Source organism: Populus nigra, chromosome 7, assembly GCF_951802175.1.
Source record: "Populus nigra chromosome 7, ddPopNigr1.1, whole genome shotgun sequence".
Classification (NCBI taxonomy): Eukaryota; Viridiplantae; Streptophyta; class Magnoliopsida; order Malpighiales; family Salicaceae; genus Populus; species Populus nigra.
In genome coordinates, this window is record NC_084858.1 from 18549477 (window position 1) to 18691211 (window position 141735).

Consider the following 141735-nt stretch of genomic DNA (forward strand, 5'->3'; position numbering starts at 1 on the left):
CACGTGGATAATTAGGAATAGTCAAGCATGTTTTCATTTTCTTTTCTTTTTTTCTCTCCTAGATGAAGGGCAGAAATCTATTAATTCATCCACCTAGAGTACAAACCATCAAAACCAAGATAAACTACCAATTAAGTTCATTAACTATATTTCATATGAAATATATGCAAACTAGTAACTGACAAAATTTAAAAACTCATCCTATTAGCAAAAATGCTTCCCAGTATTCCACAGCGTTGTCAACCCAAAACACAAACAAAGAAATCCTTCTAAGAATTCAGGTTGATTCTTCTTCCTAAATGTTCTTCTGCTTCACCCATATCTAATTTCATTTTAATGTGCACCAAAAATAGAATTGCAGCTTGAGATGCACTTATTATTAACAAGATGTAGTTGACCTTTTCTTCAGTTTGTATTTATCAATTCCCCAAAGTTGGGAAGAAGTCCACAATTCTAAATGGATTTGTCTATATGAAAGAGATGTTATTCTCTTTGAAACAATTATAATTTTCAAGAATCCATGGTGACATGATACAAACAAGCTCGTTTACAAATGTGCTGTTTAATAGCAATAGCAATACCAATTGCAGCTTTTTGAAAACATGATTCACCATTGACCAGGTCCAATAAGGATAACATTTGCCTAAATCAAAACCATGACATTTCCACCTTCGGGCATCAAAAATAGAAGTCTGAAGCACAATATCTATCAACTGCTAAATTTTACAAATTCTTATAACTTAAAGGTGCTACAGCAAAGCATGCTACATTTGTTTTGGTTGAAAATCAAAAGCAACCGATGTCACTAAGGGGGAAAAAACAGCAGAATTCTTGTACAAGCATATTCTAATTTTCCCAAACTTCTGACCTTGTAAGTTGGAACTATACAAGATATGTATCCTAGAGTCCAAAAGATAGTTATTGTATACTTATTTGCTCATTATATGATATGCATCCAGATTATTTAACCTATCTTAAAGATTTACCTTTCACATCCTGCCTCAACAGGGACATAAGGGCTTTATGCACAGCATCCCGCTCCACAATTTCCTCTAAAACCACCAAGAGAAGTCAACAAAAAATACATACTTTGTTGGTCCCCTCTCAAAATTTCTTTTTTTAAAAAAAAAAAAAAGTCTGATTACCAGCTGCAAGGAGTTGCACGAGAATATCCACAATTTTGGACAAATACTCAGGTGTATCCTTGCAGAATAACGGCAGTCCCCTAATCGCTTGCACCCGGACCTGCAAATGACCATTTAACACTTGATTCCGTACAAAAGGTGAAACAGTCCGTGATTGCTAGTTTAACTTGCTAAACAAATGCCTAATCAAATTTAATTCTTCAAAACACGAAAAAAAAAACATAAACCGTGTTCAAAAGGCATAAAAATGAGAATTAATAGAAATAAAAGTTTGTAAATTATATGAGATACACTAACCGCGAGCTCTTCTTGTTCAATCAAATCGATTTGCGTCTCGACAGCTTGACTGGAAAGCTCGGGGAAGAACTTGAAGAACCTAGGGATTAGCTGTGCCGCCAATTGCTTCGCTTTGATGCTCGTTTTAGCTGCATCCATAATCCCCTGGTAATCCTTCACATTCTACAATAATTAAACAAGAAAAAAAAAGGCAAGTTAAAATCACATAATTATAAAATGATTTAAAAGAAAGGAAATTCAAAAATAAATAAATAAATAAAAATAAAACTCTAGGGTTCACCTGAGACTTGTCTTTGGACTCACTGAGACGCTCGCCAAACTCGTAAAGTTTCTCGATGTGGCTGCCGTCGGCGGCGATGGTGTTGATGGTGGAGTCGGTCATTTGAAGAGAAACTGAGAGAGAGATTCAAAAATTGTTCAGAAGAAAGAAAATGACTAGTTCTAGTATTTCATTGGATTTATTTTTCATATTTAAATAACTGAAGAAAGAAAGAAAGAAAGAAAGAATAATAATTTTAAGTTTTAAGAGATGGAGACGTACAGATAAAAGGAGTTTCAGTTACAAGAAGAGTAGAGTGAGAGTGAAAGAGAGCTTCCAAGGGTGGTTTCGTTTTGATTGATTGATAAGAGAGAAAGATAGAAGAAAGACCTTCATCGATCACGCGGAGTCTGCAGGTGTTATCTTCCGAACTTTAACGGCGTCGTTTGCTTGGATCCCCTCTCACGCTTGGTTTTGCTCTCTCTTCTCATCTTGTTTTCTTTTACGTTTCAAAATTCAAAATTATTTTTAAAAGGTTTTGAAATTTTTTTCAAAAAACATTATTTTTTATATTTTTAAATTATTTTAATATATTAATCCCAAAAATAAATTTTAAAAAGTTAAAAAAATTATTTTAATATATTTGTTAAATAAAAAATAATTTAAAAAACAATTATTATCATAATAATAAACAGATTATGTGGTGTGTTTATTTCAGTGTTTCAATTATATTTTTAAAAAAAATTAAAGTTTTTTATTTTAAATTATTTTTTTGATGTTTTTGAATAATTTTGATTTATTAATGTCAAAAATAAGTTTTAAAAAATAAAAAAAATTATTTTAATATATTTTCAAACAAAAAAACTAATTGTTATCGCAATGTAAAAAACTATTTTAAGAAGTGTTTAGCACAACTTCTGCTTATGCATTTAGGTAATTTTTTAAAATGTTTTTGGCTTGAAAAAGATATTAAATTGATATTTTTTTAATATTTTTTATGGTTTTGATATGCTAATATAAAAAATAAAATAAAAAACTAAAAAAATTATTTTAATATATTTTTAAAAAAATGTTATTTTGAAAAATATCATTCTTCACTGTCTCAAAAATCCTCTTAGAACATAAGACATCAATCTTGGTATTTGGAAGTGACAACTCCTTATGAAAGTTGTTAATTCTATTTTATTTTTACTGGAATGATTCGTAAATCTAGTTCTGTTTTAAAAATTAAATAGAATAAATTTAATATCATTTAAAATCTTAGATCATTCTAGATTTTCCATTTAAATTTTAGCGAAGATATTTCTGATTTACTGTCCATTCTAAAAACTTATGTCTATGAGATAGTTGCTGCTTTGATATATTGATCGAAGAATGTTGTTTATAGGTTGCAATTTTTTATCCTACACATTTCACGCTATCTTAATCTCAGGGTATGTTCCAACATATAATAGCGATTCTGATTTAAAATATTTTTTATTTTAAAATATTTTAAAATAATATTTTTTTTATTTTAAAAAATTTATTTTTAATAATAACATATTAAAATAATCTAAAAATAAAAAAAATAATAATTTTAAATGAAAAAATCAAATTTTAGAAGGAGGTTTAAACCGTCGTTCCCAACATACCTTTAATAACGTACGTGTTCTTTATTTTTTACACCTTAATGAGCTATGTTCATTCTGAAAGAGTTCTTATAACTTCTTCTTTTTTAGTTCAACGTGAGTGTTCGGGTCAGCTTGCGTGCATGTCAACTAATCCCACGGGCCCTGAAGTTAACGACCATGTAAGCCTCCAGTGGTCATCATATGAGCAAGCACAGGGCTCGAACCTAAGACCACATAGAAAACAAACCTCTTGGTCTCAAGCTCTTACCACTGGACCACCATCTAGATGGTTAAAAGTTCTCTTAACTTTTATTTTTATAAGATATAACATGCTGGCTAATATGAAGTTTTTGCTCCATGCATCATATATTATATATTAACACATCTGCTCATGCTAAAGAATTTGTGAAGGCTAACACCATTCAGTTGATTTTCCTTTGAGAATGATCGATAATATTAATCAGGAAATAAGGAAGTATAGTCTGGTTCTCGATGTAATGGTGATGTCAGGTCTCTATGCATAACTATAAGGAATACTTTATAATGTAATATGGTTATTGTTTAAAGTGTTTTTTTATAAATATATTAAAATAATAATTTTTTATTTTTTAAAAATTATTTTTAACCCTAACACATTAAAATAATATGAAAATATAAAAAAATTATTTTAATAAAATTATTTTGCTAATGATTTAACAGTCAAAAATATTTAGCTAAAATGTTCTAGAACTAAAATTTATAATTTTAATAAGATAAACAAAATGTCAATGACAACCTTCTCCTCACTCATGTTTATTCCTTGATTATGACTTTATAATTTGAATGTAAATTATTTAGATTAGTTTTTGTAATGTGAATTAGGTTAAGGAACTAATTTAAGTTTTTTTTTTGTATCAAGAAATGAAACTGTAGGTGGGCAGTGGGCCATTTCACACTTTTTAAATTAGAATATTGCATTTAAAGGTCCTCCACTTCATCTATATCATCATCTAAGCTTGGAGTTTTTTTTTTTTTTTTTTTTTTGAAAGTCCTCCATGATCACAAATGAAAATATAGATATATTATATGAAGTGTTGTTCTAGCGGTTAAGACACTGTTATATCTTTGTAAGGATGAGAATACAAGTTTGATATTTGAAAAACATACTAATTGGAAAGAGCAATTACGAATCCCGAATAAATTAGTCTCATCCTTTAAAAATGATATGATATCCAGGTAAGAATTAAAAAAAATAAAAATTAATAAAGACATGTGAGGAAGTAATCTTTGTTTTTTAATTATTTCAAGTTCTATAGTTTTTTTTATTAAATATAAATAAGTCATAACTAGCACCAAACATCTAATTTTAGTATATTTTTGAAAATAATTTTTATTTCATGACATAAAATATGTACAAATATAAAAAGTCATTTTATATTCAGTAATGTCATATTTGTAGTTAATATCAAAACTTGGCAAATGTTAGCTATGAAAGCCTAAAATAACATCTAAAAAGGAGTGAATTAGATCTTAATTGAAAATTTCATACTTTAAAAAAATTTATCTTCAACGCTTTAAAAGTTTGGCAACAAATATCAAATACGAAATGCATAATTTAAATAAGATAGAGATTAAGATAGACACACCAAGTTTATAATGGCTCAGACACTTTTCTACTTCACTACTTGAATCATTATTCAAGTATTCATTATCAACTCACGCTCTTCTTAACGAGTAGACCTTACTGATACACTAATAGTTTTATAGTATCAATATTAGAAAACCTTTCACTCACAATATTTTCAAAGATCAAGATCTTAATCTTTCAATAAATCACAATCAAATTTTTTTAAAGTGGTTTAAGTATCACATACACTTTTACAATAGATTTTCTCTCACAATGATTTTTCACACATTATAATAGATTAAACTTAAGTCATTATGGAATATTTCTAGCTAAAGAATACGAAGGAGAGGATTGATGCAAATAGATTTTATAGCTTTGAAGAGATTATAAAAATAATAAAAGTTTTTAGATCAAAGAGTTTGCAAGTATCAAGTGTGTGTTTTTTACATAAAGTGAACATGTAGTATTTATAGTTAAAAAGAGAGCACTTAGTCATTACTCACAAACCAAATTTTTGAGTTCAACATTTTGGTTTTTTAAAATATCTTATCCTCTTAGAAATGGCTAGGTGACTCTTTTAATAGAAAAAAAGTTATTTATGATAAAAGTTTTGAGTGTAAAATAAGTTAAATATTGAGTCTAAACAAGCTAATTCTTTAGTGTAAAATAAGTTAAATATTAAATTTAAAATAAGTTAACTTTGGAGTTTAAAATAAGCCAGGTAAACTCTTACAAAGTACTAGTTAATCATTTAGTTGAAAATAGACAAGAAACTTTTTGGTGTAATAAAAAAACACAATAAATCATTTGATCAAGTTTATGCTTTCCATTTAAAAAGAATAATAATGGCAAAAAATATGATAGGAGATTTTCTCATGAAAATATTTCTCAATATGTATTAATTGGCAATAAGAAATTATTTTGAATAAAAAATTATTAATGTGATACCAAATTAAATCCTATATGGATTTGAATATATAAAATTAATATTAAGCATCTACGAGTCAAGTTTGCATCCAATGAGTCCATTTTGATCCAATTTGACATAGTAGAAAAACCCTTACAATATCAAATCTTGACATACATATTAAATTTATTAAATTGTTGTTATCATCAAAATTATTAAATCATAGATGCTAAGGACCTTTGGGCTAACAAGTTATGGGTTTCTTTGAATAAATTTAAAAATGATAAACATAGAAATAGAAATGAACTAGTCAAGGGCCCATGCATTGCTGCGGGAAACGTTTTCAAAATGTAATTAAACTCAACCAAGTCTGTTGGGTTAATATAGTGACCTGTCAACCCAGCCTATATATCGGGCCGAGCTCTAATGTAATTTAAGTGAAAGTTGGGTCGAGCTCTAATGTAATTTGAGTGAAAGTTAACCTAGTATAATCCAATAAACCTAACGAGTGACTTACAGCAAAAACTTGATTTGAATTTTTTTAAAAAAAAATCATAAATGATGTTGATTTAATTTTCTTTATATAAGAAATCAAAATGACGATGTTTTGGATTGACCCAAATCAAACTAGGTCAACTCACCAAATACGTGACTTAGATTATGGCCCTGATCGGATTTAATAACCTTGTATTTTGGATTTAATTTTTATTTAATTAAAAAATTATAAAAATAGACATTGGCATGACAAATAATGAATAAAACTATTAAGAAAAAAATGTAGTTTTTTCAACTTGAACTCTATTTCCTTCCTAATTCATCTCATGATCTCAAAAGCAAGTTAAAAAAAAAACACTAAAACAATGTCTTAATACCTTGTATGTGATTAAAGGAAAGATTTATAAATGCAATAAAACAATGTAAAAAATCCACCAAAAAAATTTAAAGAAAAGAAAACTTAATTTTATTGATTATTCATGAGATATATTCCATTTTTTATTTTTTCATATTAGATACACTATAATAAAAAAAATTGTTAACATTCTCGAATATTATTTAAGAACCATGAAATAATTGAACAATTATTTAAATATCATGCTAAGCCTTTTTTTATAGTGCGTTTCCTTGAAAATCCAAAAAAAACATAGAAAGGGGATAGGGGTCTTGACCAAAGAGATGGGCCTTATGCGCCTAGCCTAACAAGAAAAAGGATTGGTGCTCTTGGCTTTTTTTTTTTGCTCCAAGACGGACGACATATCTTTCACCTTTTTTTATTTTTTCTAATAAAGTAAATGAGGTGTTATATGCTTGCCCATATTCCATCCATGAGAAAAGTGGCTAAAAAATCAGTTGGAGATTTTTGGATCCAAAAACTTATTTATAAATTTATTTTCATTGAAAAACACCTAGTTAACACCTTTAGAAGCTCGATAAACTAATTTATCAACTCAAAATATCCCTAAATCGGTTTAAAAACACAAAATTATATAAAAGAGAAAAAAACATCCTAATTTTGCCATTGTCATTTTTTATTCCTATATTTTTATTTTTCACAAGCAACAAAATCTTTTATTTTTTTTTGTAAAACTGAGTACCAACTTAATGTCGGTGTGTTCTTTTAAGGCCACAATAACTCAATAGAAAATATAATGAAATAAATCATTAAGTCTAATTCCTAAAAAACACAATATTAAATGAAAAAATTAAAAAGAAATGGTTGATGCCCGGGTTAAAAAAACATTTTTATAATCTATAATAATTTTCCTCATATGCTATGATACACTCCACAATAAGACAACGTTTGGAAACGCGGGCCAGGCAGTGTTTGGAAACGCGGGCCAACCCGTGTTTTCAAAAAAATTTAAATTATTTTTGCTAAAAATTAATTTTTTTATATGTTTTGAATCGTTTTGATGTGCTGATTTAATACATTTCGGCTATGCTATGGTACACTCCGCAATAAAAATGACTTTCTTTTAGGTTTTTGTTAATAATTAATACGATTACGAATGAGTAAATTTAGGGATTCTGCCTGTTCTTGGAAAGATCTTTTCCTTTTCTTTTTGTAGCTAAAATAAAAAGGAAACAACCTCGTGATTGCAAGAAGTTGCTAAGTTGTCATGGTTGCAGATGTCATCCAAAGATGCATATGTACTTGAGAATTGCAAAAGCTGGATTGAGTGGGAATTGGGAATCAAAGTTGAGAATTTCCCTCTAACTACTAGACCTTTATGTTGAAGCACTTTAATCATTTTATCTTGATTTTGTCTGCGGCCCAAAATTGCATGCCATCTTTTGGTTTCGAATTTTACATCTCAGCATAGAAATGCTTGAAATATGCAGACCTCCGTACAGCCCCATCCTTCTGCTTTTCAACATTTCACCAATGTTTGACTTGCCTCTTTTATCTGTTTCCAGCATCTCATTCTTTGTTGGCTAAAAAAGAAGAAAAGGACCGCCAAAAACAGGAAATAGAAATCACCCTGCACAGCAAACAGATTAACAACGCGTACACAATTTATTGCTCTATACCTTGTTTCACAAAATTTTTGGAACATCCAAAAACTATTCCTCTACCAGGACAGTAATCACAAAAGCCTTCTTACAGGTACAATTATTGGATGCATGCAAGAACATTATTCAAACAGGAAAATGGTCCGACTGGAGCAATTTATCTCAGCAGAAAATGACGTGCATAAGGCCTTTCCTTCATCTGCTTGATTCCATAGGTCTTGCTTTAAATCTTTGCCTGTGACAGTTATGCTTCTAGTTGGTCAATTTTCTTTCACAAAATCACATAATGGGCATGTTCAGTGAACGCAAAACATCCTTGAACTCGAAATCTCGGGTTTGCTTGTTGAACTGTTCAACAAGCTTGTACCTCACATCGTTTAAATAAAAAGATTGGGCAGTCTCTAAAATCCATTCAGCCTCTTCATCAGTAAGCTTGCTGGTGAAAACAATATCTCCTCGGATAAGAACCAAATCTTTGCTTTCTGCAAATTCAGTGTAGAATTTGACAGTTAAGTAGGGAGATGCCTGAGTCCCTCTTGATTTGTAGTCCTCAAGACCAGTGAAAATCATATGTGGCATCTGCACTGTGAAAAAAAATGTGGATGGAGATGTGAGCAGATGAGTAAGCATAACAAGGTCCAGATCAGGTTTTCCATCTACCTTTTAGACAACGAGGTACAGTTAAAAGGAGGATTTGGGACTGCAATATTGTGCAGATTAGTGCTGCCAGCACTCAATGTCGCTTATTAATGCTAAAAAGCATTATTGTAAAATGGTGGTTGCTCAATGCAATGAACAGATAATCACTCAGATCTTAACTTGATAAGGACCATAAACACTATCCTCTTCCGGTGTACCCATTACATGTGAAATAATAATAAAAAAATCATGATAACCAAAAGGCTCAAATCAGCATTGTTATCCATTCAGCAATGCCACAGTCATTATTAATACAATTTTCAGGAGATAACACATGATTGTGCCATAACAATCTAATTCCTAAAAAAACTTGAGTATTAGCATACGATATCATAAAAAGATTTTAAAAAAATAGATATCTAATACATCCCACTCAAATAGGGTTAACAAAACTAAGGAATTTGCTTGCTGTGAAAAAATAACTTTTAGACAAGGCAAGCCTTAAGAATTAACTAGTACATGATGTCAGTCAAAGCTAGTCATCAAAGTTCAGAAATCTAACCTTGAGCAAACATTGTTGTATAACCACTTCCTCTCCACAAAGGAATGACAAAATATTTGCTGAAGAAAAGAAGCAGGGCCAGTAAAAATAAGGAAGGAAAACATATATGTCCAACACAAAACAACATATGGTTGAATTACCAATCTGCAGCTCTTTGCACCAACAACTGATAAAGCTTGGCTTTCATGGATGCCCCGATATGTCCCCTTCCCAAATGATACTGACAAAGACAAACTCCACCCATAAGTAATATCCACAATAAAAATCACCCAGAAACTCTATCCATTAATAATACACTATCACTAATTGAGATCCTTCTCAAATATGCAAACATAATGGTTAAGAATAATCATCCCAAATGAAGGCATAGTAAATATATTAAAAATGCTCTTAATTAAAGATGCCGGACTGCACATTGAGAGATATATAGTTAATACTGCGATTAAATTATAATCTCCTTTTATGAAAGTGTTTGAACTCATAAGAAAAGAATATAAACAACTAGTAAATAAATTCAATGTTTAGCTCATAAGCTAATTTCTGGGTTCTTCAAGTAGTGCATTAGTGTTTCACGATCAGAAGAATAATAAATGATTATCATATTCCAAAACATTTGTCTTCATAAAAAGAAATCTCCTTTCTTTACTTTTCCATGAGCTTTGTAGTTTGTAGAACTCATACCAGGTAACGATATGTACTACATAGTTCATTTATGTGACTAAGGTAATGATATGTACTGTGTGAGTTAAACCCCTTACTTCAAAAATTTCTACAGTTTTTTGCTCAGTTAATAATTCAATAGCAAACTCAAACTTGACTCCATTAATATGTATGAAGAAAACAAAACCAACAACATGAAACTCAAGTTAAGCTCAGTTCACACCAATCTAATCTTTAAGTAGGCAGTTTCCAATCAAGTAAGCCAATCTATAGCACCAATCACAAACAAATAAATGAAAATAAAGAATTCTGGTACATTACATCGTCCCAAATGGAGGCGAGATCCTCGGGAGATTTAGTCTTGGCCCGTTCAATATCCATGATTGAATCCAACGGTTTCGGCTCTAATGGAGTGAACCCAGTTGCAAACCTTGATGTTCTAACAAAACCAAGCGAACCCCATTTGAGAAAATGGCCAGGGATGGCAGGTTCTTGTTGTTTTTGGAGATTTGCGCTCTTCAGAGAATGGGTATTGGAACTGCGTTTTATTGTTTGGGTCAGGAGTGTTGATAATGAAGAGGTTCTCGTGAGTCTTGATGATATGCGCTGCATAGTTAAGAATGTTAGCTTCGCAATTGAGCAATCTGGTGAATTGTTGAGGGCAGTTGTATATCGAAGAAAACTTGGTTTGGTTTCTCTGGCTCTTTGAGGAATTTTATCGAACAGTTGTGACGCGAAGCCACGAGAGTTAGGCTCGTGGACTTTGAGAGGGGAGGATAGATCGGCTGCCTGGCAAATGATTTTTGTGCGTGTTCAGAACTAAACGCATCAATTAACTTATGGGCCTATATTGGGCTCAGGTAATCTGGGCCATTTCTGTATTTGACTGCCCAAGGGATGAGAGGGAAAGCAATTGGATATCCAGGGCTTCGTTCATTTTCTGCAATCCATGGATAATCTAAGTTTCCATTAATTTTGACTTACATGTGTTAAGCTTCTATTGGTTTCAATTTCTTAAGAAATTTATTAGGAATAATTACAAAAAAAAAAAACTCATGTTTTCATTTTGTTATTGTAATCTAAAAAATTACACTTTTTATCTTGAATTAAATAAAAATAAAAATAAATAAAAAAGATGATTGTTGTGCAGGTGAAAGGTGAAGAGATTTGGAGGTGGAGAAAGAAGGTACTTCTTGCCTATACTCCTCAATTTCCTTTTTCTTTTTTTACCTGAATCCTCCTTCCTTCTCACTTACTACTACAAATCATCTCTGTTCAATTTTTCTTCTCTCCTCCCTTTTTCTATAACCAAATCCCCCAATCTTTCTTTCTTTTTGTTTTTTCTAATTTCAAAAGCTTCTTTGAGAAAATTCCTTCAAATTTTCCTGTTTTTTCTTCTTCAGAGCCCCCTCTCAAAAAAAATTCTAGAAACCTTAAAGTTGGCAGTATCTCAACCCTTCAATTGAAATCTTTATTATGTCCCTGTGTAGTTACCTGGTTAGAAAGAGGAGAAACTAATCGGGTTACCATGGAGTTGAGGTGAGTTTTAGTGAATGCAAGAGCTTCATCCAGTTTAATTTCTCCATGGATAATGAAGGATGTGAATTGTTATTTAACATGTAAATCTCATTATATAAAGTGTAACTTTTCATAATACAGTGGGAAAATAAAGATACAATCAAATTATAAATATTTTTTTTATTTATAATTATTCCTAATTATTTAGAATTTAAAAACTAATAGAATATTATTAAAATAAATTGCGTATATTTATTTAGTAATTTTTTATTTTTTTTAATTTCTCCGCATTAGCAAAAAAACAATTTATTTTGTTTTGAGAAGTAAAAAAAATTATTTTTTTTGTTATTTTTTTTTACATAATTTTGTTATTATAAACTAATTAGCTAACAATAGATTGATTATTTGAATCTTTTAAATAATTTTTTTTTATAATATTCTATAAATGATAAAATGACAAATTTATTAATAAAACACTGTTAATAATGATAAAAGTATAATGTTTTATAAGCAGGATTAGCAAATTTGATTTTTCATGAAAGTTTCGGTTTTATATGTTTGAGAATTTCTATATTTTACATACAATTTATTTATTTTTGAAGTTTTTCTTTTAAAAAATAAAATAAATAATTATCCGAGAAAAACTAATATTAAGGGAGTGATCGACCATTTTTTGGACACCATATTTTCAATACCAAGGAGATATAACAAGCAAGTACTTTTGACTGTAGTTTTAACACCCAATCTGGCCTAGAGAATCGACTCGAGACCTATACTAATTTGGATTAACATAAAAATCAATCAAGGAATTAGCCCAAAAAAACCTGATAAACTTGGAGGGTTGATTCGAGACCTGATAAACCCGAAGAAACCCGACTCTAAATCAAGACATATAAAAATCAAACTCAATTTCAATTCCAATTCAAAAAACTCTCGAATTTACAATAATTAGAAACACTAAAATATCCAAGAACTAAACATAAAATAAAGGAAAAATATAAATTTTAAATGACATGAGGTCTAAAAGATTACATCTAACAATGGAGAAGTCATCATAGACACTAGCAATATAGTGTCTAAAAAATGGTTAATCACTCCATACTCATGTGTGGATATGGATCGTTTGATCGAGTAAATTAGAGAGGCAATAATGAAATCAAGAGCAGACAGTGAGAAGAAGAGAAACGAAAGAGGGATTTTTGTATGGGTAGCTATAATAGACACTGGCAATGGCTAAAGAGAGAAAGAAAAGAAGGGGCAATTTGTGTGCTTAAAGGTTGTTTATGTGATTATGGAAAACAAGTCATGGTAGTGTGGGAAAGAGAAGAGCGATATTGTGGCTTGGCCTAATTAACAAACCTTATTCTATTAAGATAACTTGTGTAACCAAGGCTAAAAGTTAATTTCATGTTTGTAAACTTGATCTAGATAGGAGATAAGAAGGTGAGATAGCAATGTAGTGTGACAAAAAGATGAATTGTAGGTCATGTGTTGTTTGAGTGGTTGGTGGCATGATCTTTCTTCTTCTTTTTTTTATTTTTTTTTAGTGGTTGATAACATGCCAACACACCATAAGTTATGGGTCATTTGAGTGGTTGGTTTTCTTGATTACAAAACCAAGGCTAAAAGCTTGCATTTATTTTTTTACCTACTTAACTCAGGTTGATCCAAACCAACTCATTTGGCCTATAATCCAGATATTACCTCAAGTTGACTATCAAGTCCGGTTTAAAAATTATGCATGTTACTCTATACATTTCAAATTCAACCCTCATTCCACCACCAAATACCAATGAATCTTATTTATTTACCATGTCACTCCAAAAGGTCATTCTATTGCTTTTTTTTTTTTAGTAATTTTACTATATTATTGGTTTACGCTACGTTGTGGGTTATATTAATTTTTTAATGTAAAAAAAACAAATTTGGGTGTTATTAATATTTTTCTAGTAGAAAAAAAATTAAATCATATAAGAGTTGACTTGATATGATTTGATCAACTTGAAGTGTCAAAATGTAATTTGGATAACCGATAAAAACTTAGTTTGATTTAAAAAAATTAAAGATATCTTTTCAAAAAAAATATTGAGACAGAAACATATTGGATCAACCTGAGTCAACAAGAGTTAACCAGCCAAATCTATAACACAGGTCATGAAATCATGATAACATAATATAAAGCAAATCAAAATAAATTTTGAAATTAAATTCTCAATCAACTTAATGTTGAAGGATGAAATAAAATAAAATTAAAATTAAAAAATATGATATATAAAAAGAACTCGAGGTAACTTATTAAACCCGTGACATAGGTCATAAGACTATAATAATCTCATAGAAAGTAAATCAAAATAAATTATGAAGTTCAATTTCTAATCAACTCAATATTAAAGAATGAAATTGATATTAAAAAAGTGAAAAATAAAACAAATCGATTCAACCTGAGTTAACTCGTTAAACTAATGATCTAGGTCATGAGACTGAAATAACCTCATAAAAAGTAAACTAAAAAATTATTTGAGTCAACTCGGGTTAACTTACAAAACTAGTGACCCAGGTCTATGAGATTAGAATAACCCTATATAAAACAAATAAAAAAAATATAAAGGTCAATTCTTAATCAATCAATTGTTAAAGAAATTGAAAAATACTCAATGTAAAAAAATGATACAATAAAATAACTTGAGTCTACTTTGCCACCAAACTCATGATCTAGGTCATGAGACTACAATAATCTTATAAAAAGCAAACAAAAAAAAACCATGAAACTTATTTCCTAATCAACCAATTGTTATAGGATGAAATAAAAAAAAGACAATTAAAAAAACTAGAGTTAACCGAGTTAACCCGTGAAACCCGTGACATGAGTCATGAGATTAAGATGACCACATTGGAAGCAAACCATAATAAATCATAAAAGCCAACCTCCAATAAACTAAATTTTGTGAGGTGATGCATAATAAAAGCACCATTTTTTTAGCTTTATTTTTTTTAATGTTAATAAAAAAAAGATAAGAAAATAAACTGAGTTAACTCAAGTTAACCAGCCAAACTCATGACCTAGATCATAAGATCGGAATAACCTCATAAAAAATAATATAAGAAAATAACCTGAGTCAACCCGAGGTAATATGCTAAACTTGTAACCCGGATCTATGAGATTGTAATAACTCTATAAAAAAAATAAAAACAAACTATGAATATTAATTCTCAATCAAACAATTGTTGAAAGAATTGAGAAAAAAAATTCAATCTAAGAAAATGACATAATAAAACAACTTAAGTTTACCTAAATTGTTAAACCTGTGACCCTAGTCATGAAACCGAGATAATATTATAAAAAACAAACCAAGACAAATCATAAAGTCTAATTCCTAATCAAACAAATATTAAAAGATGAAATTCAAAAATATCTATTACAAAAAAAGAAAAAATAAACTCATGAAATCAAATGAGTTAACCCGTTAAACCTGTGACACAAGTTATGAGATTGATATGAACATATAAAAAAAATTATAAAAAAATTATAAAGTTTAATTTTTAATAAATTAAATGTTAAAAGATAAAAATAAAAAAAAATATTTTGTGAGTTGGTAGACTGCATACCATCAGCACACCATTCTATTTCTCTTCTTACATGACTTGATCACACACACATTACCTTGCGTATATGACCTAGGAGAGTACTTTGACCATACATTATACCCACTGGGAACAAATTAACATTAATATAAGAAAAATGTGGATGTGCATGGTGCGTCAGTGGTGTCCTGTTAGTCCTTCATTCGCTGGTGTCTTCGCTGGTGTCCTGTCAGTCCATTTCAAGTTGCTAATTATATATATATATAACTCCTTCCCTTCCATTATCTATCTCGAGAAGCAGCTACGTGAAATCTAGGGCAGAAAATGAGTTTCTTGAGACTCTTTTGTGTTTGATATTTATATTGCTTTCATTGGTGTGAGATTGGATCCCTTGATCCATCTATAGTATGAAGGAACCACAAATTCGAGCCGAGGGTGGGTGTAAAATTTACAGTGTCTGGCTGGGAAATAGAAGAAGCTACAATGAAGTTTGGAAGACATAGCTAGGTTTTATCCTGGAGGGCATGATCCTCAGTTTCTGCACCGTAGATGCAGAATCTTTGCCTTTAGAGACGTAGGTTTTATCCTGTAAACGGGCATATTTCGAATCCTGTCCTTTTCCCTATAATAATAATAATAAAAAAAGATGAAGAAGAAGTCAAGCTAGCTTTTCTCTTCCCGGAAACATGAAATACATTACATTATAGTTTTTCTTAGGTTTTCTTGCAACTCTTCTTGTTCTTGGTGACAAATTGACTATTCCATGTTAAAATCTGAACTTAAAATGTCAGAGAAAAGCAGTTTTCAACAAGTTGCCATTGTCTTCTACAATAAGAACACAGGCTTCCTTGTTTTTTCAGCACTGCTTTGGGTAAATTGCAGTGGACTATCTCATCATCTTAGCATGCATCAAGCCCCCTGTAAAGAGTGGACAACAATTCAGTTTGACCTTAAAGCTATCTTTGGATTTATTTATTTTTATAGGTTAAATTAGAATAAGAAAACAAAAGCATGATACCATCTAGTTTGAATAATAATCCATCTAGTTTGAATTCTATACTAGTTTTTTTTTTCTCCCATTGTGATGCTGCGAAATGGTTTTTAAAATCAAGTTTATTTTAGTTATGTTATAATAATGGAAATAGATATTTGTAAAAAAAGATAACAATTTGAAATCTGAAAAAAGAAATATATTTTATCAAATGAATTTTCATTTTCTCATTAATATATTAAAAAAATATTTTTTTTTTATCAACAGCACTTCTTTTGAATACAAAACTAAAGGTTATTAAAATAAATATTCATAAAAATCTAAATTATTTGAATAAAGAGGAAAAATATATGTTTTCGATCAAAACTCTAATATTTCCTTCTTCGTTTATTTCTTATTTGTGTTTTACAAAAATATGATGTTTTATAAGAATCATTGCTTTTTAATCAAAAAGTTTATCATGATCTAAAAAACAAGATTCAATAAAAAATATAAAAAAATTATGACTCAATAATTTATATAAAATAAAAGAACTAATGTAAAAAATATAACAAAATAAATGGTTATTCTCATTTAATATTCATTAGCGTATTGTTTTTCACAAATCTTGTAAATTAGATTCATATATAACAATACACAAAGTAATTAGTAAAATTAATAAAAAGATTATAATCTTATTGAATTAAAATAAAATTTGATGATATTTAAGATATTTTATTTATGGTGAACTTGAAAAAATAAATAGCTAATAGGAGGCAATATAAAAAGATGCTAGACGTTGGCTCTATAAACAATAACTTGTTTGTCTAGCCCATACGAAAAGAGTTCATTGTCAAAGAATCATCTCAATCCAAAAACTTAAACTGTTAAATGAGGTTCCAAGATATGATTTATATTATTTTCTAACACACCCCCTCAAGTGAAAGTCATTTGTGTTTGAAACTTATACAGACCCACATTACTTTGTGCTTGATTTTTATTAAATAAATAGGAATGATGAGATTCGAACTCGTGACCACTTGGTCATCAAAGCTCTGATACCATATCAAAGAATCATCTCAACCTAAAAGCTTAAACTTTTAGATGAGGTCCTAAGATATAATTTATATTATTCTCTAACACTCATGCACGTGTGTGTAACCCTATTTTTAATATATGTTCGCCTCATTCTTTTAATAATATACTTATATTTATCCATACTTCGCGGCAGGTTATTAAAAAAATTTTAAATGTAAAATAAAAATAAAAATATAAAGAATAATTTAAGTGTCTTGGGTCTGGTTATCATGCTAGACCCATGAGCCTTGGGCAGTCAAGTCATACCCAAGAGACTTGGATCTAGCGGCAAAACCAGACTCAAGAAAGTTGGGTCTGGCGGCCAATCCAGACCTAAATCTTTTGAGTCAGATGACGAAGTCAGACTAAAAGACTTGGGTCTGATGGCATGTTAAACCCAAGACCCATGGATCTGATGACTAAGCCAAACCCAATAGCTATTCATGCCATACCTAATAGCCCTCGGTTTGGTGTCCTTGTCAGACCTAATAACTCTGGTCTGGCAGCATGTCTTGACCTAACACGCTTCAACAGCTTTTGGAATAAAAAAAATAAAAAAGATAATGCCCGCATGGTCCTCTGAACATCTATAGTGTAATTCACAGTGCAAACAATTTATATACACAGTATCAGCATAGTGTTTTTCCCACTTATTTTAAAGTATAATATAATAGGTGATGCTTAACGGAAAGTGCATAGTCATTGGGTTTAAATTTTGGCCACTTCTTATTATTGGAAAGTCATGTTTATTGTTATTGTAGAAAAAAAAACCATTTCAATCTTCTTTTTTTTCTATCTAGAAACATCTAAAACATTTGCTATAAACCCAAGTATATATATTTTTAACCCCAAAACACTATAAAATTAGATGAAAAAATAAATTAATAAAAAACTTAAGTCGATAAAGAAAAATCTTAGGTTTGAATTTTTTTTCTGGCAAGATGAAAGTTTCAAATTATTTTCATGGAATTCCACCCTTTATATAAGATAAATTTATTAACTTCAAGATTAGTCTTTTTTATTATTGAAATATATATGATCAATGTTCTTTTATCTTCTTTAAATGCTTATTTTTTTCTCTCTAGTCTTTATTATTTTAATTTTTTGCTAATAATACATTAAAATTTTTTCTTACATAAAATTAATGTGTAATTCACAGGATGACCACTACCAAAGACCTGGTACATACAATTATAACACATAAATTGATAGAAACATTAAATACCAGGATGAAATAACAGAGTAAAGTTCGTTCGAGAATAAAAAAAAAGCAGCACAGTAGGATGAACAATGCATCCACAGTGAATCAAAACAGAATCCATAGCGTAAGTGGGTTTTGATTTTTTTTTGTTTTTTGTTTTAATTTTAATTTGCCTATAATCAGAGAAAGGAAGAGAGAATAGCGTCATTGTTGCCTTGTGATCCACTACAGTAACTCCAGGAAGCAAAAAAAGAACCTGAAAGCGTGACCAGCTAGTAGCCTAGTACTGCTATATTCTAAGATAACAAGCAAACAAACAAATAAAAAAACAAATAATACTGTAGTTACTGTGCAGCAAATGATTAACACTGATTATCACGTTTTAAAATTAATTTTTTTAAAATTCTAATTTATTATTGTTAAAAATAAATTTTAAAAAATAAAAAATATATTATTTTGATATAAAAATATTTTAAAAATCAATATCTATCCTAATCTCAAACATGTCAAAGTAATATTAGAGAAACACAATAGGCTAAAATGATATTTGAAAATGTGGTAATAATTATTTTTCAAAGTAATTTTTGTTCAGAAATATATTAAAATAATTTTTTATTTTTTAAAAATTATTTTTAAGATTAAAGTGTCAAAACAATAAAAAACATAAAACAAAATTAATTTTAAATAATAAAATTTAAACTTTAATCAACCTCCATTTCCATTGAGTGTGACAGAATATTTGTGACATGTTCCACAATTAGATTTCGTACTATGTCCGACATTCATGAGCTCACTTTATTAGAAATATAGCAGTTAATTAAAGCATATGCCATTAATTGCAATTTGCTGGGCTACACAGGATTTATTTTATTTTATTTTATTTTATTTATTACACATCGAAGAGAGCAACTAGAGCGCGCGCATATGGAAATCAGGCTAAATCTCAGCAAGTACAGACCGCCACCTCAGCAAACCAAGATCAGCTGTTCCAGCCCACAGAAATCGCGGCCTGCTTACACATGTCACAGGGAAAGTGGGCACCCACTAGGAATTAAGTAACTTTTTGACACAGTGGCATGGGCGAATCTATGCACACACTTCTCTTTTTCAGGTCCCATAAATCTGGTGGATGCCCAGTAGGAGAGAGTATAGAGTAATAATATTGACGGTCCATGCAGCTTTTACTGCACTCACACAAAAAGCGCTTTCCCTCCACGTATACCAACCAACCCTTTTTATGTTTTGTTTTTTCAATGTTTTGATTTCCGAGCGTTTTCGGGATTATACTATTTTTTAATATATATATATATATATATATATATATATAAATTAAAATATTAATTTAAATAAACTAACTTAAAATTATTGTGAAAATTAAATGAAAATAACTTCATCAACTCCATCACAGGTCTAAAAATAATTTGAGTAAATAATAAAAATATTACTTGATTAAAAAAATTCAAGATAACATCTTTTTTAAATAAAAATATTAAGACAATAACATAATGCGTCGATACAAATCAATCTGAGTTAATCTTTTAAGTTTATAACTCGAGTTATGAAACTATGATAATTTTAAATAAAATAAGTCAAAATAAATTATAAAGCTTAATTATTAATAAATTTATTATTGAATGATGAAATTGAAAAAAAATCAATTTAGAAAAAAAACAATAAAATAATATTTTTGAACAAAATTACAAATTTAAATAACATTATAAAAATATTATCTGTAGTCTCGTAAGGCGTTTCTAAACTCTGATTACCCTAAAATTTTAATATGAGATATAACAATATACAAAAAGACTCTTAATATAATTGATATCATAAATATAGACAGATTTTTTTAAAAAAAAATCAGAATTTAGGCGAAATTTATGAAACAGATGAAGATTTCAAGTGAAAATAAATATATTTCAATTTATTTTATTTTTTAAACTAGATAGAGATATTCCGGCCATAACAAAACATCTGGAGAAGGAAAGCGAATTGGCTACTGATGGTTTTATGAGCTACAATACCAATGGTTGAGCTTGATATACCAACCTGGTTCTTTTTCTTCTTTTTTTCATTTTTTTTGGCTCTCTCTCTCTCTCTCTCTCTCTCTCTCTCTCTCTCTCTATGCATAATTAATTTTTCCTTCGAGGCTTCACGGGTGTTGATTCTCTCCTCTTTTTTTACATGGCAATCTGTCCCTCAACAAACTTTCACAACTGAGCCTTGACTTGTGTGTGTGTGTCAGTGTGTGTGTGTGTATATATATTTCTTCTACTATTTCTTCTTTGTCCTAAGCTACCCATGTATACAACAATCATGCCTGCTCTTTCTTCTTCTTCTTCTTCTATTTGCACTTTCTTGCTTGTTTTCTTACTTGTTGTAAGAGCCTCAAATTGTGCAGCCAAAGCCACCAAGAGCTCTCGCCCTCCACGCCAATTGTCTGTTGATTACTATGCTAAAAAGTGCCCTCAACTTGAGCAACTTGTTGGTTCAGTCACTTCCCAACAGTTCAAAGAAGCACCAGTCTCAGGGCCAGCCACCATTCGCCTGTTCTTTCATGACTGCTTTGTAGAAGTAATCTCGATTCCACATTCTCTATTATCCTTGCCATGCATGCTCTATGCTTTAGCTTATAATCATGCTACATTTTTTGTAGCATAAATTAATTGATAAATTACCATCTTACAAATTTGATGCGTGGTTATATTGAAGGGCTGTGATGCATCAGTATTGATATCAACAAACCCTGGAAGTAAAGAGTTGGCAGAGAAGGATGCAGAGGACAATAAGGACTTGAGGGTGGAAGGATTTCAGACTATAAGCAAGGCCAAGGACTTGGTGGAGAGAAAGTGCCCTGGTATTGTTTCTTGTGCAGACATTCTTGCAATTGCAGCCAGAGATTATGTCCACCTCGTATGTGCCTCATTTTCCTCCTCCTTCAATATCATACTCATCATTTCTGTTTTATGCTCTCGAATATATTTCTCCACACCAAATGTATCTCCATGTTGAAGTTTGAGTTTCCTTGTTCTATGCTCAAATTGCAAGCTGCTATGATGTTATTACACAGTCTGCTTAGAAAAATAAAACAGCTTAATTTCCCTCTTCTGTTTTGGTGTAAACATATTTGCTACATAATGTTTCCTCTGTAGAAAGGTGGAGAAAAAAGTAGTTTGGTCATTTTTTAGGACAAAAACATGTAAACTTAGCATAAAAGGACACAAAAGGAGAACATTCATGTTTCTATTTTCTCTTTCTGTCACTTGAATCACAGGTCTGCTTTGAACAGCTAAAGCCACTATGCCTGTAATTTGTCCTAACCATAACAACATTGAAACTTCCAGTCTTCTGGGCTGGTTAGATCAGGTCACCATGGGAGACAAGGTTAATGATTAGTATTGGCATGTAAATTAATAGGGACAATCGAATCTCGTGATTTTATTAATTGCATTGAAAAATACCAAACACCTCTTTCATGATGTCAATACAAGAGGACAAGAACATCCATGTCGTGTTTCCAGCTTGTTCTGATTTCACATCAGGATAAAAGAACTTCTAATTTTTATTATTACAGGATGAGATTCTTTCAATTACTAATTACTAAAACAACATTGTCATCATCAAATAATGATATTTTTTTGTCCAATAGCATCATTATCTATTAACCAAGGTTTCATGCCCTGGTTTCATCTGTTATGTTTATGTGGCTCAGGCAGGAGGTCCTTACTACCAGGTGAAGAAAGGGAGGTGGGATGGGAAAATATCAATGGCATCTAGGGTGCCGTACAACATCCCTCGTGCAAATTTCACCATTGATCAACTACTAAAACTCTTCAACTCTAAAGGACTAACACTTGAGGACCTAGTCGTTCTTTCTGGTGCTCATACATTTGGATTTGCTCACTGTAAGCAATTTGCTAGCCGACTCTACAATTACCGTGGCACTAAACAGCCTGATCCTGGCATGGATCCAAGGCTACTAAAAGCTCTTAAAATGTCCTGCCCACAATTCGGTGGGAATCCAGACATTATTGCACCGTTTGATGTTACCACTCCGTTCTTGTTTGATCATGCTTATTATGGGAATTTAGAGGCTAAATTGGGGTTGTTGGCCTCGGACCAAGCTCTATTTTTGGACCCAAGAACCAAGCCCTTGGTTCAACAATTAGGAAAGGATAAGAAAAGTTTCTTCCAAGCATTTTCAATAGCTATGGAGAAAATGGGCTCAATTGGTGTGAAAAGGGGAAGAAGACATGGAGAGACGAGGAGAGTTTGCAGTATGCATACATAATTGGATTTTTTTTTTTTTTAATTTCCTTATTTTCTCGTTGTGGTAGATGTTTTGTGCTTTAATATTTTGGGGTTTGAAATTTGTAGTGAATGTCAGGAGATTTTGAGATAACTCATTCACGGAATAACATTCATCATATATATAATTTATCTTCAAACTTTTATTTCAATGGAGTACTGAAACAAATATAGGGGTCAGTCTTCGTAATGTGTTAGCTTTGGATATTCATTCACCCAAAGAACAGAGGACCCAAGATGGTCTACGAATTGCTCGATTCAAAGAACGAATATCCTTCCAAGCCGAGGAAACCTTTTGCTATATAGAAATTTGTTTCCTTCAGAGAGTCCCTTGGCTAATTCATGGTCAAATAAATAAGGATAAGACTATTATTATTAGGGAAAATTATTTTAAATCTCCTCAAGGTTAGCCTCAGCTGTTGGTATGAGGGCAAGATGGTTCTGTTGGTGTTTGAGATTTGTGTGGGTGAAGGATGTTGGCAAGGCTGAGCAGTGTTGATCGGTTATGGTGGTGGTCAAATGGGTGGATGTACAATTGTAGAAGAGAAAGGTACCGGTGACTAGAGAAGTAGTTGTGCTTGGAGGCGATGAAGGGGCTGATCAGTGATGATGATTTGGGAGAGGGAGACGGTTCTTTCCCTTTTTCAATTTGCTCCTTTTCTCCACTTTTTTAAAAAAGAAAAAAGAAAAACAACACAAACTTAAATTAAATTATCGAATTGTTTACTTACGTTTAATTAAAAGAATAAAAAAACCTAACAGAAAAATTGAAGCGATGAAAAATTTCAATTATAATTCACTTCTAATTATCCCTCTAACATACAAAATTTGACTAGTTAAAACTTCATAAAATCTCCCCTTTTCCATCCTTTGCGAAGGCCACAAACTCTTCAAATCAGAACCATGAGAGCCGAAGTCCAGCGAGACACCACTGCAAGTGTCGAGGTCACTTCTCAATTCTAACTCTCTTTTTTTTAGCCTTCACTCTGCTGCTGATTGCATTTAATTTTAAACAACCCTTCTTTTTTTGTTTTTTCTGTGTTTATGGTGTGATTGACTTTTAGTTTTTGAGTTAAACAAATAAATAAATGTGGACAGAAGGCCCCTCGTAATCATGAAATACATGCAGTTTAAAATTTATTGCATGAACAATAGCTGTGTTTTGCTAGAACTAGTTCATTCTTCTCTATGTTCCTGATACTGAAATTGCTTCAGAATTCATTGTGTGATCTATTGTCTTCCTGAAATCCCCCTTTGTTTTTGTTTAGATGGTGTATTCGGAGCAGTGATGACTACTTTCTATCCTTGTCCTTCCCTTTTTGTGCAGCTCCTTTTTACTTTGAGGCCCATTCCATAACTTTGATGCTTCGGACGGTTATAAGGTTACTGTCATGATTAATGCCCTATATTCTGGGGCAGAGTTCAATGACTAAAATCTGCAGAAAAATCATATCATGCATATGAAATTATTGAGAATCTGCTGAGCCGAACTATTAGCCAGCAGGCCAGCCCTCATCAAGCCCCTTGGCTGTCCACTAGTACAAGGTTCGAAATGATTGATGTAATGTGATCATGCAATTGGATAAGGGAAATTATTGAATAGATGTTACTCAATTTCTGTACTCAAATACCATGCATATGAAACTGCTACTTCTACGCCACTCGTTTCTGATTCTAATAAGAAAAGGACTGATGGCCACTCCATTATTTAGGTGTATAATTATATGCCAGAGCAAACCACTCTACTTCTTTCTAGGTGTAATGAATCACATAATTGATTATTACGGCTTGTTTGGTGTGGTAGCCACAGCTATTCCGGCAACAACACACCCCTCCTTTCCTAAAAACATTCATTGCTTTCTAAAGAAATTCATCCAAAATTATCTCTACTAGTGGGGTCCTGAATCAAACCCAGCTGTGTGTTCACTTTACTCCGTCAGAAATTAAAGAGAAAATAATTACAAGTACCTCACAGCATCAGCTCTGGTTGCAAATGCTGAAGCAGTATTGCCATTGTGAGATAGTTTTGCTGCAGAATTATCAGGAGGTTCTAAACTCTCACTGATTCCCGCAGAAACTTCAAATAATCCACACATGATGCACAACCAATCTTTCATCAAGCCTTTGTAGCTTGTTCTTCTTGAACTCTGCGACATAAACAAGAAACAAGATATTCACATCATGAAACGTCTCCAGCAAGGAGAGAATTTTAATTTAAGAACAAGGAAGGATATATTGAAAGTTTTTGGAAGGCCGAAAGTATACGAAATCAATTAAGGACCACACCATCATAATCAACAAATTACAAAACTCAATAAGAACAATAACTCAGAAGGTGCAAGAACTCCCTTAGACGGGTCCAGTTCATGGTTTCTGCAGTACGATAATAAACTGTTTAAATCTCCCAGGTGCTGAAAAGCATATGAACAAGGGATGTGTCAATACCTCCATACACCCTGTTACGTTGCAGCACACAAGTAACCCAGCGTTGCAATCATTCTCTATGTCACACGAATAAGCACTTGTTCATGAAAAAAAAAAACGATTCAACCACTGCAATTATAAGCTTATCCAACTCACCAGTGAGTTAAGCGGTCTGCTGATACTTGTACCGCCAGCTCCGCTCTCGCGAGACGAGGCCTAATATTCAGCTAAAAAGAATGTTATATCTAACACCATCATCATCAACATATGGATAGATAGAACTTAAAAAACCTTGATCAAATACACACCAGGATAAAAGCAGAAGAACTTAATACCTCCGCAACCACGAGTGGCCGAGAGGCTTCTTTATCCGACAAATACACGCCAGGATAACGCTAAACGCAAGCAAAAACAAATTAAATTCTCTAAGTATCATCTAAAACTGCAAGTTCAGATTAAAAGAGAAGCAATTGAGTATGTTATCTAACTCATTTCGAAGCCGAAAACTTTGAGTAATCAATTCCAAGGATTTCCCAGCCCTCGGAATTTAAAAGACCGCCTCGCACAGTTTGCTTCACAGAACACAAATTCCATAATAGTAACAATAATTACAATTCCTAAATCTCTAATTTGAAGGAAACAAAAGAAAGGAAATTCCTTTGTTGGAGGAGTTTCGTTACAATACAAGAGCTGCGAGCTGCTTCGAGAAATCCAATCCCTAGCGTTTCAATTTAAACAAAAACAAAACACAAAACACAAATTATTAATAAAATTAGATGTGGAGATTAACAAGTGGCGGAATAAATGGCTTACTATCATCGTTGGCGTCTGGTGTGTGTTTAGAATCGGAGGCGGAGTCTAGGATTGCTAAAAGGTTCTCCTCCATTCATGCGAAAATGGAAAAAGAATTCCGTTGCCGGGACTTGAACCCGGGTCGCTCGGGTGAGAGCCGAGTATCCTAACCAACTAGAATACAACGGATTCTTGATTCAAGTCTATTTAATACAATATAATACTACATTACAATATTTTATAGACAAAATAAACTTAGAAAGAGACGTTTAATTTAATTTTTAAGGTGTTTTTTTATTTTAAAAAATATTTTTAATATCAGACACTTAAGAATAATTTTTAAAAAAATCAATTAAAATATAAAAAAAGTCAAGATTTTTCAAAATTCTAGTTCACGGACAAACACTATCCATGATAGTGCTCATTCCAAAGCGAGTTGCTTTTTGATCTCCATAAACCAGCCATGTGGGACATATTTTACTATAGCACGATCACCAAAATGATACTATTCTTTTCGATTCATGGAGAACATTAAAGGATTTTTAGTTATACAAATAGAGATATTATCTTTTCAATATATATATATATATATAATCACTAGTCGAAGGGACACGTATTACTCAATTGTAGACCTTAATACGTGATAAATGAAGCCCAAATTAATCGAAATTAATACACAGATAAAATTTATGTTTACAGGCTCAAGTGGGAAGAACCATGCCATTAAAAAAAATGCCTTTTTTTATATTAGAAAGACAAATAGTATATATATTAAATAAATAAAAAACAACTCCTGATTTTCAATAATAACTCATCAACATTAAAAACACTTATCATTATTAGGTTATTAGATAATTAATGTCAATAATTCTACCCACCTTAATTTCCATGTAACTTGGAAAATATCATGGCTATAAAAACGATCATAGCTTTAGAATAGGGTTGGCATTCTCTAATTAAAAATCCTCTCTTTTCATCATTTTTACTTGTACTATGGCATCCACTGTCTTTTCATGTTCATAGTCCTCTCTCCACCAAATTAGTCACGAGCTTCTTCTTCAACTACCTTGACTTACTACACAAAATGTTAAAAGGCTTGGAGAAACACCCCCCCATGTACTGAAGTCTTTCTTATAATTTACTGTAGACTTTCACCTTTTCTTTTACCGAGACTTTTTTTTTATCTCGCTTTTGAATTGCCAAATTAGAAATTTAAATTAATTTTTTGATTAAAAGACAGAAGATCAAAGTGAGAAAAATAAAGGGAATGAGTGACTTTAACAAAGTTTAGGTGAAATGTTCAATGTAGTCCCCAAACTTTCTCAATTGTATGTGTTTGGTCCCTTCAATTTTTAAAATTTAAGAACAAAGTAAATTTTGATCCCAAACTCTATATTCCTTTTTTTTTTTATCACTAGTTTGAGAGAGAAGAGAGAAAAACGTTGAATTTCAACGATAGTGGGAGAAAATCATCATTTACACCGATTATGCCTGCAGAAAAAGATGATTTTGGTGTTAATGTGTTCCTCTAAATGAAAAGTTTTGTTTTTTCCATTAAATTTGCTTGATATGATAGATCTGAGCCTGAAAATAATTTTAGCATTGGGTTGATTATGAGTTTTATGGCTATTTTTAGGTTGTTTGAGGCCATAAATATATTTTACAATGTGTTTAGGGGTTATTTTGGTTTTTTGAGTTGATGAAAATGAGTTTTCTTAGTCTAAAACATAACAACTTGACTTTTTGATTATTAGAAGTCGCTGGAATTTAGACAGGACAGGTGACGCATCACCTACTATTTATTTTTTCAAAAAATCAAAGGGTTGACAACACATAAGAAAATAGTAAAAAATAATAATATGGCCCAGGGTGGGCTACTCCAAACATACATGTCCGTGCCTTTTACTTAAGATCTTTGCGCTCTTGCTCAATCAAGCTCGTGTGCCTGAGCCTTTTTTCTTTTGCTATTTTTTTCCAAAACTTTACCCATCATAATTAGATCTTTATTGATTTTTCTTGCTTATTCTTTTTAATTTCATCGTTTAATATTTTGTTGATTATTAATTGGGTAACATAATTTGTTTCAGTTTTGTATTTTATTCCAATTACCCTGATATTTGATTGGTTTTCAGTTTTATAGTGTCTATTTTAGATAAAATAATTATTAAAAAAAATATTTTATCCAATGAAGTCCTTGATCTTGATACAAGTTTGGTCGATTAATTTTAGTTGGCTAGGAATCGAACTTCATAATTTTTTTGTTATATAGATAGTTCTTAATTTATTTAATTAAATGCATAAATGAACTTTATGATTTGTGTTTGAGAATTTTTTTCATGTTAAAGAACATGTAGAAAATGCTATCATAATGAAAAAATACTATCCGATACGCGGCAAAGTGCGCGTTAGATATCTAGTGCTTATTAAACGTTATCTTATCCTGATACATTTTCCAACATGATCCAATAGCCTAGAGCTCATAATCACGGGGGATTAATTTAAAATATAAAATGATAATTTTTTTAAAGTAGTATAATAGAAATAAAATTTTTGTGAAATAGCACAATTTAATTTAGGAAATAACACAATTTATAGAACATACGCGACTTTTGTGAAATGCCCTTTTTTTTCCTATGCTATAGTGGAAAAGGACCATAATTCACAAGAACATTATGTAGTCTTAGTAAGAGGAGGAAGGGTTAAGAATTTACCCGGTATGAGATATCACATTGTTCAAGAACCTTAGATGCTCAACTTCACTCCTTGGGCGGGAAAGGAATCTTTTTTAAAATGTAATGGAATCAATTTTAATATATTTATTTAAAAATATTTTAAATTTTAATTTAAAAAATGATATTTTAAAAACAAATAAATATCAGTCTTAATATCAAGTTGTGATAAAAAAAAGATATTTATTTACATTTAAAAGCTGTTTTAAATTTTAAAATTAAAAAATGCATCTACTCAATAAAAAGTATTATCTTTATCACAACTACAATAAATACAATATTTATTTATTTTTAAAAGATAAGATTTTTAAAATAAATAAACATTAGTCTCCATCTCAAGTTGTGATAAAAATAATATTGATTTAAATTCAAAAGCTATTTTCAATTTGAAGATCGAAAAGAATGTGATATTCAATAGCATTAATGTGTTTGTGTACCCATCCATTAAAAAATAATTTGTTTGGAAGAATTTATGAAGCATCCTTTCAAGAAGTTATAACATAGATCATATCATAGAGGTAACATGCATGCAGAATCACTTTAAGTTGTAAACGACACAAATATAAATGGTCTCAACTCCTCTCCGCAGCTCAATTAATTCAGCTGCTTCATCTGCCACATATAAGTACCGTATTTTTTTTTGTTAGTTGAAACCTATTTATTTAGATGAAGTTTGGTACTGTATTTTGAAAATGTTTTTTAAAAATTTATTTTTTTTATTTTTTACTTTAAATTAGTATTTTTTTTATCTGAAAATATTAAAAATAATTTTTTAAAAAATATAAAATTATTATTTTAATGTGTTTTGAAATGAAAAACAATTTAAAAAACAATCGCTACTGCACTTTTAAAATCTAGTTGGGATTTTAGTGATTTGTTGAGCTAACCAAACTAGATTAATAATAATAAAATAAAAAGATATTCAAAATGAAAATAAAAAATATTCACATCTATATTTTCAAAATAAAAATATTTTTTTTCCAAGTCAATATTCACAGGTACACTTTTAAAATATTCCGGGGGTGTTTAGGATAGAGATGTAACTAGTTTTTTTTTTATGTAATCCATAAAAAAAAAACATATATTTTTTTATTTTTATAAGATATAATATATACTTTAAAAAGATTATAGCTTTGTATAAAACCAACCACAATTCTAGAAATTGAGATTCCAACCTGGAAGTAGCTGGAGGCGGTGCTGGACTTCTGGGTCAATAAATGTGGTAGATGTTTAAGAAATAAATTAAAAAAAAAAAAAGGATAGCTTTAATGCACCGAAAATCACTGACAGCTTAGTAAATCACCAACGGCATAGATCTGTTTCCATGCCTACCCTTTACCAATGGACACCAACGACGGCCGTCTTTTAATGAGAAAAAGTTAGCAACAATTTTCAGATAAAATAGAATTTCAGCTCTCGTGATTGGATTTCTTCGTCTTCTTCTACTCTTTTTTCATGACAAGGAATCGTTCTAGCTTTATACTATATAGGTGTCACATGTTACACTACGAGTATGGTTAATTTTTTCTTAAATTTAAAAGAAATGGTGATGATAACTAGATTTAATCTTTAGGTCAAACAATTTAATGGAAAGAAAATAAATGAAATTGAAAGAAAAAAAAAAAGAAATATCAAAGAAGAAAAACTTGTGTCAACTTGAATAACTCGGTACTCGCTACGTGTAATATTAGATTAAGATAAGAAAAAAAATTTAAAAAAAAACAAAGAAAAAAAACTGAAGTTAAATCAATAAAAACACGCAAAAAAAAACTTAATTCAACATGGGTTAATTTAACCAACTCGCATCTAGGATAATTCCATATAAAAGATAAGTGAAAAATCCCCACAAAGCTCAAGGGCTAATAAGTTAATGTCAAGGTATAAAATGAGAAAAAAAAATTCATAAAAAAAATACCGAGAAAAAAAACTTAGTCATACTGGATTAATTCGACTAATTCACTATCCAAGATATATATGAGATTGAGATAACTTAACAAAAAATAAAAGCAAAACAAATCATGTAGTTCAAGGCCAATAACCAAAGTCGAATTATAAAATTAAAAAAAATTAATTTGTAAAAAAACACATAAAAAAAACATAAAATTCAAACTAGTGACCTGAATCAAGAGAACTAGATTACACCATAGAAAACAAATACGAAAAAAACAAAATAAATTTTCCAATCATAAAAAAAATTAAAAAACAATATAGATAACCATCAAAATAATAAGGATTAAATTTGGTATAGAGACTAAAAAAACAAATAATTAGCAACTAAATTTAAAACAAAATAAAAAAAAAACAAAATAAATTCAACACATGTGTTGCCCCATGGGCTTCTCTGCCATTGGACACATTGAAAGACGTGAAAATTAGTTGTTTGTGGATGCCGGACACTGTTGTACCGTACCCACCACCCAAGGGTGCACATGGTGTCCACCCTCTGACGCGTATAAATTATATGTCAACCAATTTGTTTTTTAATAATATGAATATTTATTAAATTACTAAATTTCCCCCAACTAAAATAGATAATAATAGAAAAACCTTACTAAAAAAATAAAAATGCCCTTAAAACAACATCCTTAGTCTTTTACTTGAAAGATAAACTTGTCATTTCATAGTAATAAAAATAAAAATAATAAAAGTTCTCTTAACAAAAGCTTAATAGTTCTTTTGTTTTTAAGTATAATTAAGTCAGTTTACCATTTTAAAAAAATAAAAAGATGAAAAAATCCTTTTATGCTAGCTTTTTATTTTTGAAAGGCAAGCAGGTCTTTCTATTATTTGAAAAAGGAAAAAAAAAAGACTAGTTTACCCTAATTTAATTTTTTACTGGCAATTAAACTATGTGAAATGACCAATTTACCCCTCAATTTATATTTATTTGATTGTTAGTGAAAGGTCATTATATTATAGCAATTGATAGCAAAATGTGTTTTGCTATAGTGCAAAGAATCCTTAGTTTTTTTTTTTTTTTTGAATCATTAACACATTCAATCATGGAAGTTCATGTTCATAATATTTTTGGGAAGTTCCAATTGACAAGCAATGCAGCTCAACTGCAATATTAATTAATTATTGAGGCTCAACCAACTTTTCAATGGAGTTGCTCTGAATATCAACATCAAAACTCATAGATGTTTTTTCATTAATGGAGTGCCGACGAGTATCTTCTCATTCATCTGTGTATATCAATTGGACCACAGGAAGTTGCTATATACACTTATTGCAACTTCAAGCTCAAATATTAAAGTTTTTTATTTATAAATTTATCTGTCATAAGCATAACATAACATGGCTAGTAACACACGAAGTGTTTTCTTCTTCTTCTTAATTACTAGTATTATTTAAATAATTTATAGTAATTTTTTTTCTAATTTCTAATAGACTTTTAAGAATATTTATGAATGAATAAGTTTAAATTATTTCTAAGTAAGTATTTCTAGTATTTTCTAAATTAAAATGCTTAGTTTTTTAAATATGAGTAGTTTTACATAAAGCTTGATAATTTATAATTAAATTAGTTTGTTGATTGTTAAAACATATCCGTGAATTTTGATTGTATTAAAATAAAAACTATAAATATAAGATAGTTAATAGTTATTATATGTTTGTGTCTACTGCATGCTTGTATTTGATTATTTATAATTAGATTGACTAAAAAAATATCAGCAATTTATTTAGAAAAAGCTAAATACATTTTTTTCATATAATATGTTATTATATATAAAACATTTCTTCTTGCGAAAATAGAATAAATAAAAAAGAGAAAATAATTTGATTATTTATTATAATTTTTTTATTTATACTATATGGATATCAATATGTAAAGTGTCTTATGTGAACAAAAACTTGATTATTTATTAGAATGATTTTTTTATATAAACAGAATTGCCGATGGAAATGCTGACAGAGTTATCTTCTAAATAATTTTATCGGTAATATTTAATTTATAATTTGATGCTTTGCCCTCTTCTTCCTCTCCTTTATTTTTACTTCTTCCTTGTAAAATTTTTCTCTGTAACAAAACAATCACCCCTCCTCCCTCAATCTGAATATAACTCAATCTCCCACAACTTTTCCGGCCATCATATTTTTTTGTTTTTTTTTAAATATATTTAACCAACAACATTTTTATCATGCAGGCTATGGCTCTTGGATGTGAGCCAAGCTCAATGAAACTTTTTATAGAAACGCACGTGCAAAGTGATGATCATCAAAAAAAGGTGTAGCAGTTTATCGACAACCGAGCTCAACACTTTATGGTATGTTGTTTTCAAAAATTTTATTTTTTAAGTTATTATTTACTTAAATTTGATGATTTTATTTTTTATTCATAAGAGACATATAACAACTAGTTGAAAGAGAGATACGGGGACGATCCTTTGACTCACTTAGATTTCGATCCGGATTTGTGGTTAGAGGCAGGATCGTCTGATGAACCCGATAGAAATCACCGATGAATATTTTTTCAACAAACGGTTTTCGTCCGTGATTGTGTTTGTAAAATAATCACAGAAGGAATGTTAAAGTAAATATTAACAAAAGTTTTCATTAATAAAACTATTAAATATAATAATAAAAAATACTTTAAAAAATAATTATCATCACAATAACAAATAAACACTTAAAAAAAAAAAAAATCTTAATGTGAAGAAACCGGAAAAAAAAACCCTGAAAAAAACTCATTTGAAAGTACGAGGAGAGGACGGGATGCTACTTACAAGGTCAATAGTTTCTGATGTAGTGATCAAATCTCCACCGTGGATGCTTGTAATCTGTATTCGAATCTTGTGAAATTATAATGGCTATGTATTATTTTCAGTATTAATGAAATTGTGTTTTTGATATAAAAAATATCAATTTAAAAAAAAAAAACTTTCATCACCAAATCTATACCACGCTGTTCAAAGCCCATATTGTTTTAAGCTTGGTAGGTAGAAAAAAAACCTAATGTCATGTGTCACGCTGTACAGCAAAATTTTCCATGCAACGAAAAAAAAGCAGAATTAATTTGATTAATGCCTCGAGGCCCCAAACCAATAGAGCAGCTTGTCATTGCTACAATAAAGCTTGTCATTTTTATGCACGTGTTTAATGCCAACCAATAGAGCAGCTTCTCTTAATGGAAAGATAAAAATAAAAATAAAAATAAAAATTTAACTTTTTCCATGTTTTTTTCACATGTTTCAAGTCTAGTGTTAAGTAAAATACCATTTTACTATTTCTTGTAAGAATATTAAAATATTATTTATTATAATAGACTTTTTTTACTAGTTTTTTTTATATTTTTATTTGATTTTTATGAAATTATTCTAATTTTATAACTTGTGTCATAAATTTAATCAGTTTACCTAGATTAATTTGAATTATTTTTTTTAATTTAATTTTTTAATATTATATTAATTGAGAATTATTTAGGTTGTTTTAAACTCACCAAGTCAACCAAGATTGTATCGAATTGTTAAAATAATTATACATCATTTTTATTAAAATATAATTGACTCTTTTAAATGATTTTTTAAATATAAAATTCTCATAAATAAAAAGCTATATTTTTATTATTCGAAAGCTATATTATCTATTTAACGCTTTTAAATATTCTATCGGAGATGCTCGTTGCCTATTTAAGAAAGGTGTAGTAGCTCAAATCTTGCCTTCACTAATCAAATTCTCTTTAAATCTTATCAGTCTTGACACATTTACAAGGAGACAACAGCAATGCATTCAAGAGTTCCAATGGTGACGGTTCTAGCATTAATGGCACTGATGCCATTGTTCTCAGGAGCAGTGGACATTCGTCAATTGAGGCAATTGGCAGCAAAACACAATGTGACTTGTGTTCTAGTCTTTGGAGACTCAAGCGTTGATCCTGGCAATAACAACCGCCTTCCAACGACTATGAAGGGCAACTTTCCTCCTTATGGGAAGGACTTCTTTGACCGTCGCCCCACTGGAAGGTTCAGCAATGGAAGACTTGCCACAGATTTCATAGGTGAATTCTTGTCATTACGCTACAAAAATTCGTATGTCACCTTCATTTGATTAATATATAGTTCATGCTTCTTTCCCCAGCTGAGGCAATTGGTTATACGAAGGTAATTCCAGCCTTTCTTGATCCTAATCTGAAGCCAACAGATTTGCTTCATGGTGTTAGTTTTGCCTCTGCTGCTTCTGGTTATGATGACCTTACTGCCAATCTCTCAGTAAGCCCACAAAAAATCCTTTTACTTTTCTTTTAACCACATTATCTTGCGAATACCAGCAAAAGTTCGGAAATGCTTGTCATTGTACGATGCTAACCTTTTCCCTTTCCTTTTTTTCCTCTTTGGTTGCAAATTGCAATAGCAAGTGTTGCCGGTTTCCAAGCAGCTAGAGTACTTGAAGCACTATAAGCTCCATTTGTCTCGGTTGGTAGGTGTAAAGAAGGCACAAAACATCGTAAATAATGCTATATTTCTTTTGAGTATGGGCACCAATGACTTTCTCCAGAACTACTACTTGGAACCAAATCGCCCCAAGCAATTCAATGTTGAACAGTACCAAAATTTCTTGGCATCAAGGATGTTCGAGGACATTAAGGTGCTTACTCTCTCTTTCAATATGTTATTACTATTTCGTAAACCTCAGTGATCTAGGAAATCAAATTAGACAAGTTTGTGCACTTCCGTTTGATATTTGCTCAAAATCATTTCACATGCCTTTGCCAGTTGAAATATTGGTGATAATTCTACATCCTCTACCAAGTTCGTTGCTTTGCTGGAAACGGTCTTTCCATTCCCCAATAACTTGGCCTCTTGCTTGTCCATAGTATCATGAACATATTAAAGGGGCAATTTACATTTCTCATTGAATGCCATGCCAACTGATCGATATCTACTTTCTGAACAAATTTATGTTATATTTTCTTTTGGTAAGTTGGCACAGCGTTGATCATCAATATGTTTGCAGGAAATGAATAGACTGGGGGCCACAAGAGTGGTGGTTGTCGGGGTCCCTCCTCTGGGATGCATGCCACTCGTCAGGACCCTGGCGGGCCAGAATACTTGTGTCGAGAGCTATAACCAAGTAGCCAGGTCACTCAACGCAAAGATAAAAGAGAAACTGGCCATTCTCAAGAAAACAATAGGGATTAAAGATGCTTATGTTGATTGCTATGGTGTCATACAAAATGCAATCAAAACCCCAAAGAAATTTGGTTAGTACATATCCCAAAAAAATCTTCTGTTTCACTCTTATTTACTATATATATTAAAAAAAAAAAACAGTAGTTGGTGATGATCATTTTATCTCTATTCGGCAGGATTGGTGGAAACTTCAAAAGGTTGCTGTGGATCAGGAACTATAGAATATGGGGACACATGCAGAGGCATGACCACATGTGCTGATCCATCAAAATATGCGTTTTGGGATGCTGTTCATCCTACAGAAAAAATGTACCGGATTTTAGCTGACGAGGCTATAGCATCTCTTGATGGAGCACTCATAGACTAAAGGGTGTTTTGTTACTGTTGATTACAGGCTAGCAAACAGGCACCCAACAGCCTGTGAAGATTGGAAAAACGAAACTGGAAACTAAAATCCTTTTCGTCCTCTAATCCTCTTCACTCTTACTGTTTGATATTCTCATAACACTATTTATAGTAGTAATGTACTGTTCAAGTCAAACTAAGTTTATTGTTCCTAGTTTTATTTTTTGTTCCAATTGTTATATCAATTATATTTAAGCAGATCGTTTCAGACACGAGCTTGTTGGGTAAATTCTACACTTCTAAATACTGAACGCTAATTTGTGATTGTTTGTCACTACCCACGCAGCCAGCCTCCCTTATATACCTGCTTGGTCAAGAACTAATAATCCCAGAAACACAAGAAAAACCAGCCCAGAAACCCGTGACCTCGTTTTCCAGTAGTCAAGAAAGGGGAATACCAGAGAAAACCAAGTGAACCATCAGTAAAACCATACCCTCATGAACGGTTCCTCTCTCCGTCACATATTGTCATCACTGTCAAAAACAAAAAAAAGAGTTGAGTGATAAAATTTCATCTCTTTGGTTTTGTTTGCTCACTAAAACCGGCCACAACCCTTCCCCTCCTCATCGTGAACTAGCTAAACAACCTCTTTTAATTTTAATTTGTATTTTTTTTTTAAATTTGACTCTTACTTTTTGATTTTTTTTTGTTAAATTAAATTTTCTTTTCAATAAAAATTTTATAGTTGTTTTTTAATTAATTTTTTATTTCAATATATCTTATTTTTAAATTTTTTTTAATTGTTATTTTTTAGTTTTGAATAATTTGGGATAATTGATATTTTCTTTTTGATTTTATTTTTCTAGATTTTTTTAAATAAGATGTTTTCAATTTAAAGATATGGGTCATTGGATTGATGCAGGTTGACTTTTTTTTATATAATTTTATTATATTATTCGATATTGGTTTTTTTTAAAAATAAACATTGCAGTTTTTTTAATTTTATTTTTAATTGTATTATCCTGATCTAATTAGTTAAGTCATGAATTTAACGAGTTAATTTAGATTGACTTACACTTCATTACCTAGGTTACAAGTAGGGGTATTTAAAAACAAGCTTATTTGCATTATCTAACCTTACTTAACTTTTTAAACTCAATTAATATAAATATTATAAATAATAATTATTCTGAAAACTTAATAAATAAATATCTAAAGTTAGATGGAAGTCAGAATATTTGAAAATTGCTCACTGATCCCATTAACTCATCCCAACCAGCCCACATAGCTCAATAAATATATGTAACCCTTAAAAGTTCTTGGTATAAATAACATTTTCCCTTCTCTTTGTTTTTTTACTTCAGATTACCTTCAAACTTTGAAGGTGTAGAATGCTTTTGTTTGTATTCGGCTATTCCTCTTGTCTCTTCTTTTAAATTCAAGTAAAATCTCTCTCTCTCCCTCTCTCTCTCTCTCTTAAATTAGGTTTTTTTTTATTAGTTTTAGATCTTATAAATAAATAATAGAGTTTATTTCTTTGTATGTATTACCATAACTTGATTTATCTGAATTTGTAATGCGGTACTTAATTATATATAAGTTGATTACTAGTTTCTTCTTCTTATATATTTTCTCCATTGAATCTCAGACATAGCCAATCTTAAGAATATAATTTTGTTGACAGAAGGATTTACGCACATGTTGTTCCTTTCGATTTTAACTCTCTTAGTCAGTGGATTGACTCTTGAAGTTTGTTTCTTCGACAAATTCATGTTCTTATCCAAGTGAGTAATCAACTCTGGTATGCATGCTCGATCCCTTTTATGCGTCAAGTCTTTTCTGCTGGGAGGGTTTTTTATTTGTTATTGCAAGATGATGGATTTCATTGTTTTTCTACATTAGATTTATGTTATTACTGGTTTCATGCAGTTTATGTTTCCTCTGAATGTGGTTGCCTGTTTTGTCGTCGCTGTCCTGAAGGGTAAAAAATGCAAGAGAATGTGTTTCAAGAGCTTGTGATAATTAAGGCATGTTTGTTTGCTGGAAATTAGGTTTTTTTTAAATGAATTCTGAAAAACTGAATTTTAGAAAAATAAATTATTTTTTAATGTTTAGTAGTGTAATGAAAAATAAGTTGGAAAATAATTTCCAGTATTTGGTTTTGTCATGGAAAATGAGCTGTAAAATAATTTATTAATGTTTTATTTTTTTCAAGTTTATTAAAATAATGAGGAACAAATCTTACAAATTAAAAAGTTGAATGAGAATGAAATTAAAAAAAAATATAATTTCACAAATTATCTCAAATAAAATAAATAATAACCAAAATAATAGAGATCGAATCTAAAAAATAAAAAAATTGAAAGATGAAGAAATTAAAATAATAATAATTAACATCTGATAAATTGTTTCAAATAAAATAAGTAACAATCAAAAGAATGAGGACTAAATTTGATAGATAAAAAATTTCAATTAAAAAATGATAAAGGAAAAGCAAATAACAATTATAAAAATGAGAATCAAAATTAATATAAAAATTAAATTCTAAGGGATGAAATTGGAAAATAAATATTCAAAACAAAATATATATATCAATTAAAAGTTTGAGGACCAAATTTGATATAATCAGCAAATAATATGACATTTCTAAATGTTTCACAACTTTTAGAAAGTGTTTTCTGCCTAAAATAATATGGTTGGTACTTTTTTATTTTGAAATATATTAAAATAATATATTTTTTATGTTTTTAAAATTAATTTTGACATCAACATATCACAATAATATGAAAATATAAAAAATTATTAATTTAAAACAAAAAAACAAAATTTTTTTTTTAAAACACTTTTAAAACGTAAAAACAAACAGAAAAAGAGAGGGTGTTTGAAAGTATAAAAATAATTGTTTTTCAAAGTGTTTATTTACTTGAAAATGTATTAAAATAAATTTTTAAAAAATTATTTTTAATATTAACAAATTAAAATAATTTAAAATAAAAAATAAATAGGCTGTATGGCGGCCAATGAACCATATTGTACCAACCATATGACTACCGGGCCTCATAGGTTGCTTGAGTTTCATTATTTAGTTGCTGCAGATAATAAAAGCCCGTTAGACAGAAAAGATAGGAGGCTTCTATGCTGTGGAATCATACCACGCCCAATACTCTCATATACAGACCCAATTCCAGCTGAATCCACAGCTTTTTCGAGAGAGATAACTTGGAAGAGAGATCAAAGGTCTTCTTCATCTCTTTCTTCCGAATGAACTCTCAGCCAGTAGTTTCAGATAAAAGATATAAAAGAACCAAGTAGGAAGGAAATCGTAATGGGACCCAATAAACGTGTGGGACCCATTAGCACAACGTTTTCTCTGAGATGGGTAATGAAGGAAGCAAAAGGAGTTGATTTTTTAAATTGATCGAGCACACTACAACATCCTGATGCGGCGGAGTCTAAAGCACAACTTCGATATTGTAGGTTTCTGGCATCGAATATAATAAGTCATCTCTCTCCAATCCATTGAATTCAGATAGCCGCATTTGTACAATTTATCGCTGCTTCTATCACAAGCTTATACATACCTCCCTTTTGGGTTTGAATTTCCATGTCCCATTCGTGTGGATCTATTTTTTATTTTATTATTATTATTAATCAAGTTCACAATCCCTGATCACCGAGAATTGACCGCAAAAATTATGCAACTGCTGATGCTGTAGGGGTATTTTCAAACCTAATGACTAGACCATAACGAGTTTATAATTCACTCTGGGTTAAAGGTAAAAGGAGCTTGTAAGGTGTTTATGGATGAATCCGTGCTCTGATAGATTAAGCTTTTGGATTTGGTATCCATAAGTGTATTCAAGGTCCTCATGGTATGCAGGTTTCTTAACCAAATCTCCTTGACAGAAGGACAGGGCTCGAGCCCAACACCTTCGTCTCGGAGAAAGCATTACTCTGACGATTAGTTTGGAGGGTTTTTGCGGGTTAGAACAACTCGAAGAGCTTACAACAGAACGTGTTCTATATAGAATCCTTTAGTTCAGTAGTTAAAGCATATGGCACATGGAATTGCTTCTTGGTGTATTCAATAATGTTGGTAAGTGATACAGAATATTCAAGATCCGAGACGACTGGAAAGGAATGTCTGGAAAGGACCTTTAAGCTTTTAAACCAGGAATCTCAATGGGAACATGATCTCTTAAATGCCTTACAGCTAGATAGTAACAAAAAGTATCTGCAAAGCAAACTAAGCATCAAGGTTTATACCCTCTTCCCTCACTTTTTTGAAAATACACAACTGTCACTCTTCAAGATCCAGCAACTTGAATTTGTCAAAGGATTCAATAGAATGACTCATCATTTGGTGTATTATGCTTGAACTCCTGCCACATTCACCTGAAGTCATTCAGTACTCTGCACCTGGGATAAGAAATGGCCAGTATAGGTACATCAAGAATTTTTAGACCTAGGAAAGATTTAACTATAAGAGTACTTAGAGTCTAAAATTGAATATTTATTTAGGAAATTGAAAGTTATTTTCTAATTAGGATAGCTTTATCTGTATCTGTGTGTGACTGTACTTCAATATAAGGAAAGTGGTAACACATGGGGATAACAATGCAAAATCACACCAGAGCAAGAGCAATATAAAACTCAGCAGATTCTCCTTTGCCAGCTTTCAATTCCTCAGGTTCCATGTCTCTCATGTAATTTAATCATGAGCTACCGGAAGAATTTCCAGTAAAATATGCAGAGCACATACGTAGATAAATCCCTGCAAATGATTAGAACGTGTACACAAGTCAACAGAGAAGCCTTAAAATACACATATCACCTCTTTCTTAATTAGTGTTTAAATTCCAATATCCTCCATGACTTTAGATGTTAAGTGGATTAAAGCACAAGTTTCCAAGTGGATTAAAATCCTATCAATGTTGTAGGATAAGCATAGCTTAGCTGTTAATTAACAGATTACGCGTGTGCTCATATATATATATATATATAACACTTTCCGTCCTCCTCCCTTTTTATTGTTTGTGTGAAATCAACTAGCCAATTCTTTTTTATGTAAATGACAACATGACTATACAAAGTGATCATCGTGCAGCATCTGAAGGAATCTTAGAGAATGTTTGGGCAAGCTACATAGGAGAAGATAGAGGAGACATAGGAATTAGTAATAGTGAACAAGAGGTGTCTAAATCATGGCAGGAATTGCCTAGTCTTGATAGGAGAGATGAGTCGATGGAGGCTCTACAAAGGCTACCGAGTCTAGGCAGGTGGATCTCGATGGGTGCTGAGACCTGGGAGGAACTTCTTGATGGAATCATTCCTGAAATTAACGATACTTGCAATGATAGTGCAGAAAACAAAGGCCCCAGCAGCCTAAGCTCCAAAGCGAGTGCTGTGAAAGTAGAGAAAGTGACCACCAGGCATTACCGGGGAGTAAGGAGGCGGCCTTGGGGAAAGTATGCAGCAGAGATAAGGGACTCGTCGAGAAAAGGAGCTCGAGTTTGGCTTGGGACTTTTGAGACAGCTGAAGAAGCAGCTTTGGCTTACGACAAGGCTGCTTTGAGAATCAGAGGCCCCAAGACATACCTCAACTTCCCACTTGAAACAGTTGCTAAGGCTATGTGCATTGACTGCTCCAAAAACGACTCCAATGTTTTGTCCACCACAAATTCTCTAGGGAACGACACTTCTTGCACATTTCCGGGAAGCAGTGACAAAGTTTCAGTTATCCATAGAAAAAGGGCTTCAAGAGATTGGGAAGTGAAAAGTGAGTCGACAATGATGGAACAACCTGGACTCAAGAGAACGGCTCGCGTAGAAGAATTGTATGCGAATGATGTGGTAGAATTTCAGGACCTGGGGAGTGACTACCTGGAAAGTTTGCTGTCCTCTTTCTAGATGATGTATATCATTGGTATAATTATTTTTACTTCTTACACAATACTATTAGGCATACGGAGTGCTGTCAATGTAGGAATTCAAAGGCGGTCAGGAATATTATTTGTAGTCAGGTTTTGTATGTCCTCTTTCTAGATGATGTATATCATTGGTATAATTATTTTTACTTCTTACACAATACTATTAGGCATACGGAGTGCTGTCAATGTAGGAATTCAAAGGCGGTCAGGAATATTATTTGTAGTCAGGTTTTGTATGTCTAGTAAAATGTTCCTTTTCTTCCAAAAAAATCATTATTATCTTCTTTTCTGTATATTCTAATTAGTGTTTTTTTATTGTGTTAGCTTGATACTTTTTAAAGTGTTTTTTTTAATGTATTATAATATTTTTTATATATTTTTAAAAATTCATTTTTGATATTAAAATATCAAAATAATTTAAAAATATAAAAAAATAATTTTAAATAAATATAAATTCCAAATTTTTAGTAAACGGGCGGCTAGCTATATTGCCAAACGGGTTCTAATTAATTTAACGCTAACATCTAAAACGAAATGTTGTTTTATTGGGTTGTTCCTCTCCTTTTATATTTGCCGGTTCATCCGATTGTTTATAACCAATTTTTTCCTTCTTGTTCTTGATTTTTTTTTATTAATTCTTGATTTTTATTTTCAATTTTATCTTTACAAGATATTATGAAATTATTTTAAATATTATAATCTACTTTAATTTGCATGTAATTACGTAATTAATGCACGGTGTAGTATTGTAATATTAAATTGATTACCAATTTTGTGAAATAGGATTTGAGGTATTCTTAAGAACAAAATTTATTAACAACTAAAACAAATTGTTGTGTTTACTCTGTTGCTATTATTTTTCCTCTCGCATTTACCTATTCACTCCACTATTGATATTTAATTTTCAATTTAGTCCTTAAAATTTTTATTTTTTACATTTTGGTCATCAAACTTCTTTCTTTTCAATTTAATCGTTGCAAGTTATGTTGGAATGATATTGTATATTATAATCTACTTTAATTTTCATGCTTTCAAGTATCCAATGTGAGTTGCAATACTTTGATGTTAAATTGAATAATGTTTTTGCAAAATTGAATTTTAGGTTATTCTAAAAAAAAAATTCAAAGAACTATGATCAAAGTGAACATTAAAAAAAAAAAGCATTTTCTCATTTACACTATTTAAAATGTGTGAAAAGTTAAATTTTATCCTTTAAGTTTTAATTTTTCAATATGTGGTCTCAGTTCTTTAAGCTTTTTATGATTAAATCATAATTTTTATTTTATTTTATGTTTTAATTCCTAAATGTTGAGAGAGAAGAGACAAAATTATCTAAAAATAATTGAGAAAGCAAGCTCTCGAATAACCAAATTTCATCCACTAATAACTACATTTTTGATGTTCATGGATTAATCTTTAAAAGAAAAACTCAATGGAAGTTATTCTCACCTTTAATGATGCATGAGAAAGTAGATCTTGACTCAATAAGTTTTTTGATTGGTTTGATTTTAAGATTTTAGTCCAATTAAAATATGTTTTGTGGTTAGAAATGAGGTTTTCGAAGTCAATATAATGTTTTTAACGTTTTTTGGATTAAAAAAGCCAAATTTTAGGTTTTTAGAGTTAAAAAACTTAAACCTCAATATTTTCCAGTCATAAGATCCATATGGTTATTAGAAATCATTTTATTTAAAATGTTTATGAATATTTATTTTATTTTTATTTATTTTTTATTCAATAAACCATATTACTAATTGAAAAAAATATGTTTTTGTAAAAACCAAAAAAATACATGAATAATAAAAGAGATCTTTAACTAGAAAATACATTTTCCGTCAAAATTTAAATCATTTTTTTATGAATATCCATTTTAATTGTCAAATAATTAAATAATTTTTTTTAAAAGGTACCTTATGAGATAAACTCAAATAAATATTTGTGTGTGTATTTATTCCTTTCTCCTTACAAAGAAGATCAACTTTTCACTTTAATTTTTAATTAATATTGACAACTCTTTTTATGATTTATAAGTTATTATTTTTTTTTAATATATTTTATTAAGCACCATCATCATGTTTCAAGTTCTCAATGTAAAAACTTTTTGATATTAGAAAATTTTTTTATTTTTTTTTACATTAAAAATTAATTTGAAATCCAACCCGCAATATAGCACATTTACACTAAGCAGTACTATAATAAAAATTAAGCAATATATTACATATGTTAAGCTTGGTTGTTGTCATCCTGCAAAAGAAGAGGAGGAAAAGATGAGTTCAAGGCCTGCTCTAGAAAATTTAAGGTAAGAGAAAAAAAGAAAACCATTACAATAAACTTTTAAGGAAATTAAATGAATCTCTAGGATTAGTGAAATCAATCACATGTTAGTTACTACCACATTAAAATCTACTTTTCATTTACTGGAAAGTATACTTTTAATAATGAAAAGGTAGCAAGGGAGTCAGCATTTATTATATTGCAAACTTTAGGGATTGAAGGGTTGGTCTAATACATCACATGGTTATACCTGTGTTTTTTTTAAAAAATATTTTTTTAATATATTTTAGATCGTTTTAATTTGTTAATGTTAAAAATAATTTTTTAAAAATAAAAAAAATTAATTTGATGTATTTCGGCACAAAAAATATTTGAAAAAGTAATAACACCCACACTTCCAAACAGATTGTTGAAAAAATAATAATAATTGTTTTATTAAAATATTTTTTATTTAAAAATATATTAAATTTTTTTTTTAAAAAATTATTTTTAACCTGACATATGATCTAAAAATATGAAATATTAATTTTTTTTAAAATAGATCTAAAAGAAACTCCGAGAATTCCAAACCGCGCATAAGAAAAACATATCCCTGTTATAATATGAGCTTGACCTGTTCAAAGTTGATTGCTTTAAAGGTACCGGCGGCTGGAGGCTTACTGGCCAAAAGGAAGAAGAAGAAGAAAAACACTCATCCTGACACCGACGTCTAGATTTTGATAGTTAACCTGAATTGAAGAGTAGGTGGGCATAAATAGAGGAAGATTCAAATTAGATAAGTAATGACAGCAATCTTGGTCAAATTTGATCAACAATGAGCCAATGCAGTGCATGGACGTGCTATGCATTTGCACCAACCAAGTTCTTGGACAAGGGAGACAAGCGATTTTGAAGTTTGGTTGGGTGACATGAACCTAATTTTCTTGCTCGGAGAATTTTAGGCAATATTCCCCGATCACTTCGCCTTTTCAAAACCTCTCGAGTTCAATGTTCCAATTACTAAACTGTGGAATATTGAACGGAGCCCGAAGTGGAAATGACGAGAGCAAGGGAATAACGAAGACCTTCTCTCGCACCCACACGACTTCGCCGCCGAAGCTACTCTCTCGGGCCAGCCTCAGCACCTCCATTCGTGGCATCAAGAGGGTGTTCGTGGCTGCGGTAATTTGTTATTTTTAATTTTATTTTATGTTTTAAATTATTTTGATATATTTATGGTAAAAATAAAATTTTAAAAATAAATAAAGATAATGTTTAGTATTATAGCAGTGATTTTTTATAAAAATCATTTTGACAAACTACAAATATTTTAAAAAACAATATATATTACTTTCACAAACACTCCTTAAATCATGTGTAAAATACCCACCTCGGCCATCATCACTAAAATTTTCATTACATAAGAGACCATGTTGATTTGAGAAATCCGATTCATATCAATTAATTAATTTGTTTTTAATGATTTTATTTTTATAATTATTTTTAAAGTATTTTTTACATGAAAATATATTAAAATAATATTTTTTTAGTTTTTAAAAATTATTTTGAATGTAAAAGTATAATTTTTTTAAAAGATTAAATTAAAACTCTGTTAAGACAACATGGATTAAAAATGGATATGTAATAGATTTGCTCACCCCAAATGATACTAAAAAAAAAAAAAAACTTTTGAAGCTATGGTATTTTTGGTTCAAAAAGTACTGACCATGAGGTCATCCACATGAATTAATATTTAAACCACATCGAGTCAGGCATCTAATAATTCTTGAAGTTTTCCTTTGGAATCATCATCATCATCATCATACACACACAGTGCTTATGATCAAATTCAATTTTTAATCACAACTTCATATCTCAGAACAGATTGGATTTATAATCTTTAATTAGTTTCTTGTCGTTGCTCTTGCCCTTATGACACTCATCTTGTTACAGAATAACACTTCATTGATACACTTGCATTATGCATTTGACGCAGTCTACAAACTATACCAACTGACCGCTTCTCATATGCAAATGATGATCATAGACAGAGTCCACAACAACAAATGTTTTGCTCGACAAATTTGAGAAAATCTACTAATTAATTCTCTACGATATCAGACCCCTTATGACGCGGCTCCCCACTTTTGCTACTCTGTGATTCAGGTTGCGATGCTGCAATTGATATTGTCCTACAGCTAAAACTTGTATCCAAAGCATTTTTACTTGACCTTGTTGAGCTCAGAATTGACTGAAAGTTTTGAGTTGATGTAGCTGCAGCAACCGCTTCAGATGGAAAATTAAGGAGGGCCTTAGAGCCGCGCATGTTAAAAGCAGCCCTATCGTAAGCCAGGGCAGCCTCCTCCGCCGTTTCGAATGTGCCTAGCCATATACGGGCCCCGCGTCGTCTGGAGTCGCGAATTTCGGCAGCATATTTGCCCCATGGCCGACGCCTCACGCCTCTGTAGTGCTTCTTTGCTACGGCTGTCCTAGCTGGTGGGAGCATGCCTGAAGTGTTGATATGGCTTCTTGGAAGCGTATTATTTGCGCTGCTATTTGGGGCACTGATCTCATTGATCATATGGTATATGACCATGTCTTGCGAGTCATTCTCATTCAAAGGGAGATCATGGCTCTGGGAGGTTAATACCATGGCTAATATCTGCTTTTTGCTGGGAACTAAGGGGACTTGGCTGCTATTGATTCTGTGGGATTTTGGAGGAAGCTTCAAGGTTGTAAAATGGGGCTCTAGACTTGGTATTTAAACTTGGAATTGTGGTAGTCATAGGATGTGGGGTCTTTGGAATTTCTTTTAGTCATCAAGAAAGCAAGAGGAAGCCACATCGAGAACAGCTCTGAACAGGCTCTTAAACCTGTTGGATCGTGCAGCTAAAAAGCCATGAATACCAATGGGAAAGTGTTGGTGTCATCAACCAAATTTTATAGTGACATACGCTGAGAAGCGTCATTCTTAAATTATATATTTTAATGTTTTTAAATTGTTTTGAGATATTAATATCAAAAATAAATTTTGAAAAAATATTATTTAATATATTTAAAAATATATTTTAAAAAATAACCACTGCTTCCATAATTACCAGTACAGTAGAATTATGGCACTAGAGTTATCCCATTTCCCAATAAATTCAATTTAATTTGGATTCCATTGGCTGGTGACATCGTGAGGAGAGACCATTCTAGATGACAATCCTCGTCAGCTCATCACAATGGTAAATACTTGAGTGGTTGTGTCTCTTGAAACCACCGTCTCAATCTTTATCTAATTTGACTTTTCAAAGGGTCTCCGGGTCATGACACGACTCCTTTGCGATTGAATCAATTACGGGAAGAAGGCATAATTTTTTATTTTTTTTATAAAAAAAAGAAGGGTCGTTAATTTATTTAAGAAATAAAGTAAGATTATTTGATAAAAGAAAGATAGGGTCTTACAAAGACCAAACGTTTACAAGGTTTGAATGTGAGAAGCAGCGACTCTGAGTCTCTGACACCTAACTCCGATTCTTTGCTTTCTTGTTCGGTTCAGCAGGAAATACTGTTATTATGAGAAAAAATGGACATGGAAACAAAGTTACTTGCAACTTAGTCCCTGTACTTTATTGAAACTAGTTAATTAGTCCTTATAGTATATAAAAAAAGTTAAATGGTCCTTTGATCTATGTTGATCATTCTCAATTTGGTATTTCTTTTTCATTGTATATGCTTTCTTTCCTGATCAATTTCTCTCATCCTCTTTTCCTTTCCTTTGCCTTGTTTTTTTTTTTAAAAAATTAAAATTATAGGGTAAAAATATATACCCATTGTTTTAGGAGTTAATTATAAGAGGTTAATTAGATGAGGTGATTCCTTAAAAAATAAGTGTTAATTATTAGTTTCATTAAAATAAAGTGACTGGTCTTCAATTAACTCAATGAAACAAATATCACACATTTGCATTTCAGTAATTTTTATAAAAACTGATTAAATTTTGAATTTTCTTTCTAGATGTAAATAATTCATATCAAATGTTATGTTTGTTTAATTGGAGATATGATATAGGAAGAAGCCATATTTTCAACAACATAGAAGTTTTGATGGGTAAAAATATTATAAATATAAGCTCTAAATTCATAATTTTATTCTCTAAAATTAATGTTAATTATTCTCTAAAAGTAATGCTAATGAAATCGGTTTTCTTAAAGGTTTAAAAGATATTTAAATAGGCTAGAAGAAATCTACCTCCACTGGAAAACAACTAACAATACAATATTTTAAATTTATTTTATTATTGAACTTATTACAATTTCACGATAATATTACTGATTTTTAACTGGGTTTATGTCAACACTTTTTTGTACTATATTTTCACCAAATCTACTCTCCATTACCATGATAATTTAGTAAAACCATTTTTTTTATTTTATCACGCATCTATTTTAACTTTCATCATTTTTTTTCCACATCAAAATTCATTACTGATTTCACTATTATTATAAATTTTATACCAAAAATTCATAATCCTCGTTTTAACTTCTCCAACATCTTCAAATTTATCCCTAGTGATCTCCTTCTCCATTGCACATCATATTCCGTATTATTTATATCTTTTATTAATTTCTCTTCATCCTAAGTTCTCATTACTCGTCGGGGTTTACTACCTTTAATAATAACGATCGAGAGAGGGGTGTTTTGTTGGTGGTTGCTTGATAAAAGGTCTGGTTTGGGAAAAAAAGGCTATTAGGGATGGAGGTTTGGGTTATGAGTTCGTAATGTTTCGGATGCATAAGGTTACTGAGGTCATGATAAACTATGTGTAGGTGCGTTCTCCCAAGATGTTCGGCATGCATTTCTTTCTTCTTGTTTGTTAGTATTTTTTCATTTTATACCTCCAAAAAAACCAAATTAACCCTCGTTCACATTGTTTTTAATGAAATGGCCATGTCCTTTAGAGTTTCTTTAAATAATATATTATTTTTCTTGAGCAGGGACCTCCTGCTAACCTTGACATAAGATACCATGTAATTAAAATCCATAAAATTACAATATTGCAAGTGAGAATTCTCATATATCATTTCTTGTTATTTTAGAATTTTTTTTCCAGACAAGTAATCTAAGGAAACATTAAAAACAAAAAGATCTTTAATGCCAATGTCAAATGCAGAATTGTATCATGTGCAAAATTCTGCTTATTGCTAGGTTTTACTACGAGTCCAACGGCTAAAATGGAATGTGGGTGGATCTTCCACTAGAAAACCTGGTAATACTGGTATTAGGGGTGTTCTTCGAGATCATAAGGGTGTGGTACAATATATGTTCTCTATGCCAGTAGGGATTAAAGATTCCAATGAAGCATAGCTAATTGCAGAGAATTATAATTGAATTGGATTCTTCCAGTGTGATCAACTGGATAATTAAAGAGTATAACAATATGACAGATACTCTTGCAAAACAATGTGTTACTGGTAATTGTGAATTTGTGGCTTGGTTTTGACAATTCTTTTTTCATGTTGTTTATAGCCTTGTACTAGCTAAATGATAAAGTATAACTTCTTAATTCTTAATAACAGAAATAGCCTTGTACTAGCCAAATGACCTTCGATAATCTTGAACCCAAGTCAAAAGCATAACCGTGATCTACGAGATACCGACCCAAATACCTAGTAGGCCTACTTGGGCTATGATTTTGTCAGACCAAGTCTCCAGGGCCCGGCCTTCCCTGCCATAGGTCGGGATGGCTAGACCGCATGGCCTGGTCTGATCATAGCCTTATGGACGAGCTAGTCTATAATGGCTATATCTCTCTAAACAAGGCAGGGCCTTCTTTAAAACCGAAGAAATCAAGAGATTTCTCAATGGTTAAGAATAAAAAAAATAATACTTCCATGGCTATAAATCTTGACATTTTCTTCATGAGGGTACGTATATCATCAATTTCTTAAATATACTGTTTATGTTTCAGAAAAATAACAAATAAAAAAAAATAATGGCGTTTGATTAGTCCTGACTTGTTAGCTTGTTTGACAGTGTGGTCGCAAGTGCTTTTCAAATAACTTTTCGTGCCAAAATGCATGTCAATGATATTTTTTTATTTTTTAAAAATCATTTTTGATATCAGTACATCAAAACAATTTAACAAGTACAAATCATATTAAATTTTAACAAAAAACAAAATTTTTTAAATATTTTAGAAATACGGTTGAGCTGCGTTTCCAAACGTTATCCTAATCCGGGTAACTGGGTGTGTGGTTCAACATTCTCTAATTCAGAGAGAGTAGTCTAGGCATACCCTTTTACTAAAATCACAAACCTAATAAACCATTCTCAAAGTTCAAGAAAAACGTTTGGCCCAGCTTGGTCTCCGACTAAAAAAGGTCTCGACTCCTCCAAATTAAATTGTCAAAGAAAATAATAAAAAAATAATGATAATACAGTACATGGGTTTTGCTGTATATTTGCTTCTCAGATCCAAGTGGTGGTCGGGAAAAAAAAGGAGATAGTCATGGTTCTTAAAGCCGATACTTCTGACTTCTTAACTTTAGTATTTTATTTTATAGTCAACCACAATGAAGATCTAAAATCCAAATATGAAATTGAATGTCGGCAAGCAGTTCGTTTAACATACTGTTCTTTTGAAAAAACATTAAATTAAATTGGATATTGTTTTTTAATTGAAAAAAATATTTAAATTGATATTGTTTTAGCATCATATAATGATTATGATATCTTGATGTTAAAAATAAAAAAAATAAAAAATATTCATATTCTCCAATGTATAACAAGAAAGTTTCACAATTGATTAAGTGGTCAAGGTATACATTATAATTAAAATTATATTATAACAATTATTGAGGTGGTGGATTTACTGTTTATCATCTCATGAAATACTGTTCATTAGAATAGTATTTTATATTTTTTTATCTTTTAATATTTTTATTAGATTTTAACTAAATTAGTAGTGAGAATAAGATTTCAATTTATAGTAAATGAGACTATTTTGTTTCCTCTTTTTTTAACTAAATATATTTCCGTATTAATAACCATCAATTTAAAAATTTAAATTATTATGTAAGTTCAAGAATATGGTTAATTTTCTATTAACTACTGCTAGTTTATCAGATCACAGATGTTGGGTTTTGAATGAATTAATAAATGCTCAAACTCGTGAAGAACTCATCAAGATAGAAGTAACAAAAATGATGGTAAGGTAATCCATGCACTGAAATGGAAAAATTGTGCAATTAGCATATAAAATCAAAAGAAATGGCGATTTAACACAATAACAAAAAGTTAGTGAAATAATATATTTTTAGATGTGGTGGTTATCAAGCATAACAATAATTAAATATTATTGTTATGAGTCTCGACATCAATTAAATTCCATCAATTCTAGTAACAAATTTTCCTGCTTCTAAATGTAATAAAAAAATATTTTTTATGAGATTTATTATTTAGTTTGTTGATCTAACATTTAATTTAATTAATAATTTTAGAGAGTTAAGAATTTTTTTATTTTAACAAAATTTAGATAATTTTTTTTATATATAGAAACTATATCCAAAATTTTGTCATGCTTAAAATAAACCTGCAAAGAACTATAATAATCAGAGTCAACTAATTCTTACATTTTAGAATCACAAGTAGCTCTAGAAATGCAAGTTAAAAAACATAAATACATGTAAGATGAATTTCAAATACTTAAATAATACAACATTTTAGTAATTGAAATCTCAAAATATAACAACACAACCTGTCTATTTGTATAGGTCTACGTCGTCTACTAGGTGATCTAAGCTCATCAATAGCACAATTGGATCTAGCTCCTACCCTTGCCTGAGTGACTTTATCCTCCACCACGATATCATCAAGAGTTAACCTCTTTCTAAATATATCAAATCCAGTGAGATAAACATTGAACCACCAGGACACGTAAGTGTATCCTTTGTTTTCTTTGTCAATATTACGAAGCGTAAATACAACATCTGGACCTTCCCATAACATGAAGCCTATTTAATATCAATAAATTATTAATGTTAAATTAAAATATCAATAAATAAAACCTGACATTTAACATATATTAATTATAAACAAATTTGATTGCTTATGATATTTTGAATCCGCTGGGAATGTTATTTGTATTACATGTATCTAGATAAAGGAACCTATTCGAGATTCAGAGTAATGACTTGACATGTGATACTCATGTACCAAACCAAATATTTCTTATCTGTAATCATATGATGCATCTCTGTAAATATCTCATCTTTGTATATACTCCTTATCTGATAAAGGCTGAGGGTGTTGGTCGTTTGGAGAGAGGGGGGGTTATTGTGTCTGTGTGTTATTTGATCTGGGAAGACATTTAAATTTCACAACATGTCATGCTTCATAAGCATGACATGTTAATTTATAGCGTTTCTGAAACACGACATGTTTAAATGTTGTTTTTTTTTAAATTACAACAATTATCTTATCATGCTCTTTTAAAAATGCAATAACTATCTTATTATATTTATGAATAATAATATTTAGTAAATTTTATTCTTTAGAAGCATGACACTGTAAAAAAATGTTATTTTTTTTTTTTAAAAGTGATGTTATTCTACCCAAAACTTTTAAATTCATTGATATATAAAAAATAAAAAAAGGTAAAAAAAATCGAATAATCATTCCATTATTGTTTATGCACCAAAACCCCCCACAAGACAAAAGAGGGTACCTTCAGAGAGTTAATAATTTTCACCGTTTTCCTCCTGACTGATAGATAGGAACAGAAAAGAAAAACTGATTAGAAAGGAAAAGGTGACATGAAATTAGGAACAAAATCAATAAATATTACGTGTGTGCAGGAGAGCAGAAGATCCCCTGAGGACTGCAACGAAAGAGACTGAGGGTATGGCACAACTGCACCTATTTCACCATATTTAACAGTCGTACGCACGTTTGCTAAGGAAGTGAATTAGAGCAAAAGTGACGAAATCAACTATACCAGTACACAAGTAAAACTTCAGTTTCTTAAAGACCTTTGATGGGATCGTTTTCCACACTTTCTGCTCACTTCTTACCTGTCAGCCCCAGAACAAGATGATAGACAGAGATAGCAGATATTATTATTAAAAAAAACAAAGAGAGAGTGAGAGAGAAGAGGGGCATGTGATGATCTAACTTCATTACATTGAATCCATACGGTCCCATGTTACTTGTGTCAGGTTTGGGGAGAAACTAAAAGAAACCACGTTTCATTAAATTTACACCCACACACACACGAAATTGGGAGAAATTATGAGATTGATTCTTCTTCTTCTTCTTTTGTTGTGGGATTACATATAGAGATCAAAAGGATCGTCGATTGATTTGAGGAGTGCAGGTAGAGTTTGCGTGCATGGATGGTTGGTAGCTTAATTTGTTTCTAGCTAGGTGCCTCCTATAATAAATTCAAAGTAGAATTTCATACGTTCCTTATTTTGGAGACAATGAACAGTTTAACATATTTACCGAAGGATGAATAATTTTAGTCTAATTACATTTTCTACATGTGTGTAATAGCATCCATAAGAGTCCCATGCCAATCTTACTGTACATATTCTCTTGTTCACTTTACAGCCTGAAATTCTTTAAGTTGACAATTCCACAAAAACCTATCAATCACCTCCTTCCTGATTTCCCTCGTCATTTATTTCTCATAATCACAATTGTTCATCCAGTATTTTGATCCAGTTCTAACAGATCGAAGTGTTACTTTAAAAAGAAAAGAAAGAAAGAAAAGATGACGAAATATGGGATTTTACTGTAAACAGTATAGTTACCTTTACATGGAATTGAAGATGTAAAGGTAATTGAAAAGGCTAAATTAGAAATAACGAACAATCTATTGGTATTAGGATGCTATGAAATTTAATTAAAATTTAGATAGATAATTCATGTAAAAAAACAAGGGTCTTTTTGGTCCAGTAATTAATTATCTGTGTTCTTTTTTTGTTTATTCGTTCCAGATTAAAATTTCTATCACCAACTTTTACCCCATCTAGTCAGACAATCCAAAAGTTTCTAACCAGTTACCCATTAAATAGTTTTCCTCAAAACACTAAATATATAAATCATTATTAACAAGCAAAATTTTGACTACCTAAACAAGGAAATTTGCAGGTGAATAACCAAAAATATTGTATAATTATCAACATATATATTAATATTTTTAAAAATTGATTTAATTATAATTATTGAGATTTATGTGAAATTATTTGAAATAAATTAAATTTATTTAATAAACATTTAAAATAATTATAGATAATTATAAATGATCTATTAAAGATTTTAAAAATATTAAAAATAAATTAAATAACACACATAAAAAGAAAATTATTGGTTAACCACATTTCGGTAACTAAAAAGAATGATCTTGAAGTCATCAAGTTTCATTCAATGAGAAGAGGTCCATGTTTTGTAAGTCTTTATTATATTGGAAAACGTAGACCATGATTGAGGGAAAAAAAATCCCTGGTTTGATTTTGTATTTTTTGGAACCAATTTAGAGGTATTTTGAGTTGAGAGATTAATTTATTGACATAACAAGAATATTTATTAGGTGTTTTTAGATAAAAATAGATTAAAAATAAATTTTTGAATATAAAAAACCCCAACCTAATTTTCCAAATACCTCTTTAATGTTAAAAAGCAATGCAAGAATACAACACGCCATTTGCTTTTATTTTTATTTTAAATAAAAGGAAAAAAATAATTCAATTTATAAATCAAAATAGAGTGATGTGATCCGACTTGGTTTGTTTATCAATTTAATTACTTTATTTAATTTGTTTTAGATAAAAAAATTCTTTAAGATAAAAACCTCTTTGACAACACTCTCACTTTTTTATATTAAAAATTTTAATTTTTTATCTGACACTCAAATAAATAAAATAGTATTTATATAATGCAGATGTACGTATTTATCAGATATATCAAGAAAATGAATTGGAATCTTAAGGGGTACTGGTCAGGCTTTGAGTTTGCTCTTCAATGATCATGAGTTCGAGTCCCCTCAGGGTCACTGGAGGCTTATATAGTCGTTAACTTCAGGGCCCATGAGATTAGTCGATATACATATAATTTAGCTTGGACACTCACTTTAATTAAAAAAAAATAAATTGGACTAAGATTTTATTAATAGAAGAAAAACTGCCATGTTGCTAAAAGTTTCTTAAGGCATCTCAAAGGGGACAAATGGAAAACAAAAACAAAAGGTAATTGTTTTTAGCTTTCAACTTTTATTTTTACAGCTCCAAGGAAAGAACTATATTGGAGATTGAAAATAACATTTTTATGTTGGAAAGTCATTCTTATATATTGGATAAAAATGTTAAAAGTTTGTTTAATATATTTTTATACAGGTTTTTATTGGTGTTATATTAGTTAAATAAAATTAATAAATAGTTAATGCAAGAGGAAGGGAGAGGACAAAGAGGATTTGAATAATATAGAGAAGGGGAGGTGAGATGGCATGGCAAGCATCCAAGTTTGGTGTCGGAATGGTACCGACAGAGCCTCTTAATGAGTCTTTTGTTACCTGGGGAGTTGAGAAAGATTTTGGTTGCTTTAATGTACTCATCTCTTTCCCCGATCCAAAGACTAAGTTGGCAACAATTAATATCACTAATAAAGAATAAGTTTCAGCTGGTCAGGAGAGGTGACACCAACATGAATATGCATGCCTTGTCATGTAAATATTAATTATTAATAGATAATTAGAAATATATTTTTTTTAAAAATATATTATTTTAATATATTTCTAACAAACAAATATTTGAAAAGTAATCATCATTATATTTGAAGTTTGAAAAGTAATTATTACTATATTTTTAAACACCCAAAAATAAAATAAAAAATTAAACAACTTATAAAACTATTAATTTTTGAACCGTTGAGTGGACCGGACATTAAATTTTGAGATATTTCAAAATTGTTCCTTCACTTTAACATTTTGAATTTATCTACTTGAACTAAACTCCATTTAAAATTCAAATTCTATTATCACCTTTCTGTATAGCAAATAATAGATTTTTCCATGCAAAATGCATGTAATCGATAGAAAAATATAAGGATTAAAATAAAATAAGTAATTGCATTTAAATAGGGGTGCCTTTGAATCTTTTAAACAATTTCAAGGACTGAATTAAAAGATTGAAACCATCAACACCTGTTTATACCACCAAGGTTTCCACCCTCCATTACCCTTTAATTTTAGCCAACAAGTATCCCTAAAAAACCATGAAATCACTACCTTGAAAGCCCCTAAGCACCGATAAAAGTTCAAAATCCATTTTGTAGTAAAATTAAATTGTATTTCTGAGATTTCAGATCCAAAATTGAAATTCAAATATCTCTCTAATCAGAAGATTTATTAGGCAATTATTTAGTCAGATTAGCCTTTCTTTCGCTCTCTCTCACTCGCTTTTTTCTTTTCATAATTTTTGCAATTTTCGCTTATATATTTTAACTTTTTTTCTAATCACAAGTAAGTAAATCTAAGGTTCATATCAAGTAAATCTAAGAGAATAATTTGATTTAGAATGGAGGTTAGTTCAAGGAAGTCAATTTCGAAATTTGAAGTTTAGGGACAATCTTTCTAATGAATTAAAATTCTGAAAAATTTCGACTCGTTTTTAAAAATTGATAATAGATTCGTTAAAAGTATATATATTTATTATATTAGTTTTTACATGTAAATGATAAGTATCAAGATAAATATGCAAGGTAAACAAGATATTTGTTATTTTTATCCATTTATATTATATTCTTAAAATTAAAAATATAAAATAATATAAAAAATAATAAATATCTTTTTACCTTGAATATATATATAATTGGACCTGATAAATGCATAAATGAAATGTGAAACACTTGCAAGATAAGCCAAAACATGCATCTCGAAAAATAATAGTTTTTGTTGGAAATTGAAATAAATTTTATTGATCCCTTTCCATAACAATATTTATTTGTAAATTTCTTGAGAAATTTGTGATCCTATTAATGAATATATTATTGGGTTTCTCAAAACATGTATACGCAACATAATTTAATCCCTATCTTTCAAGAATGGAATCCCAAAATTGCATGGTCAAATTTTTCTATTTTGGAAAGATATTTTATTTATCTTGAATCCAAACATTGTATCAACTCAATATTGTATCAAAACATTAAATTCAAGATTGATTATGGGTCCTTTATTCTCTTTTGGTCTAATGTGTGGATATGATCAAATGCTTTGCATAACATTTTTTGTAGGCTCTATAAAGTTTCTGCTATTCAGAATGGTTTTGTTCACGAGATGGGACAATGGTTGAATGATCATTGAAGATGAAATTTAGTTTAGAATATGAACATTTTATCTTATGAAGAGCAGTAATATCGTCAATTCCTCTCAATATTAGAGCAAATGATGATTCACCATGGAAAAGATGACAAAATCATATGACTATGTAATTCTGATGGAAACTTCTCAGTTAAGTCTTGTTACACTCTAATTGATAGTACCTCTTTTGCTAATAATAGAGTTTTTTAAGCTAACGTCTATATTAAAGGGGTTTCTTCTAAAATTTCCAAGTGTTCTTTTGGTTGGTAATATAGGAAAAAATTAGTATAAGAGCTTTTTTCTATCACTAGAATTTGTTCCATGCCACTCAAACTTCATGTGTCTTTTTCGACTCAGATTTGAAAACTTCAAACCACCTTTTTATACACTATAACTTTTCTAGGAGTGTTTAGATGAAAGTATTGGGTTAGTGGGGTTTCCAATGCCGTTTACTGGGCACACTAGACTCGTTACTACTGCAGTGGTTCGGAATGGTGCAAGACGAGTTCCAAAGGTTAGCTTGGAGACTAATCTTCAGCAGTACCACTTGGGGTATTTGGTTGTTGAGGAACAATATTATTTTTTAGGAGGGAACTATAAGCTTGTTTGATTGTTTTTTCATTATTCTTCATCAGGTTACTATTTGGTTACATGCTCTGAATTCAAGCTTCACTTATATAGAAAATAACCTCTTAAGACCTGCTTATAACATCAAATTATGGTGTAATAAGAAATCTTAGTTAGTCATTTTTTATTTCGCTTCTTCTTTTCTAGTTTCTTTGTTTTTGCTATAACAAACCAGCAATAGTTTTTTTTTCTATATTCTTTTTATCTGTTTTTCTAAGTTTATTCCTTTTTTTCTTTTTTTTTCTTCTGTTTGGTCATGTTCTTGTACATTGCTTTGGTTATTGGCTTTGTGACATTTTCAATGCACTTTCAATGATTATCCATAAAAAACATATACGCAACAAAAATGGTAAATTTAATTTTTTTTCAAGAGTTCAAAGGATCATGCTAGATAGATTTAGAGTTATTTAGAGTTTATACGAAGATTACCTGAAGAATAGATGTTCTCTTTGGCTTTGAATAATTATTTCAAGGTTGGGTTGTCACAAATCACAAGTCTTCCAAGTATCCGGTCTCTAATGAAAATCCACATGATCTATTAGTGAGAAATCTCCTAAACCTTTTTAGAAGAGAGAGATTACTGTACCTTAGAGTGTAGCTCTTTTATTTTGTATTTTAGATGTTTTTGTACTATACTTTTTTCACCTTGTATTCTTAGGAAGAGACATAACATTCTATTTATAAAAAAACCTAAAAAATTATATAAATGATATAATATCAATTTTCTCCTTAAATAATATCACATATATTATTTTTGGTTAATTTTAAAAATTTATTCAATGAAGTCCTTACCTGATTGTTTATAGATCTATAATTATAATACTGATCTGTATTAATTATATTCTAGTTTTTAATTTCTAAAATTTATTTACAATTAAATCATACTTGATTAATCATTCCATTTTAATTTATAACTAATGGTTTTTATATGTGTGACTCATTTGTTTTCCTAATAAGTTGGCTCACATATAAATCATAATTCTAAATAAAATAAAATTAAAAAAATTAAATAATTTAATTTATTACCAATAGTTGTTTATTTGTTATTCTTGATTAGGAGAACATGTAGTCAGGATCAAAATATCACTCTCTATATAAGATAACTTAGTGAACTCAAGTATAAAGATCACTTATACAACTATCATGAGAGTCTTTCCATAGACATAGGTGATCTTTGTATATAAAATTCTCTTACGGGTAAATTTAATGTACATGTCATCTGACAAGCACCTGTATATTAGTTTCAGGTATTCCTGATACATTAGTTTATAAGAGTAACTACTTTTTTTTTTCATAAAAGAAGGAACATAATATCCACTGGTTTAAACAACTTTAATTAATATCAAATTTTAATAGAACATTGACCATAAACATTTAAGAACAATGCGTTGATGTAATAAAAATTTTATAATTATAATAACTTTATAACTTCCTTTGCAAACTATTTTTGTCAAATGAAATTTATTTTTATTTTAAATTTTTAATTAAACATTAGATTCATTAATCAAATATAAATAAGTATTAAAGATAAAAAAACTTTTATTAATAATAAATATACTTTATATAAATAAAATCAATATTACACATAACTAAGTGAATACTTACAATGCATATTAACTAACATACATGTCTTTTGGGTTATATGACAGTTTGTGATTTAACCAATCGGCAGCCATAATATGTTCCATGACAAAAGCTGATTTAATTATTTATTATGTAATCAGTTTGCAACCAATGGTTATGTCCCAACCGATTGCAGTATATATTGAAAATTATTTTTCACACTTGTAATTTTTTTCTTATAAGAATTTGGATCACTAATAGGTTAGTAAGTATTGGCGATTATTTTTAAAAATTATATAAAAATATTAATTTCTATTTTTATAAAATATTTTTAAGAATCTCAATAATCCTCCCTACCATTTAAAAATTATAATTGATTAGCTATTGATATTTGTGTTCGTGAACAATTCAGTGGCAAAATTCCTTTTTAATCGTTTCAAGAATATTAATTTTCTCCTGTTTCTTAAAATTTGAGAAAAGTTTAAATTTTGTCTACCTTTATTATCGAATTTAGGACCCGCTATCACCATAGAAAATCCCAACAAATATTAGCTTTTCCTCTATCTAGAATATTTAGAGATAAAACATTTTGTTATATAATTCAAAGCGACGATGAAGATTAAGATATGGCTGAAGATGATGATGATATTATTATGATATGATTTAAGTAGTAATAAAATTCAGTTCTTCATGATTTTGGATTTAACCTTCTCTTTCCAAGATTAGCAACAATTTGTAAGTATTAGCCCCTGTCTTGTCTCCTCCCAAAGGCTTCCTTCAAATTTTAATTTAAGCATTCAATTAACTGGGTTTTGAAGATCTGGAAGAACATATAAGAACTTCAACGAATCTTTAAAAATTAAAATTATGCTTCATTAATATATAATAATTGAATTTTAAGTAACAAAAAAAGAAAAAAGAAAGGCCCTCGAGTCAATCCAAAGCACACCTTACTTTGCCCAAAACAATTAAGTCGAACTAGCAATTACTGTACCACCACCGCTTTCCAATCAAACCCTAAATGTCAATAGCCATGCCACCACTTCTTGACTTTCAAACACAACACCACCCCCTCTACCCTATTTATTCCTGCAACAACCTCTTCCATTAGAATAATCCCTCAATTATTATCGTCCTCCCTTCCTCTCTCACCACCATTAATAACCTGCAAGCAAACCAAAGTGATGAAGCAAGAGAATCCACTCCATAGAAATCTGAGTTGAGAAAATAATTATACTGCTAGTGCATGTAGGAAGAAAGAGACAAACTGATCAGAACTACCCATTTCTCTAGAGTCACTAAAACTCTCTCTCACTTCATAACTTTATTTTTCTTTTTATTAAGACCTAGCTTCTGCATGTGTCAACTCTGATGAAGATTCCAATTTAGCACACTGCTTGTATTCTTTTCCTTATCTTCTTTACCTCTTGTCCGGGGGAATTGGCTTCTACTTCGAGTAGAGTAGAAGTATTTCAGTTTTAACGCAAAACTGTAAGTTAGGGATGGGACTGTACTTTCTCTATTTATTTTCTTCTCCTTTCTTGTCACAGGCGATTCCTGTTGCGTGGTTTTGTCTATTTTATAAACTTCTTTCACATTATAATAAGTTCTTATATATATATATATATATATATATATATATATATATATATATAATCTCGGTTGTTCTTATATTTTTCGTTGGGAGATGGAAAGAACTGTTTATTAATTGAGGAAAAAAAAATGAACGCAGGGTTAGGTGAAGAGGCTATAAGAAGGGATGTTGTGTTTGCCTAGAGTATCCAGCAGCACCACAAGCTAAAGCAACGAAAGGGCTTCTATGATATCTTCTTGCTTCTCTTTTGGTTGCGTTTAACTTCATAAGTTCTTGGCTGTTTTGTCATCATATGGCTTCATCAAACAAACACTGGCCAAGTATGTTTAAGTCCAAACCTTGCAACCCTCACGACCACCAATGGCAGCATGACATCAATCCTTCATCTATCATATCAACTACTTGCCACAGAACCCCTTACACATCAGGTAATAATCACCAAAATCCGCAATTATAGATTATTCATCTTTTAATCCAGTTTTATCCTTTTTCATAATTTTGTACAATGATATATAGTCACTTTCATATATGCTTTTAACTCCTAAACAAAGGCTATGCTTTCTAGCCCGCCACAAACTTCATCACCCATGAATTTGTCATTATCTATATAAATGTATTCTTCATTATCCTTTCATTTAGTACTTTGCAAGTGATATTAATTGTTGACAATAATTAATTGAATGATTTATTATGAACAATGCATAAACCCAACCTTAGAAGGCTTTCATTTAAAACACCCAATATAGCTTAGTGTTTTTTTAGGGCCTCTAATGGATTCTGAATGTCTAAACCATGTTCTGCAAACAGTTCCTGGATGTGACGAGAGAAGTCCGGAACCAAAGCCAAGATGGAACCCAAAACCTGATCAAATTCGCATATTGGAGGCAATCTTCAATTCTGGAATGGTAAATCCACCAAGGGATGAGATAAGGAAGATCAGAGTTCAATTACAAGAGTATGGACAAGTTGGGGATGCCAATGTCTTTTACTGGTTCCAAAACAGAAAATCAAGAAGCAAACACAGGCTGAGAAACCTTCAAAACTCAAAACAACATAGCTCACAACAACAAAAAATTACCTCTCCAACTACCAAACCAGTGACTGCCAATCTCGCAGCTCCATCCTCTTCATCCTCCTCCTCAGATAAATCCTCTCCAAAAGGGTCTAAAAGGACCCTCTCTTTGAGTTCTCCCACTTTTATTGATGCTTCCAACTCACCAACCAGTTCGGTTAACAAGACTTACTTTCAAGCACATAATGAATTTGTGCCTGAACCCTTTTTCTTTCACTCTCAACAGACTGGAGGAGGGGGGACTGGGGCTTTTGCTCAAGGCTTTTGCTTCTCTGAGCTATCAAATATGGTTCATGTTCAAGATCACACTGTTGGGCCTTGCAGTAGGCTCTTGCTTAGTGAGATAATGAATTCTAGTGCTTCAAAGAAAGTAAATCATGAAGAGAAAAACCTAAAGATGCAGCCGCAGCTTTGTTACACTCCTGTCTCCCCAGTGACTGGTAGCATAGGTCTCGCTCCTCCTCTTACTCCTTCAACTGACACTAGCACTTTTGCTTTTCAAACTACTATTAATCAAATTCAAGGTAACATATCTTGTCTAGTTTCAAAATTTTGCGTAATGCCCTACTTGCCAGCAAGTGATGAACACGATCCAAGCATGTGTTTGAAATGTAATGGTACAAAGATTCTTCTGTGATGAATTGACAAAAACTCACCAACTAGGGCACAATTAGGGTGTTTGAGAATAAATATATACACGTTTTTACGCACTAAATTCACCCAAAAACTCATGAAATTGATTGATGTACAGGTCTTTCAGTTATTGAACGAAAGAGAAGAAAATATATATGCTATATAGGACACAGAGAGGGGAGATTTGTCTTTTGGATCCCCAATTTGTGCCTGTTGTCTAAGATTGACGTGTGCATGGCTTGATCGACCATGGCCTTAACTTTGACATTCCTTTTGAAAGAAAATGATTCTGTTCTTGGCAGGTTTAGGGCAGTCCGGTGGCTCTACAATGTTGACGGTGTTTATCAATGACGTTGCTTTTGAAGTAACCATGGGGCCCTTCAATGTGAGAGAGGCTTTTGGTGATGATGTCTTGTTGATTCAATCCTCAGGTCAGCCTGTTCTCACCAATGAGTGCGGTGTCACCCTTCAGTCACTGCAGCATGGTGCTTTCTACTATTTGGTACCCTTTTCCATGAGCGAACATGTGAGTTTTATTGACTCCTCTTCCTTATCTTCGTTTGTTTTCCCCTTCTATTTATGAAACCATTTTTTATGCATTTGATGATTTAGATTCTTAAGAAGAATGGAAAGTGATCAATCTATTGGTTGACCAACATGTTTTTAAGCAATTGGCATTGGGGTTTGAATGCAGAAAAAAGTGCCATACAGCATGAAATCTTAGAATGTGAGCCAGTTGGTCTACACACACAAACTGAGCGATTTACGTTAAGAGACTTTTATTTCCTGTGTGAGAACAGTGAAGGTTTTGTTTACTGAAAGGATTATTAATGAATTTTTTTTTTCTTGGATTGCAGATATAAAAGTGTGGAAGCTGACGACATGGGCACTTCTAGCTGTGGTTCCGTGCATGTCTTAGTTTCTAATTCCCTCTTTCTTAGGGTTTTAAATTAGGTTTTCAGCTGCTACAATAATTTTTTTTTTTTTTTTTTATGGATCTAGAATGACATAAGAAGTTGTGGACCAAATGTATTTTGTTGTTTATTCAAGTAAAATATATAAGTAAGGAATATGCATATCTAATTATCTTTTTATTTTTATTTTTTATAACAGTTGATTTTATTAAAAACATGGCTATTTAAAATAAAAAAGAACTTATATTGAGATATAAAAAATAAACAAAACAAATTAAAAATAACATTAGCAATTTCTATGTTGGTTTGTCTAAAATTTAATATTATTTGTATTCATTAAAAAATCGAATCCCGAATAGACAAAAATCGATATATATATATATATGTTTATCTATTTTATAGTACTCTATAACCAACCCTAGTGGAATATAGCTAAAGGTAAATGAGATCATGTGCGGATATATAATGCTGAACTGATATCATTCCCATACTTTCTGCCAGCTTTTAGGTAACTTGTTGCTGAAGGAATCTATTATCTGGTCTTGGATCATTTATGTGATTTTCACTTCAAATTATGTTCGGCTGTCACCTTGTAGTTAGCCTCATGAATTGTCAATTGGCTTCTTATATACCATATGATTTCAATTGACTCATTGGGAGCGGAGCTCGGGAGAAATTCCAGGGGGTAAATTATAATTCAGTCCCTCTAGTTTTGAGAAACAAATTAATTAGTCCTATTTATTTTCAAAAACTAATTATTTCATCACTTGTGTCTATTTTATGTTATTTTCCAATTTATTTCGTTTTTGTTTAAACAAATTGAAACACATAAATAGATATCATGAGAAAAGAAGAATTTTTTTGAATAAAATAATAATAAATTAAGGGTGGTCAGCATTAGTTAAGGGATTACAAAATTAGTTTTTTAAAACAAAATTAGATTATTTAATTCATTTCTCAAAACTAGAAAGACTAATATATAATTTACTCAAATTTTAGGGAGATTTGAATTGTGTAAACTAATATGAACGTGGAGGGTAAGAATTCTTGAATTCACACGCAAGAAAGAATAATCCAAAAAATAAAATAAAATCAGATTATGATACAAAACCCAACATAATTATTATCTAAATCAAGATACTGAAGTTATTGGAAAAAAAATCTAACCCTATGACTATATTAAATCACAAGCTAGAAGTATAAAAAAAGAATGCCATAAAGATATATGATCTTTGATAAGTTTAAAAGAAGTTCAATGAAAAACAAAAAATATGAGCGACCTCATGATTATGAAAAATCCAAACTTTTTAAAAAAAACCTAAATACAAGTTAAATAATTCTATTTATACTAGGTAAAAACATCATAAATAATACTGAAAAAATAACAAAACAATTCTAAATAAAATAGAAAAAAATCATACACCAACTAGAAAACTAATGAAACTCCTATATAGGTAATGCTTTTAGGCTTTATTGCAAGACTTTCTTGACGTATGATTGCTACAAAATTCTAACTCTATAGGAAACAAGGCATCTGTAATCCTCTAGTTAAATTTAAACTCAATCCAATGGTCGGATTTATAATTATACTTGTTAGTGTAAAACTATGTATTAGAAAGAATAAGCCTAAAATCGATCTAAATATCCTTGAATAATAAGGATTGTTGTTGCGTAAGGAATCCATGCAAAATAAAAATGATTACCTAATTGATCTTCTTGTAAAGTAAAGAATCCTTGCAAAATAAGGATTCCATATGTAATGAAATCCTTGCCTTGTAAAAATTCACAAATCATATGAAAAACAATCTTTTTTTGACTTTTCTTATTTGCTAGCACATTGAAACCTGACTCTAAACATGTCGTTCTCTCTCATATGAATGATTTAATGAGCCTATTATACATGGATGAAAAGTTTGAGTCACCTAGTTTCCAAGTAACTAGAGTCGCGATAAAATTTCACTTGTAGCTCTAAATATAAACCAAACAATACACATAGGTTTAGTATGGGAAATTTACAACTTTTTAAGCCAAAAATCCTAAATCAATCCAATCAATTCATCTCAGAACTTTTTAGTTTTAGACCTTCTGGTAGGCTCAATTGGTATATCTAATAGATCTTTTGGTGATACTTGGTGGATTCTCATCATAAACCATATTAAAGATATTATGAATCTTGTAATTAACAGTGCTATTTATTTTATTATGAATGGAGTATATCGTAGACTAGATCTAGCTGATAAATATTTAATATATTTTTGTTACATATTTAAAATTTTCTTACAAAGGTAATACTCAAACTTAAATTTTTTTAATAAGAAGATTATACTAATAAAAGTTAAGTTACCATCCGCTGTCTACTTATTTTAAGCATATATAAAAAGTATTAAAAGATATTGGCATCATTAACATATGCACCAATATATTTTTATCAAATTATCCAAACTGTGTTACCTTCTAGCAACCTAAGGTAGTAGAATTAAAAGACACACACACACACACACACCCACGAACATATATAATGACTTCACCATTCGTAAAGAGTTTAATTTGTGTGTTCACTTTGCACTGCTTTGTGTTAAAGACAAACACTAATTTTTAATTACTCCAATGCAAGCACATTATTATTTTTACCTTAAAATAATCTCAACTTTCATGCTCCTTGTTTTTTTAGATAATAATTGACAATATATTAAGATCATGGCTAAAAAGAGAATAGCCTAGGAGACCACAATTAGAGTAGAAAAAGAAAGGAGAAAGAATAGAAAAACAAATAGGCAAAGAGATTGTAATAAGGGGAGAAGACAACCAAACAAAAGAAAAAAAATATAAGGGAGCCAGCTTCTGTTTTCTCCGTAAAAGATGACACCATTGCTAATACCTATAGCCACACCAGTAGAGTCTTACAATATGTTATTAAGCTTCAACCAAAAGGAGAACTTGTGGAGGATCAGGGAAAAAGAACTTTGAAGGTTTGGAGCAACTTTATTGAAGTAACATCATTCCGATGAAGCCGCATATTCCACACAATTAGAGAAGCTGCCATGAAAGATTCTGAAATCTACCTTGCACCATAGAAGACCATTGGTAGCAAATACATCAACAAAATTTGGGAAACAACCACTGATACCCCACCGAGAAAGGAATTTCATCTTACGATTCCAGGAAAAATCACAGTGGATGATGAGATGGCTTGAAGATTTAAGAATGTTTTTGCAAAGCACACATCTTGCATACTGAAGGGTGAGGAAGTCATGCTGAAACAAGAAATCTCTAGTGGAGACTTTGTCTTGGAAAAAGAGCTAGAGAAATAATTGGACCTTTGGCAGGGTGTATTTTATCCAAACTAAAGACTGAAAAGGTTGGTCACCACCATAAAGCAAATGATTGAACAGATGGGAAATTAAATGATTTCACTGTAAAAAGACCATCTGTTTCAACAAGTATGAAACAGAGAGATAGCTGCTCTAGTTCAAATTGAAACAAAGAGCGACGTTATTGTAGAGACCTCATTCAGATACCATTAATCCAATTACCCATGTCAGTAACCACAAAAGATTTAGAAGAAGACAAATGAAAAAAATTAAGGAACACTGTTTTTATGCTCGTTGTTGGTGTTATTGAATATGATAGTTTAATCTTAATTCATCCAAAAGATAAAGAAATTATGGTGGGGTGAATGGTTCATTATCAACTTTATATACTTATATATTTAGTATCTTTTTACTTATTCTTTATTATTCCTAACATGTAATTAAATTTCATAACTGAGATTAACTTGTATTTAAAATATTTAAATTTTACATTCAATTAACCTTCCTTAGTCTTTAAATTACTTCATCTGCTTATATTTACTTGATATAGTATAAGTTTCCTGACACTTCTCTTAACTTGTACCCCATCTTTTAATATATGTCAAATGATTTGGTATCTGATATATTAAATTTAAATAGTTTAGTTTCCATCCAACAAATTAACATAAAAAGTGTTTGTTTTGTGGTTGGACTTCCTTTTCAATTTTGTTTTGCTTGAAAAAATAATAAATTGATTTTTTTGTTACAATCCATGACATCAAAAATAAAAAATATATATATTATTTTAATGCATTTTCAATTTAAAAATACTTTTGAAAAGCACCTCGTGCCACATTAGTAAACACCCCCTTAAACCTCCAAGTGATGATTATTTCTGTTAGTGAATATGTCTTGTAATGAATCGGTTAGTTACACGTAGCACTGATTTTATTCATGAAAAATATATTTATTATTAATAACAGCTTTCTATATCTTTAATATTCATTTCTATTTGATTGATGAATCTAATATTTAATTAATGAATGTAAAGTAAAGATAAAATCCATAAGACAATTTTTTCTTTTTGCAAAATAAATTATAAAGTTGTTATAATTATAAGATTCATGTTGCATCAAAGCATTATTCCTAATTGTTTATGGTCAATGTTATATTAAGACTAGATGGTAAATAGAGTTGTTGAGACCAGTAAATATTACACTCATTTCTTTATAAAAAGAAGTTGTTGCTCTCATAAACTGAGGTGTGAGAGATACTTTTAACTAATATATAGGTGTTTGTCAAATGACATGTACACTGAAGTAACCCGCAAGACAATTTCATATGGAGAGATCACCTATGTTGATGGAAAGGCTCACGTGATAGTTGTGTAAATGACCATTAAGCTTGAGATCACTATGTTATCTTATATAGGAAGTGTTATGCTTTGATACTGACCACATGTTATCTTCTTCAAGGGTAACAAATAGGTAAATATTTGTTATAGCATAAACTATTTGAAGGTATTTGAGTAATCAAAAGAAGATTCATCATCCTTGTGAATTAGGGAAAAAGCTCAATTTATTCTCAAACAATATTGATTGTGAAATCCTTAGCTAAGGTGGAATGAATTTTGAAAAGAGTTTCAAAATCTTATTCAAAGAATCAATGACTATAATGTTGACAATGCATGCATACTCCATGCTATAATATCTAAATCAAAACATTCTTGATGAAGTGATAATAATTAGCTTGAGAAACTAGGTACTGAAAAGTTAAGTCAAATCACATATGACTTTTCTAATATTTAGGGGATCATGACAGGTTGCTAGACATTGTACTTGATTTTCAAATATAAATCAATTAGGTATTAAATTGATAATAAATTAAATTGTTTAATTTATTTAATCTTATTTTATTTAGAACTATGATATATATTTGAGCCAACTTATTAGGGAATCTAAAAGGTCACACACATAAGAATCATTTATTAGAAATTAAAATGAGATAATTAATCAAGTGTGACTTCATTGTAAATAAATTTTAGAAATTGAGGACTAGAAAGTAATTAATACAAGAGATTATAATTCTAGACCAAGAAACACTCAAGTAAGGACTTAAAGGACAAATTGATATTTTTTTTATTTATAGGGTTTTTAGATTTTTTAATGAAAAGAATCTTATACCTCTTATTTTCTAAGAAAGAGAATGGTGAGAAAAGTACAACATGTAAATGCTTAAAACACAAAAGAAAAAAAAACTAGCATTCTAAGGTATACTAATCCCTCTCTCCTAAAGGGTCTAGGAGATTTTTTACTGGTGATTTATCTGAATTACTGTTAGAAGTCGGATACTTGGACGACTTGTGTTTTACGACAACCTAACCTTGAAGCAAATATTCAAAGCTGAAAATAACATTTGATCTTCAGGTGATCTTTGTATAAACCTTAAACAATTCTAGATCTATCTAACGGAATTCCTGTGACTCTCGAAAAAATCTAAATTTATCACTTTCACTATATTTTGAGAAACCGATAATTTTACTATCTTATATATTACTTTATTTTCTTATATGTATGTGATGCGAGATAGATTCTTTAATAATTCCATCCGTCTTTTGTTGAGTATGGTATTTTAAAGAATATTCATTGAAAAATCTTAAATTATTAGAGAATTTCTTGGGATTTGAAGCGGTTTTATATTGCTATTTATAAAATTTGTTTATTCATTCTTTCAAGTTCAAGATGCATGTTGCATCTCCAATCTAGGTTTTTAGGGTTCATGTACCCAATTCACATTTATCCCAGTGGTTTAAATATGACTATACCTATATATAGCCCTGATTAGAAGTACAGCTTGCTTGTAGGAGTCAGGGAAACTGACCCGAAATCGGAAAGCTATCGTTGTTGTCGATGATTAATATCCAGTTGAATTTGAACGTTTGAAGCATGAAAATATGGACATAGAGAAGAGAGATAGGAGTAGTTGTTGACGGGAAGGTCAATATTTTTGTTGAGGAGTGCAGATTATTTACGTGCACACTGGTGATAACAGTGTTAATACGATCACTACTTCGATTTGACTAAGCGGCTTGGATGTATCAATTAACACTCTTCTGTCACAAAATTCTTCATCTACGTCATTTACAACACATAAAACACTGTGGTTTTCATGAACCATCACGTATGATGACAATGACTACTAAAGCGCATGACAAAACCAATCTTTCTGTCCATAGGCTGGAATATTTCGGTGGATTACAGGTGTTTGGGTATCTAAAGTGATTGGAGAGAGAAACAAGACATGGAAAGCATGGTGACTGTTTTGTGTTCATAGGCTGTGCTTTTGGGTTCTTGAAAACTAGATGCTACATGCGTTGCAAGTTGGGGTTTGATTCATGGTCAACACTACATGCTTCCATGATGGGGGAATTAGGTGTGAGAACAGCTGAACAGATAGCTCGATGGGATTGTTCTAGCCTAAGTTCCGTGACCTTATCTAGCTAGTTAGTGCATATTCATGTGTTGAGCAAGAAACCCACATGTCCGTGGTCAATCCATCTAGAGGTTTTAGAAAGCATTGGACAATTTACACTGTGCTTGTAGTTCAGACCCACGTGATGCCTAGTGGTTATCAACCTAAAAAATATGTTGGGTACTATAGTTTTAATCTCAAGATTATGTTATGTGTGTGTGTGACTTAGCCTATCAGTTACTGTTTCGATCTTAGATAAATAGCATCTTAGTTTTGAATATTTGAATTTCTATTTATATGTACTAATATCCCTTTTTTCAAAGGGTATCAAGTATGAATCTTTTCTTAAAAAAAAAAAAAAAGAAAAATATATTTATTTTTCTCGGATAGATAATTGAAGTGCTGTTTATTCTTGAAGATGAAAAACAATGATGTTGGCTATCTAGCTAATGAGTTCATGGATCACACTGATACACAAAAGCCTAAGAAAAGACTTTGAAGTAAAAACATATGCTACTCATAGTTAATTTTTGGTCTGAGTATCCAGTTGATGCAATTCATAAGGCCACAAAAGCTATCGGAGGCCATTCTCGACGTCAGAACCCACTCCAATGACTTTTTTTTTCTTTTTTTCTTTTTCTAATTTTCATATTTCTAGAATTAATTTCCAGTTTTCTAGTTTATTTTTAATTTTCTAGTTTAGCCATTGATCAACTAGGACAAATTATTTGTGCTATTTATAGGTTTTTAACCACCGTTTATTGAATATTCATGATTTACCGGATTAAATTAAATTACGTCAAAGTGGGATTGACTTGACTAAAGAACAATAGTAACAACGCTCATCCTAGTGCTGTTGATCAAGGTATGCAGATCATTAAGGACATTGTGAGGACTCTTGAATAGGCTTAGACAACCTAGATGGTATGATTAGAGTTCTACAAAAAACTTTTATCTATATAAACAGAACACTTAATGAGGTACCAAAATGTTTTGATTGAGATTTTCCTGGTGATACACTCGAGACCTATTCTTGTAAAACAAAATCCACAAGTTTATTAGGTCCAAAGAGAATTTAGATAGAGGAGTAGTAAGAGGGAGATAGGTTGTTGGATATAATGGGGAAGATGAAGAAAAACGTGATAGATTTAACCATAACCCTAATATATTTTGGTTGAAAATTCATGACCCTAACATGTTTTGGTTGGACATTAACATGGTCACCTTTAGTAGAGACTTGGGAATAAAAAATCTCATTAACTAGCTTGCTAATTATGATAGTGTAAATGGAGTATGACAAGTTGATAGAAGAAGAGATTACATAAATGATTGTCATTAGATTGAAATGAGGAGCTTCCTCTTAGTGGAGAAATGTTCAAATTGATCTGATAGTATAAGATTTACAATCTATTACATCCTGGTTTTAAATAAGATAATTGTTGAGAGATTAATTTTTATTTTTAGATCTTGAATAGTACTTGTTTTATAAATATTATAAATGTACTTAGCATCAAAAGACTATCCATTAATACACCATTGAATTTATGAATATAGCAAAGCATAACTAGTTGTAAGAGATTGAAGGCTAGATAGTTGCTATGTATTTGAATTGTTTGAAACCTATTATCAAAATATAAAATAAGCACATGGATGGTATGTGCACTCAATAACATGTGAAATCTAGCATTGAAAGTAGAAATATTACTATATGAGCAGTTATATAGTAGTAATAAGTTGTAAAAATTTGTAGAAACCAACAAGAGAGGGGCTAGGATGGTCAAGGCTTTTTAGCTAACCAAGTAAAATGCTTGCCAAAAAGTTGTCAAGCCAGCTAAGTTAGTGGTGAGGAAGCACAATGAAGTAGCTAAGCTAGCCAATCCATATGTAAGTTTGTTTTAAATATGGTAAACTAATATGTCACTATAGTGATTATAGAAGGCAAAGATTTGTTAATAAGTTGACGAGGGACTGTAATGATGATGATGATGATGAGTTATACGGTTGTCGCACGTGTGCGACATCGAGACGATTGTTCACTTTCAGATGGTATCAAGAAATGAGAGAGACAAAAAATTCTTGTCTTATTAGTTAAAAGATGGAATGAGAGTCACCAACTAGTATTTTGATCACAAGAAACTCTAACTGGTCTTAAAGACCGGACACGAGGATTGATTGTGTAAAAGAAATGTATTATCAGTCTTAATACGTTCTACCTAAGGTAAACTACATTGTTTAATTGTCTGATAATAAACTAAGGTATTGTCGTATTTTCTAATTATTGGCTTGTTGATCTAAGGTTAAAGAAAATTCATCCTCAGTAAGAAGATCATTATCTTATCAGGTAAAACTTAATCGTTCTAACATCAATTAAAAAAAAACTACCTCTTATTTTCTATTAGGAATACGTCTTAAGTATAAGTTTGTAATTCTAGATATTAAAAGAAAACAATAATTTTCTTATTATTTTTAAAATATTGGCCTAGTTCTCATGACTTTAATAAACTGGTTATTAAAGCTCAAAATGCATTCTACTACTTATTGTTTTTAAAGCTCAAAATGCATTCTACTACTTATTATTTTTGAATTTTTTGTTGTATGAAAATATAATATGTAAATTTCTTATAAGCTTGAGAGACTTAGTCGTATGCATGAAAATAAGATATATTTTTTTGTTTTTCTATATAAATCTTTTTTGCAATATTTCAGAAAAAACCAAGTATTTTAATGCCGGATTTGTATCTTTAAAGTATAAAAATACAAACCAAAATTAAACAAAATTGGTAGAAAAATACGCGAGAAAACCATAATTTTTTTTGAAAGGATTTAATTTTTTTATTATTTTAACAAATAACATATATTATTATATTATAACAAAATACATTAGGTTGGGCCTAACCTATTCAAGTGGGTTGAGCCCACCATGTTTGGGCTGAGTTCGACCTAAAAGGAAATTGGGTTGAGTTCAACCAAAAAAGGACTAGGCCGACATCAGCTCAAGACAGGGGTTGAGTCGATACTAGCCCAAAAAAGTGTTGGGCCAATACTGGTCCAATAAATGTTTTTTTTTGTATTGGGCCAGACCTGGCCCAGCCATTTTGGTTGAGGCTGAAGCTGTCTGACACAGCGAACAGTGGAGAGTGAATTAATTCACTCTCTAGTATTCACTTGTAGAAAGTGGAGGTGGCACGCAAAGAAAGAGAAGAAGAAGAAATGAGGTGGATGTTGACTTGCGGTGGCTCATGACGGCGTCTATCCTTGTTGGAGCTGTAGCTGCTGGTTTTTCTCACCGAGAAGGTTGTGCACTGGGAAGGGTGGCTTTGCTGGCCGGTGGTTCTTCTTCTTTCCCTTTCCTATCATTCTTTGTTTTCTCTTCTTTCCCTGACCTTTATGCAATCGCCTGCATGACTTGTCTCTTCTACCCCTTTCATCATGGTGGTAGGCCATGAGAGGGTGTGGGTTGTGTCGGGGTTTTTGGGCAAGTGGGAGGGAGAGACAAGCACTGCAAATTAAGGAGGGGGAAAACCTTCTTCCCTCGCCTTTGCGCGTCCAGGGAAAGAAGATGGCAAACAGTGCCATCAAAATGACACCATTTGCAGCTCTCTCTCTTTTAAAAAAATGAATTGTGAATGAAATGACGTCATTTTAAACAAAACGCATCGTTTCATTTAAAAGAAAAGGGCGCTAAAAAGTTTCAATTTCCAAATCAGTCATAAATTTTCAATTTTTTTAATCCAGTCCTCAATTGAGATTTAAGAATCAATTATTGGTCTAATTTCAACCTCAACTATATTTTTAATACATGTTTTTGATTATTTTAACAAATAAAAATTAATTAAAAATGACAAAAAAACATATTTTTTGGGATTTTTTAATTTTCAAAAAATATATAAAAAAGATGGTAAAAATTTGGGTTATAAAAAAATTGTGAATTTTCATTCTTATATGTATTTGTTTAACCATAATAAGTTCATGAACATAATTAGTCGCCTTAAATAAAAGTCATGTATCTATCTATTAAGTCAAACAAAACCATCTATCAAAAGAACATATAATATCACAAACTATAAAACTAAACACAAAGATTTCTCATCTCAAAGGTTAAAAAAAATCAACAATGACAAATGAAATATATAAAGCATTATGTGAGTACAATATAGAAAATACAACTTGCACCTAAAAGTAATTTTGATAGTAAGTGTTAAAATTATTTAACTCGTAAGTGAGTCAAGTAAGAATATAAAGTACGATCAAAGGGTCATCAGAGTATCTATTAGTCAATATTAAAAAATATGATGTCAAACGACACAAATTTATAAAACTCTTTGGAGCTTTTAAGATGCATGCACCACCATCGTATAATTTTTTTCAAAATCTTTTGGAGGGTTATGAAAACGGGATCTCAAATCCAAAATAGATAAATATTTAAATTTTAAATTTTATCTTGGATAACAAATGTTCAAGCAAATACAACCGCAAAATTATTATTTATATTGTAAAATTAGGTGCATGGATAATGTTGCTGGAAAGAATTTGGATCAACACTCATATGATAAAAGTGTTTAACAATTGTATGTTGTAATCAAAGAGTTGAAGTATCGTGATACTATAATTGTTAAAATTATTAAGAATGTCATGAAAAATAACAAAGAATTTAATTAAATATAATAGTTTTATATTGGAACTTTTCTCTCTTAAAGATACACTCAAAGCAATAATCACCGCATTGAATAATATTCTCTTATAATAATTTTGAAGTTACTTAGTAACATATGTCATCTGCTTTTCTATTATACAAATGTATGTATATATGGTTGGATTTAGATCAAGTTTTGAGATAGATTTAATAATATTTATAATTTATCTATATAAGTTAATTATTTTAAAAAAAAGTACTTATTCAGTTCAATTTGACTCAATATTTGTCAAAGTTTAAATTAAATTAGCATCCCTGCAATATAATTATTAAAAAAAAACTCTATTATTCTGCTAGTTTCTACGTGCGCAGTAAGCAGGATGATTTCACATTAAATAAGAAATTTATATAATAACCACCACGCACATAAGTAATTAAGTTGATACCATAAAAAATCTACTAAGTTTTTTTTTTCTTTGTACGAATATAAGTATAATAAAGTAGTTGTTAATACATCCGTGCGATTTATTTGCTAGAGATAAAAGTTCTGTTGACGTACAATATTCAAAGTTATTTGATCTTGGAATCACGAGTTGGGTTCTTCTTCTCTACTTATCAATGGAGAAAATTAATTAATTAGGTAAAAAATATTGTAATTTTCAATTTGTTTGTGAAAATTTGTGATAAAAGGGGAAGAAAAAAACTTTCAACAGATAGAAAACGATTCACTAAAAAATGGATTTAGAACGAAAATAATACTCCGAACGACGGATTTAAGGAAATTGAGCACATATTATTACTAGATCACACAAAGTTACACAGAGGATGGCAACCAGAATTATTATACAAGTACCAGGCTTATATATGTTTTCATGCCACAGTACACCTTGTAGAAGGGAAGCATCAACAGCCTAACTGATGGTATCCAAAGGTCTAAAGTGCTCTATACTATATATTAGGGCCTGGGAATTACATGCACCTTTAATTTGAAGCGTTTATTTCACAGTACCACGTACGTAGTAGCTAGCTTCACTTAAACAAAGGGCATGTTCTGTCGTGCTGTTCCTAGTTAAGAGGAAGAAGGTAAGCATTAATATCCTTGTTGACGGAATCTAAACGGTGCAAGTAATAATCAGGATTTGGGCATAAGTCATTTTTCTTTATAAATTCAACAGTCCATTTCGCGGTGCCTTCAGTGACCTCAAGAGTTGCCTGGAAGCTGTCGTAGAAAAGCATCATGTTTCCTTCCAACACCTTGTAGGTGGTTTTCTTGGCTTCAGGGTGAATCTCTATCACTTCATCCTTGAAATGCTCAAGTCCAGCTATTTAAAAAAACAACGCCGCTGCTTGTTAAAATATATGCATGCATGCTCAAGGAAAACAGATGCTATAAAAAAAATTGTGGAACAAAGTAATTAATTGATAATTATCTTAAGGAAAAAAGATTGAAAATGTCAATGAGAGTCTCCCCTCCTTTAAGAAGTCTGAGTTCAAACCTTCATCGAAGTGAACGCGCTTGCGGGAGCATACTTTATTCTCCCAGCTAGAAGTACCGTCAACGAGTTCTATTTTCTTAACATTACGAGGAGAAATCGTCGGCAAGAGGTACGCTTCTTTCCAGTAGACCTCATAAAACTTAGCAGCAGAGCATTGAATTGGTGTCTTGACCTCCTTCTTGCCAATTTGAGCCATATCTTTTGCTTGCTATAAGAAAACTAACGACTTGTAATCAAAGTACAGAAGCTGAGGATGGATGCAATGTGGAGGAAGCCTTAGCGTTATATAGGATCAGAAGAGAATCACCTAGCCTCTAATGTAGGACCTACACATCTCGAAAAGGATACAAAATTCTTCATTGATTAATTTCCAGGTTCTCATTTGGATGTGATATCGATCTAGTCTGGCAATATAATGGCCTTATTTTTGCCAGCCATGTAAATGCGATAGATAGATTCTTGTGGTGGTCCTCCAAGTTAATGATAAGATTTAAATAGACTTGCACCATGGATGGTGGCTCAATTGCATTCTTCCTTCTCACCATCGACTTCCCTAAGGATTGCGCAGAGTTATTAAATTTGAGGTCAAGTGAAAATAATGAAGATGAAAGATATGTATGATAGTTAAAATAGAACGAGGGAGCTATATAAGAAGACTCTCAAAATCCAAATAGTAAATTAATTGTTTTATTAATCGTCGATGAGCGATTGTGATGTCTTTCAAAAAAAAAAACTAATCAATTGTTTTAGTATATTGTTATGTTGTTAATGTAATCTAAAATAACAATTAAGGATATTATCTTATTAGATTGTTAGAAAATTAATGTAATAAAAACAACTCATAAATCCTTACAAATTAAACATCATAGATAAATATAAATATGTTCTATTATTGCCTTCAGAGTGCTACTCTTGGACTTCTTTTGCTTCATCATCTGGGACACCCTAATTTGAAGCAATATAAACATTAGTTACTGTTCAAAACATAAAATCATCATTACATTCTTCAATTTCGAGGTGTACCATATGATCATTGCCATATTGATGGAAAATAAATTTTGAAAGTGGACATAGTCTCATATATTTATGTTTTGTACATAAAACAACTGGTGCTGATAGTGGGAATGGACCGCAAAACTTTTTTTTTTTTTTTAAGGATCAAAATAAGAATCCATTGATGTATCTACAAGACATAAAATTCCAAATATCACTGACTTTTTGGTTCTTGGGCATAAACACATCCTATCCTTATTTTTTCGTCTGAAATGGATTGAATTCTATTCAAATAGTTAGAAAATATGGTACAAGTTCCATATTTTGATCTGATCTTTAAAAGTATCTTTAAGAGTTTTTTTTTTAAAAAAAATCAATTAGGTTTCATCATATCTTTACAAGAGACACATTTGTTGATCAGCAGAATTGTACAAAAAGACACTCTTTACCGTACAAAAAAACTCATCAGAATTGCAAAAAGAATCCTAATCTTAAATGATCAGATTCTTGGACTGATCAACCCGAAAGGAATAGAAAAGAAAGAAAAAAAGAAAAGAAAGAAAAAAAACAGAGAGATCCATTAACAGTAGAGAAATCGTTAAAATGACAAAAAAAAATTTAAGAGAGAAATGATACTTGTGTTTGGGAACGCAGTTTGCACCGCGATCTTAAAAAATTTAAATTTTTTTTTATTAAAATTTAATATAGTTTATATGTTTTGAATCGTTTTGATGTGCTGATATCAAAAATGATTTTAAAAAACTAAAAAAACATCATTGATATGTATTTTGACACAAAAAATTATTTGAAAAATAACCACTACTACACTGCCAAACACTTTCATAATGTCAAGAATGTTAAGTTAATTATTAATTAGGACTTATTTATGTATTCTTTTCGTATGCTTAAAAAATTAATAATAATAATAATAATAATAAAGATTAAAATAATCACAACGAAGAAAATAGGAATTTTATGATATTATGACTTTCGAATGATACCAGTAATGTTTTCATCAGAGTTTTGGTAGGCTTCCAAAATATTTTTTTTATTTTTTTATCTTTTCTGTCTTTTTTTCCATTGCTTTTTATTGAATCATGGGTAAGCGATTTAATAATTTAAAAAAATCACATGTAACAATTATAATTAACAACTCGCGAATAACAACTCGCGAATCACTCGCGAATCGTAAATATTATATTATTTTATCATATTTTTTTTAACTATGCTAGAAATCAAAAGGACACTTCAAATTCATCTCTCTTATTTCTTTTCTTTCCTTCTTTTTTGGTCAAAAGATACCGTGCTATCACAGGTGCATACTATCGGGGGGCAGTTGGAGCTTTACTAGTCTATGATGTAACCCGCCATGTTACATTTGAAAATGTGGAGAGATGGTTAAAGGAGCTTCGGGCTCACACAGATGCCAACAATGTGATCATGCTCGTAGGAAACAAAGCAGACCTGCGTCACCTCCGAGCAGTTGCCACTGAAGATGCAAAGGGTTTTGCTGAAAGAGAGAGCACATTTTTCACTGAGACCTCTGCTCTCGAATCAAATGAATGTTGAAAATGCTTTCACAGAGGTGCTGACCCAGATCTACCGTGTTGTAAGCAGGAAGGCTCTTGACGTTGGAGATGACCAAACATTTTTGCCCAAAGGACAGACAATTAATGTTGGCAGCAGAGATGATATCTCGGCTGTGAAAAAGGCTGGATGTTGATCTTCTTGAGCATTGATAAGTTTTGAACTGTTTCAAGATTTTCTCAGATTAATATTGAAGACACGGTCTACAGATTATCGTCTTTGGGACTCCATGCCCTGTTCATATCATACAGGTTTAGCTGACCATTTGACAAGGTGCTACGTTGACAAAAAATATTCCATTCTTTAAATGTTACCATGTCTCAAGAACGAGAGATGAATAGTTAGCCCATTTTGGATCTTCAAAACCAAACAGTTGTTTATTTGTTGTTCTCGTTTGATAATGTGATAATGTGGTAACGATCTTACCATAATATTTTAATGGTGGATCCCATCATTTCTTATGGTGCAACCACATGTTATAAGAAGTAGGTCTTTGCTGCTTTTTGTGATGGAAAAATGGATGAATAATGGAGCATGTTATCCTATTCATCCATTAATTTTATTCAACAAACAATAGAGCATGTTCTATTGTTCCAGTCGGATCGATTTGGTTCAAAGTTAAAAATATATTGAACCGGGTCCAACCCAATAAAATAAAAAAATATTTTTAATTTTAATTGTATTTTATTCAAAAAAATTAGTGTTAAATATTATTTAATGACTACATAAATTAGACGGAAATCGCTTGATGATGCCGCATTTACAGAATTTAATCGCAATCTCAATTTTGTTCCTGATTATATTTTACCTGATATTGTTGCGCTTTTAAAAAATTTGTGAAAACTGTAGTCCTTGTTGGATATATTTCATACGTGATGGAATTGTGGATAGTTTAATGGAACAATAAAAAATATTTTATATAAAATATTATTTATTTCATGATGTATTAGGAATAGTTAAATCTACAAATTTTAAATTAAAAACCATCAATATTAATATATATTTTTTAAATTATTTTATAACCTCAATTTTAAAAAAAAGTACTATTAACCAAACAAATTAAATTACTTTTTGTTCAATCTTAATTTTAACCATATTTTTAACCAAACACCTATAAAATCAAACCAACCTCAATTAAAAATATTATTTTAAAATAATTTTTTTCAAATCACAGCTATACCAAACATTAATAAGTTAAATTATGATTCCTAAGTTCGGTTGTCCGGGTCTTAAACGAGTGAAGACTAGCCTGGACGGAGCAGGAAATAAAAAAGCCCAAAGCCGAAATTTCATGTTTCGAGACTCTACTCGATGCGTCATATGTATCTGCATTCTACACAAAATATGCGAGACTTCGGTACATTCCAAGCTGTTGATTTTGTTCTGTAAATATTAGTATATGAAATAATTAAATTGAATGTAGTTCTATCAGGCACTTGTATGCTAGCATAGCACAATAATCCTCTGAACATTGCTCCATTTAATTTCCTTGCAAATAAAAAAAAAAATTTAACAAATGAAGCCGAGAGAACACTTTCAACTTCGATCCTCTCTCTCTCTCTCTCCTTGATCAAACATTCAATAAGGGGATTCAAAGTCAATTGTACGGATTAGAGAAAATGTAGGCAAAGATCCAAATTATGAAAGAGCCCAGCGACGTCCACATGATTAGCTTACAAATCCGGAAATCCCATTGTTAGTTGAACACAAAGTAAGTCACAAAACTTATAAGAACTGTACATAACCAGTAAGAACCTTGGTTGTAAGAACCTGCCGATACAATGGCTGATACTTGAACACAAAAAGTAAGTCACAAAACTTGTAAGAACCGTACATAAAAACCAGTTAGAACCTCGGTTGTAAGAGCCTGCCAATACAGAGGCTGATCTCCATTATTCTTGTGCATCTGCAAAACATAGTTCAATCATGAATCAGTAATCCAATGAGGGAGGAGGAACAGCAAGATAACTTGAATAAATTTTATCCTATTACAGCTTTTGGTAAAACCCATATCTGAGAGTAAACATAACGAAGGAATGAACGATAGATGACTGGAGCAATTACAGTCCAGGTGCCATGTAAACCAATGGGAAGAATATAATTCTATGAGTGAAGAACTACCACTACACATAACAGCATAAAAAATATTTAGCAGGTAGCACAATTGTTACCAATAACATGATGATTCCACCTTTGAAAAGAAGATCCCATAATGATAATTCAAAATGGAACATAATGTAGCCTGTAAGGAAAAACCAAATCACAGTTCACATGGAATACAAAACTCTTGTAGAACCAAAAAGATGGGATAGGAAGCTTCACAATCCGCCACTGAAGCCATATTTGAGTCCAAAGGTTATAGAGACATAAATAAGAAGTCTATATATGATAACATTAGGCCTATAGAACACAGTGTAATTAATTATTTGGCAGGAGTTGATCCCCTAACCAAACTCCATCAAATTAATCAAAGTTCACAGAGCAGTTTTCAACACCACCCTATAAACCAGGTCACATCCATGATTCAAGCCTCTAAGATAACTCTCTGAAGCAATCAGCTGTTGCTCTATATAATTGTTGAGCAATGAGAGACATTATTTCATCACAATGTTCGATCAAATCTTGATTAAGCACAAAATTGATCGTTCCATTTCTATAACTCGAAGCTATTGATTACTTAATATTCTTGATTTCCCTAGAATTAATCAGAATTCATTAAAGATACATTCATCACCAACACCAAAAAAAATATTGAAACCAAAACCAAGCTCACAAATTAAAACCAGCAAGAACCCAGATCAAAAGTCAAACTATAAAACATGAATATATTAAAAATAAATTAAAACTCACCAATTATCGGGTTGCTTTTTCTTTAGCATCATTAGAAGGCGAAGAAGAGGAATCATCAGTCCTGGAAGAGGGTAAAGGATTGGATCCCTTGATGATCCAGCCAAGCGCGAAAAACGAAACACCAGCCAGAATAGCAGTGCCCCAAGCGTGAGAATACCATTTACTGTACTGCCTAATAGCAAACCTCCATTGTTCCCTCAGTGTTGCAGGGTCCGGATTTGTTGTCTCGGGTGGGTTCGAGAAATGGACCTTTTGACCCGAGTAATTGCCGTTGCCGGGTTTAATTTCGGTGGGGTTTTTGTTAGATGAAGAAGAAGCAGAAGAAGAAGGAAGGTTTTGGGGATTAGGGTTTTGGGGATCTGACATGGTAAAGCTATGGATGGCCGCTACAAACAAGTGGCTACTTATGTTTGTGCTTTCTCTTTTTGTCGGTTGTCTGGTGGTGTTCTTATCTTTAGTGATTTGCCACTTGTCCTTGTGGGAGATAGAGAACTCCCGCCCATGTACTCTTTTTAGTAAGGTAGCCTTGTAACTATGATTGGACACGAGGTGGACTCGGCATAAGGCGCATGATGGAAGATTGTACAGCGCAGTTCGCGGGAAAAAGAAGGCTTAGCTCCAGGGTACCTGGGAGACCAAATAGGGGTGGAGAAGGTAAGAGGAAGTATCTAGTACACTCGTTTCCTACCTGGTTCTCTTTCAATTTCTTCTTTTTATGATGATTAAAACTTATTTCGCCTTGAAATAAAAAATCTTGTCAAGAATCCATCATTATTTTACGCATACCCACTCTCTACTTGTTGATAAAATGCAGAGAAATTAGAAGCTTGGCATGGTGTGTGGCAGAGGAAGCTTGTCTTTTCGTTTTAGCAAGTGAAGAAAATGGGAAGCGAGCCAAAAAAACAAGGCCAACGGCGAAGGATTCAAGTCAAGAGTAAATCGTACTTGCATGGTGCGGACACAAAGCATGTCATAGCTGGCATGGGCATCATCACTCTTGTCTTTGGTGTCCCTTGGTACCTCATAAACAGAGGTTGGTTTTCTTTTCTTTTGACTCTCTACCATATATCTATGTGGGTTGCTTTAATATCAGTTTTGGATTGGTGGTTCAATGATGAAAAGGAAAGGAGAAGTGAGAGGAAGTGAAAGTTAGAATCTTTTTGCAGTTTTCTTTACTGGGTCGTTAGCATGGCGATGCTGCTTTTTGTTAATTTTTGTTTGCAAAATGGAAAGTATATTTTCAAAATTTTAGATTTCTTTTTCTTGTACTGATTGGGAAGATGATCGACGGTTGAGTTACAGAGAAGTATTGCTTTGTGTTAAAGAGTTAATTACTCAAAGTGCTGCTGCTGTTGGGTTTGATTTGTTTGGTTCCTAAAGAATGTTGCCGAGCAGGAAAGTTTTTCGACTTTCCTGCTTCTTTCTCTTTGTTTTCCTTGCTTGTTGATGATATTTTATCAGGGTTGATTTTTTATGCTGCTGAGGCAGTGAGGAGCCATGTAGTAGAAGCTTGGCAAGGTGTCTAGATTTTATGATAGCTAGAACTGATGATTTAATGATTTGTTTGTGTTTACTGGGCATGTGATCTTACACTTGGCGATCAAAACCTTGTCTGTTTCTGTAGTATAATAAAATCAATCACGAGGAAAAAATTCTAATTAAATAGTAGATAAAATAAAACAGTCGATCAAAAAGTTATAATTGATCAAAATAAAGCAATTAATCAACATTTTTATCAATATCCATATAAGATTATAATTATCTATATAAGTAGGATTCAAACTTTTATAACAACATAAATAGGACTAGATATTATTGTGAATGATAGTCATTCCTTTATACTCACTCCTATAATTTTATCAATATTTTCCCCTAGATGGTTTTGTTGCTTTCTTTGATTTTATTTTTATTTATTGTTTTCTATTACATTTAGATTATTGTAATTTTTCTTTTTAAACCCCGTTCTTTTTTGCACGGTTGTTCTTCATGTAACATACATAATTTCTTGAGGTTCAAGATCATTTATAGATTTACTTTACCAAGTAAGTTGAAGACATTTCTTGTTGATCTATCAATTAAGAAATAATGATCAAATCCATTAAGGAATAGATCATTGATTAATAATCAATATTTGAAGAAGTATTATCCCTATACGAAGAAAATAAAATACTACAAGATGGTAATCCTAAAAAAATTGGAAGCCTAATATTGGGATAATAGATTTATGTTGATTATGATCTGGCCTGAATAGTTAGGCTTTGTTTACTATTTTGGCTTAAATTTCATTTTTCTCCTATTATAATATGAGTTTAAGCTATTATTTACAGTTAGTTTATAGAATTGAACATTGTTGTTGAAATAACTAAAGAACAAGCACACACAGTGAAGAAAGATGTTCGGAAAAAGACAAAACACACCTTGTTTGAAATATTTGATTGGCTTTCATGTTCGACATGGTCAACCTTTTTTTGTAATAATGTTCATTAACCATGTTCATGGATTTGTTCCATCAATTTCAGCATTAAGTACTGAGGTATATTTCATTATTTTTTTAAGTGCATTATTTACATAAAAATTAAATATTCACATTGTAATAAGAATAATGATTGTTCATAACCTTGTAAATCAACCTTGTTAAAAGAATCCTGATTGACTAGGAGGTTTGAAAAAGAGGATCGAGTAAGAGACTTGCAGTCAAAATCGTTTAATTTATGGTTGAAAAACTGGAGTTCAAAATAGCATCGAATGCTCATCGTAAGTGTTCAAATACAATACAAAATATTACGTGTACAAATTAAGTTCAACCTTCTAAAAAGCATCTCAAAGACATTATAACATGGTCTACTGAGAAACTCAGACAAGAAATTTTTGTCGGCACACAAAGGACAAATTATAAACCGACTAGCAAGTTCTTTCTACCATATTATGGGGGGCACTAATTGTTGATAAATTCCTCGAAAGGTTATTTCCGAGTTTCTGCTTTCTTCTGCTCCTTGGCTGAAAAACACAGTTTTCATCATTTACAAGAAAATTAAAAAAAAAAAATGGAGGGAAAAGCAATTTCTCCAAGGGTCTCTGAGTCTTACCAGCCTTTTCTTCTTCTCGCTTTCTAGCAGCTTCTTCCCTTTGCTGGCGTATGAGACTTAAACGTTCTGCATGAAGAATGGATCGTGAAACTTACATGGTGAAAAATGAGGGCTGGAAATAATAGGGGAAGGAAAGAAATTTCCTTCAACCAAAGCCATGCCCATCTCACACGAACATGTATTGCTATCTAAAGAGATTGAGCTGTATATATAGTTAAGCGAATAATATTGGTTGAAGTGTCCATAATTATCTTCAACCCATGTTCAAAAACATAGTATTCACATTAGAGCCCCAAGAAAATATAATATCTTACCTAAGTCTTTCCTAGCTTGATCTGTTTTCCCTTGTTCTTGCAGCCTCATATATCGCTCATGAGCCCTTTGTTTCTCTATCTCCTCCCTGCAAACAGATTGAAACAAGCAGAGTCAAACAAAATTTCTTCAGGTACAATCTAGATTCCAAAGATCGAATCCTAAAAGCAAGATATTATATCCTGTTTTGGCAGGGCCATAACAGGGTAATAGTTTTTTCTACATCTCAATAATGAGTTCCTTCTTCAATAGAAGATACGCAAAGTCCCATTCACTAACCTTTCACGCCTTGAAAGCTCTGTTGTTTTCCCCATCTGAAAACACCAAATAACAACTTTACTTCTCAATTTAATTTGATCACAGAAAACTTAGAAACAACAATGTTTCTGAAACTTACATCAACATCTTTAGCTTTCAAATTCTTTGCTTTCACCAAATTAGGATTTTCAATCTGAATAATACCCTGAGTTCCTTTCCGCTTTTGCTACACATCATTCAACAATAAAACAAAAGGTAGTTTCTGATTAACAAGCCATTCAAAATAATAAATTAAAATAAAATGCAATTGACGCGTGATTATTTACTAACATCAGAATCATCTTCGGATTCCTCTTCAGATTCCTCTTCCTGTTTTTCCTCTTCATACTCAGCTTCCTCCTATATATTTTAAAGACAATCTCTCTCACACAGTACTGACTTTAACAAGACTATTATTTAAAAATATAACTACTAATCAGAGCTGAGAAACAGACTCGTTTAAACGTTCGAGGACGTGTTGAGGTGCCAGCAACTGCAATATATTACAAAGCCAAAAAACAAAGAAAGAAAGAAAAGTCAGGAAATTCTTAATTCACCAATCACATTACATGCTAAAAAAATTCTCTTGAAAATTGAAAAAGCTATTGCAACCTAAAAATTAGCCAAACCCATATATAATTGTAGCTGAAACCAGACATTGATATAAAAAAGCAGAATAGAATCCATTATCGAAGGCCAACATGCTTAGTTTTTCAAATAAAAAGTACACACACACCTAAATAATTAAAAGAAGATGTATTTTCAAACAACAGGAATCAAATTTTTTTATATAAAAAAAAAACTTTTAAGCATAATAAATCCATCGAAATAAGCAACAGGATAATCAAGTTCTCAGTGAAGTGAGTCCAGATAGATCCAATGAAAAAAATAAAAGAAACCCACAATTTAAACCTTTTTTTTAAAAAAAAAAAAAAAGGGGGCCAATCTTACGCATCTGTTCGGGGGTAGAGAACTGGCGGTGACCGGTAGGCTTTCCCTTGAACTTTCCTCTTCCCATCTTGACAAACCAAAACAGTAAATATTAAGTAAAAAAGAAAAGGAAAAGAAAGTTGAGAGAAAGGGGATGGATTGTTGGCCTTTTATTTCTTATGATCAGCAGGGGGACGGACCTGCTTGATTGAAAGTGGAAGGAAGAATATTCTCTTTTTTTCGAAAAAAAGAATATCTTTAATAATGGATAGGTTCCAAAAGCAAAAACCCTAGTGGAACAAATTTGGACCAGCTTGTAGTAGTTGTGTTGAAGGAGCTTCTGTGTCTGTTTTGTCCACAATGGTTTCGATTACTGCGCCGAGGACACGTAGTAGATTTATTGATCAGACGGTGGAGGAGAGATGTATGATAGAAGCACGGCAAGGCCAGGGAGAGGACAGAGATGTCAACAACAACAATGTCGGGCCAGGCCCAAAACAGCTCGACCCATTTGATGTCTTGCCCAAAAGAAAATTTTGAAATGTCATTAATTCCAATTTAACGAACATAATCAGCTAGCATATATTATTAGCTATGGACCTGCGATACACTATAGGCTATACTTATACCTGTTTATTTTCAAGAAAGTTTTTTTTTTTTTAAAGTGAATTCTGGAGAAAATAAATTTTAAAAAAATATTTTCTGATATTTGATAATGTAATAGAAAATGAATTGAAAAATATTTTCTAATGTTTAGTTGTGTTATGAAAAATAAACTGGAAAATAATTTATTAATAAATTAATTTTTTTTTCAAATTTATCTAATATATAAAAAATATTTAATATAAATATTTAATCATTTACAATATAATTTATTAATGAATTAATGGAATATATTTGGAATCATATACACCAAACATGAGAAAATGAAGAAAATAATTTTTAAAAATTTATTTTTCTAAAAACAAACAAGGTATAAAATTGTTTTTGAACTGAAAAATAAAATTCAAGTAATGAGAATTTTTTTGGTGGTCAACAGGACAACACCGAAAATTTTCTTACCCATCTCCTTGATTATATTCAATCATATCAAATAAGTCAAACATCTTATACTTATATTTAATTAATTAGTTTAGTTTTAAAAAAATTAATTTTAATAAAAAAATTAATAAATAAAAAGATTTAGGTTAACCTGGGTAATTTTTAAAATCAATAATAACTAAAATAAATTGTATTATTAATTGTCTTTTATTACTAAAAATTTATTGTGCCACTGAGTTGAAGATTGCACCTTGTGATGCTATGATCTAGTTTATTTTTGTTATTTATTATTATCTTGAATTAACAATTTTAAAGTTGAACACTCTTAATTTTATGATTTTTATTAATTAAATCAGGTTAATGTTATGATTTTTACATGTTATATATACCCATAGATTTTTATGTTTTTGTTATTTTTTTATATGTAAAACACTCCTAAAATACATCATGACAGAAATTCATCATATATAAAACATTTTCTTTTAATAATATAATTATCAAAACTGGTTAAACATTCAAGTTGCGAGGAGGTGACATAATCCGAATATATCTCAAGATATATTATTTAAAATAAAAAAATAAAATAAAAATATTTTAGATTAAAAAATTAAAGTTAATATATCCGGATAAACTAAGTCATCAGTTAACTTATTAAATTTGATCAACTTCTAATTATGTACAAGGAAATCTATAGCAAGCTTGATAATTATAGTTTACATCTTAATTTTTTTTTGTTTTTAAAAAAATTAAATTCTTTTAATTTTTTTCTTTACTTCAAATTAATTTTTTACCAATATAATTTGTTCCCATAACATCATGCTTTACAGAGGGCTCTTCATTCTTACTTCATGAACAATGCTTGCTCCGTGTAGGAAGCACTATTCAAGATAGTGGGAAAAGAAAGTAGAGGACACGAGGAAAATTAGAAAATTCATTAGCTAATATTTAAAAACAATCAACAACATGAAATAATATACACTTGAATATTCATCACATATGTAATAATAATAATAATAAATAAATAAATAATATTCATGTTTCTCTATTTTAGAGAATATGGATGTGATTATATTTTTTTTAGAAAGTTAGCTAAAATGATTTTTTAATTATTTTAAGCGTGTTTGGAAGTGTGGTTGTGGTTATTTTTTAAAGTGCTTTTTACTTATAAATATATCAAAATAATATATTTTTTTAATATCAGCGCATTAAAATAATATAAAAATATTAAAAATATATTAATTTAAAATAAAAAATAAATAAAAAAAATTAATTTTTTTCAAAAATATTTTTAAAATACAATAACAAGCATAGGTATTAGTATTTGTCTGTTTTGGTTGAAAGATTACGACTTGGTGTGCTCCCCTTGTCCTGATTGCAAAGTGCATATATATATATATATATATATATATATATATATATATATATATATATTAATCCATATTGTACTAGTACTTCAGTTAAAATTGAAAGTCTTTGAAGGTTAATAAAATTTCTCAAGATTGTTTAATGGTTTAACTAAATTATCATAATTTTGTTTGAGTATTTTGTAATTATTATAATTAGGTTTATTTGTATTGTACATATTGCATTTAAACAAGAATAGTAACAGATCTCATACCTATTAAAAATGCTTAACCCAAAATTTATTTAATATTTATAGCATTTTTTTTTCAACTTGGTATTGTTTTAAATTTTTTTTATTGGTTGAAATTGAATTTAAAAAATTTCTATCATAAAACTAAACTAAAAACTAATATAAATTTTGAAATTATATAATATATAATGCATATCGAATTTGAATTCATAATTACTATAGATTTCTGAAAGAAATACTATTCTATCACTTGATTTTGTAATTTTATTATAAAAAAAACGTGATTAAAAAAGCAATAAAAATTCAAATAATACATGTTCAACTCCTACACTATTATTATTATTATTATTATTATAGTTTTCTTTTTTTTATATTGTGCTGAAAAATATTGAAAACACATCTTAAATCAAAACTTATGATATAAGTTCAAATAAAAATAATTTACAATAAATACATGCTAAGAAATTGCAATTCAAAGTTCTTCATTAAAAGTTTTTCTCATGTATTTCATTTTTGCACCATTACCTAGAACTAAGAAGTTTGAACAACCCTCCAAATTTTGCATAATTATGTCAGGTTGATCACACATCTGTGCAAAATTTGGCATAAAATTTGCACGATCTAATCTACTTATCTTCCCTTTTCTCTCAGGACTACATTTGTTTCCAAAAGCTGCATGAACTATACACATCATACATCCATTGAGCAATATACTTCATCGAACTGGCCTAGCCAACGCAAAATTGGCATCCGAATTAACTGACACCAGCAGCTCTATCAAAATTACCTCATTCGGGAAGTGGATCTTGAGGCCAGGTTCAATAAATCCTGCTCATAAAATACCAGGATGTAAGCAGATAACACTCAAAAAGAAAAAGAAAAAAAAATAGAAGACAAAGATAACGAATTCTTACCAGGGGATAAATTTCGTCCACCATAAAGCTCCTTTGCTAGGGGATTGGCTGCCCAATGATTCACACCGACCCCGCTTGTAGGTTGGAAACCGACAATTTTCCCATCAGTTGACAAAACCACCTAAAATTGAACCACAAAACAGCAGATTAATAATGTGGAATAGTTGTTCAAGCATGACACGAAGAAAGAAGACATGAACCATGATGTTTTAGCCCAATAACACAAAAGTAAAAATAATGTCAGTACATAAAAGTTGCCATTACTTGCACATCATCACATGGCATACCCCCCATCAAACTGTATTGAATTTAAAGCCACTGGAGCCTCAAGGGCCAACGATAATAAGTTTCTTTTCATTTTATTGTAAGAATCAAGGGAGAGTGTGGTCTGATCCATTTGATCCACTCAATCATTATCCACGAGAAGCCACCAGTCAAGGTGTGAAATGATAAATGGGGATAAGACCGGCATACATTATGAACTCAGTCTAGAATGACAAATCCCAACCTGATGCCTATGCTCGTACTTAATTGAATGAAAGCATAACTTGTGCATTTCTTCATTTAAAAACCACATATTTGGTTCAACAAAGGTGGCAAAATTCATGAATACAAATTAGGCCAGAGAAGGCAAAAATTTATGCATTTCCCTGTCACTTTATCTTTTGCACTTCTTAAATACAAGGGAATAGAAGCAGAACATCGTAGCTGATTCACATTAGAAAGCACTACCCAGATAAATCCGAAAATGGAAGACAAAGCAAAGAAGATAGAAAAAATTGGATTACCTGATAACTAGCAATATCCTGTGCAGATGATTTCAGATCTGCATCAATCTTCTGTATGGGGGTAGAATCGGTTGAATTTTCTTCACTAGCAGCACCAGCTTCATCCATCGTTTTGAAGTAAGCTGGTATTTCACCAATCCAGGCACCAATCTTCTTATCTGTCACTATATTACCAGGCCAGCCAAAAGAATCCTTCATCTTTTTGCAAATCAAGATGCAAAATTCTTGTAACTACCAGATAAAGTTTAAGTATTAGTTTATATAAAAAAATCAACAGGAGATAAAAAAAAGAACATAATGAAATTTAAGAATTATAAAAGACAAATAGCCAGCTAAACAATAACCACTTCACCCAGCCAATCTCAAGGCATCAGTAATAGGCACAAGCAGTGCCAAACTTTTGACAGGAAGAGTGAGTGTGCTCATACACTTGACACACAGACATGAGAACATATGATGGGAGCACTAGACCAGCATAATGTTTCTAACATATGCATACCTTTGCAGCATCCAGAGATTCATTTACTGCAAACTGAATTTCTGATGATGGAAGAGAACTATTTTCTTGAGCATACATTCGTCCTTTGCGGAGATGAGGAAGGCAAAACTGGCTAAGAGCACTGATGCTGACGAGGAAAATTCCACTTACAAGTGTCACTGACAAGACATTCATCAAAGAAGAGCTCCTCTGGAAGAAAAAAGAATTGTTAGCCTGGTGCCTATGGATTCAAAATCAATTTAAGAAAGGCTTCCACTATTATGCATTGTTAGAAAGCTGGAAATGGAGGTCATTCACATAGCTCCCCACAGTGTATTAAGTGGTGCACATGGATAAAGCAGGAAAAAAGTGTTCTTGATAATGTGAAATATGCTTTCTGTTAGGTATGGATGATTCTGCTCTTGTGAATCTATATTCTCATGTGTCTGGTTTGCAAATAGAAAGAATAGGACTCGACCTTTGAAAAAGATTTATTACTGTCAAAAAATGAATTAAAAAACGCTAAGACACAAACAGTCTACATTGCACACCTTTTTTTTGGACAAATTGGTAAAATTTGAAACAACACCACATGATAACTCTTCGTTGGGCATTGTATATATATCTTCATAGTACATATCAAATATTTCAGCCAATCCAACCTACAAAATTACATAAACTAGTGTCAGAACAGAAATAACATCAATTCAATTCAACAAACAATGACATAAACAAGACATGATAAGAAAGCAAATCTACCCCTCAGCATCCTTCAAGCCACTCAAAATTCATATTGACAAGAACATGAAGGGGAAAAGAACTTGGACAAAATGCAAATCACATGGACATCATATCATCCGCTTTGAAGGCAATGACTCCTATTTTTGAAATTTCATTAAGAGTGGATCTTCAGATAGGGTTCAAGTGTTCAACAACAACAGAATATGCTCCATCAACAGCCAGAAGCCAAAGACTAAAAGAAAGAACAAGGTACCATTAACAATCAAGGGCTCATGACAGAAGGAGAGAATAGAATACCATTTGGGAGTGGGTCAAAAGTACTTCCCACCTATTCCCTGAAGATTCTCTCCACCCTTCAAATTTTGCATCCTTCACTTTATCAGCATCAACCTGTAGCCTATAAGCAGGTACATGCTCGCTTGTCCAAGCACTGAACTCAGGACCACCAATTTTTTCCAACTTAGAGTATGCTAAAGGAGTCCACCATTTATACTTGCGCTTCACTTTTATTCCCTGAAATCTTTCCTTACTCGAATTAAAATTCTCAAGCAAGCTCTTAGCATTCTCAACGATCTCATCTTCAAACAACTTGTAAATGACAACCGCGGAATCTCTTGATACAATTCTTTGAGGCTTCTGGAGCCAGCTAAAAAAACCACCAGGACCCTTCCCCATAAAATCATCAAGGAAAAGCCTTTCAGTGTTTTGAAGAGCAGCAATGCAAACAGCTTCTGCGAGCAGAGATATAACTTGTTCATCTGATGAACCGAGAAAGAAGGAAGCAGGAACCTGCTGATATGAAATGAATAAGAGAACTGAACCCATCAGTATCAAGAGGCACCTGCACGACACACCCATTAATAACACATCACATAACAAAGTTACACAAATATCAAAAATACTCAAACCCTTAAACAAAATAAAAAGGAACAATAATTATATTTCCAACCTCTCTCGGGTTTTCAAGATCCTTCATGTTTCTTTCGGTTCCGGGTCTGAACAAAACGAGTTCAAAGTTCCATATCTGTTGCAAAACTACTTGTCTAAATGTCATTGAAAGAATGTTCTGAGACATAGTGCCTGACAGAACATCTTCCTTGAAAGACCTTTTCAATCTGATTGCTTTCTCCTTAACTTTCTTTGCTGGCAAAAACTGTTAGAAAGAATCCCATATCAGACTAGACATTATTGTATGCATGTATGTATAGCTTCAAGTTCCAATAGTTTGTTACTGAAAAAATAAGTAGAATCATCTCAATTCCGTAATTATAGTTTAAGACTTCATGATTTTACTTCAAATTCAGCAATTAAGTATAAACATAAACGCAGTGACTTCAAAATATTTTAGAATTTTTTTTATAAAAAAAACCCTGACCAATCGAGTGGAGACGGTAGCGTGCTCATCGGCGAGGCCAGGGAAGACAGTCTCAACAACCATTGCAGGGACGCCGGAGTCAAGGTGTTCAGAGGCGGCACGGCCACCATCGGCGGCGGCGGCAGTAAGGGCTTGGTCGAAGCGGACGGAACCGACTAGGCTTAGCCGGGCCAAGTCGTTCTCGAAGGTTCTGACACAAGGGAGAGTATTGTCATTAGAGTCCGCTACGAATTGAAGTATTTGTTGTTCTTGTTGTGTGGGTTTTGGAGTACAATGGAGGACGTGGAGGGGAAATCTGGGAATTGTTAGGGGCAGTTTGGGGAAGAAAAACGTAGGGATTTTTGTAGTTGGTCTGGACTTGGAGGAGAGGGAAGGAGGGAGCGGAGAGAGGAGAGGAAAGGAAAGGGGAGAGAGAGCTTGTGGAGGAGGATGCATTTTTTTGATGAACGGAACGACTTCTCTCCTCTGCCTCTGGGTTTTTAGAGGGTTTTGTTTTGAGTGGTGGTATGCTCTCGAACGACTCGTCACTCTTAAAACATTAAGAGACTAGTCGTTTGTTAGCCTTGAAGTAAAGATCGAAAGAAACAGAGGTACCAGTTACCAAGAAGAAGAAGAAGAAGAAGAAGAAGAAAGCCTTAATCTCAAATTAGTTGCAGGCGGCGACATGGGTTCTTTTGCATCAAAAATACATATAATCGAAAATAATTTAGCACATCAGAAAGGCTATTGATGATGACAGGTTCAGAAAAAAGGAAAAAGGGAAATCCATGTAATAAAACCTGGTTGACAATGGCAGGCAATTATTGCCTCCAAGGAAGAGATCGATATCACTTTGCCACATTCTTCTTCAAACTACAAGTACAAGAAAAAAGATGGTAGATCCAAAATGGTAGTATATGCAAGTTTGCAAAATAGAGCTGTGAACAGGGCTATACTTACATATAGGATATCATCACTCTTGTAAGGTTATTTTTATTCTTCCAGACTCACATACAGTTCAGATCTTCTGGGCATAGTTTTATATATAACTCTTATTCTAATACGTCAGAATCATAGCCATCAGAAGAAACTAGATCATCTCTGCGTGTACTGTTGTCCCTGTCCTTCGAATACTTGATATCAACATGGCAACTGAAAAGCTCATACAAGACATCACGAGCAGAGGTAATATGACTGATAACTTCAGATTCCGGATATATTGCATTGGATAAGAAAACTCCAGAACATTCATTTTATAACTGGGATCCAAACTGCAGCTACAGCCATCACTAAGTGACACTCACCCCAATACTTGTCGAGTTTTTCTTTCATTTTGGCAGCTATTGCTTGCACAAAAGCATGATTATCCCTTCACTTTTTATTCTGAAAGTTCAATATCCCGGTACAATCCTGGTAAGGAATGTGTTTGCAATTGGATGCTTTGTCCCGAAAATGCACTCATGACACCATGAAGAGCTTTTACAAACCTCCTCTACTCTCTCCCATTTCAGTGAAGTAGGCAGCCAGCAATGGTTTTGATTTCCATATCTTGTGATTGTTTCTTTAAAGTTCCATGCAGAGGTTAACATGGGATATGTTGTGCTCTGTGACTGTATACATCTAGAAACAAGTTTCTTGAAGGCAACTGCAATTGCTTGACAATGTCGCTGAACTTACAAAGAATTGTTCTTTTGATGAACATAGATGTCTAACACCTTCACGTATATCGTCAACTATGTTCCATAAGGTCTATAACGTACATGTGCACAACAATGCTGATAAAAAAACCTTGCCACCAGGAAAAATCTTTCCATTAGACTAACTTCTGTCCTAATTCAGACACTCCAAGTATGTCGTATGAATCATTTAAAATCAACACTTCTTCATTTAAAGATTCAGCAACCGATTGTAAAGGTTTTCCTGCTCTCTTTATAAAATACATAAGTGCTCGTTGCCTTTGCTTCTTCAGTGGCTTCGGATGATTTTCATCAGAGATAGATTTTTTGGAAAAAAAAGAGAGGACACGTACAAGGAATGCAACAAAAGAAAGAAGATGATCGATTGCTTAGGCTTTTTAAGTTTAAGAGGCTTTAAAAACATGTGTCCTATATAAATTAAGAACCCATTAATACAAAGCCTGACCAAGCTATTCGAAAAATAAAAAATAAAAAGCATTCAATGGGTGACGGACTCAAAATCAGACATTGACTAGATCAGAAATAACTTGATGAAAAAGGATTAAAAATAAAGGTAGAACTAAAAAACAAATATGATAAACCAAACAACAATGCAACAATCAATCCCGCACTGTCTAATTCTAATAGTAACCAGATAGAGATAGATGGTACTTCCTGTTCGCTGGCCCAATTTTCACAATGTTAAAACAGTAATTTGCATTCGGAAATGAGATTTTAACAAATATACAGAATCTAATTTGAGTTCCATTTCTCTTTTGTTTTACAGCTTTAACTGAACCAGTAGACATGGAAGTCCAATTTTCAGTAACCATTCCTATACCCCCTCTGGGCTGGGGTATAGGCAACGAAGTTAGTAATCTTATTTGCAGGGAAGCCATAAATAGCTTGCTAGAGAGTGTCTGTATGGAAGTTTGACAATAATTGCGCGCATGGAAATGAGGCCATTGTAGACGGAGATCCATATTATTCAGTTTAGCATTGCAATATAATAAACAATCAGATGCCAATATAAGATTGACAATATGATCAACCCGCACCGTTCAGTGTTATCTCATTATTTACCTGTTATGAAATTCCAATAGTGCTGTCATGTTTGGTTACTGAGATAAAAGGAATATGAAGATAGATAGTTACTGTACTAAAATAAAAGAAACCGTAGAGATAGAATATATTTAATTGAAAAGATTTATATAAAAATAAATAATTTATATACTTTAAAATAGAAGATATAGAAAGAATATATAGATAATATTTATTGTTTTCTATTCCTACAATATACACAACTTAGAGTAGTGTAAGATTCATATCATAAATCAGAAGGGTAAATTTAGATTGACCCGAGTCAATATAAAAATAAAAAAAATTATTATCATAGTTTTAAAACTTAATTTAAAGATCAACCCTATACAAGGCTCGGGTCATAGTTCAGGAAGGTCAATCCGAGTTGATCCGGGTCAACGTATGGATAAAAATAATTATTATTATAGTTTTAAAATCTAATTCAAGAGTTGACCAGGAACAAAACCTAGATCACTGGTCGAGAAAGTCAACCTAAGTTAATTGAATTATTTATAAAAAAAAATCAAAACAACCTTATTTGACCAAAAACAAATTTAGAAAAAATCAATGGGTTTTTGCCCCCCTCCCCCGCCCCCCGCTCCCCGCTTTCCGCTTTTTTCTTCTTTTATCTTGGGTTAACCTGTGTTTTATCTGAGGTCGACTTAAGTTTTTTATCAGGTCATGTCATATTAATTTTCTTTTTAATTTTTTTAAATTTAGACCAGTCTAGGCCCTAGATGAACTTGTCGGACAAGTCCAGGTTTTATAACTAGGATTATTATAATATTATTAACTTCAAAACTCAATATAAATTAAAGTGAAAAAAAACCTAATTAATTTTTAAAAAAATTTGTAAATTTGACAATAATAAATATTTAAAATAAAATAATTTTTTTTATAATTTATTATGTATTATTCATCATAACTAAACATGATATAGAGATAATCACTCTGTCTCATATGCTATTACTAAATACAATTCTATCTCCATTGTATTTTTTGGTTATCTTGTCTTAATTGTTTTATCTTTTTGGTTGTCTTGTCTTAATTGTTTTATTTTTTTGTCTTAAGATAGTAATTAAATGCTATAATAGAATTTGTGCATGATAGTAACAATAAGAAGAAATCCATGCAAATATTGCATAGAAATTTAGATTTTTTACTTTTATTTTTAAGTATGTATTTGATATTATCATAACTTTTATGATTGTAATTTTTTAAAAAAATAATATTAAAAAATAGTGTGTGTGTGTGTGTGTGTGTGTTATATATATGAACTCCACAAATGCTTTCCAATAGCAAAGACATCCTGGCATGTACATATAATTTCATCAGGTTAATCACAATGTGAGAAACTTATTCCTGCTATAAATCCGACAAATTTATTCTATCTTTAGAAACAACTACTCAAACCTAACCATTCACAAGTAAAAAAGTGAATTTCCATGGTTGATGTATAGAACGATGTAAAAGATATGATTGTGCTCGAAATCATTTCTTCACATGAAGACCTAGTACCAATTTGCACCATGCAAAGAACAATGACTTATCATACTAGGTTGTCAGAGGATGAATTACACATTGGGAAAAAGGAAATTGCAAACAAGGCTTGTAATATTCAAATAATATTTACAAATTCCTGAAAATTACAAATATCATATAGTCGAGGACAGGACAGTCTTAATAAAAACATATTTTCCATCAGCCAGATACCAGCAGCAAATAGTTACATAAAGACTTGAAAACCCCAAAAAATGTCTGTAAAGCATATTAGCAATTGTTTTCATCCACCGCTTGCTATTCTAGTGGTCTTCTGCTCTCCAGAGTGAATCAGCATACCATATCAGTTGTATAGAAATGTTCTGGGGGAAAAAAGCCATTTTGATTCACCTTCCATAAGTTAGAATATGCTCCAGCTTCCACAACAGCAGTGCAGGAAGCAACTCTCATGTGGAAATGAACTATGCACAATTCTGTGTCGAAAAATGAGCTTCAACTCATGTTATTAGGATGAAAATCTAAGACGAAATTCCTAAGCTAATGCAACTAGAAGAGAAATGGTGCTTGTTCCTCATCAATCACGGTTTCTTGTACTGTGTCAGATAGTAGCCTTCTAGATTCTCAACGAGATAATCATCATAATGTGGACCTGGCCCATAGTCATATGCTTCATTGGTTGGTGCTACCTGAGTTGAGCCTGAATAAACATTTCCAACACCGACCTTGGCATTCACTTTAGTCCTTCCTTTAACAGCACGCTTGTTGTCAGGGGGGAACTCGGCGGTGAGTCTTCCCATCTGCTTCTGCAGATCAGCAACTGATTCATTTGCTATTTTCCCCTTGGCAGTCTTCTTTCCATCAACAGCCTTCAATTCCAATCTATATAAAGCACAAGCATCACACTTATTGATTTCATATTCGTACAGATGCCACTCAAAATTGTTCAGTGGTTGTGGATCCATGTAATATGATCTCTTCAACCCTCCAAATTCATTCATAACTTGCTTCCTTGATTCATGCCAACCACGGCCAGTGTAATCAGGCAATGACCTTTGCTTTCTGTTCCCACTTTCAAATGCTCTGCGAGGCTTATCAAAAAAGAGCCATTCCCTTAATGTTTCACCCTCAAGGACAGAAAGATCAAAGAGCTCTGTGATATCAGAAGAAAATTAATTGAATATGCAAAAAATTGCAAAGGATATTCTGAGTGATTAGAAGATATGCTCTGCTTCAAATAGACATAATAAATAGCTACTGCTTGCCAAAGATATAAAGCAACACGTATTAACATACCAGGTGCATTCCATGGGGACTTTGCAGTTGCAGCTCCCTCACATTCCGGGATACCAACATCTTTTCCTTCAGCCTTTGCACTAAGGGCAGCAAATAGAAGACCATCTTTCAGGCCAATTCCACCAGGTCTGAGAACAGGGCTCATTCCAGGTGGCCCTTCATTCAATGCTAGAGAATGATGAAAGCTGCTACAATAGTCCTGACACCATTCCAACCCTCCTTGAGCAGGCCTTGGACAATCCCAAAGGGCACATTTTGGGCCCAAGAATGCAGAGGGCGGAGGACACATGCTTGGCAGATAGCTAGAAACATGATGCATACCATCCTCTTCACCCAAATCTGTGCCATTAAAATTAGTGTAGAAGTTTTGCTCAAAACTCTGAGGCAAATCAAACTGATGGTAATCCAACTGAGCAGCCCCTTCTATGTTATTAATCGCCAGGCTACGAACTCCCGAAGGGGAGTCTTTGCATTGATCAACAAATGGAAAGGCATGCTCTTGCTGACCATGATTCACAGCATATTCCTGAAACAAAGTAACCAAAGCATCCTTTCAGTTTTAGCCACACACCAAAGTGAAAGAAATTATGAAAATAAAGCTATTAAACATGCAACATTCTCAAACAATAAGATAAAACTTAGCCATTTTAAGCTCCAAGTAAAAGTATTTCAAGTCTCAAACACAAATAGACACAAGGACTACAAACAGTTAAGAACTAAATCACCATGCAGTCACCAAGCAAAGAGGATAAGTTGACAGAAAAACCACAGTTTTTACATCTTTTCATGTTTGTTTACTCTTAAGCAAGACAACTGCACGGATGTACAGAAGTAAAGGAATTTTATAATCTGAATACACCAGAAATATATCAACTTAATGCTGAGATAATAAATGTCCTAAGGTTTCAACTTATAAACTATAGAGCAGTTACTTGAAATGACGATTTATTTCAAGAACATAGCACAAATGTGTTTAATTCAGATAGAAGAAGCATCTGATAGACTCAGACTAAAAATTGAGATGAAATGCAGAAAGAATAAGACAGCATGAACCACAAATATTCAACACCCAAGAATTTAAAACGATATTAACTGTCGTCATCAATATCCCAAGTGGAGCAGGTAATAACCAAATTTTGCATTATGACCTATAACGGAGCATTATTGCATCTCCCAACCTTCTCCAGCACCAACACCCATTAAACACTTTCCTAAACAATTTGTTTTTTTAACTTGCACTCTGTTTAGATTTCAAGTGTTGAACATTGTCAGCATGGGCAAGCTTTGACTCAGTAACCACAAAACAATAAGCAGAGCACCAACAACAATATTCTCCACTCTCGACCATACTATTCTAGTGAATTCCAGCCCTAGAGTGTAAATCTTATAATTATTCTTCCTTTTATCATTTAGTGGTAGGCATGGTGGACATGCAGGTAAATATGAAAAACAAAATCCTCTGTTAAAAAGATGACGTGAACATTGCATGAATCCTACCATGCAATGACCAATTCTACGTAAAACCCAAAATCTGGATCGGATATGATATTTTTGGAATCAAGCTATAAAATTAAGTTCATTACTAAATCAAGCCTTCCACCACAAGAGTGGCAACTTAATAACATAACTGAACAGAAATTGCCATGAAATCCATCCTAACAAGCAAGAGTCAAATCTTAATTCTGCAATTCCCGATTAAGCTGCTCACACACTCGAGTCTGGCTTTCAACCATGTTTAGTGATTTGCTTGACAACCATGGAACACAAACCAAAACTGCAAATATGGAAGAGATATATGCAAACAACTGTATGCAATAAAAGAGAGAAGAGAGCCTCTAGCACGCCCTTATTCCAATTAACATGTGACAACAAACAGCAATCATATTCTAGAATTCAAAACTAGTTTTTGTTAGCAAAGCCAACATAAAAATCACAAAATAATAATAATAATAATAATAAAACCCTACCTCTTGAAAGACCACATTATCTCCACCTTGCATGCTCTGATCATTAGGTTCCAGCTTTGGCGCTGCTAGTGCACTAGTGGCATCATCTTCCTCCTCACAGAGCTGCAGCAGCCTACATATGTCTGTCGAGAATGACCCAAGACTACCACCCTATAATCCCACAAAAATTGCAATTCACAATTATGATAATCACCCATTACAAACAAAGTATTATGCATTCTCATTACATGTATTGATATATGTCAAGTTCTCAAAAACATACATGGCATGTAAAGATATACATGTACTCAAAACGGGATAAAAATTTCAATCCTAACTTGTTGCAAAGAAGATGCCGGAGAGGGCTCATTGAGCTCGGATTTCCATTCACGAAGCATCTGATGAACTTGCTCTTCGAGGACAGCCACATCAACCGTGCGGCTTTCTTTCCTAGCAAACTGCAGATCCAAGAACATCCCTTGAAGATCATCAACACGGTTCTTTGCCTTGTCCTTGAAAAGCTTATGAGATGCTGACTTACAATTGATCTTTGAACCCTTCCCCATCACAGTAGCACTCCCTTTACTCTCCACAAAACCCTACAACCAAAACTCCATTTAATACTAGGCACAATAGCTTCTAATGAACAATGAACATAAAGCACATTCTCAAGTAGACTTAGCTTAAACCAAAGGAATACCATAATAGCCATTCAAGAAAATCCCAATTAGATAATAACAATAATCACCATAAAAAAAAATTCAATTTAAAGGTCAACCATTACAACATCAAAAGACACCCAAAAAAACCCTACAAGTATGAAAGACAAAACATATTAGGTCAAAAAACTCACAAACTTATGGCTGGTCAATTTTTCAAAAAATTATTGTTCTTTACCAAAAAAGAATTAATTTTTTTTTTCAAATGTCAATATTAAACCTTGAAAAATAAAACCCAATTGTCCATAAAAACTTTCAAAAGCATGAGCGGTAATATACTTGAATTTTTCTTTATCCAATCAAAGCAGCTGAAAAATAGCACAAAATCACAACTAAATCAGCGATTCAAGAAAATCCCACATGTCCACGTCTTTTTTATCATTAGTTTTTGCGCTTCAATTCTAAACAACATGCAGATTCTACTAACATTAAATTAGCAAATCAGAAAAAGTAACACAAAATCACTGACATAAAACCATAACAATCGATATAGTTGTAAATATTAGCATCAAGATAACATAAAATCCAAGAGAGAAATAAAACACCTAAACTTTAAAAACTGATCATCACAAACTCACTAAGAAAAATCTTCTTTCAGTTCTCACCAAGAGAGATGAAAAGAAAGAGAAGTGCTCTTATGCTATGCTAGATGTCTAAGAAATGAAAAATAAAGAAAGAGAAAGCTCTATATAAGTAGATATATTCCAAAAACAAAAAGTAGCAGAGATTCTTGTTGTTATTTTACCTCAATGTTTTTGGTACTAAATTTATTATTTTCCCATTTTCTTTCTTTTCTTTCCTTTTTCTAGAGAGAGAGAGAGAGAGTGTGGGTGTCTCACTCTAGAATGTACGTGTACGCGGAAAAAGTTAACTTGGTGGCGGTTTATACTGGTTGGTTGTTTTTGGTATCGTAATAATAGTTATTTTTAAAAATATTTTTTTATTTATAAATAAATTAAAATAATATATTTTATTACAATTTATTTTTAATATAGGGTATTATAGTAATAAAAAACTAAAAAAATTACGTGAAAACCACAATAATAAACACTTTTATTTGAATATTTTGATTTGTCCTATTGCTTTGAAGAAATTACAGTTTTTATTATTATTAATATGAATATTCAAATCAACTTGTGCACGTCTCAGCTAATCTTATGTGCCTTAAAATAATTATAACTAATAAACACTTTTTTATTTGGATATTCTTTATTATCTTTATTCATTCTATATATAATTACAACTAATCATCTTCATTTAATATAATTAAATTATAAAATTAAACACAATATAATAATATTCTCTTACAAATTTTAAGGTTAAGAGCATAAATTTTAAACTCGACATGATTTTTTCAGCACTATTATTTTAATAGCGAACCTCAAAAAAAATCTTTTTGCTGTATGAAGATTATTCATTTGATTCTCTAAATAACTTTTTTTTCCAATTAAGTTTCTAATATCTCAGATTTTTCTCAATTGAATTCTTACATTCATATTTATTGATCAATGAATGTTGTTCAAATTGTAATTTATTTAAATAAAAAGTGAAGTACTGAAGTTAATGTCTATGAGAATTTTATTTCAAATTGTAATTTATTTACATTATTCATATTTATTGGTTAACGAAATACACTCCCTTTATTGGCTTTTTCAGTTCAAGTATTGAAGTTTGTGCCCATGAGAATTTATAAAATTTCTCCAAATACACCATCTCTATATGGATAAAAAGACCTATCCATGGTCAACACGCACGTTACATGGAATGAAAAAGAAAACCAGCAAGGTTTTTTTTTATGCAAGTTACCCTTATATTATATCCAATATGTCAATTTAGCCATCATATTGTTAATTAAGTTAATTTTGCCATATACTATATGATTGATTGCAGTGAAACAAGGCAATCAGCAAGATTTTGAAGGTTGATGGCCTGACCAAGGATACAAAAACTCATGCACGCTTTTTTTTTTTTTTAAGAGCAAAGAACATGCTATCCTTTGTATTTTGTTTTTTAGGGTGTTTGAGAATGTAGTAGTGGTTATCTTTTAAAGTATTTTTTTATCTGAAAATGCATTAAAATAATGATATTAACACATTAAAACGATCCAAAAACATAATAAAATAATTAATTTTAAGTAAAAAAAATTCAAATTTTGCTCAACTCTGTTTGGAACACAAGTACCAAACGAGGGCTTAACCGACGAAATGTCACTACTATGGCAGCCTACCTATCATCTTTTGTATCATTTTCTAGTCATCTTTAGTCACTCGAAAATCAGTATTCTAGTTTTGGGATCCTATAAATCCATTTAAAAGTTGTTTTCACATGTAAATACCTAAAAACAATACCCTCAAAACCTAAAACAAATTCATTTTCAACTTTAAAACCACCTCTAATCTCTTTAAACAAATACAAATTAAACAAATCCAAAAATCTTTTAATTATTTCAATCTACTTTTTCCGGCATGGTTAATAGAAACAATATCTCTATTAAACTCTTCTCGAAAAGACAAACACATGGACACTAAAATTAGCCTTGTGGTAACTGTATATTGGCATCTAAGCATTTTCTCTTTCGTCAATATTTTTCAACCACTTACTCTTTTCTCTTTTAACATCCAAAGACTGAAATGTTAAAAAAAATAAATAAAGTTTGAGATCCAAATATGAAATGCTAAAACGATAGGGACTTAAAAATAGATAAGATGAAACTTTAGAAAGAAAATTAAAGTTTGTGCACCAATACCCAAAAGGTCTATTTTTTTTGGTTAATTTTGATTCTTCTTTTTTTAATTTTTTTAACTATAAATAAATTTTTACTTCGTAAAAAAGCAATCTTTAATTCATCATCAAAATATTTTTTCACACATTGTATATGCGAGAGAATGCAAATTTGAAGAAATATCAACATAAAAAATCATGCTAATGTATGAAAGGATGAAATTGCAATTTAAAAATTTTTGTGACCGAAATGAAAAACAATTGCATTGTTCATATGAATAATATAATGTGTACATCTTGGTAAGGAGAAACAGTGCAACATAATATTAATGCATTTTTTGTATTTTATTATTAATTCAACTAGATTGGTGGCCCGAGTAATTCAAACAATAATTCAAAATTGTTTTAGTGAAAAATAATGTTCAAGCACCGTAAATGTATTTTAAAAAAGTAAAAAAAAATCATGACTTAGGTTATAAACTCCATTAAATTTATTGAGCTAATATTATTTAATTAGATGATAAAAAAATAAACAATAACAGTAAATGGATTGAATTAAACAACAACAAAAAAGTTATCATGATATATAGCATGAACAAAAAAGAATATTTTCCAAAAGAAAAAAAAACTATGGAGCTGAGTTCCTAGCCAACCCAACATAGAAGGAAGAAAATGGAAAAAAAAAATGACTTGAGACAATCCAAGTTAGCATGTTAAATCTTCAACTTAGGTCAGGAAGTTGGGATAATTCAATAAAAAGCAAATAAAAAAAATAACAAAGCACAATCTCCAACAAATTCAATGTAGAATGATGAAAATAAAAACAAAATCCATTAACAAAAAGGATAAAAAAAAACCAGCAAACTTGGGTAAGCCTACCACACCTTACAACCTAAACAATGTGAATGAGATAACTTAATAGAAGGAAAATTGAGAAAAACTATGAAACTCAACTGTAAAACCAATCAAATATTGAAGGTCAAAATAAAAAAATAAATTTAAAAATAAACGAATCTAAAAAAAAACTCGAGTCAACTCAAGCTGACATACCAAACATGTAATTAAAGTTATGATATCAGGATAACCCCATAAAAATTAAATTAGAGAAAATTACGATGCCCAATTTAATTTTTTTTTTGAAAAAGGAGTAATGAGATCGGATTTCAAAAACAAAATCAGTGTAAAAAAATAAACAAAAAAAAGATTAATGTCAACCTAAGTTAACTTTTCAAACTTATGACTCAAGTCATGAGACTGAAATCACAACATTGAAAAAACCACGACGTCTAATTCCCAAACAACCCAATGAATAATTATGAAATTGAAAAAAAAAACTCCTTTGATAAAAGGACATACAAAAAATTGGATTTAAAAAAATGATGAGCAAATTTGAAATAAAAAAATTGAAAGAATGACTTATAATTTTTTTTATTAAAGGTTGAAATTGAAAAAAAAATATAAAATGATAAAAAAAAAAAACAAGGAACAAATCTAAAAAAAACATGAGAGGACAACTTACAATTTTGGATTGTAAGATTAAATTAAAGAAAATCTACAAAATGATTCAACACAAAAATTAGCAAGAAAGAAAGAAGAATAAGAACCAAATTTAAAATCAAAACAAAATAAGAGGACAACTAACAATTTTGGATAGACTAACATGAATTTCAAGAAGATAGGAGAGAAAAGAGGAAAGAAGAAACAAACAGTCACCGAAGCCACACCGTCACTCTTTATGATACACGTGCCGTCTCAAATGAAAGAGGATGTTGTGGTACTTTCAATGCAATGATGAAATGCGGTGTTTGGACACTAGAGGAAGCTGCACATGTTGTCAAAGCCCTATATCTTCCCTCATTTGCTGGGGTATACACTACACACACCAACCTATCTTGATTTTCTCGTAACTTTAAATTTTTATATTTGTTTTAGCTTTAATTTTATTTTCTTAATACTTAATTGTTCTAAATCAATCGATTTGTGTTTTATTTTGTAAAACAAGCACCGCAAAATTTCCTTGATATTGTGAGATCCTCACACAACGCAACCAAAACAAACCAGCAAGTAAAATCTCAAATAAAATCAATGTGAATGAATCAAAATGAACAAAAAAAAAAGTTGAGGGATTGAAATTAAAAAAGTTACATGAACTTCCTCTTAACCGTGCAAATCAATCTTTGATGTTGCTAAAGAAAAAAGAACCCAACATTTATTTAATGTTCAAATTTGACCCCTAAAGCTCTAATTATTTCAAACTAATGAAATTGAATTTTGTTGAGTTTTTGTTTTTCAAAGTAGCATAGCAGAAAAAAAGATAAGAGGTGAATAGCATACCTCAAAATTTATTTAGAAAAATAGTACAGTTTAGGGAGCCGCAGATAAAATATTCAATTCTCTTTAAAAAATTACAATTTTAAAAGCTATTTTAAAATATGAATTTAAAAATAAGTACTCTATTTTTATACAAATTCTGCAATAAAAAATAAGTCCATATTTTTTATACAAACTCCACTTGTAAAAAGAGTTATGTTTTTTTTGGTGTAAAATTAAAAGAGTTTTAACATAAGATATGATTAAAACTATCTTAAAAGGAGAAAAAATTACAGGTTTTGATTATAAAAAAATATTTTTATTAATTATTGATAAATAATTAATTTTTTCATTAGAAAGATGGATACACATGATTTTATCTTAATTATGAAAAAAACATGTAATCTTTTCTCATTTCAAAACAGTTTTAATAATATTTTATGTCAAACTCCTTTAATTTTACACCAAAAGCATAACTCTTTTTACTTGCAGAGTTTGTATAAGAATACAACACTTATTCTTGTATGAAAATAGAGTTTAATTTATTTTTAAATAAAAAAAATAACATGCTACTTTGAAAATAAAAAACTTGATTTTTTTTTACTCGAGCGAAAACACATTTCCTCAAGAACCAAATAAATCACCAAAATTAATCACAAATCAATGCCATGTAATTAAAGAACCGAATAAAAATAAAAATAAAAATAAAGAACCAAAGCATAAACAATCCAAAGAACTAAAAGAAAAAAAAAAACTTTTCCAATAAACAATATTTCTCATCACAAGTCACCGTCTAATCTCCTTCAGGAATCTGTTAATGTTGCTATATTCTTTCTGTAATCCGTCCCCTTTTTTATGCAATAAAAGTTTTGAGTTCCATTTTCTGAAAACCAAGATCATGCTATCTAAGTAACCCTCCACCCCAAGTTACATTCAATTAGCGTGACATGATCATGGTTTTGTTTGAGTTGCATGTTTCATTTCTTTCACTGTTCTTTAGTCTAGCAGCTACAAGTCTTTCTAATTAATTAGAGTCTCTCTCTCTCTCTCTCTCTCTCTCTCTATATATATATATATATATATATATATATATGTACGTATGTATGTATGTATGGATGCATGCGTGTATACAACTTTCTAAAGAAAATCAATTTGGATTGTTCTTCTCATGAACACCACCCCTTGAGCGAGAAGGGGTACTGGCAATTTCTTACAAATGACTATCAATATCTTGGTATGCATGCGCACATTTCAACGTTGACAAGACACTTTATTGGTCAACTATGGAAGAAACCAACCCACGACTCTCCCTTTACTGTGGCATGGAGGGGGGGAAATAAAGGCCAACCAAGTTTCTTTTCGAGGAGGGTAATAAAGAGAGAGATGAGCAAGGTAAGAAAGGCATAAAGGGCACCTCCACTACCATCCACCATATTCTTATCTTCATGGCTATAAAACTTTAAAAGGTGCCTCATCACAGTAACACCAATAAACAGTACAAATTAGCATCTTGTGTCAATTATTCTGGTCGGTCTCTCTGATCAGTATCTGAAATAAGACACTAGTAATTTCAAAATTTACTAGGAAAAAAGATCAAAGGGGAAATAATCTGTAATGATTATGTTGATGAGAGTTTCTTGATTTTCTCTAGCACGCCTCCCGATACATCAGATCCCAGTAATTCATCAGATAAACGAAACGTAAGAAAATTGCCTTCTGATAATATTTCATGGTTAAGATGAGTAAATCTCCGTGTTTCTTTACAGATTCTAGTGTACGTGCATTTCACTAGGAAAGAGAGAAGTGATGGGCAAACAGTTTTCCAGACAATAAAAAGCTGTTGGATTTGTTTGCTGGAAGGGGTAGCCCTCTTCAGATTCAGGAAGCTGGACAAATTTCTTCCTTTCACTGTAAATCATGAAAAAATGATCAATGACATAAGCCAACTTGTAGCGACAAGGCATGGCATTTATTCTCAAAGCTCCAGACAAGATAACATCCATTTTCTGCCAAAGATTTCGAACTCCCCTTTTCAATCAGAGGAGATATGACGTCGCAGAGAGAAAGGGAGTGGGAAGCAATGAGATCCTCGTTCTCCTCTCTGGGCATGCGTGGGTGCCTAAACCTGCTGTGACTGCGTGTGATTTTTTGCAGGATTTTTTTGCCATGCAAAATTCGACCTGGTTGGCTGCTAAAAATGCAATTGAAATTTTGTACATCTAATATGATGAAACCTTCAACAATTATTGTTAATTGGCAAACCTTTCTCTTCCAGGTTCTGGATACAGAGATCAATCATCCTTAATATATACACTCCCTTTTTGATTTTATTCCTAAAAAGAGAACCTCAATTTATGGTAATTGTTTATAAATGAAGCATTCGAAGCCAGAACCAATCTGAAAATACGATGCAATGTGAAAAGAAAAAAACAAGAGGAAGGCTTCTCACTGATAGGGAGACCTTCAATGAAATAAAAGTTTTGTAAACAGATTTCAATCCACTGGACAATTAGACTGCTATGATTTTGCTGCATTTCCATCTTCTATGGTTGAATGTTCGAAGTGAAAATGCCACCAAATCCTCGTCCCCTGGCAAGCTTAATCTCAATTTCTTCTAGTTCGTGTTGCCAAGTCTTCCATCTCTTTGCCTCATTGCATAAAACAACGTGAAAAACAGCGTTCATGAATTGGGAATAATTAAAATAAATGCCAACTATCAATTTCATAAGATGCTATATGAGATGTGGCTGCTGTAAAGTATTAGCTATCCTATGGTGCATTCCTGATTACCAAGCGTTATCATTAAAATGTCAATGTCATCATAACAAGTGAAAAGCAAACACTTTAATGCAGTTTATAGTACGGCAAGGTATTTTAAAGTGTTTTTTTTTAATAAATTAAAATAATATATATTTTTAAAAAATTATTTTCAATAACAATACATCAAAACAATCTAAAAAAATAAAAAATTCAATTTTCTTTTTTTTGAAAAACACAGCAACGCAACAGAAACAGACAACCCTTAAAGCCATCAAGTGTCCCTCTACTTTTTATCAGCCAGTGAAAAGTCTGCTTTCAACTAAACGTTATCATCAGCAGACATTCATTGAGATATCAAGGATTTACTCATTACAGGCTGTTGTTCGATACAGTTTTTCATGCAACAGATCATTGTTTTGAGCATGTGAAGCTGCGGAAATATTTATTACCTTCTGCTATTTTCAATCCTCATGCCCTTCCTGTGTAATAAAAAAATGAATCAGAGAATAAGCATCATAGGAATCGATTCCGCCAGGAACTAGAAAAGTTGAAGGAGTCGCACAGTTCCATTCTTGATTATTCAAACACTATTATTTCACAACTTTTATATTAATTGATCAAAAGACCATTTCAGCTCTTCTCTGGAAAGTGGTTCACAGGTGTCCCCTGCTGTCATCTGGCCACCATGCGTACTCACTGGCTCTTATCTTCAAGGAAATGATAGCACCAAAACCACAAGTAACAACCAAAAATAACCTATCATGGGACATACAATGCCTTCCTAATTGGATTGGAACAGCCGATCTGTGTAGGGCCATATTCTGGAAGATTGCAGATCAAGCCCAAGATGCTCTTCCACTACTGATGACTAACAAAGGCCTCTCTGCATGCAAAATTGAGTACATACACACTTACATACAATCACCCTCCCAATCTCTCCAGATTTAAGTGATGCACAAGTGTTTCATGTGTATTTTACACTCTCCGAGGGAAATCAGCTTGCCTTTAAAAAGGAATTCGATAAATATATCTTTTAATAATTTTAGTTAATTTTAACCATTTTATTATTTCCTTCATTTTTATTTAATTTTTGTGTCAAAAGAACATTGAAAACTATACAAAATACAAAAATTAAAAAAAAAATAAAAAAATATAATAATATAACCGGGGTTGAAATTGAACCGATAATTGAGTATCACGAGTAGAGTTTAGGAATTTTTGGGCCACAATTAAGGATTCGATTAAAGAGAAATAGAAGAAAAGGAATTTAATTTGACCTTAATTTGGATAAGATTATATAAATTGAAGAACCAAAGATGGATTTAAAACACTTGTCTAAATTAAGAAGTCAAGTAAGGATCTATTTAAAGAGGAAAATCAAAATTGTGAGTTAAATTGATTAAAATTGCATAATTTTAGGAATCAAAAATGAATTTGCAACATGTTAAATCTAAAGGACTAAATTGATTCAATTAGGGATACAAGTGAACAATGTAGTTTTTTCCAAAGAATAGTGGCCAAAATTAACACACAAAATCATGTAGTTTTTTTCATTTCCACTATTCATGAAGAATGGAAAAGTTCATTCTAGTCCTTAACGGTTTGGTTTATGCATATTTGGTCTCAATTATTTTAGTTTTTTTTTTAGTCTAAAATTTTATTTTTATTACATTTCAGTTTCTGGATATTAAAAGAAAAAAGAGAACATCATTGTAAAAAAGAAAATAGAGAAAGCATTCGACTATCTATAAAAAAGTTGATTTTACAGGAATTCAATGAAGGTTGTATTGCTTCTCAACCATACTTGAAAAAGTAGAGAGTAAATTGAGACCAGTAAAGTTATTCTTCTTTTTTTTTTTAATTACAAGTTGTTTTTCATTGTTTGAGTGATTAAAGATAGTTTTAAGGTTGAAAATAAGTTTATTAAGATTTCTAAGATATTATTAGGGTGTTTTAAGGTAATAACAGGTTAAAAATTGAATTTTTAGAGTTCTTAAACTCGAATTTTGCTTTTCCAGCCTCCACCAATAATAATTAAAATTGTTGTCTGCGTAATCCACCCTTTTTAACATGGTAGTAGTAATTAAAACTCGAATAGTTGTTTTCATATTATGCATAAGACCAAGAATCATATATACTTAACCTCCAAGATAACTATTGAAGATTATATAAAATAAAAATAACAACCGAAATAAAATATTTACATTTTTATTTGTCTCTCACCTTTTGTTTTGAAGATCAAATTACTTTCGTTTTCGTCTTCAATTAGCATTAATTTTTTAATTCAGTGCTTACGCATCATCTTTCTATTCATCCGTTAATAAATTTCATGCACAATGCTGACATCCTTTTCTCTCATGTAAGAAATTAACATGAATCCTACCCATGACATAGCATGGGCACGTTGGCTAGTAGATACTAAAGCAATATAGGTTCATCGTGTAACAAATAGACTATAAGAACAAAAATCACATGTAATGAAGGAAAGAGTTATAAAAACCTGCCATACATGGTATTCATAACTCAGAATTGTTCAAAAGCAAATCCCAGCATGTAAAAAGCTGTTAAAAACTCCCAGCACTTCAGATTCTTACTTTGAGAAAGCATTTCAAGCCACCATCAATTCTTATGTATTCCTTTTTCCTTTTGCACCCGTCTGCTTCCTCCCATGACATCTGTATCTCTTATGTACGAACATCTCAGACCGGATTTTCTATGGATTAGGTCAAGAAGACCAGAACAAATAGGATGATGAACAAAACTACCAAGAACACTATCATCATAAGTTGCCCCTTTGCGCTGGCCTTCTTCATGACCATAGCCACTTTTTTCTGCAAGCAAATAAATAAATAATAGGTTCTGTTTATCATCTAAAAGAGTGGAAAAGTGTTATTTGATACATTGCCACTGAAAGAAAATCACCTGAACAAAATCAAGTCGATTTGATGTAGTGTCCATTTCCGTATCCAAATCATCTATGATCCTTTCCTGAAGCACCAAGAACAATTTAAGTCCCAAAAGTAAGCAAATATCAGCTTCAACTAGATTAGAGAGTTTCATAGTTGATTCCAAAGTTACAATCCTTGTACAAGCTTCTGGCAGAGGAGCTAGGGAAAAAGAACTACAAAGAGCATCAACCTACAGAATCCTAACCTGTGCAAGTAGTTCTTCGTGTATGGTAAGGCCAACACCTCCAATTCTCTCCACACTTGCACTAAGCTCATCCAACTCGTCATCCTGTTGCCTGCAACCACCAGCAATCAAAAGGCAAACTGGGTATGAAGTAATTAAGAAATACATGAAAATCACAAAGACCTATCCTGATGTCAATCTACATCAAACCAATCCTACTGTTTTCAACCATGCTCAACTAACTACATAAGTTGTCTACTCTAGGCTCTAGCTGTGGAAGCACCCCCTGACTTAATGAAGTAAAGGATTACATTAAGAAAACTAACAATACTTGCCCTTGTATCAGAATACACAAAAATAAAAAAAATAACTCATAAAAGCAGACATCTATTGAAGCCTTCAATGCACTAATAACAAATTCATCTTGAAGAATAAGAACATGGAAAGAGGTGGGGAGTTAAAACACTTTACTTTATAAGAAGCATTTGTCTATCTGATTCTGATTGTATAAAATCATCGTTATCTTGAGTATACTGATTGGATTTGTCAGTCTGTTGTGTATCAGGCATCCTCATTAATTCTCTGCGCATCCCATTCACACTAGCAGTTCCACTGAGATTCAACTCTTTTCCAGCTACTACTGCTTTCTTCACATTGCCCACCTAATAAAGCAATGCAATTTGTTAGGGAACTCATAAATGAAAAGAGAAACTACATCTTATAGCTTATTATCAATTACACTTCCCAATATTCACTATAAGAACATAAAGCACGTGTATTGGATAAACAATCCAGTTATTTAGATAATCGCAGCACTGGAGGAAGTTTGTCATAGCTTTTCTTGCAAATAAAAATGGGGAATACATTCACATTGCAGAAACCTTTCAATTATAATACAGTTATTACCCTGAAAAGGAAAACAGCCATTCACATAGTACCTGAGTGCGAGCAGTGCTGGTCCATCTCCTCCGTTTTTCAAGTTCTGCTTCATCAATGCCATACCAAGAAGGATCTCTAGCTGCTACAGAAATTGCTTTGTCCAATTCATCCACCTTCCTATCAAGAAGAAAGCTTCAGCAGTTGCACACAGGAATCATATTGTTCAATTAAATTCAAAAGCTCATGCAAAAAACACATAGCTTAGTTGCCTGGAAGAATAATTATCAATTTTTTTAATTGGGAATTTATTTTATTGTTAATGAAGTTCTTCACCAGGTAAAAGGAACAATCAAGAGATCAGCATCTCAGCTCATGATTCTACCCAAACTCATGTAGTTACAAAGTCCCTACACCACAGATCAAACCATAAAAAAGGACACTGATTTTCAACAAAAACAGCTCCAAGTACATTATGATAAATTTTAATACCTGCCACTCAATGCTCTCACAAGCAGCAAGCAGCTCCTTTGTAAGACGCACTTGCTCTCCCGAGTCAGAAGAAATCCGTTCCCATTGGTGAAATGAAGATTGCAACTTGTCAATCTAACAAACAGAGAGCCCCAAAAATCATTACAACTACATATTAATAATTGCAACAACATAAAGAAGATCAAATTCATACACTCATCTGAAAAAAAAAAGAAAAAAAAAGAAAGAGCTTACAGATTCTTGAATCTCCTCTTTCACAATATAAAATGGGTCTTGTGCTGACGACATCTTAGATTAGCTCGACCTGCATTAATATAACAAATTCAAATCAGCAAATGGTATACTAAACTAAGCTTCACTTTCTTTACAAGGAGCTTCAGATCAAATTATGTCATTAATTTCAAATACCAGGATCAGCATAAATGAATAAATCGGTAAAAACCTAGAACTATAAAAAATTGAGGGCAATTTAAATTTAAATCTTAAACAGACTCAAATGGCACACTCCAATTCATAAGTTTGAATTGATAAATACAGATCTAAGTACTTCTAACCGTTTCAACGAATATAGTCAGCAAAGAAAGGAATCGACACTAGAAAAAATTGAGACCCAGAAAAATATTTATTTATAAAACTGCGAAATCTAAGAACTTAAACAATAATCCAAGAAAAAAAATAAAAACCCACCAAGCGTACGATTCGATTTAATTGAATTAAAAGATAATTCAATGGAATTAACATCTAACCTGAGAGATCGAAGGGGTTTCCCCAGGAGCGGAGTTTGGAGCGAGCTTCGACGATGGAAGGTAAGGGACGGACTGGCGTTAATTAAGGAAAGTCCTCTATTTTGGTTTTTGTATTTTTTGGGCTGTAGCTGTGAAGGTTTAGGACCCATGTTAAAATGGCTCAATGGGCCTGGTTTCACAACCATTTCTCTCTCACACTGTGTGTAACACCCATGGTTGGAAAGTATTTTTACAAAAAAAAAATAATTTTATTTTTATTTAAATTAATATTTTTTATGTTATGAAAATTATCTTAGTCCTATTCAGTAACACAAAATATTTTTTATTTTTTTTATTTTTTTCTAGTTGAAAATCAAAATACATATTATTTTTTAAAATTTCAGAATATTTTTACAACTCAAGAAAAAACAACTGAAAGATATGTTCATATTGTTTTTTATTTGGAGAAAAATGGTAAAATAAAAATAGCAAGGCGACAGGTAATAAGTTTCCTTGGAACGCTATTGTTGCCTTAAAATACAGCTCTCCTCATGTCATCACATGAATATATCTTTATTCCTGAAATATACAGTTCATCAAATATAAAATTCTATATTTTTAAATTTCATTTTGGTTTGCATTTATTGGTTTTGGTCCTTTTGGGTCTTTAGGTATGAAGAGACATGGTTGAGTTTTTTTCGTGGAACCCATAAAAAATAACAAAAAAACATATATTTTTAAATTTTAAAAAGTATAATTCTTGTTTTAAAGAAATTAATTTAACATCACAATCCTAAATAGACAGGTTTTGTATGGATTTTTGAGTTTAGTTGTGATGAAAAAAAAATATAAAGTACTTTGTTTTGTTTTAGGTTGGGTTCTGAGTTAAATTTCATTGATGGCATGACATCGCACATCATTAATGAGTGAACAAAGAAAAAGTTCTATCATATTTATTTCATCTAAATTTTTTTTATGCTTGTTTATTATTAAAAAAATTAATTAATAATTTTTTTTTAAAAAAAGTATTTTTCTTTATTTTAAATAGAATATACTTTTTAAAAATTATAAAAAAATATAAAAAATATTTTATTATTTATTGATTATATCAAATTTGATGATCAATCTTTTACTGTTATATATTTTGTTTTGAATTTTGTTTTGAATTTTACTATTTAGAACTTGATTTTATTTGATTTTTATATTAACTTTAGTTCTTATTTTTTTATTGTTATTTTTTTCTCTTATTTTTTTTAATTGAAGTTTATTTATTTATTTATCAAATTTGATCTTCATTTTTTATTGCTATTTGTTTTATTTGAAATAATTTATTTTTTAATTTCATCTTCCAAATTTTTCATCCATCAGATTTGGTCCTCATTCTTTTTATTTTTATTTATTTTATTTAAAATAATTTATGAAATTAAAATTATTTCATCTGTCAGTTTTGGTTTATATTTTTTTAATAAACTTTTAAAAAATTAAAACATTAATAAGTTAGTTTCCAACTCATTTTTCATGACATAACCAAAATATTGAAAAGTATTTTCCAACTTATTTTTCATGACATTATAAAACATTAAAAATAACCTACTTTTCATGAAAATCAATTTTTTAAAAAAAAACTATTTTTCAGTGAACAAACAAATGTTTTTTAATTTTCATAATATTTTTCCATCAAATAGGGAAATATTTTAAACCATATAAATAGTGATGATAACATATGCATATAGTTATCTATTACAATTAGGATATTATAGAGTAAAGAGCAAAAAAGATGCTTCAACATGAATTATGATTACAAACAGACACATCTGGGTGTCTTTGTTTCATTGATGGAAACACACCCATTAATTATTTGTTAGTTTAATATATTCTATAATCAAACGGTTGATTATAAGTAGTATTATTATAATAATGTAAATACATATTTAATATTAATAAAGGTTTAGTTTATTTTTAAATTATATAATATTATATTATTGAATTTAATATTTGATTTACGAATTTAGAGTAAAGATAAAGTTCATAAGACAAAAATGATTTGCAAAGAAAATTATAAAGTTGCTATAATTATGGGATTCTTATTACATCAAAACATTGTTCCTAAAATGTTCCTGGTCGATACTTTCTTAAATACTAGACATATTTTAGAGTTTTAGAGACTGATACATATTATATTCTTTCTTTTGTGAAAGAAGTAGTTGTTCTTATAAATTGAGGTATAAGAAATATCTAGAACTAATATGTAGGTGTTTGTCATAAGATATGTATACTAAACGGACACACATGAAAATGCCATATTGAGAGATCACCTATATCTATGAAAAAACTCTTGTGACAGCTATGTAAGTGATCTTTAGACATGAGATTACTAAGTTATCTTGTATAAAGAATGTTATGATTTGATCATGTTATATGTTATCTTAATCAAGGTATTAAAGGAGCAGACATTGGGTATAACATGAATTATACGAAGATACTTGAGTGATCAAGAGAGATTAATCATCCTAGGTGAATTAGATAAAATATTCCACTTGTTCTTAAATAGTATTGACAGAAAAATCATTGGCTAAGGTGGAATGAGATTTGAAAAAAGTTTAAAATCTTATTCAAACGATCAATAACTATTATGTAAAGAACAAACATGATTTAACATGACAAACATACTTTATTTTTTAATATTAAATCAGAATATTATTGATGAAAGAATACTAATTACACTAAGAAAACGATCATTAAAAAGTTAAGTCAAACTACTAATAAATTTTTTAATATTTAGGTGATCATGACACGTTACTAAACGATACACCTGATTTTCAAATATAAATTAATCAAATATTGAATTGATAATAAATTAAATTATTTAATTCTATTTAATTAGAATTATAATTTATATTTGGGCCAACATCTTAAGAATCTAATGGACCACATACATCAAGAACCATTAGTCAGAAGTTAAACTGAGATAATTTAATTAAGTATAACTTGATTAAAATATATTTTAGAAATTAAGGATTAGAATATAATTAATACAGAGATTATATTTCTAAACCTAGAAAAATCAAGTAAGGACTTGATTGAGTTAATTTCTAAAATTATTCTAAATTAATATATGGATATTATTCAAGGGGAAAAATGATATTTTATCAATTTATAGATCTTTTCATATTTCCCTATAAATAATAAGTTATGCCTCTTATTTTGGATGGTTGTCTGTTAGATAAAAAAAACTATATAAGTCATTGAATAGAGAATTATCACTCTAAGCATAACAATCTCTCTCTCTCTCTCTCTCTCTCTCTTAAATAGGGATTTAAGAGATTTATCATTGGTGGTTTGTGTTGATTGACAATTGAACAACTTGTAGTTTGCAACAACCCAACCTCTAAAGAATTATTCAAAGTTGAAGAAGATTAGATCTTAAGGTAATAAATCCCTAAACAACTCTAGATCTATCCAAAGAGATCGCAGGGACTGCTGAATAATTTTGTTTTATTATTTCTGCTAGTGGTAGTGGAGCCTTTGTTAGAAAAATTCGGGTTGTTGATCGCATGTTTAATTGTTATTGGCGTTAATTAGAAATTAATTTTATATGTAAAAATAAATATTTTTTCCAAAAGAATTTAGATTTTTCTCTCAATGATTTTTTGAAATCAAATAAAAAAACACAAACTTTGATCGGTTATTGTTCTGGTCAGATCAGATTTGAACACGGTTTTAGATCTAGCTGAAATCTGGATTTTATGAACAGATTCTGATAACTAAAAAAAAGGTGAAACACTGCCAACGACTACGCTAACCCTTGACACGCTTGCCACACACTAGTTAGGGGTGTCCTTTAATAGTGGGTATAACCTCAAATTGGATTGTACCCATCCTGAGGTTTGGTTGCACAATTAAACCTAACTATCACCAATTTCTCCCTTTATTTTTTTAAACGAGAGGACTTTCCTCTCATGGTATTCTTCATAGGTCCATTTAGCTTATTGATGAAGGTAAAAAATCAAGGGATCGAAGGTCCCCCTTCAATGCTATTGATCAAGGTATAACATTGCCTAAATACCTTAATCGAAAACTCCTCATTCAAAATCCTTAATAACTTTTTAAATAAGGATAGAATAATCCACTTATTACGATGAATATGAGCAAAACTAAAGTTGTAGTACCTCAAAACATCCCTCAGAAATCTCTCCAAGGAAAATGAGTACCCAAACTTGTATAGACTTAGGGGCAATAGTGATAATATTACCATCACCGTATTTACTAGTGACCTGAGAAATATGGTCACTAGCTTTAGGGATGACCACTGTATAATCTCTTGGCTGACTAACATTCCCTTATCTGAAAACGATAAAGTTCAGAGGTTATAAATACCTCTTGAACCATTCAGGTAAGAGTTTAAAATTTTTTATCTCTTAAGATAAACTCGTTAAGATTTCAGAGCATTAGCTAACTTAAAACTCAAGAATAAATAACTTTGTTTTTTGAATTTAAGGTTCTTTTAAGTAATTTATTATCTTTATCATAAATATACTGATTTTATAATTGGAGAGTCTTTAAATCCCTTCGAGTAGGATTGTTTTTGCAAGTACTCAAATTTTTATCAGAAGTATAGAATTTCTTAGTCTAAAAAAAAATATCTAAGTATCTGAAAATATTTATTAACCATTATATCAAACATTAAACAATCTATTATTTACATATCATAGGTTCTGAGACATCATCACCAAGTGATCCTTTTGTTTAAAACCAATTTCAGCGTCCGTTGTGCAAATATTTATGGTTTATAATTCAAATGGAGGACCAACTAACTTGTCGGCCGATGGAAACATTATTTATTTTTGTTCGAGTATGAATTATAATTTGCTAAAAGACAGAAAAAAGACTAATACAAATCTCATTAATGACTTTGTTCCCTGGACTTTCTTGTGTTCACAACTGTGACAACAATGTCTGTTGAATTTGCATGTGAAAACTAGACCAAAAAAGGAGAGAAAAGAGATGAAAAATAAGTGGTGATCCAGTGAATTGTCAGAAATGAAGATTGTCAGGACAGAGTCTTAAATTAGGCAGTGAAGAGCCAGTGTCATCTTGAACGTGCTGATGAGAATGTGGCCCTGGCAGCCTCATGAACTCATCCTATTTTAGGCAAATACAACTCGCCTCCCTTTCAGCGCAAGCTACTGCGTGCTGCTTTCTTCACATTTCTGATCCCTTTTAGACATATATTAATCCGCTATGTGTAGCTTTCTCATTAATATGGCATGTGAAATATCACCACTTCATGAACTGGACATTATCACTATTAATTGCAGAGGGCCTAAAAGCAATGAGCACCTCACATTATAGAAGGAGAAAAGCTAGTAGATGGCCAAATACTTAGCTGGCAAGTTATTGCTCTTCTAATGATATCTTCTAGCAAGAAAATTAACCAAAACTAAAAAAGTTGAAGGTTGACCACTATTTCTATCAACAATAATGAACCTCAGGTTTTTTTTCCTTCAATTTCAATCTTTTTTTTTTATTTGCATCATTTTAGTCTAATTATATAAAATAAAGTTTCTAATTATATAAAATAAAGCTCACCCTAAACTCATGATAGTTTTTATTTTGATCCAAAATATTTTTTTGTTTATTTTTTTGTTCACGAGTTATCACAATATGCGAAACAAAGTTATTGAAAAACAATAAAAGAAAGAGAAAATAATTGGTTATCACAATACTAACAACAAAAATAGTTAAATTTTGTGTTAAGATGTTCCATTTGATTATAAAAATTTGATAATGATAAGTTTTTCCCGTAAACATTTCTGAAAAGGAGATTAAGTATGTTTTGATTTTTCAAGTTCTGTTCATTTTAGATTTCTTAAATTATTTTGGAGTATTTTGATGTTGGGAAGATATTTATAATATTTATTAGATATTTTTAAATAAAAATTAGTTAAAAAATAAATTTTCAACTAAAAATCTCTGCCTCACAATTTTCTAACTATCACAGCGATGACGAAATTCATAGTTATGAATGCATAGTTAATCGCAGAAAGTAACTGATCACCTGTTTCTTTTTTTGTTCTTTCTTTCTTTTTTTTAATGCATTCAAAATTAAGGATTTTACTTCAACCTGCAAGCACACCCTAAAACCTTTCGCCACATCCTTATTTTATTTATTTTAATGATGTTGATTTACGTAGCAATATGATCGATAAAGAGGATTATTTCAACGAAAACATTTATACTATAAGTTATTTTTTTGCAATTTTTATAAGAAGAAATATAATATGATCCGAAGCAATATCATAAACACCGAATTGAAAAGAGAGATCATCACAAATACCGAACTGAAAAGAGGGATTAGTAGCAATAATTATATTTGGAAAAGAAAAATGAAATGGATATTGATCCTTTCATAATCATCAAAACATGTATCAATATAACTTAGTTTTTGATATCTAAATTCATTTGGAATTGTAAAGCATATATATATATATAAATAACAATATATATAATAACATGATGATCTTTTTTTTAAGTGATCGTTTGGAAACGCTGTTGTACCCGTGTTTTTAAAAAAAATAATTGTTTTTTTGTATGTTTTAGATCGTTTTAATACGCTGATTTTAAAAATAATTTTTTAAAAATAAAAAAAATATTATTTTGATGCATTTAGGTACGAAAAACACTTTAAAAAGCAACCGTAACCACACTCCCAAACAGGCTTTTAAAACTATATATTCTCACATTCAATTGTCCATGTATTATTATTAGTTATGGTGATATCTTAGGTGCTTCATTAATTTTATCTATAGTTAAAATATTGTTTTTTTGTATAATATATAAAATAATAGAAAATTAGTATATATCCCTGGATATTGTATACTTCATTCTTAAGAATTGCCCGTGTATCAAGCCCTAACTCTATCCTTTAGCCATGTCTGCATCTTTAACCACATGACTAACGAAAGATAAATCATCAATCTGTCTCAATTCATAGCATTGATTTGTGAAATTGTCAAAATGATAAAACTTTAATCATTTAAGTCAAAAGGAATTTCATTATAATTGAATAAATAAAAACTCAAAAACAAATAATTAAATGACAGCGCTTGACCCACATCATAAATTAAATTAATGAGAAAAAAAATTATTGCGAGAAATCCAGATTAGCATCACTCAAATTTGTCGGAAGATTTTCATTAAATTGTTTGTTTTAAAAAATTAACAGCACATGATTTTCACTTGACGATATTGAGGATAAAAATAAAACACCTCGCAGCCAACAATAATAATGCGAATAAGAATCATGCAGCCGGATATATATATGTCAACGAATGATTAAAAGCAAATTAAACCCGCCTGATATAAGACTCGGTCCAAACTTGTATAATTTATGCGTATGGGTTAATTTGAGTTAATTAAAATAATGTGATTTAATATTTTTTTATATATAATAATATTGTTATAATTTTTTTTTTAAATCAAACCAAGTTTGAATTAGATTAACCACCAGCTAACTTTTCCAGTCATCTCATGTTAACTGACATATTTAATTTTTTTGAAAATGAATCTAGATTAAATCTTAAATTAACTATGTTAAAAACCCATCCCAACTCAAAATTTAAAAGTTTAAACTTTTAGATTTCAAGATATGATTTATATTATTCTTTAACACACCTTTTTAAATGAAAGTCCTTTGAACTTGAAACTTGCACAGGCCTACACTACCTTGTACTTAATTTTTATCAAATAAATAGGGATAGTGAGATTCGAACTTATGACCGCTTGGTCATCAAGACTATAATATCATGTTAAAGAATCATCTCAACCCAAAAACTTAAACTTTTAGATAAAATCTCAAAATATAATTTATATTATTCTCTAATAAACCCGTCAAATCAGGCATGTTTAACAATACCAACTAAAATTCCCTTTTTTTGTTTTTGAAAACTGAATTGCTATTTTGAAAACAATATTTTGTTTTATGAAAAAACAATTTTTTTAAAAAATATCCAATTCAAGTTCTTTCCTTATTTTCGGACCGGTTTTCGCTCGCAGACTATTTCCCTTGCATAATATCCCTCCAACAACATTTAAGTCTTGGATAAAGTTCTATAAATGGAGTAGTTGCAAACAGAAGAGGTAGACTGCATCCATTCGGCCTATTACTCTTCCCTGTAGTTTGTGTTTGTTTTAGACATATTCTTTGCTGGTTCATCAGAAGTCGAGGAGGGAGTACCAGAGTCAAGATCCAGATACTATCTCATACATCCACCTTGTAAAAACTTTATGTCCTACCTCTTAATTTACGTTAAGAATAAAATCCCAGCTTGATCCATGAATCCATTCCAAAATTTCTTCAGCTAAATCCAAAGTCTCGACGAGTAATAATTGTTGAGGTAGGATTTATCATCTTGGCATCGACAAGGTATAGAACAACTACTTCATCTTCTGTGTCCTGTCTTCGACAACTCTGGTTAGTAGTGCTGCTCGGTAAAACTTTCTAGTACTGTCATCTATAGGTACTAGCTAGTAAGATATTATATCATCTATTTTGCACCAAAAACATTAAAAATGAGTTATGATACTGGCGTCTACAGAGTTCATCAATTTAGCGCTTATAATAACAATTTTGAGCCTGCCTGTCAACTTGCTCCTTTTGACCATGCTTATCATAAGCAGGGTGAGGACCTAGGAAACACTACTAATGATCTGTTACTAGGAATTTGGGACATATTAAAATTTCAGGCTAAGTGGTTAGAAGAAAAGTTGGAATATTTCAAAGACAATTCACTCTCTCAGGAGGATCTAAATAGACAGACCGAGGATCTTAGAAATATAGTAAATCGTGCAGGTCGAGTAATAGAGGATCAGAATAATGAAATTTTGGAAAGATTTAGCGGGTTTAAGAGAGAAATTGAAAAGATATTTAATGAGAAGAATTTGGACAGAAAATTTGAACATACTGAGAAAGTGATTAGAGATTGTCTAGATGATGTTGAATACAGGATATCTAAATTAGAAAGAATGGGGAGGGATATATTGGAAGAAGTAAGAAATTCTAGTGGAAAAACAGATGTGGAGAAATTGGTACTCGAAAACAATCGAATACTAAGAAAGTTGGATGAAGAAAAGTTGGCTACTCAGAGTGATATTAGAAACATTAGAATCCCAGGATTAGAGCAACTGGTAAGAAGAGAAGATTTGAAAGATTTGGAAAGGCAAATAGATCCTAGAACTTTAGTAAGAAGAACTGATCTGAAACAAGAATATATCTTACAACAGCTTGAAGAAAATAATAGGATACTTAAAAATTTTGATGTTAGAGAGTTGGAGCAAATTATTAGAAAACAAACAAGAGAACTGGAAGAGATCCGAAATGAAATATCAAGAAAAATTGATAGGATTCCTGTGGATTCATCTATTGAAAGAGAATTAGAAAAAGCTCAGGAACAACTGCGTAAAATATCCCAACTCATAGGAGCAGATTCTAGGAGATACTGAGTAATAGAACAAGGAATTTAAAAGGAAGATCTTCGCAAAGACTTCCTTGTGTAAAAAAAAAAAAACAATAAATATCCTTTGAGTCAATTTCTGCATGCTATTTGAGTTCATATATAGCTAGACAAAGGCGCATGGAGAGACCAGTGATATGTTTGATAACGAAACTTAGATGAACAGCCATGATTTTCAAGCAATTCTCATTTACTGTTGAGTATGTTGCAGGTGAAAGGAATGGAAAAATTACTTCATTATTTGTCCGCAGGCAAAGATGGACTCTAATCTTCCTAAAGAAATCTTATTTGGAGAAATAAAGCTCACTGCAGTGAGCAATGGAAACTACAAGTACTGTAGCCAACAAGAAGATGTATTATCAGAAAAAGAAGAAATTATACTTGATAACCTTTTTTTCGCGCACGAAAGAAGGTTACGAAAAGTGTTTGCTAATGCTCTGGCCGCTTGTCAGCAACACTATAAAGATTTATTATCTGAAAAGCAAGATGTACTCCGCAGAGTAAAACTTGCTTTAGAGGATCTAGTTCCAGTAATCGGTAGATTACCGGATGAAGATCAATTTAGAAATATATTCTCAAGTTATATGCAGTTGCAGGATATTGAAGATCTGTATATCCTTCGCAAAGGAAATACAGAAGAAGACACAAGTCATGCTATGGAAATCACCTATGCCAAAACAGGATGGTGTATGCCAAATTTGAAAACTTATTTGCCTGCATATACCATGTTACAACAAGAAGCCATCAAAAGGAATCTGGAGTACCTTGAAGAAGCCTCTGAAGAAGTCTATAGATTGATCATCCAAAAACTTCATTCAGAATCAAAAGGATTCAAGAGTCTTAAGCAACATTTAGAAATGGCAACCATCAATACCCATGTCACTCCAACAATGCTCAGTTCAGATTCAGGATTAATTAGTCTCGTCGTTGCACGACTTGGAAGTCCAGAAACATTAGCCAGTGGATTCTTTGAGAATGGGTTACTACAGAAACTTGAAGTTGACACTACAAGTTACAGAGAAGCCACTTTACTTCCAGGATGTGTTCAACAATCTCTGGTGGCCTATGTCACAGAAGTTCGGAGGCTCAAGAAGATCGTTCCACAAAAAATCTTCTTGAGATTCTACAGCACAGGGCCAGATTGGGAAAATGATGGAGTTAGTTACTTCCCCAGTTATCATCTAATTCTTATGGATTATGATGAGGAACTTCATGCGAAGCCTATCCATTCAATAAAGCGGGAATGGCAAGAAGCCTGGATGGAAGAAAAAGAGGTGCAGAAGAGAAAGGCATTGTCCATGAAAATTATAGTCGAGACTTTGCGCTATATTTTTCGTGATACTTGTCCTTACCTGAAGATTTATGCAATATCTTCAAGAATCTTGATTCTGGGAAAACGTATTTATGGAAACAATAGGTATGGATGGTATCAGGCTCGGCAACGAGAACTTTTTGACAGAATCAATAACTGGTGCAATGGAGAATTTGAAGCTAGTGCTTTTTGTAAAGGACATTATTGCTCCTTGATGCAGGGATGCTTTCACAAATGCACCATCTGTCAGTCACCAGAAACCGACAACATGTCAGAAGACCATGCGCTTGATGAGGAAGCTTTGCGCAATTTATAGCCTGACTGAAGCTGAGATTGTTTACCTTGTAGTCAGTGTTTGTTTCAATGATCTTTCAAGTTTCTTTAAATGTCGAAGAGGGAGTCTAGTGTCTAAGCTCTATCTTGTAAATAAAGGTTTTCCACCTCATGTCATTAATAAAACTCCAGTTTGATCCATAAACCCTGTTGAACAATGCTATAGTTATATGAAGCCTTTTTTTAAAAAAAATTACTCTCTACTTTGGCGGACGGAGCAAATATAACATCATAGTGGTAACCTCATCTTTGTCTTTGGTTTTGATTTCGGTTTGAACATCTTGGCCAGCGATTGTTTCGATGCTCCAACCATTTATGCTAGTCCTTCTCTACCCCTGATTAAATGGTTCTCACTTCTCAACAATCATTTTGTTGTATTCTTTAATTATCAAAAGTAGAAATGATAATCTACTGTTCCAGATGGCATCCAACAATGCAAAACATTTCAAGTTTCATTATTTGGACATGGTGAATTCCCTTTGCCAGTGTATTAGCAATCATCATCGGCCTATGTTCATGTTGGCACATAAATTTCTGGAATCTCCAGAAAATATTCCAGGAAGTAGATTTCTGAAACTCCCGTTGTGATTTTCTTGAGTTGCAGAATGTATTTTGGAAGCCTACAACCAGTTAATTTCCAACTGCTCCCGCAAAAACAAATCCCTTATCAAGATAGAAAATCCTCTTATACTCAACTCAGTAGACTATAAGGGGAAAGAATGTATAACAATGAGAGCAAGAACATAGAAGAAATATATGTTGTGATGGTTGTATGTTCTGCTGTTCTTTGGTTTTGTATGATCTTGTCTGTTTACCTAGTAACCTTATATATTTATAGATCTTGATGATGTAGACTTAACTCACAGAGCAAGCATGAAGTGACAAATATATTGCATGAGAGTAATCATGGAGGATAATTATCTATACCTTTCAGGTAACCTGTAAAATGAGTAGCACTGCACTGGATATGGTAGGCGTCATAGTTACCATTAGTGATAGCTATTTGTGAGACATGCAGATAAATGATAAACATGAGCAAGAAAAGTAGGCGCAGCACTAACAATTTGTGCATTCGTAAGCATACTATATTGATTAAATGTAGCTACAGAAGTAGGCTTGCGGCGTCGTGCTAACTTGAAGATCATAACACTATATTATGGTGTGTGCCAGTGCAAAAATCTCTAGGAATTTACTTGGGATTGGGTTGAAGCCTAAATTTGGTTTCTTATTGAAGGCTCAAAACACTAACCTCATGTCAATGACCCTCGAGCCCAAATCCAATCCAAAGTTTTTGAGGTTTCATCAGTAGTAAATAAAAAAAGAAATAGTTTAATTAATTAAGTCATAAGTTAGTGGACTTTACTCTATTTGTACCTTTCCTTCTTTACAAGGAAAGGAATTTGGAGTGATATTCTATTTTGAAATGAAACAAAAAATCTAAATAACCAATTAATGCTTATAAAGCTTTATGAAAGGTAAAATGGTGCCAAGTTTTTTTACACCAAGAGATCAAAATCTTATTGCCAATAAAAAAAGATAAAGATAACTAAATAAAAAATTAATAAAAAACAAAGTATACAAATAAATTTGAGGAGAAAATACTTGGGATGGAATCATAGAATATCATAGAGCCAAACAAATATTGCTCAACATCCCAAGTTGGATTTTGCCAATTGTAACATTTGTACTCCTTTTTTTTTTTTTTAACTTATCTGGGTCAGTAACTAATTAGCTAATTAAAGAAAAAAATATACCACAAAAAATAAAAATATTTAGTGAAATCATGTCATATGTTTATTCATTGTTGGGTATATTTGTTTTTCATTTTTTAGTGACTAAATCAATGATTGAGCTGATTTTTTTTTTGTGAGAGTTTGAATTTTAATTAATTGTTTTTTCTTAAGTTGATTCTGATTTTATTTTGGTATACAGGGAGGGTTTAGTTTACTAATGTTTGGATTTTCTTTCCATCTTAATAAAAAAAATCAATATGTCCGAGAATTCATAAATTTAATGGGGCTAATCCTTAAATTCCACTTCACAATTCCTAGGATTTGAATCTCATACTTTCAAGTCTTAAATGAAGGATGGACCCTTTGGAACTAGTGACTTTAATTTTCCTCCATTAATAAATGTAAGAACTTTTCCTAATATAAAAAAGAAAAAGTTTTATAAATACATACTGCTTGGGTTATTTTTTCTAGCTTACGAAGGGAATTAAGACAAAATCAAAGTACACGAGAGTAAACTCAGACATCCATCAAATCATAGAAGCATATATTTTTCGTAGTCTTCGTTTCGAAAATGTAGTCAAACTTAGAAGCAGCGGTCAATTTGGCCCTAAACCGACGCAGGAAAAGGCCCAGAAATTAGTCGGTGGACATTGTCTTGCTCGTGTATGAAAGTGTGAGTAAATGGTCAGCCATGAATTTGATAAATCGTAGCGGTTAGTTTGATTAAGAAATGGTTTATTTATTTATTTTTGTCAACAAGAAATGGTTGCAAAACGACAGGAGCATATACGTTGTATATATTTAATCAATGGCTTAATTCCCTGTAATTTCTTGTGTTCATAATTGTGACTTCGTTATAGTCAGATGTTTTGTTGAAGCATAACTATCAATGCACTTGTTTAAGCTACCAAGGTGACAGCAATTGAAAAGGATACGAAGAGATTTGTGCCACATTTGAAGGAAGACAATACATAATTATGCTAAAAAAAGATTACACTTCAATTTTAATTATTCAATATTTACGTTTAGGTGGTTTATCTCTTTGAAAAAGTTATAATTTTTAAATAAATCTAAAAACTAGTCTAAACAAACTAGAAAATTTGAAACTAAAAAATAAAAGTAATAAAAACCTTAAGCCAAGCTGGAAAAATAAAAATAAAAATCTAAATCAAATAGGAAAAAGAGATCATGGATCAACTAGAAAAATATAGCAAATCTCAAACAGTAACTTCTAGACATTATCGGAAAGCCTTTTTAATATTTGATTGCGATGAAATTATAATACTATAGGAAAAAGATATTAGAATCTTTGAGTCAAAAGTGATGTCCAATAATATAAAATTGCAAATTAGAAAAAACAATCTTATACATTAATCTTTCTGGGTTGAAAAGAAATCATCGTCTAGTTCAAATTACTCTCACCTTGATCTTGTAGATGTCCAATCAAAACTCTTTAACTCCTTTTCAAAGTGTATAAAAATGTTAGACATCAACTTCATCACATTGATCTTAAGACTTGAATAAAAAACAATAATTGATAAATTATCTCTCTTCCATTGACTTCTAAAGTAATAAATTGCAAACCTCAAATTTACTTTATTAATGCATTATGTCTGTATAACCTTTGAACACATCTATTTTTATGATAACATAAACTTTGTACTTAAAAGGATCAACATAGTTTAAATCAATAATTTTCTTTTTTTAAGCACATTTCATGTTTTCTTTGCAATTAACCTCTATTTGATCAATAAGGGAACCATCAACCATCAATGATATCATCACTACTATTACTTAAATTGTTTATGATATCATCATCAACATTATTATCATCAAACTAAAATCATAAGATGATGGAGAATACCAACCCATATTTATCTCCCCCATAAATAGGATCACCAAAATCTTCACGATAGTCATCCTAATCAAAAAGCTCTTTTACTTGCTCATGCTTCTAAAACAGGTTTTCAAACTAGCCATAAATCAATAATAACTCTTCTCACGATCCTTCAGGCTCCTTACATCCGCCAACTAACGAGTTAACTTTACAATTTATCTTTGCATGTCTTCTATCACCAATTTCAACACATGTCTTTTTAATTTTATAATTTATCTCTGCATATTTTCTATCACTAGCTCCTGAAAGTTTATCTCTTATGGAAAATCTCATTCTCTCTTACTTGAACACATTTTACTGTGCAACCTCTTCCAGCCATAATCATTAGTAGCGCACAAAAAAAATAAAATAACATGGGATCACAATATACATCAAGCAATAATTTGGAATTGTTAGGATATGATATCAATTGATGCACACGAAAGCACTAAACCTAAAAATTAACCTAAAGAAATTAGAAAACTTGAAAATAAAGAAAAACCAATAAAGTCTTAACACAAGATTGGAAAAATAACAAGTTCTAAATCAAATAGAAAAAAAATCATAAACCAACTAAGAATATATAATAAATCCCAAACAATAACTTATAAACATTATAGTAAAGTCTTCACGATATCTGATTGCTATAAATTTTAAATTTATGGAGAAAAAAAGCCTTTAAAGTCTCTTAGAAAAAGTTTAACTTAATCCAATAATTACATAAAAAAATTATATCCAATAACATAAAATTACACGTTAAAAAAATATTATTTGCACGTCAATTTGTTAAAGTTACAAAATGATACATTTGAAGTCATGAGTAATGACAAGCATCAAAGTTACACATTTCAATTTTCAAAGGTCGACTTGGCTAGAACTTCTCTTTCTTATTTTAATTTCTCTTTACTTGTTAACTAGGAATCGAGACTCAGTATTATCCAATGACAGGACATTCGTTCCGTGTAGGTTCATTCTGTGTAGGTGATCAAGTTCTTGACTTTTCAACTAGTTTAGAATAAATGACGTGGGCCCGCCTGAAACAGGGTGAAATTTCCTGTTACCATCTCGAATCTTACCACCAAACAGAGAAAAGGAGAAATTTCCCACTTTAAAAGCATGATGTGGTGCAAGCCACATTTGGTAGGAGTAACGGGATTTGCAAAGATATGGATCCCATTATTCAAGACCAGAAAGCAACTGAGTTGTTTCAAGCTCACACTCATTTGCATAGCCAAATGTTCAATTACATAAATTCTATGTCACTCATGTGTGCAGCCCAGCTAGGCATACCAGACATAATCCACAACCATGGCAGGCCAATCACTCTTCCTCACTTGGTCTCAGCACTGCACATCGCACCAAACAAAACTAGTATCATATACCGGCTTATGCGCATGTTGGTGCACTCAGGCTTCTTTGCCACCACAAAAGCTGCTAATGGTCAAGGAGAAGGGGAAGAAGAAGCCTATGTTCTAACACCACCTTCCCAGCTACTTGTCAAAGATAACACCAATTGCTTGTCACCGTTTATGTCATTGATTAACCCAGCATTTGTGACACCATGGCTTTCCCTCGGAGATTGGTTTCGAGGAAATGAGCCTACTGCATTCGAGCATGCATATGGGATGGCATTTTGGGAGTACCATAACCAAAATCCTGAACTCAACCGTCTTTTCAATGAAGCAATGGCCTGTGATTCTCAGATGATGAACTTGGTTATTAGAGACTGTAAGCCAATTTTTGAGGGGTTGAATTCAATGGTCGATGTAGGAGGTGGTACCGGTTCACTTTCCAGGATTATATCCGAGGCATTCCCTCATATGAATTGCACGGTGCTTGAGCTTCCACAAGTCATTACCAACTTGGAAGGCACCAAAAACCTTAATTATGTTGGAGGAGATATGTTTCAGCATATCCCTTCTGCAGATGCCGTCTTACTTAAGGTATATGCTGCTCTCTGCATTGAAAAATTATTCTTCCTTCTAAGAAATTGATTGTCTGTTTAATTATCTTGCATAAACGTTTACATATGTAGCCAACGTTCTCAGTTAACTAATGCTGAATCAATTTTTGGCAGTTAATTTTTCATGGTTGGAGTGATGAGGATTGCCTGAAGATATTGAAGAAATGCAAAGAAGCTATTTCGAGCAAAGAAAAGGGAGGAAAGGTGATTATAGTAGATGTGGTGATAGATGAGAAGAAAGACGAGAAGGAACTAACCGAAACAAAGCTCCTTTTCGACATGCTGATGATGGTTGTGGCTGCTGGAAAAGAGAGAAGTGTCAAAGAATGGGAAAAGCTATTCTTGGAGGCTGGCTTCAGTCACTACAAGATTACACCCTTGTTTGGTTTAAGGTCCCTAATTGAAGTTTATCCATAGGATGAAGAAACTATGAATTAAAAACTATATAGTATGCTTGCTGAATAAATTTATGTGTCCTACTTGAGACATTGTTGTGATGGCACACAAGGTTGTTAAAATCGTGATTTTGACACGGCACGGAAAATGCAAAACAAACTCGGATTGTAAAAACGGATCGTAAAATCATAAAATCGTAAGGAATTTTAAAATACATTAAAAAAAATTCATGCTTCAAATAAAAATTCATAGCACTTTAAAATACATGGTTCAAATAAAAATTCATACATAATTTAAATAACTTTTTATTAATTAATAATTAACAAACTTTTTGTTATATATTACAATTCACAGAACTATAATACTTTCAATCTGCTTCAGTATATATACTATACAATTAAATTTTTTGTAAAATCAAGCAGAGACACATTCCAATTTCAATTAGGCAGAGACACATTCTAATTTCCACATTCCACATACACATTCAGTCAGGCAAACACATTCCATTAAAATCATTCCATCAATTCATCATACTAAACGAACTCAATGTTTTTACAGTTTTACAAAACATCATCAGGAATCCTATCCAGGGCAATACTGATGGATTTCGGTGAAAGGACCTTAATCAGGATACTAAGAAAAACATCAGCTTTACACTAAAATCATTAAAATCATTTCATCAATTCAATTCATCATACTAAGCAAAACATTATAAAATCATTCAATCAATTCAATTCATCAACATCTGTACAGGGGAATATTACACTATTACAGTTTAACATTTTGAAGGCCTACACAAGGGAATATTACATCATGGGCAATCACATGAAGGCTGAAGATACAGGGGAGCAACTTACGGTGAAGAGGAAGCCGTTAATGATGAAGGCTGAAGAGGAGAGCGATGTCACCTGCTGTTGTTGATGAAGAAGAAGTCGTGAGCTATTGATGATGGGAAAGAAAGAAGATCATTGTCGGCTTACCGTTGTTGATGAAGATTGAAGAGGAAGCCGTGGGCTGTTAATGATGGGAAAGAAAGGAGATCGTCGTCGCCTCGTCGCTGTTGATGAAAAGGAAGCTGTGACCGTGAGCACTGGTGACTGGAGTGAAGACTGGACTGATGACTGGAGTGAAGACTGGACCGATGACTGGGTCACTGGAGTGAAGACTGGACTGATCATCGCCACTTTTGTGGTAACCGGTTGGTTAATAGAGAAGGAGATTAGGGATTTGTATTTAGTGAAAAGGAAGAAACACCCAAAATGCGATCTGGTGCGATGACTAGAGTGAAGATTTGGAGTGACTGTGCATTTAGTCAGCCAATAGGCGCCGGACAGCTGGAGCATGGGAGAAACATTTACTTTAGTTTATGCGTATTGGTGAAATCATTCAATCGGTCCTAAAATCGTGATTTTATGTGATTTTACCCGATTTCACCCGATTTCAACCTGATTTCACTCATTTTTTATTTTTTCAAACGATTCAACACACAAAGCATGTTTTGACTCATAAAATCATACGATTTTACGAGTCAAAACACGATTTTAACAACCTTGATGACACATGTCCAAGTACCAACCTTCTACATTGATCTTTTAAGTATTAATTCATATTAATTACATCGCTCAAAGTTGAACTTGAATGGCTTGTTCATGGGAGTCTGTTTGGCTATGCGTGATTTCATCTTCTTCAGTTGCAAAACAAAATGTAATTTTTATGTATGGACCCATCAATAAATAAATTTTGAATTTAGTTTCTGAAAAGCTATTTCTACATGCCTTTGCTATATTTCTCCTTTGCTTTTCATTAAACTGTATTTTATTATTGTTAATTTGCTATCCAAACCAAATAACAAAAAATTAATGCTGGGTAGTTTTTGTATAAGTTAAAAATTTATCAAAATCCAAGTTTTTATATCTATAAATTATAAAAATATATAGTTTTTAATTATCACCGATTATATATATAATTTGATCCCCATCTTGATTTTATTCTTGAGATTTTTTTTAATTAATGTGGTTTCATGTTCACAATCCCATTATAACTAGAGGTCTTCCTATATGAATTATGTTAGTGATGGCATTGCAGTAACTTTAATGAAATAATACAATCTGTGTTGTAATTTGCATTATTATTTTTTAAAATTTATTAATAATAAAATGCATATTAATGTAATTGCAAAATAAAAAATTAATACATATATTTTTAGATCATTTTATTACTAACATCAATTTCAACCATTATTATAACTAAATATTTTGGATATGTTTTTTTGTTGAATAATAACTCCTACCATAATTTTAACTAAACACATATTTTAATAAAAAAAAAAACCATAACTAAAAGTGATTTTTTAAATTTTATTTTTTTGATACCATAATCACAAAAACTACTGCAATACCAAATACATTCAAGTATATATATACACACTACTCTGGCATCAAATTAATTAATGACACCACCTAAAATTCAAGAACATGCCACAATTTTAAGATAATGTTACTTCAGAGAAAAAGGCCAGCTTTATGTCTATTGCTTCTCTTTATTGTATTCTAACTAATCCTACGACAGAAACTTCTACCATTAAAAACTTAGTTAGCTAAAGATTTTTGTCTTTAGTCCGGATCTTGGTATGGCCACAGAGAATAAACTGAACTTTTTCAATGACCTAAGTTCAAAGAGGGGATGCAACAATGTGTAGATGAGCGTATTAAACTTTATTGCGTGTTGAAATGATAAAATTCAAGTTGTTTTTAGTTCCGTAACTAAACTGATATGTTGATTTATAAAAATTCTAATTTAAAATTTTATTACTTATATTTTAAAAAAAAAATCCATGCTAAACAACTTTGTTCATACTAATTCAAAAAAACATTCTTTATAAATACTTATGAAGTTATTATAGAAATTCATAAACTAAATAATATAAATAAAATTACCTAAAAATTTTAAATTAAATAGAAAAAAACATCATAAAAATTATTTTTTAAAACTAAATATAAATAACTAAATAAACAAATAATTTATGCTGAAAATCTTGCAACAAAATCACACGGAATCTGCAGGGCTATGTCAATACCAAGATTTTCATTGCAGGATCCAAAACCTCATGGAGACTTTTGGGACTCAACTTGATGCCAGTCAACCTAGCTAGAGAGATACTGAATTTATTTTCCACCAAACATCTGCAATGGTTTTCCACAGTTACCTGGTCCAGTACTAGTCCTTTGTTTACTTTGCATGCAGGTCAGTAGATATCAACTTCAATGCGAACTGGAACTCCACACGGCACACATCACAATCTTTGCAGTCAAATCGTGCACCTCTAAGAAATCAACAAGATCCTGGAAACATCCCATATTTGAATAATAAACATTCTTGATTCTTCACGCTGTCCAGAGTTCATGTAAATAACTAGCAACACGAAAATTTGATTAAAAAAAAAGGGCTTGTTGAATGATTCATGATGCTTGCTTTCATCTTGATCTAAGCCAAGTTAATAAAGAAATACCTGTCCAGTGGAAGCCCAAATTGTGGACTTTGCACACATGTTTTTTACTAAAATTATCACATCGTGGTCTTGTTACGTCTATCACAGGTGATTCTTCTTGATAAAACTTTAATAGACATCCTTTAAATCTTTAGAATGATAAAAAGACTACATCAAAAGGAATAAGAAAATCCATGTTTACAGTCTCTTTGATTTGGTCAGTCAAGAGCCATTTATTAAGCTCAGCCTTCTACCCTTTTTTCTACGCATATCCTCTTACAACTGTTTTATAATTTTCAAATGTCAATTTAGTTTAGCGGTCGTAATTGTTCACGTAGTAGTTTCTGACAAAATGAAACTTCCTCGTTCACCTTTCATCCACGTAATGCACAGTGCAAGAGTCGAGACTGCATTATAAGAACCAACTGCATTGGACAGTTTCGAAAGCAAATAAGGTAGAAACCTGCAAAAAAAGATGGATGTAGATCAAGGGCATGGAGTTAGTGAGCTGTTTAAGGCTCAGTGTAAACTTTATAAACATATCTACTACTTTATAGAATCAATGTCACTAAAATGTGCTCTTCAGCTAGGCATACCGGATATAATCCACAAAAATAACCAACCCATTACCCTTCCACAGTTGGTTTCAGCACTAGATATTCCTGTATCAAAAGCAAATTTCCTCCAGCGCCTTATGCGTATACTGGTGCATTCTGGTGTCTTTGATACAACCAAAATGCATGAGAATCAAGAAGAAGAAGAAGAAGGTTATGTTCTCACTTCTTCTTCTAGGCTCTTGCTCAAAGATAGCCCCACCAACTTGTCCCCAGCTGTTATAGCAATGCTAGATCCTGTGTTAATGAGTCCCTGGTTTTCTCTCGGTGAGTGGATCCAAGGGAAGGAGCGCACACCATTTGAAGTTTGCCATGGAATGAGCTTTTGGGAATATGGGAAGAGAAACATCAATTTCATCAACAACTTGAATGAAGCAATGGCCAGTGATTCTCAATTGGTGAGCTTGGTTGTCAAGGAGCACATGGAGATTTTCGAGTCAGTGGATTCGTTGGTGGACGTAGGGGGTGGCACAGGAACTCTTGCTAGGAGCATAGTTGATGCATACCCTCATATGAAATGCACAGTCCTGGACCTCCCACAAGTTGTTGCCAACTTGCCAGAAAGTGAAAACTTGAAATTTGTTGGAGGTGACATGTTTAAGTCCATCCCTTCTGCAGATGCAATTATTATCAAGGTATGCAGACCAGTTTTTCTTTGTTCCTTTTTTGATTCTTAATTTGATCAATTAATATTAATAGCATACCAATTTGTAAACATTAATTATGGTACTAGTATAAAATCTTTCAAGGACAACATGCAGTTTTTTGAAGGTTACATTGAACTCTTTGCAGTCAGTTTTGCTTAACTGGAGTGATGAGGACTGCATAAAGATTTTGAAGCGATGCAGAGCAGCAATTCCAAGCAAAGACGAGGGAGGAAAGCTTGTACTCGTAGAAATGGTGATTAATGACAAGAAAGATGAACATGAATTGACCAAAACAAGGCTCTTTGTTGACATGGAAACGATGCTTATATGCAATGGAAGGGGAAGAAATGAGAAAGAATGGAAAAAACTTTTCCTGGAGGCTGGCTTTAGTCACTACAAGATTACAGCCACATCTGGGCTCAATTCTATTATTATGGTGTATCCCTGAGAATTTGTTTCGGATTCGGGATGTCATTTTTTTTCCTTTTTGGATGAATATGTGTTCTAGTTTGATATGATAGTCAAGGGTACAAAGTAATACAAAGTAATTTTAGCCTGCTGGATTTGCCATGATCCATGTGGCCTAGGGAACTTTATGTAACTGGGTTCTTACTGTGTATTACGTACTGCCGCATACAATAAGGCATGCAAGATATATAGGGCCATGTGTTGCTGTCTCTTTCTCATTTTTTTGTCAGGCATCTAATCCTGCAGCCTCTTCTTCTTCCCAATTGCACAGTTTTCCTGCATCGGTAGCATCTTAAATAACATCAATCGGAAGCCATGGCTAAACAGCTTCTTGTAATGTTTTGAGTTGACGAAGAGAATTATTTCCTCTATAACTCAACTAATACATGCGAAGATAGTTGAAAAACAAATATTATGCTTAATAATTGTAATTATTTTATTTTTGTTAAGATTTTTTATTACTTTTTTCTTTATTTTTAAGTTTTCTATTTTATTTAGGTTAGTTTTATTAATTTATTTAAGGAGTGGTAAATCTTTCAGAAAATTAAATTACTTGAAAAGAAAATATTTATTAATAAAATTTTAAATTTAGTTTTTAATTATATGGTAATCATATTCGATATAATTATGTGTTATTTGTGTTTGATTGAACTTTGCTTTGTTTTTAACGTTTGGAAATCAAGATGTTCTGGATAAGTTCATATGAATATTTGATTAGGTTAGTTAAATATGAAAGGTTATTTTTATAGAAATGTTTATATGTCAAGTTTGAGGTCCCATTGTTTTGATACATAACCAAAATAAAAATCGTATGATTCTGTTTTTTTTTTTACCAAATATATTTTGGTTTAATTTAATTATTAAAAAGAAAATCAATATATTAGATTAATATGAGTGGTGTGCTTTTAGAAGAGAAATTTAATCTATGTGTAGATTCTGTCGTTGAACCAAAAACAGATGTGTAGATTTTTATTTATTTATTATTTTAATAGTGTGTTTGGAAAAATAGTAAAAATTACGGTTCAAAATGTTTTTGTTTAAAAATATATTAAAATAATATTTTTTTTATTTTTTAAAATATTACTTTAAACAACAGCATATCAAAACAATCTAAAAAAAAAAAAAAACCACAATGTAAACTCCAGAATAGATTCAGGGTGCTCTATGGTTTCCTAACAATTGGATCACACACCAATTTATGTGGGCTTTGCTTATTATATCTAATTGCATCTTTTCCCTCTTGATGAAGAAAACCTAAACCTGTCTCGATCAATCAGCATCTTAACAACTAGATCCAACGCCACAAATCAAAAGTGGAAAGCACAGGATTTGAATTTCTTAGTACAATTATTTGGTAAAATACCAGAGCACCCATTACTTTACTGAGTTAACTCTAGCCATAAATGGACTCTGTGTTAAGATAAGACGCTCCACTGAAATGACAAGACGGGCCCATCCAACTAAAGTTGCCTCTGAAGATTAGCAGATGGAATCGATAGTGGGCCTTAATAAATGCCGACTCGCCCCAGCTTCCTAGCCACCTTCTTTGTTCTCGCCTCAATTTACTTTTTTTTTTTTTTTTTTGAGAAACCTCAATTTACAAATTTGATTAAGCAGAACTGAAACCAAGTTTATATTAAAAAGAAAAATGTTGTGTGTGTCGTCATAGAAGAAAAAATTCCCAACAAAAAACAATTTTTATGTGTTTTAAGAATGGCAAACAAACAAACAAACAAAATGCTATATGGATTCAATAAACAATGAATGCAGGAGGTTAGTGAACAATATTATGAAAGAGTTATTTATTTATTTATTTATTTTAATATCAGCAAACAGCAATGCCCCGGGTGGTTAACGTGGTCATTGTAAACTATTTTAATCTAAAAAATAAAAAAATAGAAAGATAAAAAAAAAATTACTTAAAATGGTTATTATTATAGAAAACTCTAAATTGTACGAGATTTCATTATAGTAATTCATAGTGTTTCTTTTTTAATTGTATTTTTTTATGCCCAAATTCATAACAAATTTATCAAAAATTGTTAAGAATTGACAAAATAAAAACAAAGTGGACCAACATGTAAAACAAAGAGAAAATTCAAAAATAAGGTTAAAAGTTCACTTTGGCACTCATACTTTTTAAATAATAACTTTTTGGTTCATTTGTGGTACAAAAATCAATTTTCATGTTTTTTAGTCCCTAGTTTGAGAAAGAAAAGAGAGAGGTGATTGGATTTTTATTGTAGAAGAAGAAAGTCTTGATTGACATCTATTATGATCATAGAAAATATTGATTTTGGTTTCAACGAGTTTCATTCGATGAAGAAAGATCGACTTAGGTGTTCTTTGTCCTACACATTACTTGAGGTAGAAGATTTAAGCTTGGAAAGTTTTTTTACTTCAGGTTGAATTTCGATTTTTAGGACCTTTTGGGTTATTTGAGACAATGGATGGGTTTCTAAAGGTGTTTAGGGTGTTTTTTATATGTTTTAAGTAAAAAATGAGGTGGCATCGAATTTTTTTTTATCAAAAACAAAACTCATGGCAATGTGTTGCTTGCTCTTTTTTGTCAAAAAATTGATGATAAGTCATTCACCCCTTGAAAAAAAAAACTTTACCTAGACGAGTGGGACTAGCCTGCAAGGTCCATGCACCTAGGTTTTTTTTTATTCTATTGGTTTTTTTTTGTTCTTTAATATTTTTTTCTTTCAAATTCAACCTTTAATATCGTGTTTTTATTTTTATTGATTATTTTGTTTTTCAATTTTAACAAGTTTTTATGGTGTTTTTTTTATAGAATATAATTTAATTTTTACTTGTTTTGCAAATAAGATTTAATTATTTTTAATAATATTAGAAGATATTTTTTCTGTGTAGCCCTACTCTAGAAAAAATTATTTATTTTTTTAATTGTTTATCTCTATATTTTTTTGTTAAATAAAACATTGATTCCAAGAAATAAAATTATTAAATACAACAAAGTCTATGGCCCATGTTTCAAGATCATATATTTATATCCACATCTATCTCTCGGCTTTTCAATGTAGTTTTGAGTTAAATATTATTTAGTTTTTACTTGGTTTTCACATAAAATAATACCTTTTTTTTTAATACGTGCGACCTTGCATAATTTTTTTTCTTTAATTTCATTCAATTATTTTTGTGTGTGTCTATTTCTGTTATCATTTAATTAAATAAAAAATTGATTCTAATAAAAAATATTATTAAACACAACCAGGAACATGGTCATGTTATAAAATGAAATATCTTAATCTTATATATATATATATATATATATATATATATATATATATATATATATATATTATTTTTCTAGTTTAATCTTTAGTTATCGTTAATTATTTTTATTTGTATTTATTGGCATAAATAATTCTTGATTTATTTAATTAAATATATGCATATGCGTTTCAGTATATAATTGGAATTTTTTATGTAAAAAAAAGTGTTGAAAAAACCAGTATATTAAGGTTTTTTGTTTTAAAAAAATTATATAACTTGCAGCACAACTTATATAGCAAGTAACCTCTAAGAGATCTTAATAGCGATAATAATACTTTTTCTTGGATTGTTAACAGTCGTACGATTAGGGTGATGTAATCGACAACTTCTAGAAGAGATAAAGACAAGTTTAGTTGTTTTTGGTAATCATACTTCCAGGTATCATCCACCACCAATCTCCTTCATGTGACCTCAAATCTTGAGATAAGAGTATTTGGAGAAGGCTTCGAGAATATATAATACATACATAATACATAATAGTTACATACTATACATTACACTCTATATAAGTTAATTTTGAGTCGCATCAAAACAATTTTAATTTAAGAAAAAATATGCAAGGGTTACTAATTTTTTTTCTATTTACAAGGTAGCCTAACATATCTAACTAATTGTTTTTTATTTGTTTTTTTAGGAGCGTACAACATGTCACCCCCTTCAATATTCTTTAAAAATAAGTGACAAATCACTTGATTATCTATTCTCTTATCACCTCATGTGACTGAAAAATTGGGATCAAAGTTTCTTTACCTTAAAAATTCATTTTTGAATTTTATTTTACCAGAAAATACCTAAAAAATATTATAAGAAC

At 31.1% G+C, this 141735-nt stretch overlaps 16 protein-coding genes, 2 long non-coding RNA genes, 1 other non-coding gene and 2 pseudogenes across 51 annotated transcripts in view; 10 read left to right on the plus strand and 11 right to left on the minus strand.

The window, feature by feature from the left end:
* LOC133699878 (apoptosis inhibitor 5-like protein API5) overlaps positions 1 to 2144 on the minus strand; it is a 7214-nt gene extending 5070 nt beyond the window's left edge. The window contains exons 1-5 of the mRNA XM_062123383.1: positions 1984 to 2144; positions 1723 to 1835; positions 1443 to 1604; positions 1146 to 1245; positions 987 to 1052 (exon numbers count right to left, since the gene is read on the minus strand). Coding sequence (XP_061979367.1) covers positions 987 to 1052; positions 1146 to 1245; positions 1443 to 1604; positions 1723 to 1824 — 430 coding nt within the window. The 5' untranslated portion in view covers positions 1825 to 1835; positions 1984 to 2144. The remainder of the gene's footprint in view (positions 1 to 986; positions 1053 to 1145; positions 1246 to 1442; positions 1605 to 1722; positions 1836 to 1983) is intronic.
* Positions 2145 to 8318: 6174 nt separating this feature from the next.
* Positions 8319 to 11015, minus strand: LOC133698731 (uncharacterized). Its single transcript, XM_062121763.1, has 4 exons — positions 10518 to 11015; positions 9677 to 9756; positions 9537 to 9595; positions 8319 to 8919 (listed from the first exon to the last, which is right to left on the minus strand). Exons 1-4 carry the CDS (start codon positions 10806 to 10808, stop codon positions 8615 to 8617), a joined length of 735 nt encoding a protein of 244 aa, XP_061977747.1. The 5' UTR covers positions 10809 to 11015; the 3' UTR covers positions 8319 to 8614.
* A 9563-nt stretch (positions 11016 to 20578) lies between these two features.
* Positions 20579 to 23001, plus strand: LOC133698320 (peroxidase 19). The gene is made up of 3 exons (XM_062121199.1): positions 20579 to 21115; positions 21254 to 21454; positions 22254 to 23001. Exons 1-3 carry the CDS (start codon positions 20843 to 20845, stop codon positions 22830 to 22832), a joined length of 1053 nt encoding a protein of 350 aa, XP_061977183.1. The 5' UTR covers positions 20579 to 20842; the 3' UTR covers positions 22833 to 23001.
* Positions 22965 to 26226, minus strand: LOC133698321 (uncharacterized). Of its 28 annotated transcripts, none has more exons than XM_062121201.1 (5): positions 26087 to 26226; positions 25430 to 25991; positions 25295 to 25350; positions 24818 to 24996; positions 22965 to 23514 (listed from the first exon to the last, which is right to left on the minus strand). In XM_062121201.1, exons 3-5 carry the CDS (start codon positions 25298 to 25300, stop codon positions 23262 to 23264), a joined length of 438 nt encoding a protein of 145 aa, XP_061977185.1. In that variant the 5' UTR covers positions 25301 to 25350; positions 25430 to 25991; positions 26087 to 26226; the 3' UTR covers positions 22965 to 23261. The 28 variants fall into 28 exon arrangements, 2 of the variants coding, with proteins under 2 accessions (XP_061977185.1, XP_061977184.1); XR_009843086.1 differs by lacking the exons at positions 22965 to 23514; positions 25295 to 25350 and having other exon boundaries at positions 24607 to 24996; positions 25430 to 25489; positions 25609 to 25668; positions 25762 to 25991; XR_009843090.1 differs by lacking the exons at positions 22965 to 23514; positions 25295 to 25350 and having other exon boundaries at positions 24607 to 25260; positions 25430 to 25489; positions 25609 to 25668; positions 25762 to 25991.
* On the minus strand, positions 26182 to 26254 carry TRNAE-CUC (transfer RNA glutamic acid (anticodon CUC)). Its single transcript has one exon. It is a non-coding gene; the product is annotated as a tRNA-Glu (tRNA).
* An 8182-nt stretch (positions 26255 to 34436) lies between these two features.
* LOC133699031 (GDSL esterase/lipase At5g45950) lies at positions 34437 to 36541 on the plus strand. The gene is made up of 5 exons (XM_062122154.1): positions 34437 to 34792; positions 34873 to 35003; positions 35146 to 35379; positions 35749 to 35995; positions 36101 to 36541. The coding sequence occupies exons 1-5, from the start codon at positions 34519 to 34521 to the stop codon at positions 36289 to 36291; spliced, it is 1077 nt and encodes a 358-aa protein (XP_061978138.1). The 5' UTR covers positions 34437 to 34518; the 3' UTR covers positions 36292 to 36541.
* Positions 36542 to 41295: 4754 nt separating this feature from the next.
* On the plus strand, positions 41296 to 42346 carry LOC133698140 (ethylene-responsive transcription factor ERF091-like). Its single transcript, XM_062120973.1, has one exon. It carries the CDS (start codon positions 41350 to 41352, stop codon positions 42178 to 42180), a length of 831 nt encoding a protein of 276 aa, XP_061976957.1. The 5' UTR covers positions 41296 to 41349; the 3' UTR covers positions 42181 to 42346.
* A 3960-nt stretch (positions 42347 to 46306) lies between these two features.
* LOC133699151 (pathogenesis-related genes transcriptional activator PTI5-like) lies at positions 46307 to 47367 on the minus strand. The gene has a single exon (XM_062122305.1). The coding sequence runs from the start codon at positions 47104 to 47106 to the stop codon at positions 46555 to 46557; it is 552 nt and encodes a 183-aa protein (XP_061978289.1). The 5' UTR covers positions 47107 to 47367; the 3' UTR covers positions 46307 to 46554.
* A 14504-nt stretch (positions 47368 to 61871) lies between these two features.
* Positions 61872 to 63920, plus strand: LOC133698597 (WUSCHEL-related homeobox 9). Its single transcript, XM_062121576.1, has 4 exons — positions 61872 to 62007; positions 62387 to 63175; positions 63587 to 63810; positions 63897 to 63920. The coding sequence occupies exons 1-4, from the start codon at positions 61872 to 61874 to the stop codon at positions 63918 to 63920; spliced, it is 1173 nt and encodes a 390-aa protein (XP_061977560.1).
* Positions 63921 to 76364: 12444 nt separating this feature from the next.
* On the minus strand, positions 76365 to 77350 carry LOC133699061 (uncharacterized). Its single transcript, XM_062122190.1, has 2 exons — positions 77089 to 77350; positions 76365 to 76914 (listed from the first exon to the last, which is right to left on the minus strand). The coding sequence occupies exons 1-2, from the start codon at positions 77282 to 77284 to the stop codon at positions 76658 to 76660; spliced, it is 453 nt and encodes a 150-aa protein (XP_061978174.1). The 5' UTR covers positions 77285 to 77350; the 3' UTR covers positions 76365 to 76657.
* Positions 77351 to 77595: 245 nt separating this feature from the next.
* On the plus strand, positions 77596 to 79813 carry LOC133700140 (ras-related protein RABA1f-like; annotated as a pseudogene).
* A 1465-nt stretch (positions 79814 to 81278) lies between these two features.
* LOC133699839 (uncharacterized) lies at positions 81279 to 82660 on the minus strand. Its single transcript, XR_009843328.1, has 2 exons — positions 82519 to 82660; positions 81279 to 81574 (listed from the first exon to the last, which is right to left on the minus strand). It is a non-coding gene; the product is annotated as an uncharacterized LOC133699839 (long non-coding RNA).
* Positions 82661 to 83032: 372 nt separating this feature from the next.
* LOC133699840 (uncharacterized) lies at positions 83033 to 83992 on the plus strand. Its single transcript, XR_009843329.1, has 2 exons — positions 83033 to 83172; positions 83333 to 83992. It is a non-coding gene; the product is annotated as an uncharacterized LOC133699840 (long non-coding RNA).
* A 1214-nt stretch (positions 83993 to 85206) lies between these two features.
* LOC133699838 (uncharacterized) lies at positions 85207 to 87498 on the minus strand. 2 transcript variants are annotated; one of them, XM_062123325.1, is made up of 9 exons: positions 87344 to 87498; positions 87165 to 87231; positions 86669 to 86706; positions 86505 to 86573; positions 86314 to 86400; positions 86196 to 86230; positions 85919 to 86004; positions 85605 to 85670; positions 85207 to 85515 (listed from the first exon to the last, which is right to left on the minus strand). In XM_062123325.1, exons 2-9 carry the CDS (start codon positions 87229 to 87231, stop codon positions 85481 to 85483), a joined length of 483 nt encoding a protein of 160 aa, XP_061979309.1. In that variant the 5' UTR covers positions 87344 to 87498; the 3' UTR covers positions 85207 to 85480. The 2 variants fall into 2 exon arrangements, with proteins under 2 accessions (XP_061979309.1, XP_061979308.1); XM_062123324.1 differs by lacking the exon at positions 87344 to 87498 and having other exon boundaries at positions 87165 to 87337.
* A 2681-nt stretch (positions 87499 to 90179) lies between these two features.
* Positions 90180 to 94639, minus strand: LOC133698545 (uncharacterized). Of its 2 annotated transcripts, none has more exons than XM_062121500.1 (8): positions 94075 to 94639; positions 93649 to 93852; positions 92997 to 93488; positions 92510 to 92620; positions 91980 to 92168; positions 91481 to 91711; positions 90693 to 90813; positions 90180 to 90606 (listed from the first exon to the last, which is right to left on the minus strand). In XM_062121500.1, the coding sequence occupies exons 1-8, from the start codon at positions 94507 to 94509 to the stop codon at positions 90494 to 90496; spliced, it is 1896 nt and encodes a 631-aa protein (XP_061977484.1). In that variant the 5' UTR covers positions 94510 to 94639; the 3' UTR covers positions 90180 to 90493. The 2 variants fall into 2 exon arrangements, with proteins under 2 accessions (XP_061977484.1, XP_061977483.1); XM_062121499.1 differs by having other exon boundaries at positions 92997 to 93491; positions 94075 to 94638.
* Positions 94640 to 98405: 3766 nt separating this feature from the next.
* Positions 98406 to 103125, minus strand: LOC133699698 (transcription factor VOZ1). 4 transcript variants are annotated; one of them, XM_062123075.1, is made up of 5 exons: positions 103013 to 103125; positions 101887 to 102147; positions 101570 to 101719; positions 99603 to 100128; positions 98406 to 99459 (listed from the first exon to the last, which is right to left on the minus strand). In XM_062123075.1, exons 2-5 carry the CDS (start codon positions 102112 to 102114, stop codon positions 98888 to 98890), a joined length of 1476 nt encoding a protein of 491 aa, XP_061979059.1. In that variant the 5' UTR covers positions 102115 to 102147; positions 103013 to 103125; the 3' UTR covers positions 98406 to 98887. The 4 variants fall into 4 exon arrangements, with proteins under 4 accessions (XP_061979059.1, XP_061979057.1, XP_061979061.1 ...); XM_062123073.1 differs by having other exon boundaries at positions 102846 to 103029; XM_062123077.1 differs by lacking the exon at positions 103013 to 103125 and adding an exon at positions 102873 to 103000.
* Positions 103126 to 112425: 9300 nt separating this feature from the next.
* Positions 112426 to 115438, minus strand: LOC133698487 (syntaxin-61). The gene is made up of 8 exons (XM_062121428.1): positions 115305 to 115438; positions 114793 to 114862; positions 114559 to 114672; positions 114129 to 114242; positions 113662 to 113852; positions 113212 to 113302; positions 112981 to 113046; positions 112426 to 112889 (listed from the first exon to the last, which is right to left on the minus strand). The coding sequence occupies exons 2-8, from the start codon at positions 114844 to 114846 to the stop codon at positions 112779 to 112781; spliced, it is 741 nt and encodes a 246-aa protein (XP_061977412.1). The 5' UTR covers positions 114847 to 114862; positions 115305 to 115438; the 3' UTR covers positions 112426 to 112778.
* A 7964-nt stretch (positions 115439 to 123402) lies between these two features.
* Positions 123403 to 126585, plus strand: LOC133699933 (uncharacterized). The gene is made up of 2 exons (XM_062123456.1): positions 123403 to 123756; positions 125007 to 126585. The coding sequence occupies exon 2, from the start codon at positions 125053 to 125055 to the stop codon at positions 126421 to 126423; it is 1371 nt and encodes a 456-aa protein (XP_061979440.1). The 5' UTR covers positions 123403 to 123756; positions 125007 to 125052; the 3' UTR covers positions 126424 to 126585.
* On the plus strand, positions 123753 to 126585 carry LOC133699936 (uncharacterized; annotated as a pseudogene).
* Positions 126586 to 131185: 4600 nt separating this feature from the next.
* On the plus strand, positions 131186 to 132519 carry LOC133699988 (probable O-methyltransferase 3). The gene is made up of 2 exons (XM_062123538.1): positions 131186 to 131992; positions 132127 to 132519. The coding sequence occupies exons 1-2, from the start codon at positions 131216 to 131218 to the stop codon at positions 132427 to 132429; spliced, it is 1080 nt and encodes a 359-aa protein (XP_061979522.1). The 5' UTR covers positions 131186 to 131215; the 3' UTR covers positions 132430 to 132519.
* A 3762-nt stretch (positions 132520 to 136281) lies between these two features.
* LOC133699126 (trans-resveratrol di-O-methyltransferase-like) lies at positions 136282 to 137842 on the plus strand. The gene is made up of 2 exons (XM_062122273.1): positions 136282 to 137144; positions 137302 to 137842. The coding sequence occupies exons 1-2, from the start codon at positions 136371 to 136373 to the stop codon at positions 137602 to 137604; spliced, it is 1077 nt and encodes a 358-aa protein (XP_061978257.1). The 5' UTR covers positions 136282 to 136370; the 3' UTR covers positions 137605 to 137842.
* Positions 137843 to 141735: the final 3893 nt, after the last annotated feature.

What these genes read in the sequence shown, in the direction of transcription:
- LOC133699838 (XM_062123325.1), bottom strand. Translation starts at nt 87,231, where the DNA reads ATGGGAAGAGGAAAGTTCAAGGGAAAGCCTACCGGTCACCGCCAGTTC. An exon ending in GAGCTTTCAAGGCGTGAAAG is followed by an intron (nt 86,005 to 86,195) that starts GTTAGTGAATGG and finishes ATCTGTTTGCAG; the next exon opens with GGAGGAGATAGAGAAACAAA. An exon ending in GCGAGAAGAAGAAAAGGCTG is followed by an intron (nt 85,516 to 85,604) that starts GTAAGACTCAGA and finishes TGTGTTTTTCAG; the next exon opens with CCAAGGAGCAGAAGAAAGCA.
- LOC133699061 (XM_062122190.1), bottom strand. Translation starts at nt 77,284, where the DNA reads ATGGCTCAAATTGGCAAGAAGGAGGTCAAGACACCAATTCAATGCTCT. An exon ending in GCGCGTTCACTTCGATGAAG is followed by an intron (nt 76,915 to 77,088) that starts GTTTGAACTCAG and finishes TTTTTTAAATAG; the next exon opens with CTGGACTTGAGCATTTCAAG.
- LOC133698487 (XM_062121428.1), bottom strand. Translation starts at nt 114,846, where the DNA reads ATGTCGTCAGCACAAGACCCATTTTATATTGTGAAAGAGGAGATTCAA. An exon ending in CCAGCACTGCTCGCACTCAG is followed by an intron (nt 113,853 to 114,128) that starts GTACTATGTGAA and finishes TTGCTTTATTAG; the next exon opens with GTGGGCAATGTGAAGAAAGC. An exon ending in ACGAAGAACTACTTGCACAG is followed by an intron (nt 113,047 to 113,211) that starts GTTAGGATTCTG and finishes TTGGTGCTTCAG; the next exon opens with GAAAGGATCATAGATGATTT.
- LOC133699698 (XM_062123075.1), bottom strand. Translation starts at nt 102,114, where the DNA reads ATGGGGAAGGGTTCAAAGATCAATTGTAAGTCAGCATCTCATAAGCTT. An exon ending in ATAATGTGGTCTTTCAAGAG is followed by an intron (nt 100,129 to 101,569) that starts GTAGGGTTTTAT and finishes ACTTTGTTTCAG; the next exon opens with GAATATGCTGTGAATCATGG. An exon ending in GTCCCCATGGAATGCACCTG is followed by an intron (nt 99,460 to 99,602) that starts GTATGTTAATAC and finishes CTGATATCACAG; the next exon opens with AGCTCTTTGATCTTTCTGTC.
- LOC133699988 (XM_062123538.1), top strand. Translation starts at nt 131,216, where the DNA reads ATGGATCCCATTATTCAAGACCAGAAAGCAACTGAGTTGTTTCAAGCT. An exon ending in CAGATGCCGTCTTACTTAAG is followed by an intron (nt 131,993 to 132,126) that starts GTATATGCTGCT and finishes AATTTTTGGCAG; the next exon opens with TTAATTTTTCATGGTTGGAG.
- LOC133698731 (XM_062121763.1), bottom strand. Translation starts at nt 10,808, where the DNA reads ATGCAGCGCATATCATCAAGACTCACGAGAACCTCTTCATTATCAACA. An exon ending in GTGCAAAGAGCTGCAGATTG is followed by an intron (nt 9,596 to 9,676) that starts GTAATTCAACCA and finishes TCTTTTCTTCAG; the next exon opens with CAAATATTTTGTCATTCCTT. An exon ending in TACAACAATGTTTGCTCAAG is followed by an intron (nt 8,920 to 9,536) that starts GTTAGATTTCTG and finishes TTTTTTTCACAG; the next exon opens with TGCAGATGCCACATATGATT.
- LOC133698320 (XM_062121199.1), top strand. Translation starts at nt 20,843, where the DNA reads ATGTATACAACAATCATGCCTGCTCTTTCTTCTTCTTCTTCTTCTATT. An exon ending in TTCATGACTGCTTTGTAGAA is followed by an intron (nt 21,116 to 21,253) that starts GTAATCTCGATT and finishes GTTATATTGAAG; the next exon opens with GGCTGTGATGCATCAGTATT. An exon ending in CCAGAGATTATGTCCACCTC is followed by an intron (nt 21,455 to 22,253) that starts GTATGTGCCTCA and finishes TATGTGGCTCAG; the next exon opens with GCAGGAGGTCCTTACTACCA.
- LOC133698597 (XM_062121576.1), top strand. Translation starts at nt 61,872, where the DNA reads ATGGCTTCATCAAACAAACACTGGCCAAGTATGTTTAAGTCCAAACCT. An exon ending in CAGAACCCCTTACACATCAG is followed by an intron (nt 62,008 to 62,386) that starts GTAATAATCACC and finishes TTCTGCAAACAG; the next exon opens with TTCCTGGATGTGACGAGAGA. An exon ending in CCTTTTCCATGAGCGAACAT is followed by an intron (nt 63,811 to 63,896) that starts GTGAGTTTTATT and finishes TTGATGATTTAG; the next exon opens with ATTCTTAAGAAGAATGGAAA.
- LOC133699126 (XM_062122273.1), top strand. Translation starts at nt 136,371, where the DNA reads ATGGATGTAGATCAAGGGCATGGAGTTAGTGAGCTGTTTAAGGCTCAG. An exon ending in CAGATGCAATTATTATCAAG is followed by an intron (nt 137,145 to 137,301) that starts GTATGCAGACCA and finishes AACTCTTTGCAG; the next exon opens with TCAGTTTTGCTTAACTGGAG.
- LOC133698321 (XM_062121200.1), bottom strand. Translation starts at nt 25,005, where the DNA reads ATGTCGCAGAGTTCAAGAAGAACAAGCTACAAAGGCTTGATGAAAGAT. An exon ending in ACCAGAGCTGATGCTGTGAG is followed by an intron (nt 23,515 to 24,817) that starts GTACTTGTAATT and finishes TTTTTAAAAAAG; the next exon opens with TGGAGAAAAGGAGCAAATTG.
- LOC133698140 (XM_062120973.1), top strand. Translation starts at nt 41,350, where the DNA reads ATGACTATACAAAGTGATCATCGTGCAGCATCTGAAGGAATCTTAGAG.
- LOC133699933 (XM_062123456.1), top strand. Translation starts at nt 125,053, where the DNA reads ATGGACTCTAATCTTCCTAAAGAAATCTTATTTGGAGAAATAAAGCTC.
- LOC133698545 (XM_062121499.1), bottom strand. Translation starts at nt 94,509, where the DNA reads ATGCATCCTCCTCCACAAGCTCTCTCTCCCCTTTCCTTTCCTCTCCTC. An exon ending in TTTTGACCCACTCCCAAATG is followed by an intron (nt 92,621 to 92,996) that starts GTATTCTATTCT and finishes GTAATTTTGTAG; the next exon opens with GTTGGATTGGCTGAAATATT. An exon ending in TGGACGAAATTTATCCCCTG is followed by an intron (nt 90,607 to 90,692) that starts GTAAGAATTCGT and finishes TTTTATGAGCAG; the next exon opens with GATTTATTGAACCTGGCCTC.
- LOC133699151 (XM_062122305.1), bottom strand. Translation starts at nt 47,106, where the DNA reads ATGGTATTAACCTCCCAGAGCCATGATCTCCCTTTGAATGAGAATGAC.
- LOC133699031 (XM_062122154.1), top strand. Translation starts at nt 34,519, where the DNA reads ATGCATTCAAGAGTTCCAATGGTGACGGTTCTAGCATTAATGGCACTG. An exon ending in GGATGTTCGAGGACATTAAG is followed by an intron (nt 35,380 to 35,748) that starts GTGCTTACTCTC and finishes ATATGTTTGCAG; the next exon opens with GAAATGAATAGACTGGGGGC. An exon ending in CAAAACCCCAAAGAAATTTG is followed by an intron (nt 35,996 to 36,100) that starts GTTAGTACATAT and finishes TCTATTCGGCAG; the next exon opens with GATTGGTGGAAACTTCAAAA.